This window comes from Sinohyriopsis cumingii, unplaced genomic scaffold (genome assembly GCF_028554795.1).
Source record: "Sinohyriopsis cumingii isolate HCF-2022 unplaced genomic scaffold, ASM2855479v2 utg000160l, whole genome shotgun sequence".
Classification (NCBI taxonomy): Eukaryota; Metazoa; Mollusca; class Bivalvia; order Unionida; family Unionidae; genus Sinohyriopsis; species Sinohyriopsis cumingii.
The window spans coordinates 2,714,351-2,842,092 of record NW_028315873.1 but is presented as its reverse complement, the minus strand read 5'-3'; the positions used below and the strand labels follow the sequence as shown (position 1 = coordinate 2,842,092).

The 127,742-nt window shown below is 37.6% G+C and overlaps 1 protein-coding gene across 1 annotated transcript; it reads left to right on the top strand.

The window, feature by feature from the left end:
* The first annotated feature begins 14,648 nt into the window (after positions 1 to 14,648).
* LOC149774640 (uncharacterized) lies at positions 14,649 to 104,073 on the top strand. The gene is made up of 5 exons (XM_089944964.1): positions 14,649 to 16,712; positions 17,117 to 17,214; positions 50,559 to 51,055; positions 56,404 to 56,461; positions 101,805 to 104,073. Exons 1-5 carry the CDS (start codon positions 14,669 to 14,671, stop codon positions 103,824 to 103,826), a joined length of 4,719 nt encoding a protein of 1,572 aa, XP_089801090.1. The 5' UTR covers positions 14,649 to 14,668; the 3' UTR covers positions 103,827 to 104,073.
* The last annotated feature ends 23,669 nt before the right edge of the window (positions 104,074 to 127,742 follow it).

The window sequence follows — 127,742 nt, the reverse complement described above, 5'->3', positions numbered from 1 at the left end:
TGTGTTTGATGGACGAAAAATAAGCAAGAGCCCCTAGAAGAATCACCGACCCAAGTGGCCAAGTGGTCTAAAGCGCTCACCGTTACGGATCATTGCCATTTCGCCTCCGTCTGCGCGGGTTCGAGTCTCGGGTTCGGCCAATATGGGTATGTGAGAAAGCTTGCTAGTAGCCTGGCCTCCATGTATAGCCTATCTTGTGTTGAAAAATGGCGTTAAAACCCTACAAATTCAACAACAAATGTTGGGAAACTGGAGTTACAATAAAACAGACTGAAGCTTCTTTGTACACGAGCCACATAGACAATCCGAAGTACCGTTAAGAACTTTGCACGATAATCACCTAGACAATCCGAAGTACCGTTAAGAACTTTGCACGATAATCACCTGTAGAATCCGAAGTACTGTTGTGAATGTTGCTCACTAATCACGTAGAGAATTTAATTTATGACCTGAACTTATATGCAGAGATTTGCACACTTTTAACCTAGATAATCTTAATTTGAACTTATATGGAGATGTATTTGCCATAAGAACCTGTACTTTGAGTAATTATGAACAGTGGACAGAGAAAGATAGATCCCTTGTTTACATATTGAAATTCCGTGATTGTGTAAATCTTGCACGGCGGAAGACTGACGATTTAAAAGAAAACAAATCTTTCCTGACCTATGTAACGGGCAATTGGAAAAAATATATACCATCAAACGTCAGTAATATTACACAAGTAAATGTCTGTATAAGAATTTCATCCAGATATTTAATCTGACAAACTCATCATGATGCATCGTAGGCAGGATGTAAGAACATGGTTATATAAGAATGTTAGAAATGTCTCATGAAATAATAACATGTCAGACAAGACATGAGAACATGGTTATATAAGAATGTTAGAAATGTCTCATGAAATCATAACTTGTCAGACATGACATGAGAACTAAGATATACAGTTTTAACACAAGATTTAATGTCATGAAATCATAAAGATACATGTCAGACAAGACATGATAACTTGGTTATGTAAGAATATTAGTCAAAGATTTAATCCCATGAAATCATAGAAAAGCATTAGTCAAAGATTTAATCCCAAGAAATTATAGAACAGCATTAGTCAAAGATTTAATCCCATGCGATCATAGAAAAGCATTAGTCAAAGATTTAATCCCATGCAATCATAAAGACACATAAGACAAGATAAAAAAATGCAAGCCGGATATTTAATCTTATAAATTCATCACGATGCCTAAGAGACAAGAAACCAAAGTTAAGCAGATTAGTACTGAAATGAATATGAAGTTGAATCTAGATTAATGGATCGAATATAATTATGTTCGATCCAACATTTAATAGACGAAGACATAGTACTTTCAGCGTGTTCGGTAAAATAATGAGGGAAATCAATATACTACAGGTAGATTTTTGATCCAACAATGTATTAACTGAGAACACTAATGGGATTTTCGATCCAACAATTTAGTAACTGAGAACACTAATGGGATTTTCGATCCAACAATGTAGCAACTGAGTGCACTAATGGGATTTTCGATCCAACAATGTAGTAACTGAGAACACTAATCTGATTTTTGACCCAACAATGTACTAACTGAGAACACTAATGTGATTTTCGACCCAGCAATGTAGTCACTAAGACCAATAACGGGAATTTCAATCCAACAATGTAGAAAATGAGAACACTAATGTGATTTTCGATCCAACAATGTAGTAACTGAGAAACCTAATGGGAATTTCTATCCAATAATGTAGTAACTGAGAACACTAATGAGATTTTCGATCAAACTATGTAGTAACTGAGAACACTAACGTGATTGTCAACCCAACAATGTAGTAACTGAGAACACTAATGGGATTTTCGACCCAACAATGTAGTAACTGAAAACACTAATGGGATTTTCGATCCAACAATGTAGAAACTGAGAGCACTAATCTGATCTTTGACCCAACAATGTACTAACTGAGAACACTAATGGGATTTTCGACCCAACAATGTAGTAACTGAAAACACTAATGGGATTTTCGATCCAACAATGTAGAAACTGAGAGCACTAATCTGATCTTTGACCCAACAATGTACTAACTGAGAACACTAATGGGATTTTCGATCCAACAATGTAGTGAACACTAATGAGATTTTAGATCCAACAATGTAGTAACTACAAACATAAATGAGTTTTTCGATCCAACAATGTAGTAACTGAGAACACTATTGGGAATTGCAAACCATCAATGTAGTAACTGAAAACAGTAACGTGATTTTCGATCCAATAATGCAGTAACTGAGAAAACTAATTGGATGTTCGACCCAACAATGTAGTAACTGAGAACAATAATGGGATTTTCGATCCAACAATGTATTAACTGAACACACTACTGGCAGGATGTCCGGTACAACAATATAGTAACTGAATAGACTACTGGCAGGATGTTCGGTACAACAATGTAGAAACTGAACATACTACTGGCAGGATGTCAGGTACAACAATATAGTAACTGAACAGACTACTGGCAGGATATTCGATACAACAATGTAGTAACTGAACAGACTACTGGCAGGATATTCGATACAACAATATAGTAACTGAACAGACTACTGGCAGGATATTCGATACAACAATGTATTAACTGAACACACTACTGGCAGAATGTTCGATACAATAATGTAGTAACTGAACACACTACTGGCAGGATGTCCGGTACAACAATATAGTAACTGAACAGACTACTGGCAGGATGTCCGGTACAACAATGTAAAAACTGAACAGACTACTGGCAGGATGTCAGGTACAACAATGTAGTAACTGAATAGACTACTGGCAGGATGTCCGGTACAACAGTATAGTAACTGAACAGACTACTGGCAGGATATTCGATACAACAATGTAGTAACTGAACACACTACTGGCAGGATGTCCGGTACAACAATGTAGTAACTGGTCAGACTACTGGCAGGATGTTCGATACAACAATGTAGTAACTGAACAGACTACTGGCAGGATATTCGATGCAATAATGTAGTAACTGAACACACTGTACCGGACTGGCTTTATGTCCGGTACAACAATGTAGAAACTGAACACACTACTCGCATGATGTTCGATACAACAATGTAGTAACTGAAAACCTAATACTGGCAAGATGTCCGATCCACGAATGTGCAGTACCTGTACAAATCTCATCTTCATAAATTCATGTATGAGACAGCATAAATATGTGAGTTATTTACAAAATTAATCTTCTGGAAAGAAATTAAACTTCCTTGATTAACTTTCATCAAATGTGCCTTCATAAGAGAATAAAAGTGAAACTGGAATAAGTGCACGCATACTTTGTGAACATCCAGTACAAAAAGAAGAAAAACAAGAAAAGAAAAAGAAAGGCAAAGAATAAACATACTCATTAAAGCAATCTGTTAAAAAATTCCCAAACATCAATTTATGTTAAATACTAGATATTTAGGAATTGAGTTAGCCTTACAGCATAACATACAGCAAATGCAGGATTATAGGATTTGCTATAAGTCAGTTAGATCCATCAATGCTATAACATGTTGCTCAATATTGGAAACATTTCTCTATCCAACAAATACCGCATTCCCCAGTAACTGCCCATGCCCCTGTTAACAGAGGACAGTTGAGTACACTGTTCTAAATAACACGACCTTAATATGATTGTAGTAAGACCGTGGCATTGATTATCTTGCTAAATAGATAATACAAAATCTTTTAAGTTATTGTATACCGGAAGAAATTAATTTTTTATGTGTTATAAAATAGAGTTCCTAAATTGTGATTTAACATAAGCTGTAATACCGATTTATTTGCATAATGTTATTTAGGGCAACCTACACAATGTATATATGATTGCAGGTCAAACTGTTCGATTTTCAGGTTTAAGTAACATATTGATCTGCTTCTTATATGACCAGTGATTCGTTTTAGTTACAAAAACGCGTTCTCTCATTCAAATGCAGACTCTTTTAAAGTGGTTTTCCTTGCTTGCTTTTTTATGTTCTACACATCAAGGTGATGTATTCTATAATGTAAATTGTATGCTATCTTGGGAAGCAACATTTGTCCATTTGTCAGAGCATGTTCAATGCTCTCCAACGCCAGCACGGGACGGTTGTCTCTGAATGCCCTTGGGCAAGACACTTCGTGTTTCCTCGGCACAATAAAGACAATATGTTGTTAAAAGTCGTTAAAATCCACCCCCGCCAACAAACTCTTATTGTATTTTGATGCATGAAACAGTGTTTATATGTCTTGTCAATCAAGTTTCTGTAATACTTGTATAAAATAATGCATGCATGCATTTATGTATTGTCGATATGTATTAGTACCGTCTTTATGCATTACGTGCCGTCTTTTAGCATTACGTACTGTACGTACCGTCTTTATGCATTACGTACCGTCTTTATGCATTATGTGTTGTACGTACCATCTTTATGTATTACATAACGTCTTTATGCATTACGTACCGTCTTTATGTCCTCTGACTTTAATTTTGTTTGCCACTATTTGTCATCAGTTTTGTCTTCTCAGCGCTTATCTTCATGTCAAATCTGGAAGATGTTTCTTCAGGTTCTTCACTAAGGTGGCTAGCTCGTCTTCACTGCCTGCCAGCCCATCAATGGCGTCTGCAAAGCGGAGGTTGGTGATGTTACGCCCTCCAATGCTGACTGTGCCACAGTGGTTTTCCAGGGCTTCGCTGATGATGCGCTCTAAGTAGATGTTGAAAAGCGTGGGTGACAGGAGACAGCCTTGACGCACTCCCACTGTTGTCTGGAACGAGTCCCCACAGCACCTTGGGTAATTACTGCACTGGTAGCCTTGGTGTAGAGCAGCTTGATGGTATTGGTTAACTTTTGACCCATGTTATACGTCTTCACTGAGGCCCTCAATGCCTCATGCCACACTCGGTCAAAGGCCTTTTTGAAATCTATGAACACATGATTGATGTCTTGTTGGTGTTGCGAATACTTTCGGCACAGAACCCTGAGATTGGATATTTGTTCTGTTGTGCTTCTTCCACTCCGGAACCCGGCCTGTTCTTCAGCGATTATTTCTTCTGCTTGTGGTTTCAGTCTGTTCAAGATGATCTTCAGCATTACCTTACTAGCATGGCTGATCAAACTGATAGTTCGGTAATTTTGGCACAGCTGGAGATTGTCTCTTTTGGGAAGTGTTATAATCAGTGGGTCCATTGTGTTGGCCATTCACCTGTCTGCCAGATCTTGTTGCAGAGTTTTGTTAGTAGCCCTTTCACTGATTCTCCTCTATTCTTGATAAGTTCAGCCGGGATGTTGTCTACTCCAGCTGCCTTCCCTTTCGTCAGCGCACTTATTGCTGACTCCACCTCTTCTTTGAGAATGGGGAAGTCATCATCATTTGAGGAGTTTAGATCTTCAAGCACCTCTGGGTCTCCTGTGGACTGATGGTTGTCGAGTTCTTTGCAATACTCAGTCCATCTTTCTGCAATGTCACTCACTTCTGTGAGGCATTTTCCATTTTTGTCTTGAATGGTACTGACTCTTGGTTGTTTCTGTCTGGTGAGGTCTTTCACAATTTGGAATGCCTGTTTGCTGTTATTCTTTATCAGCCTATTCTCCGTATCTGTGCACTTTTGTCTAATCCAATCCATGAGCTGGAAACAGTGAGCCAGTTCAAATATCTTGGTTCCATAATCACTGAAGAAGGATCCAGATCAGAAATTTTGTCAAGAGCAGCACAAACAATGGCAGCTATGTCAAAGCTAAGACCCATCTGGAGAGACAAGAATATATGTCTGAAAACTAAAATCAGACTATTGCGAGCTCTAGTCATCTCAGTCTTTTTGTACTCATGTGAGTCATGGAGCCTGACAGCAGAATTACAACGAAGAATCCAGTCACTTGAAACGAGATGCTACAGAACCATCCTTGGCATCTCTTACATGGACAACATCACAAACAAAGAAGTGCGTAACACCATCAGGCGCGAAGTAGGCCAATATGAGGACCTCCTCACCACCGTCAAAAAGAGAAAACTGCAATGGTTTGGCCATGTCACTAGAGCCAACAGTCTATCCACAACAGTCCTGCAGGGCAGCGTCCAGGGTGGCAGAAGGAGAGGTAGACAGAGAAAAAAGTGGACTGACAACATCACAGAATGGACCAATATAATATAAGTATATCCCTTTTGTCCACCCCAAAAAGGTGTTGTTGTCTATAAAGTACTAAATACTACTACAACTGCTAATATTACTACGACTACTACTCTTTTAAGTAGTAATTTAGTCAGGGTTAAAATGTGGTCGTTTACTATTTTTTTGTGAATTGTCCCGTGCATGCTTGGTTCTTATACAAAGTCTTTATTCATCGTCTACTACCAGTCCTTTTGTAATGTCTTTGTATATTATAGTTTGCACTATCTGATGTCGGTATGCATTACCTAATGTCTCTATGTATTATGTAATATCCTGAAGCATTGTCATGTGACTATATATTATGTAATGTCTCAATGCATTGTCAGATCTCTATATATTATGTAATGTTTTGATGCATTGTCAAGTCTCTATATATAATATAATGTCTTGAAGCATTGTCATGTCTCTATATGCATCATGTAATGTCTTGACGCATTGTCGTGTCTCTAAATATTATATAAAGTCTTAATGCATTTTCATGTATCTATGTACCATGTAATGTCTTGAAGCATTTTCATGTATCTATATGTAATGTAATGTCTTGATGCATTATCATGTGTTTATGTATCGTATGATGTCTTGATGCATTGCCATGGGCCTTTTTGTATTATAAGATCTTGATGCATTGCGACGTCTCTGTATGCATTGTAATGTCTTGATGCGTTGCCATGTCTCTAAGTATTATATAATGTATTTATGCTTTGCCATGTCTCTATGTATTATGTAATATCTTGATTCATTTGCCATGTCTGTATAAGTAGTATACTGTTTTGGTGCATTTTCATTACTCTGTATGTAATGTCTTGATGCATTGCCAGTTCTGTATTGAATATAATGTCTTAATGCATTGCCAGTTCTGTATTGAATATAATGTCTTAATGCATTGCCAGTTCTGTATTGAATATAATGTCTTAATGCATTGCCATTTCTGTATTTAATCATAATGTCTTGATGCATTGTCATGTCGGGGCCCCGAGTGACCGATTAGTCTAAAGCGCTCTCAGTTACAGATCACTGCCACCTCACCTCTGTCTGAGTGGTTTCGAGGCTCCGATTCGGCCAATGTGGGTATGTGAGAAAGTGTGCCAGTAGCCTGTCGTGGGTCGGTGGTTATTTCCGGGATATCCCCGGGCTATTCCTCCACCATTAATACTTGCTGACATGTATGGCCTATCGTGCGCTTAATAATGGCGTTAAACCCTACAGCAACAATAACATTGTCATGTCTATATATAATGTAATGTGTTGATACATTGCTGTGTCTCTATATGCAGTGTAATGTCTTCACGAATTGCCATGTCTCTATGGATTATGTAATACCTTGATGCATTGTCGTGTCTATGTATTATGTAATGTCTTGATGCATTGCCATGTCTCTAGATGAATGTAATGTGTAATGTCTTGATGCATTGTCATGTATCTGTATGTAATATAATGTCTTGACGCATTGTCAGGTCTCTATATGTAATGTAATGTCTTGAATCATGTCTTGATGTATTGTCATGTGTCTATGTATTATGTAATGTCTTGATGCATTGTCATGTCTCCACATGTAATGTAATGTCGTGATGCATAGACATGTGTCTATGTATTATGTAATCTCTTGATGCATTGTCATGTCTCTTTATGTAATGTAATGTCTTGATTCATTGCCATGTGTCTATGTATTATGTAATGTCTTGATTCATTTTCATGTCACTATATGTAGTGTAAGGTCTTGATGCATTGTCATGTCACAATGTGTAGTTTAATACCTTGATGCATTGTCATGTCTTTATAAGTAATGTAATGTCTTGATGTATTGCCATGTCTATATGTATTATGTAATGTCTTCCTAGTTCTTCCTCTGCCATTAATACAGGCCGCCATGCATAGCCTATCTTGTGCTGAAAAATGGCGTTAAACCTCACAACAAGAACAACAACAATTGCAGGGTTCGAATAGAAATTTCGCTCCGTTGATCGCGCACTATGCGTGCAGTCGATGCCGTAACTTGTGGGACCAAGACAAAATTAAAGCGAGTGCCTAGTAAACTTAAGCTGATCGCTGCTGTAACGTGGGAGATCCAAAAACCATTTGGAAGCTTGGTTTTAATACTGTCCGAGGAAATTCATAATGTCCTCCAGACCGCTAGAATCACCGCTAAGGCGGCATCGTATTCGCTTGGTGCAACAGAACACGCTGATGGAATCGTACGAATTATGCATGTTATTATGAAATAGTAATCACAAGAGTTCTTCACACAAGGCACAACATAAAGCGATGTGGCAATCGTATTAGTTATACATTTTATTATGAAATAATAATCACAGTACTTTGCTTCACATGTCACAGCAGAGAGCTTTGTGGCAATCGTATTATACATGTTATTATGAAATAGTAATCACAGGAGTTCATCAAAACATAACTAAGTATACACTGAATTATTAAATAGTAATTACAAGTCAAAACAAAACTAGTCATGCATTGTATTTTTAAATAATAACTACAGTTCACAACATAACTAGTTATACATTGTATTATTAAATAATAACTACAGGTCACAACATAACTAGTTATACATCTTATTATAAAATAGTAATTACAAGAGTTCACCAAATATGCTACAATAAAGAATATCAAATAGGTAATGTAATAAACATAAACTATAATTATACACGTTGGAGTAATAGCACTAATTACACACGTGGGAGTAATAGCACTAATTACACACCTTCCTCTGTGACTAATCAGTTCTGCAACCCGATGCAAACTTTAACTGTAACAAGGCCAGGACTGTAGAAGAATATATACGGTCATTTTGATGTCATTTAGATGGACAAGGGGAGCTAACCCAAACTATGATTGCTGAGTGAGTGGCTGTTGAATACTCAGGAGATAACTAAATTATCGAATAGTTCCGTGCGATGGCTGCAGAGAAGAAATACATCTTTTTTCTTCGAAACTATTGACCATCACATCTGATTTGGCATTGACTATTAAACTTCGTCGTGTTAAATGTAGTTCATATTGTTGTTGTTTCAACAAATTCTATCAAAGAAAATGAGTAAATATGGGCTTGTCACGAATAGATGAAAGACATGTAATTTGACAAAAGCAGCGAAGGAAGAAAGAAAGTTATAGGCATCAACATATAAGGACTTTAAAATATTTATTTTAAGATCGAAAATCCTTGCCATTGTCAATGTGTAGTTTAAAAACCTGTCTTTTACTCGAAAATCTTACAATTGTCCATGTGCAGCTTTCGAACACTATCACTACATCAAGAATCTGTATTATTGTCAATGTATAGTCGGAGAACGCTGAAACTAACTCAAGAGTACATACAACTGTCAATGTAAAGATGGAGAGCGCTGAAATTAAGGCAAGAATACAAACAACTGTCAATGTAAGGCTGGAGAATGCTGTAATTAACGAAAGAATACAAACAACTGTGAATGTAAAGATGGAGAATGCTGAAATTAACGCAGTAATACAAACAACAGTCAATGTAAAGATGGAGAACACTGAAATTAACTCAAGAAGAAAAACAACTGTCAATGTAAAGATGGAGAATGCTGAAATTAACGCAGGAATACAATTAACAGTCAATGTAAAGATGGAGAACGCTGAAATTAATGCAATAATACGAAAAACTGTCAATGTAAAAAGGGAAAATGCTGAAATTAATGCAGGAATACAAACAGCAGTCAATGTAAAGATGGAGAACTCTGAAATTAACGCAATAATACAAACAACTGTCAATGTAAAGATGGAAAACGCTGAAATTAACGCAGGAATACAAACAACAGTCATTGCATAGTTGGAGAACGCTGAAATTAACTCAAAAATACAAACAACAGTCATTGCACAGTTGAAGAACGCTGTAATTAACTCAAGAATCCGAACAACTGTCAATGTAAGGCTGGTGAATGCTGAAATTAACGCAGGAATACAAACAACTGTCTATGTAAAGATGGAGAACGCTGAAACTAACTCAAGAATCCAAACAACTGTCAATGTAAAGCCGGGAATGCTGAAATTAACGCAGAAATACAAACAACAGTCAATGTAAAGTGGAGAATGCTGAAATTCACTCAGGATTACAAACCACAGTCATTGCATTGTTGGAGAACGGTGAAATTAACTCAAGAACACAAACAACAGACATTGCATAGTTGGAGAACGCTGAAATTAACTCAAAAATACAAACAACAGTCATTGCACAGTTGGCGAATGCTGACATTAACTCAAGAATCAATGTAAAGCTGGAGAATGCTGAAATTAACGCAGGAATACAAACAGCGATCAATGTAAAGATGGAGAACGCTGAAATTAACTCAGGATTACAAACCACATTCATTGCATTGTTGGAGAACGGTGAAATTAACTCAAGAACACAAACAACAGACATTGCATAGTTGGAGAACGCTGAAATTAACTCAAAAATACAAACAACAGTCATTGCACAGTTGGCGAATGCTGAAATTAACTCAAGAATCAATGTAAAGCTGGAGAATGCTGAAATTAACGCAGGAATACAAACAGCGATCAATGTAAAGATGGAGAACGCTGAAATTAATTCATGTATACAAACAACAGTCATTGCATAGTTGGAGAACGCTGAAATTAACTCAAGAATACAAACAACTGTCTATGTAATGATGGAGAACGCTGAAATTAACTCAAGAATCCAAGCAACAGTCATTGCATAGTTGCACACTGAAATTAACTCAAGGTCATGTAGCACAATGGACACGATATGATCCATGCTAATCGTATCTCTATTCGAGTAATGAGCATGATATTATAATTTCTACTACTACTATTACTAACTACTACTAACTACTACCACTACTACTAACTACTATTACTACTACTACTAACTACTACTACTACTGCTACTACTACTACTAACTACGATTACTACTACTACTACTACGACTACTACTACTGCTAATAATTACTATTACTAATAACTACTACTACTACTAACTACTACTACTACGACTACTACTACTACTAACTACTACTACTACTGCTAACTACTACAAGTACTACTAACTATAAATACTACGAACTACTACTAATACTACTACTACTAACTACTACTAACTACTACTACTACTACTACGACTACTACTACTAACTACTACTACTACTAACTACTACTACTACGACTACTACTACTACTAACTACTACTTACTAACACTAATAACTACTACTACTACTAACTACTACTACTATACGACTACTACTACTGCTAACTACTACTACTACTACTAACTACTACAAGTACTACTAAATTCTAATACCACGAACTACTACTAATACTACTACTACTAACTATTACTAACTACTACTAACTACTACTACTAACTACTACTACTACTAACTATTACTACTACTACGACTACTACTACTACTAACTACTACTACTACTACTAACTACTACAAGTACTACTAAATTCTAATACCACGAACTACTACTAATACTACTACTACTAACTATTACTAACTACTACTAACTACTACTACTAACTACTACTACTACTAACTATTACTACTACTACGACTACTACTACTACTAACTACTACTACTAACTACTACTACTACTACGACTACTACTACTACTAACTTCTACTTACTAATCCTAATAACTACTACTACTACTAACTGCTACTACTACTACGACTACTACTACTACTAACTACTACTACTAACTACTACTACTACTACTACTACTACTACGACTACTACTACTACTACTAACTTCTACTTACTAATACTAATAACTACTACTACTACTAACTACTACTACTACTACGACTACTACTACTACTACTAACTACTACTTACTAATACTAATAACTACTAGTACTACTAACTGCTACTACTACTACGACTGCTACTACTACTACTACTAACTACTACTTACTAATACTAATAACTACTACTACTACTAACTACTACTTACTAATACTAATAACTACTACTACTACTAACTGCTACTACTACTACGACTACTACTACTACTAACTACTACTTACTAATACTAATAACTACTACTACTAACTGCTACTATTACTACTACTGCTACTACTACTACTAACTACTACTACTAACTACTACTACTACTACGACTACTACTACTACTAACTACTACTACTTCTAACTACTACTACTACTACTAACTACTACTACTACTACTAACTACTACTACTTCTACCACTATTTCTACAGCAGTAATCTGTACCGTAAATTTAGATACCAGGAACCATTGTATTATTCTTATTTGGAAAAGATTGCGTAAGTTTTATCAAATTCAGGATACGGATGATTAATGATCTTGAAATAAAGAATCAAATTGCAAAATAAAAGAGAAAAGTTGCATTTACCAACCTATTTAGAAAATGGAAAATCTAATCAAGAACAACCATATAAATATGTATACGGAAATACTATACTGAAATTGCTGACCTTTATATTACAACGGTATTCCTCAAATATTTGTCTTATGCTCAGTTATGATACCAAGAGAAAGCATATACAAACCGTATAAGGACAGTCTGTATCCCTTACCTATGAAATGGTAACGACAAGGAAGTGTCTGTATGGACTTGGATTGTATAGGCTTGTCTGTATGGATTGTTTGTTTGGTCTTGGACTTTATGGACTTGGATTGTATTGATTCGTCTGTATCGATATTGATTGCAATAATATGTCTGTATGGATTTGTCTGTAAGGATTTGAAATGCATGGATTTGGAATGTATGGACTAGTCTGTATGGATTTGTCAATATGGTATCGTCTGTATGGATTATTGTATGGATTTGGCATGTATGGATTTGGAAGGTATGGATTTCGAATGTATAGATTTGACTTACGAACTTAGAATGAATGGATTTTGAATGTATTGACTTGGAAGCATGGACTTAGAATGTAAGAATTTGTCTGCATGTATTTTGAATGCATATATTAGTCTGTAATCATTTGGAATATATATGGATTTGGAATGCATGAACTTGGAATGCATGAATTATCTGTATGGATCTGGAATGCATGTATTTGGAATGTATGGATTGTCTGTATGGATTTGGACAGTATGGATTTGTCTGTCTGTATGGATTTGGAATGTATGGATCGCCTCCATGGACTTGGAAAGTATGGATTTGTCTTAATGGATCTGGAATGTATGGATTTGGAATGCATGGATTTGGAATGTATGGACTTGTCATTATTGATTTGTCTATATGGACTTGTCTGTATGGGTTATTTGTATGGACTTGGAATGCATGGATTTGTATGTATGTACTTGTAACGCTTGAATTTGGAATGTAAGCATTTGAAACACATGATTGGAAATATTTGGATCTGGAACGTATGGATTTGGAGTGTATACATTTGGAATGTATGGATTTGTATGTCTGGATTTGGAACGCATGCATTTGGAATGTATGGATTTAGAACGCATGGATTTGAAAGGCATGGATTTGGAATGCATGGGGATTTGAACGCATGGATTCGGAATGTGTGGATCTGGAACGCGTGAATTTGGAACGCATGGGAATTTGGAACGCATAGATTCGAAATGTACGGATTTGCAACGCATACGGATTTGGAATTCATGGGGATTTGGAACGCATGAGGATTTGGAATGTGCGGATTTGGAACGTATGCATTTTGATTGTATCTGATATAAACTGCAATAACTAAAAGTGCAATAATTAGGCATACAGCGAGCAGTATATATATATATATATATATATATATATATATATATATATATATATATATATATATATATATATATCTTTTTGAAAGACTGAGTTTATCCGTATGTTATTGTCACTAGATAATGGGAATTGGCACTACATCTAAGAACTTAGTTAACCATCTCCCCACACGATATAGGTATTCAACATATTTCAACATGACCAATGTCTATCAAACGCTAATATAGAACAATAATAGGGTTGGGGTACAATGCCAGCGTCTAAGAAACGAATACGTTATGGAAGTAGTCCGGTATGAATAATTAATTTGCATACAAATATAATTATGATGCTCATGTATATTAATATTTTTACCTTGTAGTAAATCTAAGTTAACAGCGAGATATAGCGCTGAGCTTTATTTTCTCATCCACTCAGATTGTTGCTGACTAGCGGTATACTTCAGACAGAACTTGAAGAAATGCATATTGATTTCTATCCCAGAATAAACACGATAAAGATGGATCAGCTTTCAATGTATGTATGTATATCTATTTATTAATAAAAATATAACGGATTTATGAGAGATGCAAACTTTCTGACTATACTACTACAGCTTTGCAACATGTAGTAAATGAATAGATGGGTTAATGTCATCACTGTTAGTTAAATAGCTATACACGTGGTGAATAGTATGAGCTATTTATAACATCAAGGTCAGATCATGTAGATAAAGCCCAAACGTGTTGGCATTTTAGCAATAACTAGAACAAAATGGCGTTTGCTTCACTGACAGAGGGACGATTTGCTCAAGTCTTACAGTGTCCCATATGCCTAGAGACGCTTAGAAGACCGAAAGTTTTGCCATGCGGTCATACCTATTGTGCTTCGTGTCTTCAGTCACATATAAACAGTAAGGTGATCAACAGGGGGACTCCTCAGTCATGCTTTCCTTGCCCGGTGTGTAGGGCCGACACAACATTACCTGATAGCAAGGTGAGTGTAGACCATTGGGCGGAATCGTTTGCTGGCAACGTTATTGTATCTTCCTTTTTAGATGATGCGGGAGAGACTCATGGCGAAAAATTATGTGACATTTGTCTGAAGTGTAATAAGGAAACTTCAGCAACGTATGCCTGTAGAGACTGTAAGAATTTCTTATGTACAGTATGCAGAGCACATCACGATCAAATAACTTCACAAAATATCCACTGTGTTGTCGACTTATGTGCCGAGAATAAGTCTAAGTTCGTGATACCCATATTATCTCCGTTAGAAATGTGCCTTAAACATCCGAAGGAACATCTCAAGTTCTTTTGTGGAGATCACGATGCCCTCTGTTGTAATACCTGTGGATTTCTTGAACATCGAAAATGCGAAATAATTAAGCCGATCGATGATATGGTGAAGTCTTTAAATGTGGAAATCAAATCTAAGGACGTGGAGCTCAACATACGTAACATCGAAAGCTATATGAAGCAAATGGCAAGAAATATAAAAGAAAATGTTGAAAATATTAAAAAGGACAAAGCCACCGTTTTAAAGCAAATCCAAAGTGTCAGAGCAGAGCTAAATACCAAATTACAGAAACTAGAGGATGGTTTAATTGCCTCTCTTGAAGGAAATCATAAAACTGAAGATTTGACCCTACAGAATCAAGAGGCCAGGGGACAGAGTTTGATTACTGCAGTTGAGAGTGACCTGACTCAACTTGACCTTGTGATGACCTACGGGTCAGAGGTCCAAAAGATCATAATGCTGCACAACATGGAGAAGAATCAAAATAGATATCTTAAAGCCATATCGGAGTACCAAGAAGATATCAAAGATATCAAATTTATGTTTGAAGTTAATGCAGACCTAAAAAAATTGATGAATGAGTTTAACGCATTTGGACAAATAAAGGTGACCAGGACTAAACCCTGTCTTCTTCCGTATCCTGTGGTGGGAACATCGCTCCCGAAAGCGAAGATTGTAAGTGGATTGCTTGGAACCCCACTGGAAAACAGGAAGGCAGTAAAGACATCTGAATTCAGCGTGAAAATATCTGGAGAACATGCATCATGTTACATATCGGATGTTCTAACACTGCACGGAGGGAGGCATGTCTTTATCGATTATTACAATAAGACTATTAAAGTGTATGGAGAATATGGAGAAAATTATCAGTTTCAAGAGAGTATGACGCTTAACAGAAATCCATGGAATGCTTGTATCCTTTCTGTCAACAACCTGGCGGTGACTTTACCCATTAATAAGACCATTCTTGTCATTGGCATAGAGGACAAGATGCACATTGTCAGAGAGATCAAAACAAGACTCCAGTGTTGGGGTATAGCAGTGATGAAGGATCAATTGGTGATCACCACAGGACGTGATGAACACAGTGTCCTTATATTAGAAATAAATGGTTCAGAGATCAGAACTGTCCGACCTGACAATTATCAAAGTGAGAAACTACTAAACCCATATTATGTCAAAATAAACAAACCTGAAACAATCATATACATATCATATAATGGTGGGAATAAAATGGTTGCCTACAACACATCCTGTGATGTCATGTTTACATACACTGACCAAGACATGAATACACCACGCGGCATTGATACTGATAGAGAGGGTAACATTTGTCTGTGTGGTTACAGTTCGTTCAATGTCCAACAGATATCAGCGGACGGCAAGCTGATCAAGGCACTGATAACAAAGAAGGACGATAAGAAGCAACCACTTACAATAAGATTCTACAAAGACATGGACAGATTCTTTGTAACATACTCTGATTGTGATGCTGTTGAAGTGCATGACATGTGTGACTAAAAGTGTAAGAAGTAGAAGAACCATTCCATAGTAAGCATATTTGTGGAATCCTCTGATGACTGCCCATACACAGACAAGGGCCTTATATATTTGTTACTGCCTCATGTGAAAACTACATCTAGAGTTTATAACTTTCTGTAACGTAAAGAGAGACCAGAACAAGAGTCCAGTGTTGGGGTATAACAGTGTTGAAGGACCAGTTGGTGATCGCTACATTTAATGACGTCCTGATACTAGACATGGCAGGAATAGAGATCAGAGCAGTCCGACCAAGTGAGAAACTATTAGGTCTACGGTATGTCAAAATGAATCAGGCTGATACAGTAATATACGTATCATATTATAGTGGGAACAGAATGGTTGCCTCCGACACATTATGGAGTACTTTATTTATATACACAGATCAGGAGTTTTTGTCATTATATGGACTTGATCCTGACAGGGATGGGAATATTTACCTGTGTTCGTACAATGTCCAGCAGATAGCAGACGGGAAGCTCGTAAAGACTCTGATAACAAAGAAACACGAAGAAAAAAAACCCACCCAGTCTCAATTACATTTTTGGGGGACATGGACGATTCCTTGTAACATATGGATCATGTGATGCTGTTGAATTGTATTATTTGTGCGACTAGTTTTATATTGAAAAGAGTAAAAAGAAACGAACACCCAGATTATGTGTTCTGATATATACGTCACGGTAGCATACAAGTGAAGAAATTTTATTCTTAGCAAAATCACAAATTAGGTCATATTTAAAAAAAGTTTATATCGTTATTTTCATTAAATCTTTTCTGCATAATACTGAGTTAAATTAATATAGCATTTTATTAATCAATTCAGCTATCTATCTATCTATCTATCTATCTATCTATCTATGTTTATCTCTGTCTATCTCTCGTTATCTCTCTCCATCTAGCCATCTCTATCTCTCTCTCTCTATCTTTATCTCTCTCGATCTCTCTCCATATAGCTATCTCTATCTCTCTCTATCTCTCTATCATCTCTCTCTGTCTGTCTGTCTGTCTGTGTCTCTCTCTCTCTCTCTCTCTCTCTCTCTCTCTCTCTATATATATATATATATATATATATATATATATATAAATCTATATCGGTTCATGATTGACAAAAAAAGTTAAAAATAAATACAAATTAAGAGATCGTTATATTTGTATAAAATCCAGTACAATTGTTACCGTAAATTGTTTTACATATATTCTGAGTTAACTCCCTATACGTACATGTTAAATATAATTGATATTGACCCATTTGTGGATTGCATGTTCCTTAGTACATTATCAAATAACGAATGATGATGTAATAAATATAGGTGGTTGTTGTTATAGAGGAAGCTAGAGATCACGTGGAAACGAGTGAAATCGGTTGTGACCAGGAACTGGGGATCGAACTTCAAACTATACATGCATGGCTAATGGCTATAGAAGCTGTCTGTTTCAGTAAAATAAAAAGAGTTTAAGTTTTACAGTATTTCAATTTGTGATGCACATTTAACTTTATTATGGTTATGTAATTTACTTTTGTTTTATAAAGAAATCACTATAAAGCATTGAATGATTTTCACAAAATGATCTTTTACACAAATAACAACGTATATACTTATCTCTTTGTATAAAATATATACACACATGCTTACGCAAACACCTGTCTACCAACCTACATACATAGAGCACCGGTTGGACGTATGGTCTAAGGCGCTTGCCTTTAAAAATCACTGACATCTCAACTCCGTCCGCGTCGGTTCGAGTCTGGGCTCTGTTAAAACAGATAGGCTGAGTCGTAGTAGTTGACGAAATGTTACTGTCTAGACGGATTATTAAAAGCAATGATTTGATGCGAACTGTAGCAGTTTAGGACCAGCTGACTACGGTATATTTCGAGCTCTGGTAAATATTCATCAATGAAGGGGAAAGAAGACTTTGACCTTTGAACAGTTGCAACGTCACGTATGTTTTGGTCATACTCATATTATATAGCATGTTGTTGTTGTTGTTGTTGTTGTTGTTGTAACGATGTAAGTATATTGTTTTGCCATTCTTATTACCAGCTACATACGACATGTTTATGGTTGGTCACTTGCGTGTTCTTTGTAGTGACCCTTGCTCTGTTATGACCCGTATGGCGTCTATCGCTAGCCTGAATCCGAAACATTGCATCAACAAAGTTAACGCGGAATATTGCAAAGCAGCTGATGTGCGACAGTCCATTCAGACAGCGGATATACGAATTCTTCGTCTTCTTTGCTTATTGGCTCCGAGGCCCTTACTTTTCTATCAAAACTTTCAGTAGCATTTTTTCCATTAATTTAGTACTTTCACTTATAAATGCTCTGACATATATGCGATAGCCCTTGCCCTCAGTATAATTTTCCTTTGCTAGTTGTTATATACCCCAGAGAGCACTGGTCATAGTCTGAACCATTCCATTAGCGAAAGGTTACGCACATTTCTCATAAAAAAACTTTAAATAATTAGAGTTGTGTTTTCAATACTGTGTCTCTCACGCTTGTTGTGGAAATTGCGAGTATCACGTTTATTCATTTGCTTGTTTCAAGGTTTCATTAGTGATTCATTAAACTCGTCCAGATCTTTCACTTTATCATCTCTACTTTCAAATATAAGAAACATCTGCTTTAGTTCATCTAGAAACAAAGCCAGTGAACCCAAAAACTAACGGGTCTACTACCTGAGAGTACAGGATTTGTTTACTAAGTAGTTCCTAGTACACTATATTATTTTAGGTACACCTGACGTGCATGTTCGTGCGTGATCAAGGTGTTTAGTATCGTAAATTACTGCACGATTCTTACTACGTAAGGTTACTGGAGAAACAAAGGAATAAAATAAAAATAAATTATATAAAGTCTTTCACTTGAATGCATATCCTACCTGCGAATTTCCCTTTTAACTGTAGCATGAATAAAGGTTACAGATGCTAGATATACAAGATTATGAGACTTATTTAATTGATTAGGTAAAAGGCCTAATTATTTAGGCTTAATTCAAGCATAATCAGGTTTCTATATTATGTTCGTGTGTGTGTGTAAGAGAGAGAGAGAGAGAGAGAGAGAGAGAGTGAGTTGCACGCTTTAACGTGTTTGAGCAGGGTAGTTTAAAAAAGGCTGGAATTAGTTAAGTTAACTATTTAACCACAGTCACGAAAATTGGTAGGCATGTATATAAGCCTTGTAGACAACCTGGAATGATCACAGTAGACGATTAGGAAAATGTCTGGTAGACGACTAGGTATAAGCTAAGTAGACGACAAGGTATAAGGCTAGTAGACGACTTAGTGTGAGTGTAGCAGATGACGAGATAAAAGCCTAGTAGACAAGTAAGTGCATAGCGAGTCGAGAGAAATACGTGGCCATTAATTCTTGGTCAGGAAAGCAGGAAGGATGTCACCTGAAAAGTAATTCAAATATGAAAGAACGGAAATAATATTTGTATGAGTATTATTATTGTTGATTTAGGCTTAGCGCCATTATTCGGGAAACAATATACCATACATGGCGGCCATTATAAATGGTTGAGGAAGAATTTTGAAAACCCCGGTAAGAACCACTGACCCATGGAAAGTTATTGGCAAGCTTTCTCATATACCCATATTGGCCGAACCCTACAATCGAACCCACGCGGACAGGTGAGATGTCAGTGATCGGACAAGGTGAGTACTATAGACCACTCTGCCACCTGAGTCCCTGTATGAGTATTAGTTGGCGAATATAAAAACAAACAAAAATACAAACAATAAAAACTTAAATTCAACACAGTTTCAAAACAAGATCTCCATGGCATCCCAACATATGATTGAGTTATGGACAGTTTTCTTGTTAAAACGCAGTTCACACATCCCATTCCTGATTAAAGAAGATGTCTATCAACAGTGGTGCAATAGTGGTTGTAATTGCAGGAGTAAAGAGAGGTCCAAGAAAGTCCATATTTAACGGCCATATATCTGGAACAAATCTTCAATGCTTTCTTATAAGATATTGTCTTAAAAAAAGATTTAATAAGACTTGGTAATATTGGTGTGGATATTTTAAGAACATGAAATACAGTGATGTGATGTGATTTTGATTTTTAACGTAGCTTTAACAATTTTTCAGTCATATCGCTACGATATCTGCAATGTGGCAGTTTATAATGATGTCTAGCACTGGGGCATCATGCCACAGACATGTAGCATGATGTCCCACCCAGTCACATTATTCTGACACCGGGCCGACCAGTCCTAACACTAACCTCTTAATGCTGAGCGCCAAGCGAGGCAGCTGTTAGTACCATGTTTGTAAGTCTTTGGTATGACTCGGCCGGGGATCGAACCCACGACCTCCCGCATCCGAGGCGGACGCTCTAACCACTAGGCCACCGGAGCGGTATGAAATACAGAGTATCCGGTGCATTTACTTAGCAACGAGAAATACATGTGTGAAGACCTATTCATTAATACATCTTTTATGAAAGGATTTCTTCACCACCTTTTATGTGAAGATTTGTTTCGTAAACTCTAAGTCAATCCGTTTCTCAAATCCGGCAGAGAGAGAGAAGAAAGGAAGTTCAAGTCATTTGATGTAGTGTCACCCGATGATGAAGACGTGACTACATTCTTGGGGAATTGAAGGTACTCGGGATCGAGCTGCAAAGACAAAGCCTGTTTGAGCTTCTGGCCAGCAAAACTTTATTGAAATACTCAGCATATAAACTTACATTTCAATATCAAACTACAACAAGCTCAATTTTCGGATATAAGAAATACATATAAAACTACAATATTCTTTCACTTACCAACATCATACTTGTATAATAACTGCCGTTTAGAATGTAATACAGATAATTAAATATCGAATAAATTCACGATAGTAAAGGAATCTAAAATTCAATATTTCAGATTAATACCGTAATTAAACTATATTTTACTGAATTTATTCTAAAATGTCAACATATTAAACTCTATTATTGAAAGAGTATTTTATTTCTAAATTAACTATTACTAGTATGAAGTTGGTAGCGAACGTTGCTTTTACTATAATCAATAATATAGTTATAAGTAAATATAAGTTATTCAAACAATTAAACTTTCCATTACATTATATTAAAGAGTAGCAAAGAAATATTAAAATAATCTAATGTTTAAACATACTGATGTTAGGTTAACATCTTAACACTAAAAATTCTTATAACACTAAAAGTCTTATGCTATGAAAAATTGTACATAGACGGTTATCTTACCTGCAAAGACAAAGCCTGTCTGAGCTTCTGGCCAGCAAAACTGATGTCAGCTCGAGGCTGGGGCTTATATACCCGTTTTCTTAAGACAACGCCAAATATGGCGCGCTCCTAGCTCCTTGCGTTGGCCAGAATCTCAAAGTGAGGCTTCGTAGTCTCTTACAGATTATTGTCTAGGTCTATGTACATTATTACGTAAGTTCTTCTGCAAGATCAGCACATTTGCCCTCCATAGGAATCTTTGGAATCTGTCTAGTTCGTTATTTTCGTAACCTAATGAATGTACTCTTTTTGTGCTGAGTCTGAGATACAAGTAATGTTTTGTATAAGACGGTTCGTACTTGATCATAATAGCGTAATCATCGTTGAATAGTAGTATATAATTGTAACACGAATAAATGGATTAAATCTCAACATATTTTAGTAGAAGATTACTTCCAATATGATTTATCAATTTACTTCTAATACAATATAATCAAAACTTACTCTGTATACATTTAGAGGAATTTTCAATCTTGTTACTTGTACTAAAAAATTCTGTCCTAATAATACGCTCCGGTTCATTTGAGCCGAGTCCTCAAGGCTCGAGAGAAAAGTATTTTATTCATAAATAGAAGGGAAAAGGTGACATAAAAAAATACAATAATAAACATTGTGAGACATATTGTAAGTTCAAAAATACATGAGAAAAACACTGCAAATACTGAGTAAAATACAAAATATACAGTAAGAGAAACAATGCAAGTATTCATTGAGAAAAAAACCCACTGTAAAATACTGGGTAAAATGCAAAAATTACAATGAAAAAAAGCACTGAAAAATACTCTGCAGAATTATTCGCAATCTACTTCTTCGACTAGGCTTATTAAATAATTATAACACTAATATTAAGATGCAGTTCTTGTTATCTTTAATTTTCTTTTTTGTATATTATTTTACTCTTTTTTTTGTTATTTTTTTTAATAAAATTTTTATTTTATATAACATCAGCATAACATACTTTTGGGGGACTACGGTTATTATTTTGTTTCAGCCAAGTGTGGCAAATAGAATTCCCGTTCTTATGGATATTACTAGTGAGCCGATATTGAGTTTGTCTTCCTATTGCACAGATAATATCAACAAAGAATTACCAGCAACAATGAAGTAAAAATGGTTGCGAAGAGAATGTCATAAGAATTTGGTATTAGCCAAGAATAAGGAAAGTAACAATTTTAGTGTTGTGTTATGTCCTACCTTATAACCATAACGTCTATTCGCTTGCAATCAAACCTTGACCTGCGTATGTATCAAATAGAAATCGTATCTAACATAAGAGCAAAAGTGAAAATATCATTATACTCGTAACACTGGTTGATGTGGTCTGGTACAACTTTGAAATAGGCGTGTATTACCGAAGTTACACGTGACGTAGCAAAGAGAATGTATCGCCGTTATCGTTTCACACAAATTTGACTTAGAAGTTGGCCGTATGTAGGCCAACAGCTGCTCAGCAGCAGAGGGGCTGTACAGACCGAAACTTTTTGCACAATAAACCCCTCCAGGAAACTATTCCTCGATAGAGGGCTTATTTCGACGAAATAAACCCTTCTATTCAGAATACAGGACAAAAAAAAATGTCCCCCGAAAACTCGAAGAGTTTCCAGGGACAAACTCGTTGAGTTTGCACTGACAACTTGGGTTACTTCAATAAATCTGAAACAGTTTCCGTGGCGGGGTCGTTATTGAAAAATCCATGGGTCGGGTCCATCCCCTCTGCTGCTCTGGGAAATGAGTTTCCAAGGAAAAACATTTTTATGTTGCAAATAGTGTATCAAGTCCAATACGGTATCTTGTTCTGGGATCGTGTAAATTTATTGTCACAAATCCGTGAGGTTTTCTTTGAGCATGACTGAAGAAATTTTTAAATTTATTTAAATCCATATCGCCACCACACCAGGTTTGATGAATATTTCTCAGTGTATGTGTATCAACTCCATTGAATATCGCAAGAAGATTACAATTATCCCTGATTACTTTAGGAATTTGTGTATAACGCTGAGTAACATAAATCACATCAGTGTTTTTGTGACGTCCCCGGGAAAATATTCTTGCGGGATTTTTTTGCTTGTCCAACATAACATCATCATACACTACTAGGTTGTTAATTGATTCATCAAGATCCTCGACGCTGGGGGCTTCTTCGATATCAGTGATAAATTCAACAACATCCTCACCGTCTTTACTCAGCGCGCTTGCACTCTCATTAAAATCTTTTATAACGTTATAGCATCGTTGATCATCTACAGATGGAGCTATCAAATACAGTTTATCCCATTTCATCCACTTCATTATCAAGTTCAGCAACAGCTGTGTTTTACCTGAACCGGATGGCCCAATTATAATCGCGCGGATAGAGTTTGGTAGCACTGAATTATGCTTAACTGGCTCTTTCTTTTTTGTCGCAGAAAAATCTGTAATTTCCATTTGTATATAAAGAATAATAATTATGGATCTATATTGTGTGAAGTGTAAGGCACGAACCCCTACGAATGATCTAACAACCATTACAACAAAAAATAACAGACAAGCACTTTCTGGTAAGTGTACGCGATGTGGCACAAAAAAATTTAGATTTCAAAAAAAAAGCGAGAATTTAGCGGAGGTGACATTGCAGCCAAACTTGGAAAGCTCCCCGGAACTCCCTGGGCAAAGTATCCCGGAGAAAAACATCTCCCAGGATACAATTACTGCGGTCCAGGGACCCGACTAGATATCAGACTTGATGAACAGTCTAAACCAAAACCGGGAGAGTATCCGATAAACGCTATCGACGCAGCGTGTCACATACATGATGTTGCTTATCGAAGTAAAGATCTACAAGACAGGCATATCGCGGATGTGAAATTAATTCATGCACTAAGCGCCATAAAAAATAAATCATTTAAGGAGTCACTCGCTAATTGGTTAGTAAGATCAGCGATGAAATCTAAATTAGTATTAGGCGCTGGATAATTAAATAAAAATGCAAGCGATTTATTATTCCCCAATCGGATACTGGAGAGGTAACTCAGCAATTAATAAACTCGCCAACGCGGCATCAGTAACACGCGAGGTTGCCAAAAATTGGCTATCAAAACAAGCAATATGGCAAATCTACTTACCACCACCTCGACAAATCAACTTTGCACATTTTGATGTTAGTGTGCCCAATGAAGTTCATCAGGCTGACATACTATTCCTGCCTCATGATACTGTCCGTAGAAAAATATACAAATACGCGCTAACAGTAGTTGATGTTGCCAGTAGATACAAAGAAGCAGAACCGTTAGCGACTAAAACAGCGTCCGAAGTCGCCTCTGCGTTTAAACGAATTTATCAACGAGGACCTCTAAACTGGCCACGATTATTACAAGTTGATCCTGGCAAGGAATTTCAGGGCGCGGTGTCATCACTGACAAAGCAGCATAACGTTACCATACGACGAGGACATACTGAAATTCATCGGGATCAGGCAATTGTTGAGCGATTTAATAGAACACTCGCTGAGAGATTATTCGGATACCAGTACGCGAGGGAATTCATTTACGATACGAGATCTCGTGAATGGGTTGCAAGACTGCCAAACGTGATAGCCGCACTGAATAATGAAATTACCAGAACAACAAACATGAGACCTGTAAATGCAATCACAAAAAAATATATACCCCGCGTCAGTGAACGCGGACAACAGCAACAAAATGTTTCAATGCAGCCAGGGACGCTAGCGTCCCCACTGCTGGGTAATGTCACCGTTAGGTATTTATACGAACCAGGCGAACTAGAAGGAGGAAAAAAAAGAGCAACCGATCCCACATGGAGTGTTACTACACATAAGATATCCAGCATAACCAGATCAACTGGGAGAAACGCAATCTACAGATTAGATTCGACTGCTCCTCAACGCGGATTTAAACGCGAGCAACTTCAGGTGATTCCCGAGGATACACAATTACCACCCCGATCACTAAAGTGATCCGCACTGAAGTGATTCAATCATTTAAATAACTGCAGCAACACCTCTGCGTCGGTTACACTCAAGACAGGTCAACATCACATTTTCACGTGTATGACCGCGACTGCTATCTATTCTATCTACGGTGAATTGCCTTGGGTCGTTTTTCGAATACTGCCACAGCAATAAACAATTACAACTCGCACAGTGATTATTCTGCTGTTGTTGTAATTGTATTACAAATTCAACATCCAAACTTTGTTTGGGATCAAACTCTCTACCATTTTTTTTGTCGCTCTGTTTGTAACCGGCTAATTTCTTTCTTATTGTGTCATCAGCGATTGAGCTGTCGTTGACAACATCATCTAATACAATTCTTCGTAACTGACCTATCCTTCTTACTCTTGACACGGCTAAATAAACTAAATTTGACCACTCGATGCGATCATCAACAATCCAAACTGTTGTATCTGAAATAGTTAGTCCCTGCGAACTGTGGATGGTCATAGCGTATCCTAGCGTCCACGGGGATTTGCTCATTTTCAGTGCCTGTTCAACAGCATCAACATCAACTGTGACAATATCATTTAATACTAAATTCTGTTTCTCCGGACCCGACGCAGTCAGGCGCCCTGGAATATCAACATCAATATTCTGCAATCGCGTATCAGCTGGTCTATAACACAACGGCACTGGCAACATGGGAAATTTCTTCTGATGTAACTGAAATAACCGCTGCTGAAGTGTGTCCCTGACTATCTTTCTACTTGCCACAATTAAATCACCTGGTTTCCACGTTTCCCAAAAGTCGCTCAGCGAAGTCTCTGGAATTATTTCACGCATTATCTCACACTGGACTTTATTGGTTTGTAGCCTGATCAGTGCCTTAAACTCTTTCAGCGTTTCATCGAGTGCTCTAACATCGTTAGTTATTTCCTCATAATAATCTACAAAAGTTTTCAGCCACTCGTGTGGAGATTCACCTGTAAATGGGGGTGGTTGACCATGATCGCCGCACATCACCACTGCGGTATTTTTCTTTAGCAGCCAATCCAGAAACTGTTTTAATGTATCCAACGGCACAGTGTCTATCTCATCCCAGATGATTTTCTCGGGAATATATTTCGTTCCCATTCGTTCAGGTGTCCACGTGCCGCCGCTGTATTTGAAAAAACTGTGATACGTGCACGCGTTAACATCCCGTTGTCTCATCTCCCTGGCAAGTCTGTGTGTGGGTGTTAGCACAATCATGTCAGAGTTTCTAAATAATTCAATCGCTCGAGTTGTTTTACCAGAACCACCAGGACCGTTCAGATAAACTGTTTTGTGTCTTGTAACAGGATCGTGCACCGGCGGCAACAACGAAGTTGCCCCCGACGAAACCATCGAAGATATTTCTGCGCTGCGATACTCATCCTCGATTTCAACATCAGCCGATTTACAATATCCGTGTAACATTTCATTCTTTATTCTCCACGAGCCCCACGATGGATCATCCGATATAACATTATCCAACAGCGCTGAGTGTTTTTTATCAATATAAAATGAATCCGTTGCAACTCTCACTGCGGCAACAGGGAATCTATTGATCATCGACAACAAATTTATGGATACATAAGCCAGCATCGAAGATCTCAAATGTATGTACTGAGATGATTCTCCGTCAATATAACTAAAAACAGTCCCTAGTTTTTCCCCGTTTGACAGAAACACATCTTTGCGGTTACAGAACATGTTGTTCGTGGCTGCATCAGCGACAATAAGATCCAATTCAGTCTTGTCCATGATTAATCGACTGTGATGTTGTTTATGATCATACGCTCCACCTTGAGTGAATTTCCCTATTATTCTTCGTCCTAGATCTTTTGCTGTGCTTTCATCATTTCTGAGTTTGCTTTTAAGTACTTCAGGAGCTTTCTTGATGATAGCGTCGATAGAAGTTTCTGGATATTCTCGTGACCAATCTTCGATGACTTCTTCTAACGTAACCGGCGTTGGAGTTGGCAACCAAACTTCGGTTTGACGACAATAACATATAATCGCTTCGCTGACCGTCAGCGACAACAGTATTCGACTGTCAAGCATGTATCGCAATAACACTATCGGTGCCCATCGCTTCTCAACGAAATGTCTGCCAAACCAAACATAACACACAGGATGTAAATCCTTAGCGAATTTAAACGACGACACACAAGCAAATCCGGTCAAGTCAAAATCGGGTAAAACACCGTTGACAGCTACTCTTGTCATGGTATTGCCAGCGTGGCCAAACCGTTTAAAATATTCGCTGCATTCTCCACGCCCAAGGAAACTTCCTGGATAACACGCCGTCATGTCCACGGATATCATACCGCGGTGATCATACTGAGTATTCCACAAACCGCCGTGTCCGTATTCGACACAGCTCTGCTGGATATCAGCAAGAAAACTTTTCGGAGTTGGTCTCCATGAATTTCGTTCCCGGGCTACATGCGCGACAACACCCGGGACAGTAAAACAGTGTGTCAGTAACGTATCAGTGTTGCCAGCATGATATTTTTCTGCGAGTTTTTTCATTTCCTGCTGTAACGCCATTGTTCTGTATATTTCCCCGTTGGGTCTCACAAACTGATCATATTCTCCATCTTCGCTACTTCTGAATAACCACACAGACACTGGATCGGTTTTACTTATCTGATAAATAAAATCAAACATGCTCCCAGAATTGCTTTGCAATTCCGGATAATACTTCACAACACGGTCTTGCGGAAATATCCTAACCGAGTCAGTCCAGGCGTGACTGTTATGATCGATAATAGTTATTGGTGTTCCACGGGAATTGTATTTACACTCATACAATACCTCACCGGTTAACGATGAAACCGTTATAGGAAATTTTAGTAATCGCTCTAGCTCAGCAACATCATTTATTGACGCTCCTTTATCCGCTACTCGTGTCGCCCACGCTGTTATTTTAGTTTGTCTTAGCGGTGTTAGGCCGTTTCCTCGCATTGCATTTTTAAAATGTTCCATTACTCGCTCAGCTACACAATTCAACACCGACACCTTCATCGGTTTGAGTTTATCAACGCGTGGTTTCTTCATCGGATAAATTCCATAAACAACTGCGGTCACAGGATACGCTCTGGCATAATATGGTATATCAATCCCAACAAGTACTCCCGGTTTTGAGTCTTTACTTAACAGAACGGTTTTTCCACGAACGCCTCTGGCATCAAGAACAGGGTCTAGTTTGTCTCTGATAATCCACGTTCCCTCGCCGACTCCAACAATAAATTTTATCTGTACGAAATATCTTCTATCGTCGAGATACCCAATTATGTTACGCGCGATTGTATCGTTCATGGTAGCATCAATGATACGGTCACGAGAAATGCTTTGCATTTCCCGAGAAACGCTCGCGTTTCCGAGGATAATTTTATACGAAGACCACGTGTGTGCGGCACCATCACGACGAAACTCTTCTTTGGCATTCTTGATAACACCAATTACCTCTGCTAACTCTCTTCGTCGTGGATCAGCGGTTAACCGGTCAAGATCGAATCTAGAACCTGATATGGGTTTTATTCTGGATAGTCTTTCAAACCCCATTATTATAATTAAGACAAATATTTAAATAGACAAATATATTATATGATGAACCAATGCAAGTGGATCAAACTAAATTCATCAGCGCCGTGTAGCAAACCCTGCAGAGGCGAATACTGTGGACAACATGCTCAACAGGTCCGCGGTGGGAGTCTAGGACCGATACCGTGTATCAGATGCGGCATTGGAGTACGAGGAAAAACGCAATTATGTTCAGCGTGTGGTGGAAAACGCTATCGAGAACTAAAACGGTATTATGATAAAAAAAATCCAGACTGTGATAACGCTCTCAAATGCGAGCGTGATTACATAAATAAGTTTTCAGACAAATTATGAATTAGACAATGATTTGCTTATAGTATAATGAATCAAGAATTCGTCCGACATCCAACTATTCCAAATTATGAGGCAAACCGAGATGGCATAGTGAGAAACTACAGGCTGAGGAAACAAGTTGGTACAGTTGATAATGCTGGTTATTTAAGATTTACTGTTAGGAAAGGGAGGTATTTATGTCATCGTTTCGTCTATGAGGTTTTTAACGGAGAGATCCCTAAAGGCCTTGTCATTGATCATATTAACGGGAACAGACTTGATAACAGTATTGAAAACCTTCAAGCGATCACTCAGAGCAAGAATACCATACGAGGAAGAGTTAAATGTAAAACAGCTATAAGAAGAGCAGTGAAATCTGTGAATGTTGAGACTCGTGAAGAAATAATATTTCAATCAATGAGCGCAGCCGGTAGGTATTTCGGTATTTGTCCACCTTCTGTACAGCATGTCGCAGATGGGATCTACAAAACAGCATTTTCAAAGAAGCTCAAACAGAAGATTTCATTCTGTTATATAACTCTTATCGTTGACACAAACGACGATAACTCCTCCGAGAGTGTGTAACGCTTTGCAGAGTTGTCGTTGCTGGTCAGAGGATTTGCTCCCCCTAAGAAAGCCACCTTGATAAAATATTTTATCGAGTTCATAACATGTAATCATTTATTTACCGTAGAATATATATTTTTTTACAAACAATATCCTCGTTTTACTGAATATATCCGACTGTTTTGCTCTTCTGTGCTTGTTATATGACCGCGCTTAAGAAAACATACAATTAAAATATTTTAAACAAGTCCCGCCCACTGCTAGAGCGAATTTCCAACTCGCAAGTAACAGTTGGGTTATATACGAAATCGCTCCCTAAGACCTTTGGGTCGATCGAAAGTCAGCACGCGCAAGCAAAACCATAAATTTAATCCGCCAATGGCGGGTGTCTTTTGTGCACCATCCAATGGTCGATTCAATGGATGGTTTTGCTCTGCTGCTGACCGTAGAAAATGACCCACCTGTGTATGTTTGTGTCGTCATAGGATAAGGTCTTAGGATAAGTTAGGATAAGATTACATGTTCATTGTGCCTTTACTTGCTGTCATACTCGAATCAGAGGTTAAAGGTTGTCTGTTCTGTACCGTCTCTTAGGATAAGATTACATGTTCATTGTACCTTTGCTTGCTGTGATACTCGAATCAGAGGTAAAGGTTGTCTGTTCTGTACCGTCTCTTAGGATAAGATTACATGTTCATTGTACCTTTGCTTGCTGTGATACTCGAATCAGAGGTAAAGGTTGTTTGTGTTGTCAAATAAATGTTTGCCGGGCCTGCTAGAGAACTCGATCCTAGAAGCCAGGGCTGTCTCGTCTTGTAAATAAATGTGCCTCTGAGTCACTTGGCAGTCAGAGGGGTCCGTCCTTAGGATAAGTTACGTGTTATATGTTTGTCCTTGTCAATTCACTAAACACGTCCTCTTGAGCCTATAGAACGTTATTTGACGATCTAGAGGCTCTTGCAGGGGATAAAGTGTTTCGTGTTACATGTTGTATTGTCATGTCGGAAGCAGTCCTCGTGGGGTTTTAGAACGTTATTTGACGATCTAGGCCCTTGCAGGGGATAAATGTTTCCGACTGTCTCGTTTTGTTTTGGAAAGCTAGCGTTTCTCATGCAAAGTGTTTCTATTAAAAATATAAAAATATATAATAATATGAATCACGAAAATATAAATACCATACTTGTTGAAATTAAAGAATTACAACAGCGAGGTTTTAATATTTTACTAGACACTGAAACAATTATGTCAGATTTTGAATCCTTGAATGAGCTATCACGCTTGGGGAAGAACAATCTCCCTGCTCGTTATAGGTTCATTAAGGGTTTGCAAGATCGTGTTTACAGATCACTTGCCGGGATAACTGAAAATCAGGTATCTGAATTTATTCCACTGTGCCGTGCAGTTGAGAAGATTCGTCTTGGATTGTCACAAGAGTATGAGACTCGAAAATTAATTAGCACCAGGGTGAGACGGTTAAAAGGTTATATAAAGAATCTAGACACGGAAATGCCTTGCATTTCTGACAAAAATACTAGTGTTTCTGACTACGAGGCCGACAAGGAAGTATAAACCGCATAGCGTGTGACTCACAGCACAAAGTGAAAGTAGAACCTGAGAACGCTAGCGCCCCCCCCCCCCCCCGCTTGGAGTGTAAAGCACATTTCCACGGGTAAAAAAAAAAGTGTATTATTTTTTTGGCCCTTGGAAACTCAAAGAGTTTCTCAAGTGAAGGGCGCTTTCAGATTTTCAGGATTTGCTTAAGCGTTTCAACATCAATACAGGAATGAGAATAGTTCATAATCTGTTCTCGTTGACACCAAACTATGATCATATGATTTTGCTGTAGCTCTGTTAATTGTGACGGAGTTAACAAGAAGTCTTCGTCACCATACACGTCAATAACTATTTTAACGGGGAAATACTGTTCTGGGAATGTCTGTATTTGAAATGCGGTTTTTATTGCCTCGTAAAGAATTTGCTTATCATGAATATGAACTCGTGCATGAATGTACTCGGGTTGATACATTATACACAACCGTTTTTTTTTAAATGCGTGCTAGCACTTTCAACGATAACTTATGCTGGTTTTGATAGGGTATTTGCACGATAAAATGACGAAAATGGATCAGTGCAGAAAAAAAAACTATTATAAATATTATGGATCCCTTGACTTAGGACTTCACCAGTAAGTTTATACTAACAGTCTCGTCACGCAGGTCCAACAAATTCCCCCTCTGGTCGGTGAGTTTGAAATTTATCGTTGACAACCACGGGTTATGACACCGTAGATAGACCGGATTGATTGGTTCTTGCACAATCAGAAAACCAGGGGGGGTCTCTTGGTGTGAACGTATACAGGATAAACCCCTGTTGTGCCGTCGTAGTATCTGATGCGCTGTAACTGCCATCGATGACGTCACATACAAGATTGACCGCAATAACATCTGTGATATTTACGATCCCGGGTGAGATGTGTCTGCCATCGGATGCTGTACTGTTGTCGTGCTTGAGAATAACAGGTTGTGGTTTTATTCGTTCGTACGCGGCAAGAATATCTTCGAAAGATTGATCGATGAGATCAGAGACTGATTTTCTCAGCTCGGGCACGTTATATCCAGGAAATTTAAAATCTGAAATATCATTCACTTGAATACCATATTTAATTGCAAAATCTGCTCTGGCTATCTGTCTATAATTATCATCGATATAGTCTTTAAGATCCAGTAAAGCCTGAATTATTCTTAGATTTATAGTTTCCATGGCCGATGCGAGTTTGTTTAGTTTTTCTATGGTTGTGATAATATTATCACGCGGACTTGTTAAATCAGAAATATAATCTTGGAAATATACTCGCAGGAGTTGTAGCTGTTGTTTATGTACTAGATTGATCGGAATAAATAATTCAGATTCTATATCATCTAGACGGTAAACACGGAGCTCCTGCCCCCCCTTAACACGTGGAGCTTCTATACTCCAAGTATCGGGCATTAAAGTACTTTTTCTTGCTAGTAATTGATCTGCAAGGAGTAAATAATAATTGTACTCGAGGTCGTGTAGTGCTTCTTTATAGGTCATAAAATCCGATTTTTCAGGTTTTGGTGGACGAGGTTTAACCTCGGGGGCCTTTGGCCATCCTAATAATGTTCGGATTGAGCTGTTATAAATATCCACGGCGTATCCTGGCGTTGAGATTTCAATGACCGCAGACAGCGTTGGTTCATGAGCTGTTATAGATATTTTGGCTTCCTTGCCGGTGATTCGTTTTATTTGGCGTTGTATCTCATTATTGATTTCTTCGATCTGATAACTCCCAGTGGGAAGTGTAATTGTATTCCAGTCAAGTTCACCCTGTTCGCCGGAGTCGGCTTTGCTTTTCCCGAACACGAATGAATTATTTGGCTGCAGACCACCAAATGATGCCGACCTAACATTGGGCCAGCTGTGATACACACTGAGCTTTGCTAACGCGATTTCACTCACTGGAATTGGAGTTCGAAAATTAATACCGAATTCTGGTGTCGTCGAGGACACTGAGATCATTGTGGTCCTTACCGGTGTTGTGTTTGTGACTATTTGTTGAAGCAGTTCTATTGACATTATTTATTTGTTTTGTTTTCAAATAGTCATTGTACGCATCTGACATTAGTTTGAATTCAGAATCTGATATCGTAGCGTCGCTACTTTGCACGTCTAACGATGATGATATCAGCGATGATAATTTCTGATATGCGGTCGTGGCTGTATTTAATTTTGTCGTGTAATCGTGTAATTTTGTGTTAGCACATGATGATATTTTTTTTGCTATGATGCCGAAAACTCCAGCTGTTGTTGTGGCCGCGGAAACACAGATCGTGGCGGCGACTGCTGCAGTTACCGGAGTGACCGCTGATAGTATTGCTCCGGCAGATGCAACAACGGCAGATACTGAATAAACCATAATATCCAGCACTGTTATGCGGCGCTTGTATTTTTTTACTTTTTGACTAGTTACTTCGATGACAGTTTTTAACTCAGATTGCCACTCACGGACTTGATTGTATCGATATTGTTGAGCATCTGGCGTCGTTGACATTATTCAATTACGCGGTAACCAATTGAGGCGTTGCAGCGACGAATTCCAAACAAAACCAGTAAGATGTTGCTGTTAAACTATCGTCCTCGGCTTCAAGCATAAATGTTTCCTCGGTTCCGCTGTTTAGTATTACAGTGCAAACCCCGGAATACTTATCGGTGGAATGTCTCCAAGGATATGTTGTGAAGATTTCAAATTTAGCGGCTGAAAACACAGACAACCTGTAAACACCGGTGGCTGTTGCTGTATATTTGATAGTGTTATTTTGTCGTGACCATGTTGCGAATCCCGATGATACCGTGAATACGATGTTGGTGATATGCCCCGGAGTAACTCCAGTGGGAACTTTAATCAAACTGGTTTTGTTAACGATATCAGGAATACCCGATACGATATCCTGCTGTGTTTGTTTGATCGTGTTAATGTCGGTCTTTACATCAGCGAGTTTTACATCGACGACTGGAGGAGTCCCAAAGAACTTATCCACGACCTCATCAGTTTTTACGAAGTTTCTTCGAAATCTTGTAAACGCGCCCACGTGAACATCATGCTCTGCACGCAGCGTATTTAGTTTACCGTTGACGATGTCCACGTATTGTTTGTTTGACGCATCCTGGTCGGATTCGGGATTCGCTAACGCGGTTATTTTGTTGCCGCTCATGCTGAGTTCGCCTGTCATCGTGTCACCGGCTTTTTTCACACATTTATCAACACCTTTATCAATACTGTCTTTGATGCTTGCGATTGATATATTCGAGTCCTTGATCCGGCCGCCATCACTAAATGCAACGAAGTTATCCTTGGTAGCTCCAAGAACTCTGCGAATTATATCATTCCACTTAATGTTGCTCGTTCTTAGTTTTCCTTGCCTGTCTTGGAAAATAGCAACTTCATCTGGGTCAACTCCAGCTATATTCAAAAGATTATCGACTTCATCTTTGGTCGCATATTTTGAGAGATCAGCATCTGTGCTTGGTTTACCTCCTCGTGTGAAAGGTCTTCCGTAAATATCCACCATTATTCTTATTGCTGTTTTTCAAATGCTAGCATTTCTCGATGCGGTATATTCATACACTACTTTATGAGGAGGAGTTGCTGGATTTCTTGAGATTGCATCAAGAACATTTAAAACCTCCCTCCCACAAATGGGCGGATCAATTAATGTTTGTGTTGGTAACGTCGACTGCCACACTGGAACATTAGAAAATCTGCTGACATACTTGAGAAACTCAACTGGCGGTGCTAAACCGTACGAATCAAAATAGATAATTCCACGTGGATCGATCGCGTAAGCAACCCAGTGAGTTCCCGGACCATCTTTGTTGTCGAGATTGATAATGCCAGTTTCTGGATTATTCGGTCGTTGCGGTAATTGATCTCGCATAAATACGCCTCTGAAATGTTTTACACGCAATTTTTTAACAGCATCGAGTAAATCAAAATTGCTCAACGGCGTTAGAATTTTTTTGGATACCATGATGGTGGAGTTCCTGGTAGTCTTAGACCGCGTCCCTTTTTTTTCTTGTATCCTTTTCCCGTTGCCTTTTTTAGTGCCATTCCAGCTGCAGTTCCAACTGCACCGAGTGCTGCGGCTTTTGCTACGGCTGGTGCTGCCGCGGCAATCAACGCCGGTATTGCTGCGAGAAGAGGAAATATTCCACCGGTTTTAGTCATGTCCTTGATAGCTGCAGCAGAGAAATCAAGTCGGACACCGGTTTTTGCTGTTAGTGCCTTATTAAAATGTTTAAGCTGAGTATTAGTCAACGACAATTTGTTTGGACCACCAGTAATCTGATCTCGTTTTAGTGTTATTGATGTCCCGCACGTGCTTGCGTTCTTTGATTGCAATTTCTTCGTTTGACCGGAAGTCAAGGTGACATTAACATGACTGTATGACATTATATCCTAAGTTTGATTTTAATTGCGTTACATATTCTCGATTGGAGCGTCGATGACCCTCATTCGTCCGCCAACACCTTCAAGCAGCATTGCTTTATCGGAGAGTATGACAGCAATCGCTCTGTAACCACCAGCAGGAACACCTACACGAGCTCGGAAATGTAGGTCGACAACAGATTGTTTAACCAGATCAAGATGTTCCAGCGAAAAGTAATAAATCGGATATAAACTCATAAAGTCTCGCTGTGATATTTGCAGGCCAGTGTCTACATTAAGGTCGCGCCCCATAAATGACATCAGACGATGATACGCGCGTGCGACACGATGATGTTCGAAATCTATTAATATATCCTCAGATGGCTCCTGATGCCCATTTATTCTCAACGAAACTTCAGAAACTCCAAGTGTATCAAATACCATTGGATTTCTTTCCTGGCTATCTGTTCTAGCACGGTATTGAAATGCAATGAAAATATGTCGTGGTGCTGATACTCCTTGTTGCGATGATATATGCCATGTAAACAACCCACCATTATCACCCTGAATAACGTCTGTGGTTGTTGTTTTCCAGGATAGCAGTGATTTACCGCCCGTGTCCATGAAAGACAACAGTCGTTGTTCTTCGGTGATTGACGGAGACAACACTGGCATCCACAACCACAGTTTAGTTAGTATTACCTGACCAGGGGCAACAGCAGCATCTCGCCAGATAGCGTCATTATCATCAGGTTTTCGCACAAGTACAACTGTGTGTTTGGCACCGAATATGACCTTGTGGACATCTCTGCAGAATCCAAAGATGTGAGACAATGGAATCACACCTGAGAACTCTTCATCTCCACTTAACATCGATCTACGTGTTGCAAAACCCAAATTAAAATTTTCGTTCATCGATGCAACTGCGTCACCGGCATTATTCATTGTTACATTCCTGTTCTCGGGGCTGTCGGTTATATCCTTTGCAAACATCATTGATGGTCCGGCTGATCTGGTGTAATCATCCGAGTATCTCGCCAACCCGAGAATTGTTGTGGCAACGTCGACGTTATCATGAATTGTTTCAATTTCTTTTCCATCTATCATGTAAATAGCGGATTTAAATAACGCCATGATGCCGTTGTTAACAAATCCAACTCGGTCGCCGATTCCGTGGTTAGTGTTATCATTCTTTAAAAGCCTACCTTCAACTTCGATGAAGGCCTCAGCGGGCAAGAAGTATCTACTTGTATCCTGGACCTGTAGTTCAATTCTTCCGCGTTGGTTAGGATCACGTGCTTCATAAGAATAATATTGAAAATCACGTACAGAATCATCTTTAAGTACTGGTTTGGACATATCAAACGCGTCATTGGATTTTCGTGCAAACATTATTATTATTTGTGATGATCTAATTAAAATGTTATCGTCACCGGAAACCACTACCAGCTATCAAATTAGCAGTTACACTATCTTGCAACGCTTTGGAGGTAATTCCTGCTGTTGCGATCTCAGCTAATTTCTGATTTACGGCCTTATTTACTACGCTACTAACATTTGCCGGCATAGCTTCAGTGGATGGTAGTTTTACTGGCACCAACCTCTCGACTGGGTTTTTTTTTCGTATCAGCTGTGCTAGTCGATCCTTGATTGATTGAAATGCTTTCCCGGCAAGACTACCAACAGTGCCAATGGCTTTATCCTTGACAACATCAGCGGCTTTCATCGCGAATTGTTTTGCTAACGGTCCAGCTTTCCGAGCGATTCTTGTGACTAAATCCCTAACAACATCACCGACTCCATCTCCGTAAACAACCTCGTATACTGGTAATCGTGAGTTTACTACTCTGACACTTCTTGGTCTGCGAAAAGAATCGTGTAGTATCATTTTATTTAATTATTGTTTATCTAACTGAATTTGCTAGCAAATTTAATTATTAGTCGCTGTGGTAACCGTCTGCGAGTTCATCAATGAGCCCCCGGTAGATGCTGATATCCATGATGCCACGCTGAAATAGTCTCTGACAGATATCTGCGGCTTCATTTATAATTTCCGGAGAATTGTTTCCGGCACGTCTTCCTCCGATGAGAACTTCCAACCGTGATACATCATCGATGATATCATTAGGGCAGGCAATAAAACCGGATCCTAAACCCTCCCCTGTTGATGGTACAATTCTTGGGGATAAAATGTCTTGAGGCAAACTTTCAGAAGATGTTGTTAAGCTAATTATCGGCGACCTAGTTTGTTTGAATTTTTGGCCCCGCGGACTTCCTTCAGATGCAGCCTCGTATTCACTTAACGGAGTTAGGTCAGGATCTATTGCTCTTCGCCGTGAAGGATATTGTTGTCGTTCTGTGTGTTGCAACGGTGATTTTTCTTCTTGAGGTTGCGATGGTGGAATTTCAAGTTTACGTATAGCATCTACAAGTCTATCGTATTTTGTATCGTCCCTGCTGATTTGTTTTTTATTTTCACGTATACGATACGAATATTTGATAAAATTATCATCTGTCATAGAACCGTGTTCTGGGTTTAAAGACACATCTCTTCTAATCAATCCTAACAGTATTGTCTCAGGTAATTTCTCTTCTGGTACATTTTTAAGAAGTTCAATATAATCCGGCGTAAATCTTTTGGCGGGGTCAGTAATTCTCCCTGTTACTCGCTTACCAGCAGGTACTGACACAACAACTTCATCGGGTGGAGGCGGGGGTTTAAGTCCAGCTGAAATATCCTGTAAAATTTTCCTTTGCTCTATTAAAGCCTCTTTGGTAACAGCTGCGGATTTTTCAGTAGCTTTGGTCACGGGTTTAAATAATTCCTCCGTAGTCTCTGCAAAGCCTTCCCGTGCTTGCTGTCTTAGTTGTAATTTTTGTCTGACACTATCACGGACAGGAAGAAATTTCTGAATTGCTTCGAGACGTTCTCGAGCTAATCTAGTCGTATGTGCTTCTCCAATATTTGCCATTATTTATTTGTCAATGATTTAATTCCGCTAACATAAAAATGTTTTTCCTTGGAAACTCATTTCCCAGAGCAGCAGAGGGGATGGACCCGACCCATGGATTTTTCAATAACGACCCCGCCACGGAAACTGTTTCAGATTTATTGAAGTAACCCAAGTTGTCAGTGCAAACTCAACGAGTTTGTCCCTGGAAACTCTTCGAGTTTTCGGGGGACATTTTTTTTTGTCCTGTATTCTGAATAGAAGGGTTTATTTCGTCGAAATAAGCCCTCTATCGAGGAATAGTTTCCTGGAGGGGTTTATTGTGCAAAAAGTTTCGGTCTGTACAGCCCCTCTGCTGCTTGCTCATATCTTATGAGAGCTATGCAACGCGGAAAACTCGGTTGCGAGTAATCGCACCGACACTTTGACTAATTTATCATTTTAGCATACATATATACATATGTAATGAACAACACGACAACATCAATCGATGTTGCCTAACCAGGGAAGGTAGCACCTCTTCTGACTGGTTTGAAGGCATTAGAGCCGTTTCTATGGCGTTATCGCCGTGACTCAATACCATAAGGTATATATTCATACGATTCGTATAAAAACATAAGAGAAAACCCTCAAGTAACATTATCGAACCCCATTGGGCTGACACAATAAACATCTGCATCAATATGTTTGAGACGGCTAAGCGGAAATTACAATTCTCCCTTAGATATGCGAATATGGTAAGACATTGTTATATGTGTAGGCTACGAAACGTGTATACGGTGGTTTCAGATTTCAGTACTAACAGGTTTGATGTAAAAGCTTAGTCTGGGATGCAAGTTAAAGTCGGTAGATTCATTCAATCTCTGTAGTGGAAACCTTAGCTAGCGCGATGAATGTTACTGAAGTAGGTAAATAGAAAGTGTTATTGTTACTAAATAAGACATTAAATACAGCATAAATTAGATCATTTTGTTTGGAAACATTTTGAAATTAACGCACTAACCTTGTATTGTTTTGTAATTCAAGATACAAAATATGGTATAGCAAAAACATACCTGTGTGAGAATTACCACAGTCCAGAAATATTCTCCTTATGAAATGAACTGTATATTAAATGAATAGTAAACAATACACTTATTATCTTTAATATAGAAAGAGTTCAAATTGTAAAAGTTCAAGTCACTATCACTGGAAAGGAAACTGTCGTTGCTACTGTCGTTGACTTGGGGCCTGGCGGAGATGTCGCTGCTGGACCCATGGAAATATCTGTTTTTGGCATGGAAAGATGTATTTCATCCTGGGCTGCAGGTAGCTCGAATTCGGGGCTGGACTATGTATAGTATGCATTCGACATGTCTGGAATTTCAGGTGCTGCTACAAGAAGAATTCTCACCGGCAATGTATACATTGTATACTTGTAATATGTTCGTTGCCTTTGTAATGTATCTGGCGCTGATGTTTCAGAACAAACCCTTCTTGTGTGCGAAAAGTACGAAAATCACAGAAGAGTTGTCAAGTCGTTCCGGAGTTCATGTAGCCTAGCTGGGCGGCGTGACATCTGATGGTCGCAAAGGTTTTGGCGCGAGTCTCTCTCGTGAATCATCATTATGCGGAGTGACACCGTTATCCATTTTATATTCCCTTCGTTCTATTCTCCTCCAACTTTTACGAAAGGATTTCTTCACCACCTTTTATGTGAAGATTTGTTTCGTAAACTCTAAGTCAATCCGTTTCTCAAATCCGAGAGAGAGAGAGAGAGAGAGAGAGAGAGAAGAAAGGAAGTTCAAGTCATTTGATGTAGTGTCACTCGATGATGAAGACGTGACTACATTCTTGGGAAATTGAAGGTACTCGGGATCGAGCTGCAAAGACAAAGCCTGTTTGAGCTTCTGGCCAGCAGAACTTTATTGAAATACTCAGCATATAAACTTACATTTCAATATCAAACTACAACAAGCTCAATTTTCGAATATAAGAAATACATATAAAACTACGATATTCTTTCACTTACCAACATCATACTTGTATAATAACTGCCGTTTTAGAATGTAATACAGATAATTAAATATCGAATAAATTCTCGATAGTAAAGGAATCTAAAATTCAATATTTCAGACTAATACCGTAATTAAAATATATTTTACTGAATTTATTCTAAAATGTCAACATATTAAACTCTATTATTGAAAGAGTATTTTATTTCTAAATTAACTTTTCTAGTATGAAGTTGGTAGTGAACGTTGCTTTTACTATAATCAATAATATAGTTATAAGTAAATATAAGTTATTCAAACAATTAAACTTTCCATTACATTATATTAAAGAGTAGCAAAGAAATATTAAAATAATCTAATGTTTAAACATACTGATGTTAGGTTAACATCTTAACACTAAAAATTCTTATAACACTAAAAGTCTTATGCTATGAAAATTTGTACATAGACGGTTATCTTACCTGCAAAGACAAAGCCTGTTTGAGCTTCTGGCCAGCAAAACTGATGTCAGCCCGAGGCTGGGGCTTATATACCCGTTTTCTTAAGACAACGCCAAATATGGCGCGCTCCTAGCTCCTTGCGTTGGCCAGAATCTCAAAGTGAGGCTTCGTAGTCTCTTACATATTATTGTCTAGGTCTATGTACATTGTTACGTAAGTACTTCTGCAAGATCAGCACATTTGCCCTCCATAGGAATCTTTGGAATCTGTCTAGTTCGCTATTTTCGTAACCTAATGAATGTACTCTTTTTGTGCTGATTCTGAGATACAAGTAATGTTTTGTATAAGACGGTTCGTACTTGATCATAATAGCGTAATCATTGTTGAATAGTAGTATATCATTGTAACACGAATAAATGGATTAAATCTCAACATATTTTAGTAGAAGATTACTTCCAATATGATTTATCAATTTACTTCTAATACAATTTAATCAAAACTTACTCTGTGTACAATTCAGAGGAATTTTCAATCTTGTTACTTGTACTAAAAAATTCTGTCCTAATACATCGATATGAATACTCGACCTGAAATTGAAGAAAATGAATGTAAACTTAAGAATCGGACGCAACCGAAAGAAATTTATTACATTCCAAACTTAAATAAGAATATGTCACTTGGAAAATAATACCAAATCGGAAAGGTACAACGTGTATGTAATTAACTGTCCATTAACGATCACTGGTGATTTGATTACTGATGAAAGATAGCCACACGTGTAGCTATAAATGTTATCATTCTAGTTTCCCTTAATAAACGCCTTTGAAACTTGTGTTACAAGACTAAATATACAATGACATTTCATAACACCTATGTTATCATTTTATCATGTATAATATGTCTTTGATAGACATGAAGCGCAAACAAAAAATTTCATCATGAATTTTAGTACCTGTTAAAATGCTTAAACAGCAGTTCTATTGTTTTTGTATTTTCTGTTCATAAACATACGCAGTGTTTACAAAATGTTAATGTATTAGTTAATGAAACATATCCAGTCCAATATATGATCACTAGGCCCATTTGCTTTAGACACTTCTGTTAGCGTTACTTTTCAATAAAATTGATCATACAGAAGACCGATTATCTGGACTAAATCAATTCCCCGTGATGGTCGGGATAATTGATGTTTTACTTAAGATATATATATACTACTAATTTAACTTTCCATTAAAGACTATATGTATAGGTAATAATTGTATTGAGAACTCGTAGTGTAATTACTTTTATTAGAATGCATATAAAGATACATTGAATATATTCTTCATAAATGCTAAATCGATAGGTTTTATATTGAAACCAAGAGCGATTTCATTCAATAGACACGATTTCGTATACAGCATATGACAATATTGTGTACTTAACAAAGTGCATCCACCCTAAAAGCACCCAAAGAAGTTCAATTGCCAAACCGTACTTTGATGTTATCAATATCAGTCTGATATATTTTATGTTTGATGATTTTCACCTTTTCCTCAACATTCATTGTAATCGTGAGGGCAATATTAGTTCTGTCTTCTGTATGTATAGTTGGAGTTTAATAAACAGCCTGCCTAAATTAATGTCTTCGCTAATAAAGTAGTGCATTATTTCATTCTTACATTCATAAATCAACCAATAAAAAAGGCGAGCAAGTTGCTAAAAAATGAAATAGAAATAGAAACAAATTGGATTAAAAATATTGTAATGTGGTATAGACATGGAGGACACTGTAGCCTATGGTTGAACAAATTGATAAAAGACAAAAGGATTTTTTAAATAAATGTATTGAAGCATTTTTTAAAACGTTTTGTAAAGTGGAGCCATGCATTAAAATTTTAGACAATAACAGCTTATATTTTTATTTTGATATTTTAGTTATCGTTTGTTTAGAATATTGTGTCAGATCATGGTCATTTATTTGTTAATTGCAACATTATATCACACTGTGGGTTTCAGTTTCATGCTTCATGTATCATACAAAACTCATTTAAAGCATATTGTATCCTGATGATATTTAGTAAATTTGTTGAAGGACTGGTAGTGTTTGGCTTAAGTGTTTTTACATTCGTGTATATAGGTTTTGGTGTTTTTACACTCTGATATTTAGTTTTGGCAGATTCACACTCGGGTAATAAGTTTTTAAGCCTTTTGCACTCTGGTGTTGAGTTTTTATGTTTAAACTCTTGTACTGAGTTTTAGTCTTGATACATACAGGTATTTAATTTCAGTGTTTTTTTCTTCTTCACTTCATAATTTGGTTATCGTATCTTTACACTCGTGTATTTACTTTTGGTACATTTACACTCGTGTATTCACTTTTGGTACGTTTGCACTCGTGTAGTCACTTTTGGTACGTTTACACTCATCTATTCACTTTTGGTACGTTTAAACTCGTGTATTTACTTTTGGTACGTTTACACTCGTGTATTTACTCTTGGTATTTTACACTCGTGTATTTACTACTGATATGTTTACACTGGTGTATCTACTTTTGACACGTATTATTAAAGGTAAGTAAGTCTTGCAACAAGCACATGGTACTGACACAGTTATTTCCCTTGTATATGCAATTTAATATTGTTGTACTTTAAATTTCATCATCGTGTAGGATTTCATTCGTTCGAAAAACTCACCACAAAGAAATGATTAACAGTTAATATCCCAGTTTAAATACCATTGTACTGTTTCATTTTCAGCAATACTCATCTCAATGATATTTAATCCACAGTTTCTACAATACATACTTCAATATTAATTCATGAACCAGTTTCTACAGTACATCTTTCATTTCTAATTCATGACCCAGTTTCAAAGAATGCACATTTCAATATCATTTTAATGACCCAGTTTCAACAAAACAAACTGTAATAATGTTTAATGCTCCAGCTTCAACAATACACATTTGACGATGGAAAACCAGGTAATGTTTCAACTTTTCAAGATCCATTAGCAACAGTGCACGTAGTTGTATTCAACATTAGAGTGACATATAACATAACTAATGATCCAGCTACTGACATGGCTTTTTCCAGTTTATACTGTGAATTACCATTATTGTGTCAATACTTAGAAAATGTTGTTAATGCATAATGAATACAAATCAATCGTATTCTTCTATATAAAACATAAATATAATAAAAACCAAATCCGTCTCACTAAATGTACATCACATCAGACTTTGTTTTATGCCTCTATGTCCTGCCTTTTTGTATCCATATTTATCTGACTGATGGTGTGAAAACTTCTAATGAATCCAATAACGATATCTACTGTCTGCTGTGACAACCTTATATAAAGCAGACAACGATGTCAATTATATATATATATATATATATATATATATATATATATATATATATATATATATATATATATATATATATATATATATGTATGCTGTGATAAACCTCTTAGAAATTAAACATGAAAATATGAAATATATAATGTGGGAACTACTAGCAAATAGGACACCGTTATTAGATACATGGTGTGAAAACTAACAAATTGGACAATAATATAACATATACAGTGCGAATATTTCTAACAAATCAGACAACGATATCAAATGTAACAAAAACTTGAATCACGTGCATCCTTCAGTTATTTTTTTAAACACCTACACGAATTAAAACCCACACATACACACAGACATACACACACACCTGAGAGCATGAGTGAAGACCTGCCAGACTTAAATAAACACAATTTTCTAGTTTAAAGAATTACATTTGACTGATAATAGATAATACTAAAGGAAGTTTGTGCTCTCTCTCTCTCTCTCTCTCTCTCTCTCTCTCTCTCACACACACACACACACACACACACACGAATCCAGTCAGTAATAAATGGTACATTATGTTTCTAAGTTTTGGATACTTTATAATTAGGTGTCTAATGTTTGGGTACATTAATGTTATGTATCAAAGGCTTGAGTATATGATGATAATAATAATAATAATAATAATAATAACAATAATAATATTAACAATAATAACAATAATAATATTAATAATAATAATTCAAGAATTTAAACATTTTATTAGTTTATTGAATGCTATGAAGCATTCAAGAACTTCAGTGACACTCAACTTGAAACATTGAAGTATATACTTTTGTATAAAAGAACCGATCCTTCAGTGATGCTAGTATATTGGCAATAATCACATAAGAACATTCATTTGAAATACCTTTGTATAGTTGATTGATGTGACATTGATGCAAGTTAGGGTAATAGAATTCATACACTGTAAGTTATTTTTTATTCTTCATTTTCTTTTTTTTATATTGGGGAAAGCAAATGTTTAAGTAACTTAAGTTTCTCTCAGAATACTTATCTAATAACATAAAGTTAGGAATTTTAGCCAGCTACCTTGCGAATCCAGCCGTACTAAAGATACCAATTGTCTTTTCCTATTTCAATAGGCCAGTTGCAGTAATTCTTGCACATGACCTCCCTTGGCACCGCCAGGTGTCGCTAAGTTTTAGCTGAGAGTGATACTAACAAGGATGCTCGCATGGCTGAGTGGTTGAGAAAGTTTTTAAATAATGTGATTGGATAAATATTCTTAGGCAAAACTAATTTACCTAAAAATTTGCTTTCTTCTTCGAATACTGTAGTAAATTTAGAGTATGTGCACTTGGTTGTAGTGCCCCGTTTTAAGCATTTCTTAGATTTGTGTGATTACTTGTTTGATTATTGGAATTCGGCGCCATGGAAATATTCCTGGCCCGAACTAATGAGCTAATTAATAGGAGCAAACGTCACGGAGTGAAGTGTTAGTGTGTTTCCATGATGTCCTGGTTCACTAGTAGTGAATTCCGACCAAAACCGAATGAATGTCCCTGGAGTAAAATAGTACATATTAAAATCTAGTGGTATACATTGGTAGCGTGACTGCAAGGACAGCACTTACGGTATTAAACCGGTAAATTACACAAGGGCATAAATAAAAAGGGACTTGACAGACACCGTTTATGTCGCCATGTGGGCGAATATGGTGCAGTTATATCGGCGAAATGTGCCTGGAAAGCATACATTGACTGGCCTAAGGTGGCTGAGTTAAAATAGTTCCCATTGTTAGGGAGTACTCATATATGTTCTAAGGCGTGAACGGTTGGTGGTACGGAAACATAATGAAGCCAAAACACGCAGATGTACGGTTGATAGATAGCTGGCAGTTTGGTTTATCTGTGGTCTTGCATTAATTAGAGGAAAATTTAGGTATAGAATGGACACGTCGGGCTTTCTGATTTACAACTGAGGTTGTATGGAAGTCTTTGGAAAGTCGGGGAAACTTATGACTTCTAGCGAGAATCGCGCCAGGGTTTGACAACCACTCGGTCAAGTAAATACCCGTGTGAGTGTAACAATACGTTCCCCATCATAGTACGTTAAGAGAATAAGTAATAGGAAGAGGAGATGCTGAGCATCTGACCTTTACCTCAGGTATTCTTCTAGGGAAGAATAGCTGGAATCCCCGTGTGAATGAAAACCTGTTCTCCTAATTATATAAGCAATACAGCCTGGGGTCACTTGACCTGTGACCCTAATATACAATTAGGAAGATGAATATTGAAATCTTCTTAAGTATAAATTTTCACCCGCGAATCCAGCGAAGCTAACAGGCTGTGTTGACTGATATAGTTAGGCTTACTGGCCATCTGTGCAGTCACCACTGGACCTATCAGATTCAAGGCTTGCCTCTGAGATGCTAAATCTCTGAGATGAAGGCTCAATCAGGTTGATTTTGCATACCAGCCATCAGCTTATATTATATCTTAGATCGAAACGCGGCATTCTCAGTTGGGACGTCAGAGTACACTGAGATTACGACCTACATCAACCACGAAGCAAGCGTTTGAGGGATGATATTCCGGCTCGCACCAGAAGGAAGAAGCGTTTGCGCATGCCATGACCTTCCTCCGTGCGTTTCAAGTAGTGCTTGAGCGTGTGATCAGGATCTTGCATGCTTGCTGTTCTTGACCTGTCTATGGAAGAAAGAGAGCGAGTGGCAACTCTTTGGTTACAAACGGTGACCTATTTTGGGCTACAATGCCTTGTCGTATCAAGAAAACCAGCGAACCCTCTGATCTGAACAGAAAAGAGTTCGGGTTGACATAAAGAACATGCAGCTCGCCTACCCTGTATGCGGAAGCTAAAGCTACCATGAAAGAAGAATTGTATGAAAGGGACTTTAGCAAAGTGTGGGCTTGACTTCTGAATGGAGTCGAATTAAGCCATGCAGGAACGTACGCCCACTGGACTGCTTAAAATTGGGAAAGACTCCCCCAATGAACCGGAAATACAAGCAACGAACTAATTTAACAAGTTGGCTAAGCTGTCTTCTCACAAGGTCTCCCGTTCTGGACGGTCGGTGACGGCTGGCAGAGAGTAACATGGCATGGTGTAAGGAAATGGATCCATTTGATATGATACGATCCCCATGCACCCTGACTTACAGGCCAGAATACCATGCTCGGATATGCCGGGGTGGGGGGACTTACACCTACTGGATTGGCTAAAATTGGGGAATATTCCCCAATGAATCGGTATTGCCAACAAGAAACTGTAGGTTGTCTACCTTGACTTATTCCATCTTTAGTTCCCTTCAATGACGAATGGACTATTGCTTTGAACGTAAATTTCATGCATTTAGTAAACATTTCTCCTGAACTGACTCAAGAAGAGAAAATAAAGCATAGATTAGAAAATCAGGATGTGAGAAACTAGCTAATACGGTAACCCATGACAACGTATTATAGACGCTGAATACCAAAGACAGTGTATACTTACTATAACCAACACAAAAGTCCTTGTAGACTTCCGTGCTGGGGCCTCGAGTGGCCGATTGGTCGTAAGCGCTCTCCGTTACGGATCACTGCCATCTCACCTCTGTCTGCGCGGGTTCGAGCCTCAGATTTGGACAATGTGGGTGTTTATTTCTGTGGTTTTCCCGGGTTCTTCCTCCACCAATAATACTGGCCGCCATGTTTATCCTACCGTGCACTAAAAAATGACGTTAAACCCTACAAGAACAACAAGACTTCCGTGCTCTTTAGTAGCACATATAACATTTTAAATGATATTCTGCTGAACGACTAAGAAGAAAATGAAAAGCATAAATTAGTAGTTCATAAGGTTACTAACTTGCTATAATATATTCCCTGCCTCTAACGTAGGAAGACAAATTGGCAGTGTCGCGTTCGAAAAACAATATGTTTTGAATTTATGGATTTCAAGGACTTAGTTGACCGGTCTGCTGAAACTTCACACGAAGGAAAATAAAGCATACATTAGCAATGCAGCAAGTTAAGAACTCGCTTACGCCAACTCCGTTACATACGGAAGAAGCGAAAACCATCAAATTAGCGCTAACTCGTATTGACCTTGCAGAGGTTAACGATAGCGTGGTGTGATGTGGTCTAAAAAGAAGAAAGACCCTAAAGGTGAAAAATCACTCAAATCTGGCAAAAGTGTTCAAAGATTATAAACAACCTGCAGGATAATGAATAATCCACCTACTAAATCCAACAGGAACGGTTGACGAATCATTCAAAACACAACAAGAGCTTGGATTGTCAGAGGATAAGTTGTACAATGTTGTCCAGTAAAGCAGTGAAGCTAAAACTAGTGACACCTGTTAATGCCAGTGGGAGGTATTGGGCAAGAGGTATTGACCTTTGTCTATTGAAATTGCAACAGATGATTTTCGTCTTTACTAGGGCTGGATTTGCGAGGTGGCAGGCTAATATTCCTAACGTAATGTGACTGGATAACGTATTCGAAGGAGAAATAAATTTATCATTTGGAAAACCATACTTGTTGGGTGTTACCTTATGTTGTTATGTAGTTTATGCCTCTGGATGTTACACTTTCTATTGTTTTAAGAAATATGTGACTCGTTGATAATCAGTACGGAATCATTATCATCATGCTCAAAGTTCATATGTGTTTACATTAGCACATAATATGGTATACATTCAAATTTGTTCCAACTCTGTGCAACGAAACGGGTATATTTACAAGTCAATAAATTTTCTGGATTGCACATGACAGGCACTGCTTTCCTTAAGGAAATATGCATTTCCCTATGCTATGAGATTATGACTTATTTGTTTCTTCTTTTTTTGTGTTTAGTGTTATGTACATATATGTTTCATATTGTCATTTCAATCGAAGCACATTCATATTTATGTTTCACTGGTTGGAGATGTTACACTTGATTCAAGTCTTTACTCAGCTTTGTCTATCCTGATAAACCATGTTTTGAGTATACAGAGATAAGATGTATCTGGAACTCGCGTCTGTTGAATCTCCTTCAATATTCCATTTTCAAAATTGGGGTCTCTACATTGCTGAGTGAGTGTTATCAGTGTTGAGCTGATTTCACTCGAATAGGTTTGGAAGCCAAAATAAGAAAGAAAAAAAAGGGAGATCCCACATTCCTCATGACGATATGTTTTGAATTATAAAGTTTTCAAGATGTCTGCATGGTGGCCTTATTGGAATTAGGATATGCACAAATTCCATGTTGGATTAACTAAGTCTCATAATAATTCTTCTGGTGAAAACACAATATCAATAAGAGCAGCCAGCTTGAAATAGTAATGTAGATTTTCAAGATGGCCATTATAACAACCATATTGTAATTCAGATCTTCACAATTGGAATTCAGATCTTCACTATTGGAATTCAAATCTTCACTACTGCAATTCAGATCTTCACTATTGGAATTCAAATCTTCACTATTTGAATTCAAATCGTCACTTTTGGAATTCAGATCTTCAGTATTGGAATTCAAATCTTCACTATTGGAATTCAGATCTTCAGTATTGGAATTCAAATCTTCATTATTGGAATTCAAATCTTCACTATTGGAATTCAGATCTTCACTATTGGAATTCAAATCTTCACTATTGGAATTCAGATCTTCACTATTGGAATTCAAATCTTCACTATTGGAATTCAGATCTTCACTATTGGAATTCAGATCTTCAGTATTGGAATTTGGAATTCAAATCTTCACTATTGGAATTCAAATTTTAACTATCGGAATTCATATCTTCAGTATTTGAATTCAAATCGTCACTATTGGAATTCAAATCTTCACTATTGGAATTCAGATCTTCACTATTGGAATTCAAATCTTCATTATTGGAATTCAAATCTTCACTATTGGAATTCAGATCTTCACTATTGGAATTCAAATCTTCACTATTGGAATTCAGATCTTCACTATTGGAATTCAAATCTTCACTATTGGAATTCAGATCTTCAGTATTGGAATTCAGATCTTCACTATTGGAATTTGGAATTCAAATCTTCACTATTGGAATTCAAATTTTAACTATCGGAATTCATATCTTCAGTATTTGAATTCAAATCGTCACTATTGGAATTCAAATCTCTTCACTATTGGAATTTAGATCTTCAGTATTGAAATTCAGATCTTCACTATTGGAATTCAAATCTGCACTATTGAAATTCATATCTTCACTATTGTAATTCAGATCTTCACTATTTTAGTTTATAAGGAATAAAATATGATAATAATTATTTCAGTGGATATCCCACATTCATTCTGGAGAAATAGTGATATCACGATTTTCAAGCTGACAACAATACTAGATGTCGTATGGGCATAGTTTGTATTTCGAATCAACTAGACATTATATGTTATGTACGAAAATCCATGCCGATATGTCCGTCCTTCTTGACGAGCCGCATGAGTAAAATTTTCGAGTTCAGTAAACCATAGGATTTAGGACCAACTAGATAGTACAAAATGTCAGTATTACTTGCTGTTCTGTAGGAATGACATATTCATATTTTCAATATAGCCGTAGGGATGGCCGTTTTTAAACACCATTATCACTTAAGACCAACAACACCTAATACAAGGACAACAGTGAAAACCCCATTCTGACAAACCATCCAATATGAAGGAGTAATCATGTAGCAACCATATGGAATATAAAGTCAGTGTCATGTTCATCACAATAAATCTTCTGGTGTAAATTCCATGTCACTATGACTTTCCCTTCAGTAAGAGTAGTGATAATACAATTTCCAAAATGACCGGTCTTAGGCTTCATTCTGCATCCTGTATTATCTCTTCATTATTTATTGGCGTTATTTTGGGAAGTTGTACATTTTAAAGAGTTTTTCTTTAGCATAGCAAATATGTAATAACCATCTATATTCATTTTCTTCAAAGTAATTAAAAACGAAATTCACAATTAGTATGTATTCGAATGGGGAGAAATTTAGTTTGTTCATTGTGCTACTTCCTGAACAATTATATTGCTTTGACTGGGCAACTAAGTAAAACAGTAAGGAATAGGCAAGCAGGTAAAGCCATGATTGGCATTTATTATTGTTATATTTGTTTACATTGTTTGTTAGTTATTATATTTGTTGTTATTTTTCATTACATGCTACTGTAATGTATCATAGTCTGTTGGACTTGACATTGACCAAAACTGAATTAATTTCTGTTTGACTTGAATTGACTTTCTTTTTTTATTTCTGTGTAAACAAATAATACATGCATAAATTATTCTCTGTGTGTTTGGGATTAAAATCAGTATTACAACTAATAGAAGTAAACATGTTTATTATTTACAAGGATAGGCAATGCTAGTTTTTAATCAAAATGCTAATTGTGAAATGAGGTCACGTAGAAAACTATATAATCTTGTAAATGAAAGGATCTTTTCACTTGTGCTTTAAGACCTAACACTTTGAAATTGCATTATATGTTGTGTCCAGTATTTCATTTTTAGCTGGAAACTTTTATTTCTTCAAAATATTGAATCGAAATTATTATTTTCTCTGGAAATACAAAAGTGCTCTGATAAAGATTTTGAATAGAGACATTCACTGGAATTGATATAGAATTCAAACCTGGATTAATATTACTGCGATTAAACAAAAGACTATTGACACTTCAACACTATAAGCTACCACATACATATAGCCGCCTTCAGATGTTTGTTTACTTCTGGACTTCTAATGAATTTTATTCAGGACTTATTATTACTAGGACTTGTGTCTGTAATTCTTGGTTCATTTTGGGATATGCAATACCGTAATTTCCTTTGTTCTCATTTTCACTTTGTATTCTAGGGAAATCGTATTTGTTCGGTTGGTTGGTTTAAATCGAATTGGGAATGTAATGTTAAAGCTGATATTTAGCGGTCAGACTATGATGAAGAAGTTCTTCAGGTCATCTGCGGACACGTACTGTCGTCACACTTGGTCCTTAGGTTCTCCTTGGTCTATTAAGTATGTGACTCTGTAGTTGGCTGCCAGGGCGTTGTAGCTGATGCCATCTTGCTCCACCAACAAATAATGATTTTTATTCATGTCCATGAGAATCAGTGCTACCCTCTAAATAGATCAAGCTAGCGGAAGAGATAGATATATCATATTTGCTTCTACTGTTTGGAGTGTTTCTGATATACTTATATGTGATTATTATGTTAAACAAAACCTTAAAATTCCTCAATAATGAGTTGTATAGAATCGTATTTGTTAAGATGATTACTAAATGTCTGAGTACACCGTCACTTTGAACATCTGCATAAAAATATAACTGTGTAATAAATGTACTTTAGGTGTAGAGTCCTGGCAAAGATTATCAAATTTTAAGTATAAAATATGTTTGCTTTAAAGTTATAAACTATTGTTAATTAGAACCACTGAATCAGCTATCTGATCTCTACTATCATCAACATTTTCAACATCTAACGTTAATGCTAAGTACTGTAATTGTTTATGTTGTATAGGCCACAGCTAGACTCAGTTCCGCATGAGTGTTCTTTAATACTGAATATTCTTTGGACTACATAATAATGTAAAAGATTAAAAAATTGGAAAGAATTAATTCACAATAGTTTCCCTAAAACACCGTCCTCCTACCGATAACAGGATTTTTCCACATACATTAGCCCTACACCACCTATCTCCAACCGCTAATGGGATTCCTTCAAATGATTTATCCCTACACCACCCTTTTCTTACCTACCGCCAATAGGATTCATCCGCATCATCATAATCCTAGTATTAATACTGCTACAGGGGCACCGAGTGGCCGAGTGGTCTACAGCGCTTTCAGTTATGGATAACTGCCATCTCACCTCTGTCAGCGTACGTTCGAGTCTAGGATTTGGCCAATGTGGGTATATGAGAAAGCTTGCCAGTAGCTTCTCGAAGGTCTGTGATTCTTTCCGGGGATTTCCCGTATTCTTTCTCCACCATCAATACTGTTCGCCATGTATAGTCTATCGTGTGCTGAAAAATGGCGTCAAACATTACAACACCAACAACCACAGCTACAATCATTGGTAATGATAGGTATGTTACTACCACAGATAATAAATAATGAGACATAAAGGATTATCATTGCTACTACTAATATGGCATATATTAAGGGGCTTCAAGTATAGCAACTATTACTTTGTAAAGCTACACCATGTTTCTTGTACTACTACTGTATGTGCTACTGCTACTTTTAATACTACAGTACTGCTACTCCTATTTCCGTACTATCAACGGGACTACAATTCCTACCATTTTATTGATTGTGCTACTAGTTTTACTACTTACACTCATTTCATTTATTACTCGATTATTTCTGTTTTAATAATAACACAAGGAAAAGTCTGACAATCACGATATGTACGTGTATAAATCAAGTAAACCAAGTACGTGTATAAATCAAGTAAACCAAGTACGTGTATAAATTAAGTCAACCAAGTACGTGTATAAATCAAGTACGTGTATAAACCAAGTACCTGTTGCTGGTTATTACATATTTGACACGCATAAAAAGGAATACACATTGTTTAAAAACAAATTGGGTAAGATTTTGTGTGGCTTTCCGTCTTTCGTGTTACTCAATGGAGAATAGTTCACATCATTCAATTACCGGTGCAGACTGTTCATTATGGAGAGGGCAATTCCTACCATTTTATTGATTGTGCTACTAGTTTTACTACTTACACTCATTTCATTTATTACTCGATTATTTCTGTTTTAATAATAACACAAGGAAAAGTCTGACAATCACGATATGTACGTGTATAAATCAAGTACGTGTATAAATCAAGTAAATCATGTACGTGTATAAATCAAGTAAATCATGTACGTGTATAAATCAAGTAAACCAAGTACGTGTATAAATTAAGTCAACCAAGTACGTGTATAAATCAAGTACGTGTATAAACCAAGTACCTGTTGCTGGTTATTACATATTTGACACGCATACAAAGGAATACACATTGTTTAAAAACAAATTGGGTAAGATTTTGTGTGGCTTTCCGTCTTTCGTGTTACTGAATGGAGAATAGTTCACATCATTCAATTACCGGTGCAGACTGTTCATTATGGAGAGGGCAATATGTCGTGCTAAGTATATTTCAATAACTTGAATAACGGCCATAGTTTAAAGGGCATTAAGCTCAAGTTTTACAACCACGATTTTATATTCTATGTGTCAACCGCTGATCACCCTAATCTCTACGGTGTTATCTCTTGATAAAGTCTTAATTTGGACTCGTATGCCAATTTTCTCTAGTTTGAAAACTATGTCAACCAGGTTTGTTGACTCTGTGTGTTTTAGAAGAGACTTTCGCTCCATTGTCTTGATAAAACAACATAGCTGAATTTTGGCGGCATTCATAGCTAGAAATATAGTATACTAGGTATCTCCATATTATGTATTTGTTTTATTGATTGCATGATGTAAGGGTCATTGTAAACAACAGATAAGATTGCAAAGTTTTGTTCACGTCGTTAGATTATACTTTATGGTAATACTCATTTGTATGCAAGTTGTTTATTGGATCTCAGTTAAGGACAATAGTTTTTCCCTTCTCTACCTATATTGTGTCATATTGTTTAATAACATTTAAGAAAAAGACTCGGCCTTGTTTATAACTTCGGATGTTATAAAAATGATTGTTTGAACCTCATCCCAGTCATCCTATTGTGCTATATAATTTTACATAAGGTTGTTTTTAGCAAAATTATTTATTCGTATCTTTAAGTTGTGTTCTGATTTAATTTGAGATGAATCTTTAATTTAAATGTTTCATTGCATTGCAAGATTTCGTTAACTTTTAGATAAAATCACTGTTTTGAAATTATTGTGCATTTATTGAAAAACCTTCAGAATTAAATAATTGTGATACATCAATACTGTTGTCACTTCAGTTCATCTGAGACTTTGGCACATTCAGTAGTATAATTCATTCAGAAGGCGCAATACGTTTGGACCTGTGATAGAAAGTTTAGGAATATTTGGGATTTACCTCGTTATAATATTTACTAAAATTGTTCTCTTTGTATTGTACATTATTTGTTCAGTTTTAGTATGCTTGTTAGCCACGCTTATTCTGTTACTTAGTTTAAGACCATACAATCATGACAATATTTTTATATAGTACCAACCAACATGAAAAGTCACAGTTAGTAGTTTAAATGTGCCAAAAATGGGCAATACATTTTCTGCTTCAAATCTATGTCTTCGAAACCTTTAAAAATCAATATAATATTGAAAATCATAAGACGCGGATTACTTTGTAAATGATCTGAATGATAAAATTTACTAATACTCTCAGTAAGAAATGCAAGGAAATACAAAAAAAAAAAAAAACAACAAAAAAACACAACAACAATGTAGTGTGCTAGAATTTCGCAGGTAGATAATATCAAGAGGTTTCAATTCCTGGTAAGAACACCTCGAGAATATTTTAATTTATTAGTGGCATGAATTACAGAATAATTGCTTGGAGCCGTAACGAAGTACCTTTTCAATAACTATGTTAGTGTGGAGACTATACAGATTACTTATTATTGTAAAAAAAATTACTACAGACAATCCTCTGGTCTATTATCAAGACGAGGCATTACTTTAGACTCCAATAACATTTCAGACAATATAACTTGCCAACACATGTTAATAGTGTAAAGGTATGTGGTGGGACAGATGAGAGAGATGTTCCCCTCTTTATAATTGTTTGGTAATCATTACCTAGGAGATGACAGACTAAGGCGTTTTTACCCGGATCGAGTAATACATAACATTAAATATAAAATTAAGGGATGAAACAACAGAGAGCTGTTTAGAGATATAGAATAGAACAAGTCCCCACATGTACAGTGCCAAAATTGAATCAATTACATTAACGAGAATGACATGTGAATGATTCTCTTCCTCCCAGAAATACAATTACACAACTGAGCGAAATGCATTTGCTACTAATATAACAATTTTCACCTTATGATCGAGTGAAGGATCAAGCTCAGATTGTCAACATGGCAGCATCATCGTCTTTTCTACATCACTGCCAGTGACTGGTCAACGTCTCGTTATTTTGTCTCTCTCTTTGCCTCTGTCTCTCGGTATGTCTGTCTCTCATCGTCGGGTCATCATTTCTTGGTTCGGACTGCGCTGTCTTACCCATTCTGCAGCGAGCTGTTGAACTATTTGACTTTTTGTCATCCAATATTATTTTGAACCTAAACAGAGAACAGGATTTTCATATTTCTAGTATCAACAAATATTCCCACTTCTTTCTGTTAGATATCATTTACCGGAATTCAACAGAACTAGCAATAATAGTTCGTATTTAAGACACAATCAACCTATTATCATAAAGCGTTATCGTATTAGCGGCTAGTAAATTCCTAATTGAGTAACACGATATAATTAACCCTCTATGATTCTTGCGGCCAAATATTTACCTGCTTACCTTTAACTCGACATACGATATCAATGCTGCACCATCGTTACATTTTTGAAGAATTCACAAACCTATTTGCACGAATTAGCGCATCTCACGCCCTGCCCAAACTACGTTTCTTTGCTGATTAGCGATTTTTTCACATACAAACAATTTAAGAACGATAATTTAGCTCAGAAGAAATACATGAAATCATAATACATGATTTCTATTACATACCATGCCCTTAATTCTGAACTCATTAATATCATCGAAATATGGCAAGACATTAAAACAAAAATCATAAACGACTTGTTATTTCTGAATTTAAAGAAAATTTTAAGTATGAGTTTAAAATGAATAGATTAAAAAATAATTACAAAGCTACGCCAATGAACCGTCGGATGTTAGAGAAACTAACCTCGTGCTTTGTCCGAAATTCGCACTTCCCTTTGAGGTAAGATCTCTTCTCCTTTCGAGTACGTCACGTTCCGACATGCAATTTTATATTTCTCGGAGTCAAGACTTCTGGTTTATGAAACAAATTTGGACTGGCTAGTTCTAGGAGGTGATTATTATATAACCCTCAAGTCCGTCAGGGAAGAAGCGCCACATCGTTTAGCGTTGCCATCCATGATAATTACTTTACCCCACAAACGTCTTTATTACTCAGAGAAATTAGAATATCTTTTACAAAAACTATAATTTTATGATATCTGTTGCAAATGGAGCACAACCTCATATAATTCTCTCTCCCAGATCATGTCACTTTCGGCACTGTACATCATGACCTCGTGTTAACTTTGCGCCACTCTCCGTTCTATCTGTTAAACAAACGATTCCTATTTAAAACTCAGTTAATGGCCCATGCGAAACGTATTAATTATTACAAGTTGCAAATCGATGGTGATCCTAGCCAATACATCACACTTGATGTCTACGTGTCACGCTGACCAAATAAAATGTACTACTAGAATTCTACTACAGACAGATTACACTCTGTACAGTCTACATAAATTTACAATATTATAATGTTTCTATCTACTATTTCAACCTATACTTCTTGGATTGAAAAAGGACTTGTTTGTTAAATCTAACTAAGGTACATGCTACACTTGAGGATATAAAATGTAAATCTGATTATTTGAGAGAATGTGTACAAGAGAGTGCAAATGTGATATTTACATGTTCTTGTCCCCTTAGTTAAGCGTTTACAGTGTTTATAACGTAGGTCCATGTTTGTATTCTGTTAGCATTTGTGTTATAGTGTTAATAACTGAGGTCCATGGTCGTAGTCTGCTAGAATTATATTTTGTTGCTAATAATGAAAGTCCACGGTGCAAAAGGATATGTTTGGATCTCAATATGAGATATATGCTCTTCGATGTTTGCGTAGGATAATTTTACCTACACAAATTAAGACCCATCTAGTTGTCCTGTTGGCTTCCACTATATAAAAATCCTCTAAACGTGATCCATGTTCAAAAACACAAACCCGATACTAAACCCAAAACTTGTAAGCCATATTATAGTCCCAAAACCTGGTAGTGCCCCTAACGTACTCTTACATTCCATTAGACCCATATTTTCTTCCATAACAAGTGAATAAAATGACTATAGAATCGTAAGGTCTACAACTTTGCTATCGAGCGCCATGAGTTAGTATCTTCAGAAACGTAAAAAGTTCTGTTTTAAGACTTGTTGGACATATAATGGAGGAAATTCACTAGCGTTTGGGGGCTGATACAAGATAAATTAGCTGGTGTCTTTAAGTCTGTTTTAGTAAAGTTATTGGCACAAACAAGAAAGGTAATTGAAGTTAGAATTACTGCACTATAAATTCATAAAGATTAGAACGTGCTTTTATGTCCATCTGAATTGACTATAAAGATGTAGCGTTAAACTTTTTCAGTTACACGTGGTACATGTTAGGAGCGACCACATTGCCGAAGAAATATGTTGGAGTAAATGATTGATTGTAAACTGGCATAATAAAGTTTACAGACATAACACACACACACACACACACACACACACACACACACACACACACACACACATATATATATATATATATATATATATATATATATATATATATATATATATATATATATATATATTGTTATGACCACTAGAAGAAGATTTATAACTCGTGGTTAAAGTGCTTTCACTGGATGCTTGTAGCTCCAAATAAAGACTGTTCGGCGTTTATGCGATGTCTGATGACGCATGCCACTTCTCTTTCCCAGACTGGGGTATTTGGGTGTTAGGACGGCAGTAGCTACAATGTCCTAGCCTCGACGTGGTAAACGAAATAGAGGTAGTAATACTAATAATAGGAAGGCACCAGAGGTTAGCATACAAACTCAGTCAAGTAAATAAGAGAAATTGGAAAAGTATACGGCAAACCAAACAAACACAATAGTTGGGACTCTTGATGTGGAAACTGGACACCATGAAAATACCGTTTTAGTTCATTCAGTTCAGCATCGCGAATGACATCCGAGACGGATCCTAAGTGAATTGCCACGTATCCATATCATAATGTATAAACAATTACCGAATTCGTTACGCGCATAAAAAAATTCAACACTATTTGCATCAGTATAGAAATTAACACCCTGATGCCCCTAGAGTTACGGACGTGTTAAGTTGTCATGCAGTAAAAATCAGCTGTGGGAGCTGTAGCATGACACAGGTAAACAGAGACTGTTTATTTATTATACAAATTGGCAATGAAATCTGATCGACTGTTACATTTTCAAAAACTATTGGTGTTTAAAGTTATAAGAGTCTGTCGATTTTTGAACAAAACACAACAATAATTTATTACAATAGGAACTAACCTTTCAACCATTTGTTGTATCAACTACGAATCTATAGTATTAAAATAAGTAATATAAAAGAGTGAGAAGAATCAAGCTTTGTGAAATTCGACAAATATTTATTTCTTTGACTGCAAATTGAAAATTTAAAATAAAACGTACGGTATTGCGAATTAAATCCTAAATAATCATAATATTATAGACACAAGTCCTAATAATTAAACTTCTTCATAAACTTGAGAGGAAATCCAAATAAAATCCAACGCTGAAGTGTTGAAGTGTCTGTGATGAGCTTTATCGTGGTTGGTAGCTCGTACGGTTTTGATGTCCCAACAATCGGTTGTTGAAATAAGGACATTGTTGAAATTACTATACATCTCGCCAAATGTCTCTGTCCGAGAATATTATCTGGCAATGAGCACTCTGTATTCTGGAGGAAAATCACATGAATTAAAATTTTTGAAGAAATAAAGAAATGAATCCCAGCCAAAAATGCAACAAAAAACAATAATACGCATTGATTCTGCTAGATCTTGAAGCGGGGGCCCCTAGTGGCCGAGTGGTCTAAAGCGCTCACCGTTCCGGATAACTGCCATCCCAACTCTGTCTGCGTGGGTTCGAGTCCAAGGTTTGGCTACCGTTGGTACGTGGGAAAGCCTGTCAGTAGCTTCTCGTGGGTCGGTGGTTCTTCCCTGGGTTTTCCAGTGTTCTTCCTGCACCAGTTATACTGGCCGGCATGTATAGCCTATCTTGTGCTGAAAAATGGCGTTAAACCCTAGAACAACAACACCTATATCTTAAAGCAAAAAATCAATAATATTTCTAGTAACGAGCTAACCTTATCTTCCACCTGTCCGCAGGGCGCAATTAACATTTTCTATATAAAACATTACCTAATGGAAAATAACCTTTGCGAACGTTCATAATATCTACAAGAAAAAATCTTAGTTATAATTAGAAATATATTACTAAACTTAGAATACAGAACCTTGAAAATTCCAGGTACGCCAGGTAATTTGTAGTTGAGTTTCCAGACTCAGATGAACATGGTTACTACTATTAATAATGATTGAAAGGTTAAGCGCATGCACGGAGAAAATATGTTAGCTATGTTTTACTCAGTAATTTCGGATCAAGTACAAACCGATCTTTACTTTGGACAAGGTTAAGTCCTGTATACAACGATAATTAACAAAAGCATTAAACAAACAAAAAAATCTAACAAAGAAATCAAATTAAATATGCACAACACAAAACGAAATAACATAACATATTTAACCTTATCAGCACCAAAAGTGTACAAATGAGATAGGGCTATTTTATGTTTTTTCACAACGTTTTGTTTTATTTTATTGTCCCTCTACTAGACGTATGCAAATTAAGAAATGCACTGCAGTTCCTCAGCATTTCCTCTGCTGACGTTTATTTACACACACACACACACACACACACACACACACATGCATCCGAAAAGACAGCTTTTTTATGCGTAAAGTCAAAGCCAAAATACATTTAAGAAATTTTAATTTATTTGATCTTTCTTCAAGTTTTAACACCATTAAGGTTTAAAATGAATGGGCCTGCACTGTCCGCTACTTCTATGGAGTAAATTTTGTTTCTTCAAATGTAATATAAAGCATAATTTGTGTCTGCCTCATAGAAAATGTATATACACTAATTCATCTTCTACCAAGCTATGAAAACAAACTTCAAAATTTAAGGATAAATATTCAGTCAGTCTAAAAAGTAATGTTGAAGAGAACGTCAAGTCATCTTCAAGATATACAGTGTAATCCAATATTTCCGTTGAACCTAAACTTTGGTAAAACGCTTGGCAGCCACACGATAAGGCCAGGTTCGAATTTCGGATGGCATTGTTTGAATGTTTATTGTGCTAATCTTTGAATGTGACAACTATTACAGAATAGTTATAAAGATGATGTTTTATTCGGGGGAGGGTGGTTATAGATACTTATATGATATTATTGGCTGTATCAATCCGCTATACCCGTTCAAATCAGCAGATATCTGCCCTTGGGAAAGATATTTAGCACAAGGTTTCCCGTCCTTATATAGCAAATGAGGTGTTAAACCTGCCGTCAAAAGCAGGAACATAAAAACCCCACCTCATCTTTAGTACAACGCTACTTCTTAACTTGGCATAAGGTACCTGATCTAGTTGGGAATGCACATCTTCGACTAACGATGAATTAAATCCGCAATTAGCTTTTGGATGCAGGTGCATGAACAAATTATATGGAACTCTGTTTTGGACAAAATATGTATATGTTATAATGTTATTTCATCGTTCCAACAGCCATAGAAAAGATATGATACTTGTTACAGTATGTACTCTTAAGGAATAGTGTGTGCCCATCTGAACATTGAATCGCAGTTTTTGTCTGTCATTGAATGATTCTGTCTCTCTTTCTCAGTAGTAATACAACTAAGGTGACACGTACTATGTTATTTAACACCTCATTTTGTAGGGTTTTAAGAAGTTCAAAGGCGTTATCATGATGTGGAAAATAATGACTGGTAATTATTTCCTCACCAAGTTGTAAAGCTTCGACCACACAAAATTGTTATAATAGCGTTGCCAAGACGATATCGGTAACATTATACATTCTGCACATTATAACGTAGGTTTAGACCTGTTTAGTTATGATCAAATACACCTTCGTTCTGTAAACCAACACTACATGCACGTAAATGATTACAAGTGGGTCCTGAATGTGCAGTAATTATCTCTCAAGTGATATAGATTTATGTATTTCGATTCTCCGCTGCAAGATTTATAGATGTTGATCTGTCAAATTACTTTGCAGCATAACACATGTCAACCTGAGCTAGATACAGATACGTCAGACTAAGAGCCATTATAATGTTAAAAAATAAACCTAATTAACTGTGGTTCAACTATTCTGTTAAGATGTAGACTACAGCGAAGCCAAGCAGGTTAGTCCTTCTGACTTGTTAACACGGAACTTGATAATACATTGAAAACGACACAATCACATGGCTAAAATCATCATTATCGAAATGTAGCAGGCTAAGAGAGGGTTCGAAGCAAAGAAGATCCTGAGCGTTAAACTAATATAACAATTTATTTCTGCTCAAAATACCACACAACTGAACTACAGTATATTAATCAATCTCTTATTTATTATTCAGATAAATATCATTAATTACGATTTATACTTTTTTCCAAACGTAGCAGCTTGACAGTCCCATGTAAAAGTACAAACCATGGAATTCATTTCAATTCTATATACGAAACTAAATTACATTTGAATCATTATAACGTGTACTATTTTCCCTTCTAGTTGAATAGATTAATATATGGGATGTTAGATGTTCCACTAAATAAAATTTTTGGAGATCGTTTAGTTCTATAGACTAATAAGTGAAACGTTAGACTGTTCTACTAAATAAAGTTTATGAAGATATTGGAGATACAATTTATAGCATTATAACTTATTCTGACGCATTGTATTCAAAGTTAAATATATAATCGGCATCTAATGTAAAGCCACTGTTTCTTTTTCTTCTTGTCTTTCTTTGCGAGGACATTTATAAGAGTACAAACGATTTGCAGTGGGCAAAGATATCATTGTTTCATTTACAATAAAGGAAAACTTTTTAAATCGATAAATAGGTGCTTTCACGAAACCCGCTATGAAACTAGAGAGGGATATATAAATTCTGGCAAAGAAAGACAGAATAATTTACAAGCTTCAGCCCATTTTGAATCGTTCAAATGCTTAGGGTTTGTCAATCGGAATATACTCGTACCTTTTTGATCAAATCGAGACATAAACATCATCGACATGCGTCAATCAGAGGGTATCTTTATCAACTCTCACTCTTAACTCTCGTAACTCTCCCTACCACGGACCGCTCAGGTGGCCTAGTGTTTAGAGCTTCCGCGTCGGATGCATAAGGTCGTGGGTTCATCCCCCAACTGAGTCATACCAAAACCTTACAAAAACAGAACTAACAATTGCCTCGCTTGGCGCTCAGCATTAATAGGCTCGTGTTAGGACTGGTCGGCCTGGTGTCAGGATAATGTGACTGGGTGGAACATCATGCAACATGTCTGCGGCATGAGGCCCCTGTGCTAGACATCACAATAAAACTGTCACACTGCATACATCGTAGCGATATGACTGAAAAAGTGTTAAACAACGTTAACAATCCAAATCACACACACACTCACTACCACAAATTTGTCTCGCATGACCTGATTGGCTGCTATAAATTAGATGACTGGGAATTTCAAAAGTCACCAAAATGTAAACGTGTATCGGTGTATTCAGATCTCAATATGTCACGGTGGAGATCTGATCATAATTTGACTTAACTTCGGTACAAAGTCAATTATCGGAACCTATCGAGGGAGACAGATTTCATCCTAATAATTGATCTTTTCCAATATAAAATTTTGATAAAAACAAAAAGCGTAGATCCAAATAATTTTCTTCGGAGACTTTTCCTGTGTCAATCCGAGCAACGGGCTTGCCAAAACAGTTAGCAATATATCTACCCTGTCAATCCCAATATAGCTCTTAGTGGTCTGTAGTACCGCGTGTCTAAGTTGGTCAGCTTTGGAACTCTCTGGGATTAACGTGTCTTCATTGCGGGTGCAGACCTGGTATGTTAGTTTCTCAAAACCTGTATAACCCACTTAGATGGCAGAGAGTCCCGTCTGTCTACGTTGCTCTAAGACATTTCTCAGCAAAATTATATGTTCGTCCAAAGTATCTGTCACTAATAGTAAGTCTTACATGAAGTTCATAACTCCAGTCCCCCATAACGGTTCGAGTAATGTTCTCATCTGTCGAGTGAAGTGGCGGATTCAGACCCCAGATGGCATGACTATCCTTTGGTTCGTCCCATCTGGAGCTGCGAAGTCAAGTCTTTCTCGGCCTTCACTGCGGACTGGAATTTGCCAATACCCAATTGACATATCTATTTTCGAAATATATTTCGCTTTGTTCACTCTGGCAAATATGGACTCAGGATCAGGTAACATTTCTACCTGAAATTAATTTATCTTGTGTAATTTCCTGCAATCGACACAAAATCAGTGAATACCCTCTCTTTTCAGTAAACAAACAACAGAGGCGCTATATACCGACGCAGCTGGTTCTACGATTAGCAAGTCAGTCATAGGATGGATGCCATTATGGACATTGTTTAGTTTTGCGTGCGGTAGCTGTTATGGTTTTAAATTCATGTGCTTTTCGCCCACTAGGCTCAAAATGAACTCTTTCAAAACCGTCATGCCACGCATTTCTCTCAAGACGCTTGAGTAATCTCAGAGTAATAACTAATCGTTCTTATTATGCTCTGACCTTAACGTCCCGTCAAGAACAACGTCAACGTAGGTGCCCTTCCCAGTCAACAAGCAAATAGGCAGTAGTTCATTCACAATTGTATTAGCCACAAATTTTGTGGGGGTCTCTCTTTCATGATAACGTTTCAGGTGATTTAAGTGGTTCAGTTTCTTTGTCTGCTACCCAGATACAATACTTATGTCCACCCTTTTTATCCGTTACAGTGAGCAGTACCCGTCAAGAGAATTAACGTTTGCTGTACTCTAACGGCAACAACAGCAACACCTTGTCACCCATCTTGAGCGGTCGTTCTTTCGTCTTTCTATCGTAATACTTAGCTTGACGTACCAGTACGTCTTGGAGACTCTTCTGAGCAAATGTTGCAAACTTAGCCTTGTACCGGAGATCAACAGCATGCTGGCATGTTGTTCACACTTCTTCGGATGCCTATTTACTCGTCTATAATTGTTTTCATTACAGCCATTAGTCCCCTTTTTGTCCCCCAGTAGACTAAATTCAAAGGTTACAAACCTTAATTAACCTGAGTTATTTGCTGCAAGTGAAAACGTTTCGCGTATATATATATATATATATATATATATATATATATATATATACCAATCCTTTGGTTGACCTTCGAAAAGCTTCCACAAAGCCCATTTAAAGGTCTCATTAAATCCTTCTATCAGACATTGCACTGCGGGTGATACTCAGTGGTTATAAGGTTGCTAATGGACAGTAATCGATTTACTTCATCCACCACCGGTCTCAATAAATTCATTGCCTGGTTAGTTTGTACTTTCCGAGAAACATTAACTCTTAACCATAGTCCAAACAAGGCATCAGCAACCGTAACTACTGTAAGTGAGTCAATGTCCTTTAAATCAACGGCATCTGGTAATCAAATATCAACAATATATAACGATTATCATTCTCTAGCCGGATTCATCACATATGCTAGGTCCATCGCCAACCTAAAGAATGGCTCATCAATCAGTGATGTAGTTATTACTGCCATTTTGAGATGGGAGGACATATGTGCCACCCACAGACGAATAAAACATGCGAACGTCTCCATTTATAACAGGTCAATACAACTGCCTCACTGGCTTATATATGGTATTTGCCATGCCCATGCGGCGCCCAAGTAGGCCATCATATGCCAGCCTAAGCATTTCTTCTCGCTTCTCGATGAGCAGAATAAATTGTTTAAACGAATCGATCCCTTGCCTGGCGTATTGGTGCTAATTAAATCGCCGTCTGGAATTTCCGTACGGACTCATCCTTTGCATACCGGTGTACTTTGTTCAGAGTCAATTCTTCGTCTGTAATCTTCCCCCACTCGCCAGGTAACAAACTATCCACATAGTCAAGTCGTGGGTCTATGCGGTTTGGGCCCTGACTTTCGTTTCATGGCCCTTGTGTCAGCGGACCCTACATACACTGGTGAACAAGTCATAGGGCTAGACTGCGACAACACATACCATCACCTTAATATTAGACCGTGAGATAGTCCCAAAGAACACCTCTTTGAATTCACCATTTCAGATACGGTTAGTCCAGTTCAGTTAGCAAACTGAATTTCAATCTTTTCGTCTGTATACTCTCGAAGTTTGACATATTTGCTGTCTACCAAGGCCGGTTGTATTCAGCCGGTACAATAAATACGATTGTGATATCGCCGTTAGCCTTACCTACCGCAGTTTTAGTCAACTCTACTATATTCCGTTTCCGAACATTGTTTGGAGTCACCGTGTTAATCATAATCCGTCGCTCTCTCGCTTTCTCTCTCTAGATGACATAGAAATAAAACAGAAAAACGGTTATGTTTATAAAACTTTACATGGTTTTTGTTTTCTGCAGGAATTCAACCTTTTATCCTTATTATGCGTCAACTAGGTTTTTTCAGTTTGTTGCTGATGCTGGTAAATATTTGTATAGACCTAGAAGCTAACGCCAATCACTAAGCAAGATTTTACTAGTCAGTATGGCCACTGCGGCGATAAAAGGTGCAAAACCTGTCAAGATTTTATACCATCTGAATCATTGGTCGTTTTATTCTGTAAAGAACTATTCATAACTTAATGTGTTGATCATTGCGATTATTATCTTTGCCTGAGTCAAGTAAATTGTGTTAACTGTGTTCTTTATTACAATTTTAGTAATAAACTTTCTTACTATAACTAAGAGTTTATCTTGTAAAAAACTGAGACTCTTCTTGAATTAAATTTTCCATTACGTAATAGCTTTTTTCATTATATAGACATATTGATTATGAACTGATGTGACGTAGAAGACTATATAATCTTGCTTTTTTAGAAATGAATAATTTGTGCTTTTAAATATGAGCAGAATCAGTCGTAGAATAGTTGTGTCCATTATTTCATTTGGGATAGAATTTATCTATTCAAATTCAAGTGATTCGTCTATGGAAATGCAAAGTGCTCAACAATAACATTCTTGAAATAGACTTTGATTCACAGAGTGAAATTCAAAGAAGGGTATATTCTTGGATTGTATTGCTGTGGTTCAACAATATAACATTGACACATGAACACGACACAGGCCATCGCAGGCACATTCACACCTCCAGCTTTGGAATTTTTTAAAAAGTATTATTAAGACTCAAATTTATTTAAAACATTAAATATTGGGACTTGCATTAGCATTTCTATAATTATTTGGGATTTAGTTTGCAATGCCGTAAGTTCATTTGTTTTACATTTAAGCTTTGTATTCTAAGGAAATAAATCGTTGAATTGCATCAAGTTTGCTGCATATCACTCTTTTCTATTACTTAGTTTGAAACAACAAAGTCGTAAATAATTTCAGGAAAGTTCGATTTCAAATTTAAATTCACCTTGTCTTGAAATTTTCTGTCCCAGATATTATTTTACATTTTCTAATTTGTTTGAATGGAAACTAACATGCTTTTACAATACCATATAAAGTGAAAAACTGATTTTAAATCATGCCCAGGAAAAATGTATTTTAAATCATGCCAAGGAAAGGTTAGACTCCTTGAATAAAGATAGATTACTGCAGCTGCGAGGAAATTGGATTCTTCTGTGGCAAATACTTCATTAACAACGCAGTAATTTAAATTATTTGGGTCCAGCAATTGGTAGGAAACATTATTTTGGATCACATTGCTTCGAGTTTGATTAGTAAATCTCTATATCTCGCTGAAATGAAAGCAACATAATTCATTTTAAAATACAAGATGAAAATAAAATGAAGAAGGCTTCGATATCTGAGGGTAAATCAAATACAGGTGCAGAGAGAAAGACGAAAACATAATACTGAAAGAGAAATAAAAATGGAGAAAGGATGGAAATTTAGCTCATCTTTATTGAAAACTGTAATCATTGCATGCATATTGACGTGAAGATTTGCCTTTATGATTACCATGTCAAAACGTTAGAATAGGCTGCTCATACAAATCACGAGTAATCCTAATCTAGTGTTGTCCGTTAGTATTCTACCCAGCAGTCTTCTAGTTAAAAACGCAAAAATAAAACAACTGTTTCAGCCTAATACGAGCACATCCAAATCTGTCTGGTAGATTTTTTAGAAAGTCTGATTAAATGTATCAGGAAACCTTATCATTTCCTACGTGCACCTATTGCAAGACGAAATGACACACAATGTATGATTGCTACTCATTACAAAATAATCAGCAAAAACAAGACAGACTTATTCCAATTTCTATTATTTCTAAGATATCAAGGTTACGTTCATGTATTGAAAGCGAAACATTTGTTGAGAGAAACAAACGTCATTCTGGTTTTGTTATGTAGAATGATGAACTATTCATGTCGACCGGGTTCTATAACATTCAGAGGTGATTCTGCCAATTTAATCTATATTAGTATTTTAAGGGACATAAAAGCTTCTCAGGGTCTTTTTTCATCAGGTACTTTGCATTGTTCTGATAAGTCTTCTTCTAATGAGATTGTTCTTGTTCAGGGGGTGGAGTGCGGCGTTGGTAATGTTCCTCTCCATCTATCGAGTGTATTCATTTATTACTTGGAAATGACCAAGACACAGTTGGTGTTAGTTTATTTGTAAATGATGCATATTGTTTTGATCAGAAAGCCCGTTTTTCTAAAAAAAACAATCACTTGATGTGTACCCAGTTTGTGCAGGTACTAGAGCTATGGCAAAGAATGCTCTTGAAAATGATGTTGATGAGGAAATTATTTATGTAGCTCACTCATGTATTGGCCAGGCTTATGATGAGGTCACTTTTGCTAGTCGTTTGGATGAATCGAGAAGCATTGATCATAGTTATTCTGTTTTAACTGGCAATTCTCTGTATTCTAATCAGGCTGACAAACGGCAATCACTTGTTTCTCGTAGATAAACAATATCCTGAAATCTTCTGTGTCTTTAAGTGAGATATTAACGCCAATAAAGGAACATAAGTACATTTTTGTTATGTTTCAAAAATGGGGACTGATGCAAAAAAAAAAGTTAGATCACATGAAGTACTTGCTGTTGAGAATTGGTCAGTGATTTATCAGATTGGAGATCCAAACATGTATATACATGATTTAGCCCATGAAATTCCTTTGGATAATCATTTAGGGATCGTGAGACCGAACACAAGATCTTGAATCGTTTGTACTGGCTAAAAATGAAAAGTTAATAAATTAGATTTTGTCAACTTGTCAAAGGGTAGACAAAACCCAATTAGAAGATGCTCAATGCCCACCTACAGCCGATTCCTTCATTTGACGAGCCACATAGCAGACTATTGGTAGATTGTGTCCGTCCTTGACCTATACTTGCTGACCATAATGTGTTTGTCTGCAGGATTCCCATGGTCTTGTTTTATTTGTAATTTGTGTCATTCATAACATTTCATGTTAAGGAAACGTTTTGGTCAGTTAGTCAGACTTATTCATTTTCTATTTCAATATATGATATGGATAGTTGTATTTTGGACTAGACCTTGTCCACAATAACGTTCATTTTCTGCCTGACCTGAATTATTGCTCTTTGTCTCCTGTAAATGACTACTACATACACATTTGTTCTCTATTTATATGGGTTAACTATTATGATTATTATCTTCACCTGAATTAATGCTGTTGTGTTTGCTATGTTTTCTATTATACATGTAGTAATGTAGTTTCTAATTATAAATACATCTTCTAATCACTGGGAAGCAACTAGAATTTAATTTTCCATTAGATAACAGTTGGTTGTGTTTAGAAAATATTATTTTGACCTGAGGTCAATTAGAGAAATATATATTTTTTTCTAGAAAATATTGATGTGTCCAGTATTCCTTCTGGGCTGGAATTTTATTTATTCAAATTATTTAATTCAAACGATTCTTCTCTGGAAATACAAAGTGCTCAACGGTAAGATTTTCGGAAATACAATTCTGGATAACTGGTGAAATTCAAAAAATAGTATGCACATGGATTGTATTTTTATATCCAAGAAAAGACTACTGGCACATCACTACGACACAGGCCAACACATGCATTTCAACACATCCAGCATTGAATTTATTTTGGACTACCACTAATGTTATTTTTTCAGAACTTTAAACATCAAGACTGGTATTAGCAATTCCAGCAATTTGGGGTACTTTGCAATATTGTAAGTACCTTTCTACATTTGCACTTTGTATTCCAGTGAAATAAAGTGTTTGTTAAATTTTACAAAGCTTGTTGATCTTTAATATTGCAAATGTTAAAACCAAAGACTCGTAAAAACATGTTTATTTCCTTGAATAATGATATGCATGTATGATCTACTATCTACACATAAATATCAACTATGCGTTATGTAGTTTACAAAATAAATGCCTCTGGTTAGGTGCACCATCAACTGATTTCGGGCAAAGTTCATTCTCTTAATGTAATCTAAGGTGGGGTTAAATTATTGTTACGTATGTAAGAGCTGGATGTATTTCTTTCTGTGTGCATGTTTTAGATATAGTATTATTTATATGTGCCTATGGTTTGGATACATTATTCTTATCATGTGTTCAATATGAATATCTATGTATAACGAACTTTCTCGCATATTCAGGAAACGTGTCAGATCATTGTCAACAATATTAAAATGCTGAGAGAAAGTTGTTCAAAATCACATATAGTCAGCATCATTTGTATTACCTGGAATGTTTGCATTATTTCTCAAGACCGTATTGGAGTGAAATCCTTCACTCGGGATTTGCGTTTGCCACTTATGGAAGTTGTCTGTATATCTCTGTTCGTATAGAGGAAGCATATAATATGACGGAGAGAGAGAGAGAGAGAGAGACAGAGAGACAGAGAGAGAGAGAGAGAGACAGAGAGAGAGACAGAGAGTCTTGGACATCATGAAACTATAAAGGATGATCGAACCCGATAAGTACCTAGTTACAATGGAGTTGGAATTTTTGATCAATATCACAAGTGGGCTGTTTATTGAAAGAAGGTAAACACGATCGGTATATACTAGTTCATGTAGCACGGAGAACTCGATTTTGTATAAACTGATTCATGCAACAAAAAGGAGAACACTATTGGTATTAATTAGTTCTAGTAGTAAGAATTGTATATTGAAATCTCTTTGGAACTTCGAAATTCATTTCAATGTCCAAATTATTAGCAGATGGAATAAATTACTCTTTAAATGTGCCACTTAATTTAATTCTTAACAATGCAATACATAATTAATTGTTGTAGATGTGTCTGTATACTTGAATGTATGATATATATGTTCTTTTATGTTTACAATGTTTTTACTTTATATATATATATATATATATATATATATATATATATATATATATATATATATATATATATATATTAATTTAGAGGTATGGACTATGTAATCTGAAATAAAGACGTCTTATCTTATCTTAACAGGTTCGTTTAACAGAAGGCGATCACTGTGGGGTAAGAACTGGTTCATATAAAGGGAAGGTGAATACTGTCATTATGTCCAGGGGCGGGTAACAAAAACATGTGCAAGAATAAATAATGATATGGACATTATAACAGTTGGAAAATGGAAATGATGCAAATGGAAGATGTGACATTGTTTTAAATTAAAATGTCATTAATATAAAGCATATATTTTAGTTATGGTGATGGTCGTTATGGTTAGAGTAACTGTTACGAAGAACAATGACAATGACGTAATAGATGACGCAAAGTATACTCAGAACACGATCTGTCAAGCAGATGGTATTAAGGAATAAACAAACAAATAAGCACACAATCCAAACCAACCAAAAGAAATAAACGAAAAAGACAACAAAACAATTTTTGCGAACATTGTTGATTCCGCCGCAGACGCTTGAAATAAATAACTGCTAAGCACTCAAGAACTCTTTTCGGTCTGGAGACAGATTGCACCAATAAAGACCTGGCTTGTGATAGGGCTGCTAGTTACGCCCATCTATGTGTTTTATTTAAAACCAAGCCAGTATAATCTAACACTGAAAGGGTATATTTTTAAGTTAACAGACAGCAGCATTCAAAGTATTAGAAGGCGGTACCGGTATTATGGCCAAGGCAATACATATTCCCATCCATAAATAAATACATTGGAATTCCATAGCAACAATTAACCTGTGTTTGAAGGTTTAAGGCACATTTGTGAATATTCAATGTTGGATTTAATACGTAGTTTTCCTGCATTGTTTACATTGTAAGTAAAAAAATATAAATTAAAACAGATCATAATGACAAAGATTTTATCTTAAAAATGATCATATATTGTACTTATATCTAGTTATACTATAAAAGGAGTTGTTTTATTGCATGGTTCCGTTATATATTTCATTAGCAGTGCTTACAAAAATGTGGTTCCCCAGGTGTCCGAATGCTTTAAGGCGCCCACCAATATGTTTCTTTTCCGGGATCTTCCTCCACAAATTATATGGTGTGCTAAAATATGGCGTTAAACCCAAAAACAACAAGAAGTTACAATAAATGCCCTTGGTGATGTCTGCATCAACCAAAGCAAAACATAATACATTATTAAGTAAGTAAAGGTGATATATATAGAATGCTAAATTGGCCTACGATGTCATGTTTTATATCAATGTTCCATAATCTGTTTCGAGTTGTATCCTCATATAGTACTTCTGTACTCTTTAAATATGTATTTCAGGGTACACCACTGTAACTTGTGTTTTAATTTGCTAACTTTAGTCAGTTGGAAAATGTTGGACACTTATAAATGCAGTACCAGTTGGATAATATTGGACACTTGTATCTGTGCTACTTTTAGATAATTCAACATTTTTTGGACACGTTGATACTACAAATCTATGGTCTTAAGATATATATAGTTCTATATCTAACTTCAGATCACAATTAGCAATTTCTTTAAAGAAAACATTTACATAATGGCAAATTTCATTCAGGGAGCCTCCGGATGTTAACAAGATAAAATGTTAATTACAATTAGAAGCATATTACAAACATTATATACAAAATGGTAAATACAATGTCCATGACTAAAGCAAAGACAATAATCCTAATAGTTAACCCATACTCGTTGGGAATATATTGTTTATGTAATAGTTGCTTACAGAATAAAAAAGTAAATCATTCATGTCAATTAGAAAATAAAGTTAATTTTCGGACAAGGTCAAATTCAGAGTTTAGATATCCATAGCATATAATCAAATAAAAAATTAAAATACCCTATGAAATGGTTCAAATTAAATAAATAATAACATCTATATATTCTATTTTAGTTAATTCGTTACTATTAGACTGTATCGTGTCTACCTTTTGTCATTGTGGATACTACTGGACACTTGGATCCTTGCTGTCTTAAGTCAATCAGATAATATTGAAAATAGTATATTTGCTACATTCAGTCAATTGGATACTGTTAGAAACTTATATTTGTATTACGTTTAGTCAATTGGATATTGTTAGACGCTTTTATCTTTACTACGTTTAGTCAGTTAGATACTTGTTGGTACCTTTAAGGCTGCCGTTATTAAATATAGAAAAATTGTTATAATTAAAAGGTTGCTCTCTTTACTGCCTTATGAATAAACAGTGAGAATTTCATCGAACATTTTGTCATAGTTCGAGTCCGGCATTGATATCTGCAGTAGTTCGAACTTATGATAACAAACACAACCAAGCAAACAACACAATTATGTACCAACGTGTAATTTGATATATCCAGATTCTCGTCCTTTGCATCATTGCAAGTATTCACTTTATCTTCCTGTATATCATTGTGTATATTCTCCTCCTCTCTATCATTTCATGTATTTAGATTCTCTTCCTGTCTATCATTTCATGTATTCAGATTCTCTTCCTGTCTATCATTTCATGTTTTCAGATTCTCTTCCTGACAGTCATTTCATGTATTCAGATTATCTTCCTATCATTTCATGTATTCAGATTATCTTCCTGTCTATCATTTCATGGATTCATATTCTCTCTCTGGCTATCATTGCAGGTATTCATATTCTCTTCCTGTATATCATTGAATGTATTTATATAACTGGTACATATTTAAAGTGTCATGTATAATTAATTTATATTGTGAGCTTACGTTTTTCCCGTGATTATAGGTTGTAAACAAACTTTTTTCAAGGTTGAATTTCATTCTGTACTCTTGCGAAATAAATCGTTTTTAATTTTATTTACCTAGGTGGTTTCATTTCTTTATGTTACATATTTTAAGACTCAGAGTCGTAACAATATTAAAAGGTTATAATCACTTCAGACGAAATATAGTATATTCTTTAATATAATAGACATCAATAAATGAATGTTTGAGTAAGAAGTTTTTGATCAGATGAAATTTATGTATAATGTTGTGTTTCCTACATAATGAACTGTATACATTTTTCCATCGCCGATACAAAGTATTGCTTCATATAGATCGGCCAGTAGATCTTGGAATCAACAGTAAGAAAAAAAGGAAAGATCTCGTTGGAGTGGACACTTTATGCAGAAAGGAATAATCAAGTGTATTTTCTGCATAGATACACATGGATATACACAAATGTCCAAGTTATGGCCTTGTTGTTGATAGCGACAGTGCAATGATACAGATATACGCAAATATCCTAGTTATGGCCTTGTTGTTAATAGTGACACTGCATGGATACAAACGGATATGCACACATGTCAAAGTTATGGCCTTGTTGTTAATAGTGACAGTACATGGATACAAACGGATATGCACACATGTCAAAGTTATGGCCTTGTTGTTAATAGTGACACTGCATGGATACAAACGGATACGCACACATGTCCAAGTTATGGCCTTTGTTGTTAATAGTGACACTACATGGATACAAACGGATACGCACACATGTCCAAGTTAAGGCCTTGTTGTTAATAGTGACACTACATGGATACAAACGGATACGCACACATGTCCAAGTTATGGCCTTGTTGTTAATAGTGACAGTGCATGGATACAAACGGATATGCACACATGTCCAAGTTATGGCCTTGTTGTTAATAGTGAAAGTGCATGGATACAAACGGATACGCACAAATATCCAAGTTATGGCCCTGTTGTTGTTGATATGACAGTGCATGGATACAAACGGATACGCACAAATGTCCAAATTATGGCCTTGTTGTTGTTTATAGTGACAGTGCAAAAGTCCTGCTTCAAATTCTTGATCACGAATATGCTGCTAATGAAACCGTGAAAAGGTTTTTTAATAGTTCCAGGTACACATAACATATACATTAGCATTGTCGACTAAAATTATACGGAATGTTCAGCAACTGATGTGTTGATATATATATGGGAAATGCCATATTGTTACTGGCTAATGGGTGATGAATTGACTGTCTTATAATATAAGTGGTCAACTGCTGAACAAATGCCTTCAGATCATGCGCACTGAAATGTATGATGAACACAAAGCAAACTTTCCTCAGGAGATGTCATCAAGTAGATCATTATGGTGATAAGAGTGTTGTATGTGGAGAAAGCAGGGAAACACTCATGGAGAAATTGTGTTGAGTATCATCAGTAAGCAGTGCTCACATAAAAGGCAATTCATTCTGAGAAATCCAAAACAGTTCAGTACCCTTGGGGTGATTATCCTGACAAACACTTATTTTAACTTAAGAGTAGTTTGATTACTGAAACCTTACAGTATCCATACCTTAATTAAGAAAAAGGGTATTTTAAAAGACTATATTCCGGACACTTTCCCTTTTGCCAATTTTCCAAAGTCAGCTGTAATTAGTTATCAAATTATTATATGTCTCAAAGTCATCTGCGTCTTTCATCCGTGTCGTCCGTAGCTTCGACACATTGCAAGGAAGCCTTCTTCTGCAAGCCTGTAAATCTAAAACATTTTCTACTTTTATGAAGTTTACATGTTATTGGAGAGTGCTGATTCATTTCTTCATCTATGTGGACTATTTCTTTTATGCAATGGAATACTTTAAAAACAATCACAAGTATATGCAAATTGTTCTAACAATAAAAGTAAATTTGTATGAACTATGCATATATATTAGGGTTATTGAATCGGTAAGAAGTTCACATATTGTATATATGAGTTTTGCCCCCACATTCTGTGTCATGCAAAAGGGTGTGTCCTTACTCACAAGGACATAGCAAGAAAATCACCATGATAACGAGTATAGAACCAAGCGTGCACTTTCCGAGGACGAGAATATATATTTATGTGTGCATCCTGTAAGCACGCACCACCGGATCTATTTTACGCCCTTGAGATGGGCTCCTTGATTACGCCGTCGAAACCAGTAACTGCAGACTGTCAGCACACACTACCCGGTATACTCCTGCGACGGGTTTCTGGGTCATGACACAAGCTAAATTATACAGAATATTTAAGGAAACAACGGCAAGGTATCCGGCAGAGACAGAAACAGGCGACAGATAGCGCTCATGTGAATGATTGCATTTCTTTAATTTTCATTTTAAAAAGCTCTGTGAAAGAGAGGAAAAAATGAACTTTTTGAAGACAAAAATTATCTAAATAATTCTTTAACTTTATAATATATGAATTAAATTATACACGATTCTATGCATTTATCAGTACTAAATGCCCTTTCGTAGGCAACATTTACCTGTTAAGTAATTATATTCGTTTAGTTTTAATGTTTCTTATTAATTTTGATACAGCATGTTTGTACTACACTCAAAATTAAAAAGGCCATTTCGGTGGAAATGATTTTGCTAGATGTATATTTGTTTAACAAAATGAACTTTACAGCTTAAACGTGTGCAATATATATTTCATCTGATGTTTTGGAGTATAGGACTACACTGCGAAATAGTTGATGTTCGCATGGACCCGCATATTTAGGACTTTTAGGGATTGAATTCACAACAATGTAGTGTCTCTTGAATTTTCACTTTCTAGTGTATGAAATGAATTGTATGTTGATTTTACTTAAGTTTTCGGTTTCACTCAGAAAAGAGAAAAAGATTATAATGGCAGCCATCGAAACTTAAGATATTTTTAATATAATATATATCAACAAAAGAAAATGTATTTCTTGATTAGATTAAAGTGAGCCATACTATTGTGATTGCGACAGTATAATTTGTATAAAGGTTTCCCTCCCTCTAATATAAATCTACCTCTTCTTCCAGGCAGGCTGTATTAGGTAATAATAATCCGACTTAACTGGTATTAATCCTTGTCATAAGGCATTCTATTTTTGGTTTGGACGTCTTTCCTCACAAGCTCCGATATTTAAACTGTCTGAATGTTGTACTGAAATCTTGAATAGATACTTGGGGTACGATGTGAACAATCCTTTTTACATTTAGTTCTTGAATTCATACATGCGGAAAAATTTGATTACTGTCTGAACAGTCCTGTTATAGTAAATTCTTGTTTATATACAGGCGGGACAATGTGACAGCTATTTTAAAAATTATTCCCAGAATTCATACGGACGGGACAGTATGAACATCAGTTATTTCAAAAGATAGTCCCTTAGTCGAATAATTGCGGAAAAAATATATGTTGCATACATGGGCTAACAAATGCAGGTTTTAATGTGAGGTGATTTAGATTTTTAACATAGCTTTTTAAAAAAAATTCAGTCATATCGCTACTATGTCTGTAGGACTCACGGTACTAATTCAGCTCCAATGGTAAACATATGGAAACACTATCATATTCAAAATTCAATAACTTAAAATTTCTGGGTGCTGATAATGACACCTATAATTCTTCATGCACATCTAACCTTGGTGCAAGCTTATGTGTGGAGAACACCATATGACCCGCGGCACTTTGTTTACATACATGTGCATGAAACACGTGTTATTGATTCTGCACCAAATGAATCAGGTGCTACTTTCAGTATTGAGTACTCCTGAGTCAAGCCTCTAAAAATGCTAAAATTGCATCAGTAGAAATTTGTCAATATTTATTTTTACATTGCATATAGGATAAGCTCTCAAAAGATATTTTTCCTAAATTTTAATTTTCATTATTAACCAATTATGGACCACCAAACCTGTAAATACTCTATTATTTCTTCACCCATTTCTAGACTGGTTCACAGTTCTTCCGCATAATTAGTACCGTGTGTCCTGTAGTGTGGCAGTTTAAAGTGATGTCTAGCACTGGGGCATCATTCCGCAGACATGTATCATCATGTCCCACACAGTCACATTATCCTGACACCAGGCCGACCAGTCCTAACACTAACCTCTTAATTCTGAGCTTTTAGCGAAGCAGATGTTAGTACTATTCATCAGTCTTTGACAATACTTGTCCCGGATGCAGGAGGTCGCAGTTCGAATCTATCCCGAGTCATAACGAATACTTAAGTAGTAAAGTGGGATACTATAGCGACAATGGAAATTAGCATTACAGACCCCCCCCCCCCCCCCCGGAACATATAGCGACAATGGAAAATTAACATGGAGAAAAATCGTGGGAACATATAGCGACAAGGGAAATTAACATGGAGAAAAATCGTGGGACTGTTGAGCGACAAGGGAAATGAACATGGAGAAAAATCGTGGGAACATATAGCGACAAGGGAAATGAACATGGAGAAAAATCGTGGGACTGTTGAGCGACAAAGGAAATTGAACATGGGATTGTTTGTTTTTTTTTAATTTTTTTTTAAAAAAAGGGGTAGGCAATGGAAAGTCATTCTCTTTTCGAGAAATGTGGGTGGCCCTGAAAAGGGCCTTTGGGTTTCTTCAGCTTTCTTCTGCTTCTAATTTTTTCTTTTTCTCCACCAACTTCTTGTTTTCTCTCCTACACTCTTTCTCTTCTTTTTTTCTCCTCCTCTTCTTTCTTCCCCTCCTCTTCTTTCTTCCTCTTCTCATTTTCTTCTTCTTTTTCAATTTTTTCATTCCATTCTCTTATCCTTATCCTTTCCTCTTCATCCTCCTTCTCCTCCTTTATTTCTTTCATGACACCACTTATTATGTCCTTTACTTTTCTTAAGTTATTAATTTCCATCTTTACTCTATGGGGACTATAAGAATAATGGTCTTCATTGAGTCTTACTAACATCTGCTCCATTATTCCTAAATTGTCCAAAACGTCTTGCAATTTTTTCATTTTGTCAAGGTGGTTCGAAGCCATCTTCTTTTTTATTCTTTGTAGAATGGTGCGAACGACGAACCTTGTGGGTTCTTATATAAAAAGCGCGGACGTGAAGGAAAACATCCCCTAAGACATAAAATTGATATTACCTAGATAATGACCAAACAACGCGCGGACGTGAAGGAAAACATCTCCTACTTTTCTCATTTCAAATCATCTTCTATCCATATACGTGAAGCAGCAATAAACTAACCAAAATCTACCATTTATACAAACCAAGCATCAAAATCAAATCCTATTCAAATCCTAATCTACTATCCACACAAACGTACTTGAACCGTTACAAATCCCAAACTATACTCTCCACATACGCTAAAAAAACAGTTACAAACCCATGATCTACTATTCACACAAACCTACGTCAGCGCTGAGAAACACAAACACACAAACACATACCCTCACACTAATAAATAAATAAAGAGTCAGTGTTTATATTCACACTACTCTACATACACACATTGGCAAATCGATTGTTATTTATTTTCTAAAGGTTTGGGTAGCCCTGAAAAGGGCTGTTTGTTTTTGAACTCCAGTGACACCTGGTTAATGATGGCACCTTCCAGGCCTGGCACCACACACACATCTTCTTCCCCAGTCTCCTTTTACCTTTCTTCTTGGGAGTGCAGAGGCGGGGTAAGTGGCTTCAGAATCCCAATTTTCTGTCTCTGGGATTCTGAAATTTCCTCTCTCCTTTTCCTCCTCTTCTTTTTTTCTTCTTTCCTCCTCCTCTATCATCCTTGCCTCTTCGACAATGGCCTCCGAGGCCAGTTCATTTTGTATGCGCCTGGCATATTCCAGGTGCATCTGGAGTTCTAGCAGTTTCACAATTCTGGTATTCATTGTCTTGTCAACGAATGAACAAATAGCTAGACTGCCCAGCGAGTTTCAATTTATACTAAAAGCGCAGACGTGAAGGAAAACATCCCCCTAAAACAAAATTGATCTTACCTAGATCATAACCTAACAACGCGCGGACCTTAAAGAAACACTCACTCACTTTTATTTATATACTACCCATCACTATTCTAAAGAATTTTCATTAATCACTTCAATATACTATTCACATACGCAAAGCAATCCAGTCCATCCCCAAATCTACTCTCCCCACACATCAAACAGCAAAAAGTAAAAAAACAATGATCTTAATCTACTATCCACACAAACGTACGTGAGCACTTACAAACACACAATCCTATACACAAACACATACACTCACACTCTAAAAAAAGAGTCAGTGTTTATATTCACACTACTCTACATACACACATTGGCAAATCGATTGTTATTTCTTTTCTAGAGTATTGGGTAGCCCTGAAAAGGGCTGTTTTTTTTTTGTTTGCTATGGCAATCTTTTAGTTTCTAAGAATGCGATGTCCTCTGAGGATAGACTTTCTGGCGATAGGTCTGCTTCTTCGGAAAGAGAAGAAGAACTCTTTGGTGTCGATACGACAATAGACAAGCCTCTGTCAGGTTCAGGTTGCTGCTGCTGCTGCTGTTGTTGTTGTTGCTGTTGCTGCTGTCTCTGAAGTCTGTACTTCTCTGTCCATTCTTCTTTCTCCCTGTTCACTTCTTCTCTGAAGAGCTCTTCTATCAGGTCTTCAGTGACTTTTAGCATTCTCACATTCTCTATCTCTTCTGGCTTCGGTATCAGACTGTGTCTGACCCTATGCAAATTCACGTAGGTTTCGTTTAGCTTAGCTAGTTTGGAGCACATCTTCGTAGGAGGATGAGTCGACAATGGATGGTTAGACTGGAAACTGCCCCGGTTCTTAAAGTCAAGGCGCGGACGTGAAGGAAAACATCCCTCCACGGTTTTCGAGTCGCAACGTTCAATGAGTGTCATGAGAGGGATAGTAAGAAGTTAAAGAGCATGAATCAACATTCTTATAGCCAAACAAAAGACAAAGGCATTTGTTTTCAAAACACAACATTTTTTATTCAATAATCACTTAACACTAACCAACAACTCTAACAATTTTAACAATAATCAAACAACATAACATCAAACATTTTTTTCAAATCACAAAATTTTTTTTCAAATCACAAACATTTTTTTCAATTCACACTCTACTTTAAACAGGGCTGACAACGTTGTGAATGAAATTGTGATTTCCATTGTTGGAAGTCATTAGGCCATTGATGGACACTACGTTTCCTAGCTTGAGACAAAAGATAAGCATAATGGTCACAAAACCATCGATCTACTTTCACATCGTTTCTTGAAGAAGAACGAGGATCAAAATGAGTCACTAAATGTTCTAAGGAATAGCCCAGGCTGCGATGATGCAGAAAATACACACAATATTGTCCACACACCAAGGAATCTGTGCCTTGTAATTTCACATTATTGAATCGGGTTGTCTGAGCATTTCTTCTCATAAAGTCGGTGATATCGTCTTCCAAAGGAGGGAATCCATACGAATCAAAATATTCCATACATCCTTTTTGAAGAAAGTAGACGGCTACCCAGTGGGTTCCTGGGAGATGACTGTCGTCCGTGTTGATGACATAAGCTTGATGGTCTTGAGGTTTGCGATGAGGGAGTTCATCTTTAGCACAGACGACAGGATTCCAAGAAGCCGTATACGAACTGTGGTTCAAAAGGTAATAAAATTCCCAGGTATCCATGTTTTGTGTGGTTTTTTTCTTCTTCACAGGTAATAATATGTCATCAATTCGATCCTGACTTTTTGCTTAAAAATGTCTGACAAATAACCGTTTCTTCGTTTCGTCTCCTCACTTTGATTCAGAAGAGCTTCGATACGATGGATCTCTTGAGTGGTTAATGGTGGACAAGAATGTTCACGCAAGTCCTTATACCACTGGTGCAACACGTCTTCGTCCGAGATGAGACTCCAAGCTTCGTCCAGATACTCGTCCAATTTTTCTTCTTGACTCAGCATCAGGCATTTATCGTGTTGAATTTGACTGGGATGATCGTTTTGACATCCATAGCAATTTTTCTTGATCAACTCCGTCATTTTTTGCACCAAGTGTTTGGCAAAACAGGAGACTAAATGGGCTTCTTGTTCTGGCCATCTCGATTTCATTATGACAACTTCTTCGTCTTTGTCTTGAGATTCTCCTTCCATGGTCTCCTCACATTTCATCTCCAAAGTTTCTCCACTAGGTAAAGAGGGATAACAGTCTTCCATAGCTTCTAATAATCTAGAATGACTTCTCTCAAACTGTTGATTTCTATCGTATTATCAAATTCTGCATACAGGATGACGTTCACTGTATCGTCCAGTGGCTTTTTATACTGAAGTTCCACACGAATCTGGCCGGATTTTATAGGGTGGAAATGTCCATCGTCGCTGCCTTGGTCTGGAGTGAAATCGAAAGCCCACAAAGCATAACCTCCTGCATAATCATCGTACGTAATGCCGTGAATAGTGTTGGTTCCTAACTGTCCCGTGGCTTCGTACAGGGACAAGTACGATCTCAAGTAATTCTTCTTCTCAAAGTCAGGTTCGAAAGATCGGGTACACAAGGTTTTGCCATCGCGACTGACTTCGATCTTGGACACGTCAAAGTGTTGAAAGTGGAAAGGATTTTCAGCGAAGGCTCCGTTGAAGGCTGTATTCAAGACCATACCAAGGATTAAACGTTTGGGTAACTGTCCTTGAAACAGATGATCTTCGATCATGGATCGCTGTCCCTTGGGAATGGTGAAGGTTTTCACTTCCACGCGACGTATCGGATACTTGGCGGTCGTTCTGCTCAACGTCTGACTGATGTCGTTTCCCACTTTGGGTAACACTTCCACGCGTCGTACGTAGAGTTTGGCCTCCTCGATTTTGCTTTTAGGAGTGCCAGTCTTAGTAGCATCAGTATCAGCCGACAAATGGAAACCGGTACTGCTGCGATTCAGTCTCAAGCGGATATTTACCCCGTTCAGCAAATACTTTTCTTGCAACCACATGTCCAAATGCAAACGATCCATCAGTTCTAAACTGTTCTTATTTAAGATTTTCTTTCGTCTTTCCTCAAAGCCGTCATTGTCTGTATCTAGTAGGCCAAACTTGGTCTCTTCGTCAGGTTCCCATAGCACACAAGCATTGAGATGAGTGTTCTTGGGATCTATTCCGTACGTCAAGAGATTTTCCAGGTAGGCACGGTAAGGGTAAGTATCCATGCTGCTGCTGACCAGTTTGGTATTCAAGTACAAGTCCACTGAGCTGAACAAGGAATGCATGAAATTGTTGACGGGAGCTATATTCTCAGTGTCTTCTACTCCACCATTATCCTTATCTAGAACTTTGACTTTCAAGTACAAGTAACTGCTATTCAGATCGATGTAATCTTCGGGCTGTCCCTTGATTTCAAACTCGATGGGAGCGGAATCTGTCAGTGAGGAGACGGGGTGAAATTCCACCCATTGGGATTCTTGCATCGTCATCATAGTGGGGGGGGGGGGCATGGCAAACAGGTCTAGTTCCGTCTTGGAACAAGCGGAAGATTCTCGGTGCATCATCTTTCTTTGTGTCTCAATAATCGAAAACGTCTAAGTCTCGAACGGTTCTTCTTTTCTTGGCCTTTCTAGCTTGAAGTCTGGTGAAAGGGTGTTTTCTTCGTCGTCTCTTTCTGCCTTGTCCTTGCTGAATGCCTGACTCGGTAGCGTGCAGGGCATTTATAGGTGTGTCTCGTCGGCCTAAAATGTCTTTGCCCGTTTGCAGCAAGACATTTTTGCCAGCCCTCATGAAGGTTTCTTTAGACTCGTTGTCGTAAACGATGGGTAATTCGTTTTTCTTGAGCATGGCCTTTCTCATGTCCGTGTCTCCGCCCAACATGTCAAACAATTCAGGACAAAATGAAATGGACAGGGTTTTACTCTCGTCAAATTTCATCGCGAAGCGACGAGCTGCTTTGTGGTATTCCATGTGACACTTTTTCTGACACTCTCCAAAGCTTTCAGAAACACGACATTAAACCTGGAGGCTATGGTGCTGACCAAATGTTGACCACTAAAATAATAGCCTGGAGGAACGAACAAGTGATAGGTGGTGTACTTTTGATTTTGTGTGCCAGGGGTTTTTATGTTATATTTGCAATGGGTATCCAAGTACTGTTCCACTTGCTCGTCATGAACTTCCACATCAAACGAATTTTGATTGGGAAGGACATTGAGGACTTGGGTCGGGTGAATGATTTCTACTAAAGCCACTTCCCAATGGGCTTCGTGATCTAATGGGATGGCCTGAGGTAATTTGGCCGTGTAACAGCACAACGTGTTGTGGGGAAACACCTCCATGGAACTGTCACTGGGTAAGGTTAAGTAAAATTGGTTTTGGTGACTCATAATTTCAGAGTTCTGTGGCTCTCCGAGGGGTTACTAGACGTCAGAGGTGTGTCTCCGCCCAAAATGGGGTTCTGGTTGTGGTTGTTGTTGGAGTGGTGACTGGCACTGGGACTGGACACAAGGTTCCCGTGGTTCCCGTTCGAGAAGAATTTCAGGGAGGGATTGGGAAGCAGGTAACCGATGCAACTGCTCAATAAAATGGTCCACAATTGTTTGTCTCCTTGTTGCAAACTCAAATTGGCAATGGCTGCCCCGATGACACAATACACCATGAAGATTTGGCAGAAAAAGACTATTTGCGTTTTAGGCACACGTTCTCCACACCACACCCACAAGGGTTGTTTTTGTAAATCTTGCACAGAAGAACTAGGTGAAGGAGTGGTCGACGTAGCTGCGTCTGTGTGAAAGGGCATGATGGTCCCTTCTTTTTATAGTCGATGACTTGCGAAGCGTCGATCCAAGAATCAAAACTGGGTGGATATCCTTTCCAACGTACTTTGACTTCTTTGACACGTCGTTTGCCCACTTTACGGGTTCTGCGTTCGAGAATGCTTTCGATGTCGTACACGTCGTCTTCTTTTTTGGTCACACGTTGTAACTCGGGCAAATAAAACGTTCCTTTGAGTACTTCTCCGTTCATGTCTTCCAATTTATAGACGGCAGGATGACGGCCATGCACTCGTCCAGTGACGCGAAACAATTCGGTCGTCAGTTAGGTAAGTAACCTTTGTCGAAAGTGCGTTTGGTTTTACCAATGCGCACCTAATCTCCTACGGTCAACTCTCCACTTTTCTTGGGGACAGCCCTCGTCGGGGACGTACCAAACAGGCGCTCAAACACCAGCACTTCGTTGTCGGGAGTCATTTCTTGCGGGGCACGTCCAATGCTTCGATGGTAAGATTGGTTGTACGCTTGCACCAGGTGCGGTAAGATGTCGATGTACCTCAGAGTGTGGTGATGCGTAAAATATTTCCACATGCGTTCTTTCAAAGTGCGTTGAAAACGTTCCACGATGCTGGCTTTGGTTTCGGGATTCTCCGTGGTAAAAAAATGAATGTCACTTTTTTTTAATTCTTTTTGGAAAGCTTGGTTCAAAAATTCGGTGCCTTTGTCCGTTTGCCATCGAAGAGGGTGACGACCGCTTTGTTTCAACACTCGTTGCAGGGCTCGCACTAACTCGCTGCTCGATTTGGAAGTCAAGGGTACGATCCAGGCAAATTTGGAAAAGACGTCGACGACACAAAACAAATATTTGTAGCCACGATTGTAGCTGGCCAAATGAGAGACATCGGCTAAATCGGCTTGCCATTGATGATCGATGCCTTCCACTCGGGTGCGACTTCTGGAAAACTTGCGTCGAATGGGTTTGTGTAAAGTGTAGGTAGCTTGTTCTTGTAACCACCGTTGCACTTGAGGTAAATGGAGACTTTTCAGTCGAGTTTTGGCAGCACGATACAATTTTTGAACTCCTGCGTAACCTGCAGGATGGGAGGGATCGTAGTAAATGCTGGCTAACACTTTTTCTATTGTTTTGGTTTGTGTATTTATAAGGCACCCACTCTTGGAAGATGCTACTCTTTTTCTCTAGGGGTATTTTCTTGGATTGTAATGCTTTGCGTGTGCGACCGGCAATAGGTGTCGAGGAGGAGGAGGAGGAGGAGGAGGAGGAGGAGGAGGAGGAGGAGGAGGAGGAGGAGGAGAAGGAGGAGGAGGAGAATGCCTGAACAGGGGATATTTTTTCTTGTTTCACTTCTGTCTTCACCTTCTTTTTCTCTTCTGATGAAGAAGGAGTGGTCATCATCTTTTTAATCCATCCAATTCTGGAGGTAGGTGGTGTTGTTAACTTGCGTACTTTTTCTGGTGGAGTTTGAAACCCTTCCTCTTCTTCTTCTCTTTTTTCTGTCTTGGTCACTGGTAGTGGTGGTGGTGGTGGTGGTGATACTGGTGATGGTGCTGGACTTTTCATCAAGGTCTTAAAATCTTTCAGAGTGGGTAGAGCTGTTTCGTCTAAAGCTTTCTGGTGAAAGAGTTGCAGTCGTTGCAAGAGTTGACCGTACTTTTGCGATTTTTCTGTTTCGGACAAATCTTGGCGATCCATCAAGGACTGCAATTCGTGTTGTAACTGGGACATATCGCTCAAATTGGGATTGGGAGGTAAATGCGAGGTGCTTTGTTCTTGCCAACGATGGTATTCCATCCATGGTTTGTAAGACACTAAAGCTAGTTTTCGTCCTTCCATGGGGTTGTCAGGGGTCGATTCTGAGATCTTGGGACTTCCGAGGGTCTTTTTATCTTGCTCCCACCAGTCCTCCCAACATGGTTCCCAAGACTCCTTTCAGTAAGGGGCCTAACAAGAGAGGTAAAATGCCTCCACGTTGGACCAACATCTTCTTCTTTTGACGAATGGGAATTTTCTTTTGAACCATTTGGCGAAGAACGTGACGATGTTTGCCTAAGCAATGTTTCTGGTGTTTGGATAAAGGGATCGTGCCTTTCAAGACGTTCAAACAACATTCGCACACGGTATCGATGACCTCTTTGGAGGCCGATTGAATGAGTTTTTTTCGTAGGGGTGGAGAAGCTTGGGATAGGACAGATAACATGTCCCATGTTTGACTAAACGAGGAGGCAGTCCTTTCCTTTTCTTTCCTTGGGGTTTTCTGGAGGGTGACATCTTCAGGAGCACCAAAAGACTGATACCCCGACTTGGTCACAGGCCTTTTTTATACTGGAACGCGTCGCCACTGATTGTCTTTGCTTCGTATCAACTTCATGCCAGGCATGACACGTCGTGCAGGGGTACATAAGGGACTAAATCGAGCCAGTTCTTGCTTGGACAAATCCAGTAAACTTTGTAACATGCCCGATCTTTCTTGGACTTTGATTTTGGGAGAAGGTACTTTGTGAGCAGCAGCCACTGCCACTAAATTGGAGGGTCCTGCCACTGGGGAAGTTCTTTTTGGGGTCATCAACGGAGAAGTTCTTGGTGTAATCAACGTCTCCAAGTACTCTTCAGTTCTTGGTGTCATCAACGGAGAAGTGGATGAACGTGAGGATGCCGGAGACGCAGTCACTGCCGTGGCAGATCGTGGTTTGCGAGTGTAAGGTTGCGTCCTGGCCGAAGTGCCTCTCTTGCGACCAATTTTCTTCTGTGGGCTTTTCTTTTTCTGGGGACTTTTTCTCTGTTTCTTTTTCTGGGGGCTTCTTTTCTTTTTCCGGGGTGGTGTCTGGTAAGAGGAGGGTCCCGCCACTGGAGAAGTTCTCCTTGGGGACCTGGTCTTTTTCTTCTTGGGGCTTCGTTGGACTTTTTTCTTGGGGAGAAGTTTGGGGGTATTAGGATCCCATCTTAAGAGAGAGCGAATGATGACCCCTCCAAGAGTACCGCTCCCTCCAGGTTTCAAAATGATTTATTTTTTGGTTTGAGTGTCGATGCGGGGATCGGCCAGTTGGATCAAAGCGACTTTGTTTCGATCGAAAAAGCGTTTGGTTTGATGAGGAATCTGAATGATTCCTTGGAGTAATTGACGTGCCGTCACCGTGAACCTTCTTCGTAAGACTTCTTTGAGACTAGGTTCTAAAACACGAGCTCGTATTTGTGGATTTTTTTCTCGACTGATGCCATACAAGGCACGAATCAGTTTGACGGGAAGATGCGACTGAAGGGACGTCATGTTGACGTTGTGTGAGACAGACGAAAAGGGTATGAGGTTTTTATAGATTTTTTTGTGGAGTGAAATTAAGTCGAGGACGGAGACGGGTACAGGACAGGCCCTCCGTCTTGGCACCAGTGGTGAAACAAGTGGGTACGAAATCGCAAATCCTCGGGGGTCGTAGGTTTCAAATCGACGAGTAAATAGGCGTGTGGAGTTTGAGTGGCATCGTCGTACGCCTGAGTCAGCCAAGGCGTTCCTAACTGTTTGGCTAAGACTTGCACTTGCGATTTATCTCGAGGGCTTTTAAACAAGACCACGTAATGCGCACTGAGACTGATGGTGCGATGGGCTTTACTTTGTTGAAACAAATTTTGGGTGATGTAAACGACACTGGCATTACGGTGATGCCCTTTGCGCGTGAACCACAGTTTAATTTCTTCTTCGTCTTCTCCTAACATGTCGTCGAAAATGACCAAATGGGTTAGACGGGAGTCAGAGACGATGCCGTCGTCTTCTTTAGGAATGCCTTCCAGAAACACGATGGAATCGCCTTGACTTTCTCGCAAGAGGCTGTACGCCGATTGCCACTCTTTGTAACACCACACGATCCGCTGAGGTGGTCGATCGATCAAATGATGTTTATGTTCGATCAAACGTTTGACGAATTCGGTTTTGCCTGAACCGCTAGGTCCAGCAATGAGCATGTTAAAGGGATGGCGAAGATACAAAGCCTCTCAACTGGCACGATCTAAGTGTTCGTCGATGACTTTGACAGTAGAGGAAGAGGGAGCAGAGACAGCAGAGGTAGCCATAGTGTGAGAAATGTCACTTGTGACACGAAAACAAACAAGACAAGAGTTTATATACTTTTTTCAGAACACGTTTATTGGAATGTTTCAAACATGAATACGAAAGACAAAAATACATAAAAGCCAAAGGTTTAAGTACAAGGATAAAAGGCACATGATAACCATTAACGTGGAATAAACACAAGTGTCTGTACAACATGTTTTGGGTAAAGTTCTGACCAGTTCTATAGTAGTGGGTAAGGTCACTCAAGTGTCCTCCCGAAAGGGTCTTTCAGGCCTGTCCACGACAGTCCTGTCCTGGGTGACGGGTTCTTCTGGCACTGTCACTAACACGGGTTGAAAAGTAACTTTTTTCCTTGAACAACTCTAGTGCATACTGGGCCACTTCTTGGGTCCAAGCCTCAAAATCCCATTCTTTCCAGGCACGGACATCTGTCCAATGGGGATGTAAGTCACAAGCTACACACACATCGTCATACACGTCTTGGGTAGCTAAAAGTTGACGAATTGTTTTTTCCTGTTGAGGTCGAGAAGTATCCAGATGAAAACGCAAGGCTTTGAGGAAAAGGAGTTTTTCGTGACCATTTAAGGCCATGGGGGATGTGGTAAGTACTGATCGTAAAGAGTCCACAAAGAATCGGCTGGTAAACGAAATCCCAGAAAACAAGTCACTAAGACACACACCACTTGTCGACCCAAATTGAATGGATACAGTTCTTGTAATAATCGATGGTAATGATCCACGGTTTGAATATGGTCATTGAGTTCCTTCCACGGAGTCTGTTCAATGACATGTGACATATGCCGTGGCATGGCAGCCTGTTTTTATATTCTCTTTTCTTTCGGATGCAATACACGTACTTTCTAGCCAGAGATCTTCGTTCTCCAGTAGGGAATCTAAATCTTGCATACTGTAACCGAAACGTCAGAGTTCGTTTAGAAGTTTCCTCTTCCGCTTAGTAGATTCCACGTAACAAATGTTGGTAATCGTTTGACTTGTCTTCCTGAATGCTTTGCACTAGGTGAATCTCGAAGTAACCATAATTATGAACATGTCGATCATTAGCGACCTCAAAGTTTTGAACAATGTCTGACCATTGAAACAATTTCTGACGAATCAGTTCTCTTATACCATTCAGGTACCAGTGGTTAAAGATCTGGTGACGTAACGGATGCAATTGTTCTTTACGTTTGACTTGTATTTTCACCAGCTCTCGGTAAATCCTTTCTCTCAACTCCTCAGGCAAGCCCAAAATGTTCTCTTGTAAAGTATCCATAAGTATATACACTGTTTTTGGAATCCTTGGGTGGTGGCCAATAGCCTCGTTTACCTTTGTGCCTGATGTAATATCCACTCATAATCAGTCTTCTTGTACTTTGGAACATAGCATAATTTAAAAACGGTTCAATAACTTTGCGTTTGCGTTTCACTTGTATTTTGATCAGTTCTCGGTAAATGCTTTCTCTCAACTCCACATGCAAGGCACGAATGTTCTCTAGCAAAGTGTCCATGAATAGGTCATACTAAATCCTCTTTTGTCTGACACAAGAAATGTATCGTTTGCACAAACATGGTTTTACTTCAGTGTCGAATTTAAATCGTTTAGTTTCTAATTTACACATTACAATTCGTTCAGAAGTTTCCTCTTTCACTAAGTTGACATTGTGAACAAGATGTTGATAATTCGTTAACTCTTCCTCTGGAATTCGATGCAGTACGTTTACATTTGTAGTAGATAGAATCGTCCAGAGCAAACCAATCCTTTTTAAAACCAGGGGATCGTTGATCAATGTCTGTCCAATGGAACACTTTCAACTGAATCAGTCCTTTTATAGCATTCAAGTACCAGTGGTTCAAGCACCGGTGACGTAACGGATGCAATTGTTCTTTACGTTTGACTTGTATTTTGACCAGCTCTCGGTAAATGAGTTCTCTCAACTCCACAGGCAAAGCACCAATGTTCTCGTGTAAAGTATCCATGAACAGATTATGGTAAGTTACTTCAGTGTCTCGGTCCCACTAAGGGTAAGTAATGACAATTCGGTGACCATCGAGCATGTTCTACGTAGGCCGAATCTTGCGGTTCCCAGTGGTGAAGTGACACACCGCAACTGAAGCACTTGACTTTGTCTCCTTCGCCCAAGTTGAAAAATCCGGCTCTGGCTAATTCTTCCGGGGTCGGTCCTCCCAGATACTTAGGCCATTTTCCTTTGAACGATTGAAGACGATTTTCAAAGTCGCAGTATTCCGACAAGCGCACAGGAAACGAATATTCGTCTTTCACAGGTTCGTTTCGATGAGGTTTGGGTGACATGGACAGGAGTTTGCTCAGGGCTGGATGACATCCGTAGGGGCGTAGACGTGAAGGTGAACATTCCCCTTTAAAACGAAACCCAGTAAAATGTCCAAGAGGACGAGCGGCATCGCTTTCGCATCCCTCAGGTTTGACACGCACAGCATCACTTTCCATGATAGGGGTAGTGAGAACAAAGTTCCCATGATGCTTTACGACATCGCTAAGGTCACAACGTACAGCATCGTACTCATCGCAAGGCTCACAATCGCATTCCACTTCAGAAGCCCCACACTTGAATTGTGCCTTTCAAAACAACTTGTTTTGTGTTTCTCTGAAAGTATTCATCTTGTTCGTTCGGTCTTGGTAGTCACAATGAACTATCGATCTTGCCTAGGGTTCCTTTTTATATACAGACCAGTACCGACGTGTCCATACGGTAAGGTGAAATGATTGGGAAGTCGAACTCGCTTCTGGTACACGATTTGATAGACTTTTTCCAAGGGTCGACTGACGATGTGGTGAGTGGGTAAACGTACAATCTTGTTGGGTTGGTGAGTGGTCACTTTAAAGTTTCCATCCTCTCCCGATTGCAAGACTTCTTTCAATACCACAAAGTTGACCACACGACTGGTACGATAATTCAGAGTCAGTCCTTTCACTTTGCACGTCGTGTGCACTTCTCCTTGTTTGTCCCGGTATTCGTAGCCGTAATTTTTTGGACCGCCACTGACGAAACTTAGAATCTTGTCGTCGGGATGCTCGTCTGTCCAGGCTCCTAAACGGTCTCCTTCGATGTCAGGGTGCTGTTGACTCGGGTGATGGATGTAAAAGCAACTGTCCGTGTCAAAGTACAGGACGCGTTCCCCTAACAGTTCTAAAGCTTCGTACAATTTTAAGCGAGCATGAGCTGTCACGTAAGCCGCAATGATGACATTTCCAAAAGGGTCGTCTTGTACAAAGTCCAGATCTTCTTCGTAATTGACCAAGATCAAATCCTCACGAACGACGTCCACGTGTTTCATGTATTTGGTTTTGTCGTGAATCATCTGGAAGTAGCGGGAAGGTTCGGTCAAATATTCCGTCTTGGGTAAACACGGTCGTTGTGACATTTTACCCCACAAGCAATTTAACATCACTTTGGCAAACGATCGCCTGCCTTCGTTTTTCTCGATGTGGTCTAAAGTGATGCCTTCTTGTTCATAGTATTTCTCTTTGAATTGTATTTGGTCTTCGGGAGTGTGACACCAGGACGGATAGCCGCTGGCTTCTTGCTTCAGTTTCAAAAAGGCATCCACGTAGTCGGCGAAAATGCCTTTCTGACTGGGGTCACCCTTGTGGTATTGTTGTGTCTTGGGAAAGTGGCAAATTTCGTACACTTCTAACAGTTGGTATCCCATGTCCAGAGCTTTGAACAATTCTACGCTGACCCAGGTTCCCGTCAAGGCCCTTTCTTCCTGGGTGTGCTGACAAGGTTGGTCTTGGTTGCACGTTTCGGCACAAGTACGGCACAATGGAAACATCAGTTTGCCTTGACAATGGTGAGGTAAGACGGGATGGTATAGGTTCGTGGGAGGCAAAACTTTGCACTTGATCAAGCCTTCGTATTGTCGAATGTTTTTCAGGTCGATGTGTTCCGTGAACAATTGCGGGTGCCCTACAGGAAAGCGACAATATTTGCACACGTAGGGATACAGCGAACACACGTCCAAGTATTTGATTTCTTCTCCTTTCTCTTCGTCGGTTTGGTACAGCAAACAGGTGGCATTGGTCCTTCCTCCGTACAAACTATCCCTCGGGTTCAAGGGGTCCATGAACTGGCAACTTTCCACGCGGCGTTTAAACTCGGGATCGGTTTTCATACGGTGATCGTACTCGTGTTCCCACATTTCCGCCACTTGGTATCCTTCCTGTTCCAACTTTAGGCGCCGCTGACAAGTGTCCTGGTACAAGTCTTCCATGGTTCGTTGTAAAAACTGAGTTTTAGTGCTACGATCAGGGTAACAGGCGGGACATCCGTGAAATAAGCAACCGTTAAACTCGTACACGATCTTGGGGTTTTCTAAGTCCCAGCCATCGACCGAATACGTTCCGATGGTCTTTTCACCCCCTCCGTTGCGGGCATGCTGAATCCACTTGTCTTCCTTGTCGCACAAGTAATGTAACCAGCGTAGGGCTTTGACCGAGTATTGACGTTTGACATAGTGGGTCGTTTGAGGACTGATGACAGCCACGGTGTTTTCAGGCATGAATCGTTGCCTGTACACTAAGGAACACGCTTTGGCAATGGTGCAAGCTTCTTTCAAAGGATCGACCCCTCCGTGTTCCATGAACAGTTCTCGAAATTTTCCACAGCAACGCCGTAAAATGTCCACGTCGGAACGACAATACTTTAACATTTCTTCCTGAAAGTCGAAAGGGTCCGAGGCGTGAGCCTGGTACCAAGCGTAGAAAGCTTCTCGTTGTTCGGTACGCATGTTGTCGGGGTCGTAATAGTGAGCCTCAGGCAAATGGGGTAGAACGGCGTGTTGATTGGCTTCCGTATTGAAAAAGTGTGGAAAGTACCCTTTAGCCATTTCTGTCATTCCAAACGTTTTAGGCATTCGACTCAAAGGCATGGCCAAATAGCTCATCGAATCTTTAAACTGTACTTGTCCCACTTGCATGAAAATGATTTTGGCTCCGTTCAAAGTGACTTTAGGACGCTCGGTGCCTTGTTCCGTATAGTATCTGAGAAGAAACTGTCCATCGTATCCGGAGAAATTGTGAGCCATCACCGGGGCATGACGATGACAATCTCCGTAACGTTCGATGTCCTCTTGGCTCCACGTCTTGTCGATGGGGTCTAAAACCCATTGGGCAAAATCGGCTAACGTGTTCGGTCCTCGAAAAATTTTTTCACGCCCTCCGGGAATCTTGCTGCAGTAAGGGCAATGACTGAAGATAGGTTCCTGAATGCACTTCTCGCACGCTCGATGAGCCACGCAGAAATTAGGAATGTGAATGCCAGTCTCTTGCATGCATTCGAAATCGAAAAAGATGAAATTGCCTTTCTTCTTGTAACCGTCCTCTTTCTCTGGTGGGGGTTGGTATTTTTGCACGTAGCATTCGTGTTCCAAGTCCACGATGTGGTGACAAATGTAACATTTTTTCTTTCCTCGACATACGTGTGCCTTGGCATTATTGGTAAGTATTTCTTGTCCACAGGTAGGGCACAATCCCAGCAGTTGACAAGCTCATTTCTGCTATGAACCTTGCGTCTTCAAATGTTGTTGGTAACAGGCAGGGCTGACAAACGTGCGCAGACAAGTTGAACAAGGCACTGGTCCTTCGCTCAGACAGGGTGGAGAGGCCAAACATCCTGAGCATTTCAATCCGCAATGCTTGTGTTGCTCTCGATTATTAAAACCATGGTCACATTTCTCACAGTAATAACCATATCCCAGGAATCCGGTGATACTGGTAATGGTATCAAAATGGCCATCGTGATAATAGACATGAATATATTTTTTTCTTCCTTAAAGTCTTGGCCTCGAAACAACAGAGGTCCGCACACTTCTTGAGGGTGCACTTTCAAGGTGTATCGTGGGGCATCTTGCAATTTTTGCATCTCAGGAATGCCACAGGGTGTGTCTTTGGATAGGTCAGCTTGTTGCATCAGGAGTTCTGCTTCGTTTCGTTGTTTGGCTCGGTCCGATCGTTGAATAGTTTTCCAGGCTCTTTTCCATTCTGCGTGTCGTTCTTGTTGGCATAGGTTCGTCCCACCACGATGCTGCGAAGCTCGTTCACCAATAACATCTTTTTGCGTCCGGTCCCTTGAGGAGGAGAGACGTGAGTCATGTCTAGTGTGGCTTTTCCATCGGTGATGTCAAACTGGTCATTGGATTGTTGCACGTGTTGAATCTTGTCCATGACTTTGGAAGCGGTCAATTCTGCAGGGGTGCTAAGCTCGATCCAAACAGGAGATTTCAAACCGTCGTGTTGTATGGAAAGTCTCAAGCGATCGTGTTCTTTGGGTTGACATTGTCGCTTGAGTGCGGTGAGCAAAGAATCCCACACCCCAGTGATGAACCCTTCTGCTTTCTCTAACGGTACTTCAGCCTTGAAATCTTTAAACTTCACCGTGTATTTGTAAGCCGTGGTTCTAAATTTTCTAGAGGAGCGCTTTTCCGTCTCTCGAATGGAATAGTATTTTTCAGGGTTGACTAAGGGTGGTGAACTTGGTTTAGAGGGTTCGGATTCTGGTTCACTCATGTCCTCTTCAAAATCACTGACATGAATTTGTGCCAAGACTTTAGCTCTGGTACAGGTGATAGATCACGTTTCTGCCTCTTACTTTCTTCTTCTTTCTTCTCGAATGAATAGGATCGTTTCATCTTGAGTGAAAAATGTCAAATGACTCAAGTTTAAACACCATGGACTAATTTATAGTCATGGCAGACCAGCGTATATAAAAGTGTGTGTCTTGTCCTTTCACTATTCATTTCACTCTCTAACCGAGCACAACGATGGAAGAGACTAGCCAAATCGAACGTTTCATCAGAGCTTTGCGAGGGGTCATTAGAAAATTCTCTTCAGACCAGCCCACGGACTACTCTCCTTCCTTTCGAGATAAAAGTCAAGATACTTGCTATATCTGTCAGAAGAAAGGGCATTGGTCTTCAGAGTGTCCAGACCGTCAAAAAAGAAAAAAAAAACAGGGGCTAAAAAAGACAAAAGTCAAGATACCTGTTATTATTGTCAAGAAAAAGGACATTGGTCTCCAGATTGCCCAAAAAAGAAACAAGAGGAGTCAGAAGAAAAGAGGGATTCTTCGGAAGAAGAGAGGGATTCTTCAGAGGAAGAAAGCAGACAGGTGAAGAAAAAGAAACAGGAGAAGAAAAGAAGGGAAGAAAGTGAGGAGGAAGAAAGTGAGGAGGAAGAAGAGGAAAAGCCTGTGACGGTGAAGAAATTCAAAAAACAGAGAGACTAAACAAGGAGACAGAAGAAGTCTATGGACTTTTTAAAGTGCTCTGTTGTGAATTGTGAATTGGATTGTAACTATGGATAAAAGAATAAATTAATTATATAAGGTAAGTGTCTTTGAGTTTTGATTTTAAGATAAGAACGTACACTCACGCACTCATATACACGTACTATAGGGGTAAAATGTTTTTTTTTTGAGTTATTGGCAATTGAAATTGTATTTCTTTTCGAGAGACGTGGGTGGCCCTGAAAAGGGCCTTTTTTGGTGTAGGGGTGAGTTTAAGCAATCAACTTTAACTGCCTTAAGCCTTTGCCACGGCCAAGGCCTACTTCTGGATGCGTACTGTTGATGATGATGATGATTTGGTTGAAATCACTAAGGGTGGTACGGTAGGCTTAGTCACAGGGTTAACGTGTTTAGCTCGGGAAGGTCGTATTCTCTTCGGTCGTAATAAAGAAGTCTGATACATTTGTTTCAGACTTCTTAACTCCGCTAAAATGTCCAACAGTACCGTGACCGTTTGATTTTCACCCTCTTGTTTCTTTGCCGCTACTTCTTCTTGTTGTTGTTTTTTTCTTACCTCTTCTTCTTCTTGCTGCTGTTGCTGTAGGAGAAAAGCTTGTTCCGCTTCCTTTTGTCGTTGTATAAATTTCTCCAATTCTTCTTTCTGTCTCTGTCTAAAATTCTCCACTTGCGGTAATGAAGGTAACGAAGGTTCCGGAACAAATTCTTGCGAGGTAAGAAAATCCACAAAATCCCAATGTACCTCTTCTGAAAGTAAGTCCGGGTTCCCTTGGGCGGTCTCCACTGCTGGTGCACCCCAATGAAACGTTTTCTGAGTTTCCGTCATGTTGAATCACTGTCGCATAGATTGACTGCACACAGGCGCTAGCGAATCTATATAGACCACGTGACGTCACAAACTGCTCTCTTCGGATTGGATGCGGGCTGACTGAATTTTGTAAGGCGTGTTCGGACTGGTGAATGAACTCAATCCGTTTCAATCCTTCCTCTACCTATAAATAAGCGCAGTTCACTGCATTGATTCACATGTTCTCGTCGCTTCAAGATGTGGACCACAGTCGAATCATCCACCCTTGTGTCTTCAATGATGTTTAGGACAGACATGCTCATGTATGTCCGGTCCAAGTGGACCGTTGTCGACAAGTCAGACACCAGTCTGTGGATAAGAAGAGTGTACGTAGAAAGACAAGGTTGCCTCAAGAGGACACTGATTTATGGCCCTCGAGTAAGGCGCAACTTGAGGACAAGAAGATGCCGCAGATGCCCTTTATGTTAAGGGCATATTAACATAAACCCAAAGGCTCTTTTCAGGGACACCCACATTTCTCGAAAAGAGAATGACTTTCCATTGCCTACCCCTTTTTTAAAAAAAAATAAAAAAAAAATAAAAATAGTCCCATGTTCAATTTCCCTTGTCGCTCAACAGTCCCACGATTTTTCTCCATGTTCATTTCCCTTGTCGCTATATGTTCCCACGAATTTTCTCCATGTTCATTTCCCTTGTCGCTCAACAGTCCCACGATTTTTCTCCATGTTAATTTCTCTTGTCGCTATATGTTCCCACGATTTTTCTCCATGTTAATTTTCCATTGTCGCTACATGTTCCGGGGGGGGGGGTCTGTAATGCTAATTCCCATTGTCGCTATAGTATCCCACTTTACTACTTACTTATACAAATAGTATCAGCAGCTGCCTCATTTAGTGCACATGATTAAGAGGTTGCTGTTAGGACTAATAGTCCTGGGGTCAAGACAATATGACTGGCTGGGACCTGATGGTACATGTCTAGGGCATGATGCCCCCGTGCTAGACATCACTATAAACTGACACAATGCAGACATCGTAGTGATATGACACTGTTAAAGCTACGATAAGAATCTAAATCATGGGCACACACACACACACACACACACACACACAACGAAATATACATTTGAAATCCATAATCAGTTTCTATGACATGGCAAATTTTCTAGCGATTCTTAATAAAAAGAAAGATGAATTACTAGGATTCGTCGAAGCGTTGTTTCTCATTTTCACCTGTCAGCCTACCGTCTTGCCGTTGAGTCCTGTCTGTAAAATGTAGCGCGTGTATGTCAGTCATTGGTTTAAAAATAACTATCTAGGAGCTCTTTCAGGGGTTTAAAAAACGAAACCACATGTAGTGATAGTATTAAGGTTATGACCTTTGTCCAAAAGGTGAAAAAGAGACCTGTCGGTATTTACTGACTGGATGCAGTCATTGACATCAAAGTCATGAATCAGAATCCCGTCTAAACGGTGTTCAAAGAGACGGCGGTATGTACTGACTTGATGTAGACAAAAATGTGTCTTCTCGTCTTAGGAAAGCATGTATATGTTCTGCATTAGCTATTAGAAGACACCCTGGTGCGTAACACAGAAGCAAGGGTCTTGGACAAATGAGATTTTAAAAAGTGCGAACTCCATGCACATATGAATAAATTAATTCGTACTCTCCCAATAAAAAGTATAAATAATTTCACAGAGGTCAAATCATTAGTTTCCAAATTAAAGGCTTGTGCACGAATCTTTAACATTGAATTGAAAATATGGAAGACGCAGACGACGCTGGTAGAAACAAAGAACAATTTGATAAAAAAATTAGAGCTGTCCGTAGCAAATCGTCAGTAAGCTAAGTGCTTAATTATATTCATTCAAACACCCGATTCTTAATACAATCACAGATACTGACAGCCTTCTGCATTCAAAACACACAGATGTTAACAAATATGTTAATCAAGATTGTGACCTCTAATATAAAGAACTTTTTCGATTTGTCGGAACGGATTACCCAGAATTGTAGAAGCTAATTCCAAATGATACTTAACAAGAATTTCGCCACTCTCGTTTCCTGCTGCCTCCACCTACAACAGTCTTATCAGCAGATATGAACTGCTAGCATTAGATTTATTATCCTTCTTAGCAGGCAACTTTTTAGCTGCTTCTATTACATGACAGAAGACAGTCAGTGATCTTCCTACCTCACTGGCCAGTAAGTAACAACAATACCCGTAAAGCTATTAACGCATCCATTAATGAAATTGCGGATCGTTTTATTTGAAACTTTTGAATATATGTCACTTGTAGATGGTCCCGTTAATAATTTCAAAGGGTCAGGTACAGCAGCTGTACCGCAAATCGACCACTTCAGGATCAAGAATTGTAAACCTAAATTGTACACGTTCACGAGAAAAACAGCCACTTAACTTAGGTATTTTGTGTACATTCATTTGTATCCATGCGGAAAATAAACATGTCTATGTGTTTTGAATACATATGTCCACCCAAAAGGAATCGGTCGTATATTTCTTCCTTTTGAATCTTTGATGCTTCAATTTTCTATGCAATAGAATAGTATCAACGTGTTTTTATCTGACGTACATTCCTATATCAGTGAATTAATCCAAACGCCCCCTTCCCGGTGTCAGAAATAATCGCATATTTATTATCATATTACTGTCATAGTATCACATAATAACACAATGTTTATCTCATATTAATTTAGTATTGTCTCTTACAAACACAATATCTTGTCGTAATAACTAATTTTGCATTAACGCAATGCTTTTTGGCAATAACACAACGTCCATCGTAAAAGCCGATGCTATTTCTTAATAGCGCAATACTATTTTATAATAATGTCATTTGATGTAATGATAATATAATAGTCTCTCATAACACAATTTGTTAATATTATATAATGTCAAATGATGATTCATGTTTGGTTGTTAGCTTTTATCTACTCTTTTGTGGAACATGGTGTATATATAAATACATGCATGCATACACACAAAAAAATCCTTTGGGGTACCATCTTTTCCTGATGGTAGTGAGATTTTCTTTTCGCGAATGTCATAATTATTATCATTTTAAAACGATAATTATTACACATAATTGCGTGTAACAGAGACATGTGTTTAATTACTTAACTTTTCGTACAAGCAATTCCTGAACTTATCAGACGGTTCTTTCTTTGTTGCTTAATAATCCGTAACGAGGCATTTACTAATTGCTTTGATTTAACAGTATGACGACTCTTAAGGACATATACATTCAACATATTGTTATCGCAAGTCTGTATACAGGACATACAAACGACGTCTTCTATTCAGGCGGAATTTAAGGATCGAGGTGGGGGCGTGTAAAGCCATGTTTTTACCAATATAGAAAGAAACTAATTTTGGGATATTATTGTCTGTATATAAAAAGAAATTGGAAACATATTTCTGCCTGTGATATTGCAACAAAGGTGCTATGTGCATGTACGTATTTATGTAGAAAGATAGATAGCTATGTAATTTTATTATATATTTATATTGAACGGAATCAATACGTAAGAAGTGGCTATCAAAACATGTACATAAGTGAATATCATTGTATGAGCTATTTATATCATGTATGATGTCAGGCTGACAGGGTGATACCTGCGAGGAATGCACACGTGCTCTCGTGGAAGAAAGTTAGTGGCGAATAAAATTGTAAGAAAATGGCGACCGCTTCACCGACAGAGGAACGGCTACCTCAAGTGTTACAGTGTCCCATCTGCCTAGAGACGCTTAGAAGACCAAAGATTCTTCCATGCGGACACACATATTGTGCTTCGTGTCTTCAATCACATATGAACAGTAAGGTGATCAATAGGGGAACACAGGCATGTTTTTGTTGCCCAGTGTGTAGGGCAGACACAACACTGTCTGATCTTACAGTAAGTGTCGAACAGTGGGCGGAATCATTCCCAGTGAACAGCAGTGTATCTGGGGTATTAAATCAAGCAGGAGAAATGCATGCCAATACATTTTGTGATATATGTCAAAAATGGAACATTCAAACTGCAGCGGTATCATTTTGTAAAGATTGTGAAAGATTCATGTGCAAAATATGCAGAGGACACCACAATGAAAATCATTCACAAATTCGACACGATGTTATCGATTTAAGCTCTCAAACTACATCTTGTTTATCCGACATAGAAATATGTCCCAGGCATCTCAAGAAAAGCATCGAATACTTTTGCAGGGATCACAGTTCACTATGCTGTAGTACATGTGCATTTCTGGAACATCGGAAATGCGAAAGAGTCATCACAACTGAGGAAATGTTTAAAACTTTTGATATCAGAACAAAGTCAAAATATTTGGAAGCGAACCTACGTAACATTGGAAGTCACATGAAGCAAATGACAAGCAAGGTAAAGAAAATTGCTGATGGGATTAAAACTGACAAATCCGCCATTTTACAGCAAATACAGAATCTAAAATCTGAGCTAAATGTCCAACTACAAATACTTGAGGACGATTTAATTGCCTCTGTTGAAGGACATCATAAATCTGAAGACTTGAACCTGCAAAATCAAGAGGCCAGGTGTCACAGTTTAATTGCTGCGATTGAGAGTGACTTGACCCAATACGACCGTGTGATGACCCACGGGACTGGGACTCAGAAAGTCATTATGCTCCACAACATGGAGCAAAATCAAAACAGATATCACAAGGTCATGTCGGAGTATAAGGAAGAAATCAGAAATATCAAATTTCACCTGCATATTAATAAAAGGGTGAAGGACCTGATAAAGGAGTTAAATGGATTTGGATTAATAAAGGTAACCCGAACTAAACACTATTTTCCTTCGTGTCGTATAATAACTCCATCGGAATCTAAGGCGGAGGTCGTAAGTGGATCAAGTGGAATTCCGCTAAAGAACAGAAAAGCAGTGAAGATATCTGAGTTCAGTGTTAAAGTACTGGGGGATAATGCTATTTGTCACATATCGGATGTTCTAACACTGCCAGGTGCAAAGCATATCCTTGTAGACAGAGCAAATTCCAAGATTAAAGTCTATGGAGAAAATTATCAGTTTCTAGAGAGTATGACTCTCCAGGGAAATCCATGGAATGCTTGTATCCTACCTGATAATAACATAGCCGTGACAGTACCGATTAATAAGACTATTTCGATAATTGGGATTGCGGACAAAATGCAAAAGATCAGTGATCTCAAAACAAGGCTCAGTTGTTGGGGTGTATCAGTATTTAGAAAGCGGTTAATAATCACCACGTGCAGTGATGAGGACAGCATCTTGATATTGGACATGACTGGTGCAGAGGTCAGAATTATCCAACCTGATAATTATCTTAGTGACAAACTAATATGTCCATGGTACATCAAAGTAAACAAAAGTGAAACGGTCATATACGTATCATATAGTTTTGGGCACAAAATGGTTGCCTACAACAGATTGTGGAATACATTGTTTACCTATACTGATCAGAATATGAGGCTCCCAGACGGCATAGATACTGACAGGGAGGGGAACATTTACCTGTGCGGTTACGATTCATACAATGTACAGCAGATATCAACGGACGGCGAGTTTATTAAGACACTGCTAAATAAGAAGGAAGATAACCTAAAGCCTAGAACACTTAGATTTTACAGAGACCTAGACCGATTCATTGTAACATACTGTAATTGCGACATTGTTGAAGTGTATGATATGTGTGACTAAGAGTTTTATAGTAGGAAAGAAACAATTTTGAACAGTTTCTACAGTGATATATTCGATACAGGTGGAGTGTATGGACAACAACATTTATTATTGTTATTCTTCAAAAACACTGAATCCGTTACTTGAAATGTTTGCGTTTCAGCTACTTTGAAAAATGTCAATTTTATTTTTATCCACTTTCCATTTCGACAAACATTTTAATATATTCATTAAATTACGTCTTAATCTTGTTCTACAAGATTGGAAATGTTTATTTTACTTTCATTCTTACGAGGTTCTCTTGTTGAAACTGAACATCACGTTTAATATAAATACGTTTTGACAGTTGGTGTTCGTGGAGGGTGGTCCAAAGGGTATGAGAAGGAGTTCCCGAGTAAAACACACTACATTATTTGTACGACCATCGAACATTATACATTCAAGCTGGAGATTGAACCTGAAATTACACATGCTATTAAATTTTGAAATGAAATTTAAGTTAATCTGCATTTTCGTTTATGAAATGAAAGTGTCTGAAAACATACAAAATATTTTTACCATTTTAGGCTGATCGCGCATTGGTATAATCATTGTTATATACTGCCAAGTAAGTTCAGTTATCTGCAAAAAGACAAAAAAGAAGAGATTATGACATACATACATTCATACATATATATACATACATACATACATACATACATACATATGTCCTGAAAGATAATTACTGACACAACAATTTAGATATCAACCTGTTTGCCATGTACCCAACAGATCATTTACCTTGTTAATTTTTACCTGTCTGCGTACATAACAAAGCAATTATGTTTTACAAAGGGTTCCAAACATGCCAGGACGAAACTGCAGTACGTGATTTTCTTTAAATTCAATCGATTTGTTAGCTCGATAAATCGCTCAATTAAAACCGACCTAGCGTGACACTTCATCAGTTAAATCACAAGGGAAATAACTGACAAGCATTTTCCTCATACTGAGCACATTTGTCCTCCTTGTTTAGAGTTTAGAAGGCGTTATATGGCTGAAGTGCTGCAACACTTATTAAGAGCTTTTCAATACACAAAATACTAGTAAATATAATTTTTATAACAAATACAAGATGACAAGAAGAAAATAGACCTACGCAAATAATAATAATAAAAAACAACAAAATAGCAAGATAAATGGCTAACTTAAGATATTAACTAGTTTTTTTATGATTTCCAGGTCGTCGAACCTTAAACCTGTAACAACACGTTTTGCATTTCAGAAACAGCTGCGCGTGTAGGTGATGTTACATTCATACATTTCTGTCACGAAGTACTTTATTTACCAATGCCCATCCTGTTCTAGTTGAAACCCGACAAAAATGAAATACCGTTAAACATTAAAACTGTATACAAATTGTTTCCTTGCTTTTATGAGACGGAATCAGAGTATGTAACTTTGCATACATAACCAATACGCGTAAAGTATTACTGAACCGATGTAGATTTATTGATTAGGCAGTTTGATTTCTGCAATAATGAAATTGTAATTAAGAGAATTTAGCATTCCCAAATACAAAATTTCATACTAATTACATAAATCTGGAGCTTACGAAATACAAATATGTTTCTGATGGAAATGATATGAGCAAGGTGAATTGCAGGTTTTATGTGTTATACTTCTTATATAACGGTAATTTACGAAATCGATTATGTAGCCAACACAATGTTATATGCTTCATTCCATTCACACCTACTATATGTTTATTCAGGTCAGGTTAATTTACCATTATGGAAGGGGTTTCGGTGGCCTAGTGGTCTGAGGCGCTTTATAGATTGATGGCAACTCGCCTCTGTCTGCAAGCGTACGCGAAAAGCATGCCTCGAGATTTCTGGGGTTTTCATGGGTCTTCCTCTGCCAAATATATTGACTCCATCTATAGCCTATCATATGCTGAGAAATGGAGTTAAACCCATACGAACAACAACAATTATCGGATTGAAAATATTAAAAGTGTTTGAATTGCATTCGATTCTTTACGAATGCATCAATTCTATTGTTTGTTTGCCGAAATAAAAGGATCATTGCACCAGTCCATATATTGGAATATGATCTGTAAAGTACCTACCATAGAGAATACCGCGAAAAGAGCGGTGTTTTTGTTTTATAAGGTATCTCAGCCATTCTGAGAAAAAAACATATTAGAATGAAAACGTTATTGATGGAATAAACACACTGACACAACGGAACAGGACTATTTGTCACGTGTCGTAGGCCGTGCATTTTGGTTCTATTGTGTTAGTCTTCCGCTTAAAATGAGAGTTGTGGTATGTAGACGTATATGTTAGATAGCTATACCGTGCGTAAATATAAATACGTTCGCTGCGCACGTAAATACTGCGATCACACGCATTAACAATTAAACGTATTTTAATAAATCCAGGGTCTGAGACATTTGTATTGACGTGCCCATTGTATAGAATTATTAGATTTTAATGATCAGTTGATTAATTATGGAATGTTAGTTTTGGGAAAAAATGTATCATCCCGAGCCATTAGCCAGTCTCCAGGGGCAAACGTCACAGAGTGCAGTGTTGGTGAGATTTCATTATGGTATGGTTTATTGTCGTAGACGGGTTCAGGTTAGAGCAGGATAAGTGGACATAGAGCCAAGTAGTTCCTATTTAAATGAGGTGTTAATTGAGTATGTATCTCCATGTGAAATATTTATATAGACTGCTATTTTGTACAATGGAATCATTGAGAAGGGGTTGTTCAATTATCTGGAGACGCATTGTATTGTTGCTACGATGAAAGTAAATATGGTGACGTGATGCCGGTCAGGTCAGGTTCAAAACGTGGTTCGACTGACCTAGGGATATAGTACGATATTATTTCTCCTTCTTGGTGTTTGAGTTTTATGTATGTTTGCATTGAGTGAAGTACTGACGCAACGGTACATATTCTAACAACGAGAAATCGTGCAGTAGTGAGGATTCTAACAACGAGAAATCGTGCAGTAGTGAGGATTCTAATAACGAGAAATCGTGCAGTAGTGAGGTTGCCACACAATTAGGAATCTGTGATGCATATATGAAGATGAGATAGTCTGTGGTCATTGAATGATGAACGAAAAATTATTTATAATCATGGCGCATTTATTAGAACGTCCAGTTGACAAAAACTGATGTCTAGAAGTCTTTGCAAAATAGAGGAAAACAAGGGCTTTCGAGCAGAACCCACGCGAGTGTTTGATTCGCTCGGTAAAGAAAACCCCTTTACATACAACAATATTTCAGATGAAATCATGATTCTGAAATGACCGCTCATGCTAGATTCTAACAACAGCTACAGCAACTGATATTTCGATATGAAAAAGCTCGATACTGAAATTAGATAACATTTGAATTATCAATCATTAGTTATGCACAGCAGTGAAAGACCTACCATGACATCTGATTGGTCAATCATCGGCTTGCGCAGGAGTTAAAGACCAACCATGTCATTTAGTTGGTCAATCATTAGCGGTGTAAAGCAGCAGCAGAGAGGGTGAACAGACCATAGAATTCCGACAAAATAAATAAAACAAACAAATAAATCATCTCGTAGAAAGGTCCAGATTTTACAAATGAACTTTCCTTGAGATGTTTATTTTTGCAATTACCGATTGTGCTAATAAAACCTCAGTTTGAAATAGTATCTGAAAAAAAATAAAGTACTCTACGTGTTTATTTATTTCTTGTTTATTTGTTTGACGACCAACGTTGGTAGGTACCCTCTCTGCTGCTCCTCTTCTGCTGATATTAATTAAATTATTATGTTATAATAAAAATGGTACATCCAGAATCTCATACTGCAAGAACAGCACGAGAACGATTAGAAGCAATTAAAAAATTTCTTCCTGTCAAAGACTCATTTAGAAAAAATCTACAAGCGCAGCAAGAAGCAAAAGTTGAGTATGAAGAGGACACTAAAAAACTGTTTAAGCCCGTCACTGCAGCTACTAAGAAAGTTAGAACTGTCATCAAAGAAGATCTTCTTCCGGTATCAAAACAAACTGCAGCGCTGACTGAACAGACAATGGAGATTTTACGAAATCTTCCAACTAATATAGCTGCAGCTCAGCCTCCACGTGTTGATGAGGAAATACGTGAAGGTATTGGAGAACTTCGTACTGAAGTCGCCGATGTGAGAAAAAAACTTGCATCTGAACCCAAAACAGCAAGAGAAAACGTAGAATTAATTGCAAAATTTAAAGAAGGAGTTGTTGAGGAAATTAGAAAAACTGAAAGAGAGAGATTACCTGAAGCAATATTAAATAGTTTATCTAATAAATCTCGTATTTTAAAACCCCGTTATGAAAAAACAAATGATGATAATTTCATTAAATGGATATATCGCGTATATTACGACAAAAAACAAGCTAGAGGTTCAGAATTTGAAAGACTTAATGAAGAAGTAAAAAGACTTTATAGAGAGAGATGGGAACAACCAAAACAAGGAGAGTCCTCCCAGTATCAGCTTCCTCCACCTCTGCAACAAATAGAACAACAACAACAATCTTCTTCGCCACAGCAAAGGTTGATGTCGGAAATTAAAAAGGCTAAAGAGTCACTTAAATCACCCTCCTCGAAGAAAATTCCTTCACCTTTACATAAAATTTCTGCACCGAAAATGACATTTACACCGATAGGTTCACCACATGGATTTCGAGAAGGTTCGCCCCCGGCCACCACTGAAGTACTTACTCCGGTAATGCAACCACCAGTATTTAAACCACCTCAAGATGAACCTAAAACAGGATCTGGTTTATGTCCTGATAATATCATCAATGACGTGTCACGGTTAGAAGTTCTCATAGGAGGAAAACGTGCTGGAAATAATTCACCAGAAATAACCAATGAAGCAGCTGATATTTGTCGGCGACTATTTCAAGGTGGTATCATGGATATTGGCGTTTACCGAGAACTTATTGATGAGCTCGTTGATGACTAGTTGTTAGATAAATGGTAAATAAAATAAGATGATTGTGCATGATAATCATCGTAAACCCACACAGGTTAGAGCGGTAAACTCACGATTACCAATCTATGAAGCAATTTACGGAAATGGACTTGGTGATGTCATTCGGGGATTATTCACGAGGATAGCTCCAAAAGTAGCACCTGTTGCAAAACAATTATCGATGAAGGCTATTGATATTGTTCGTGATAAAGCTCCTGGTGCAATTGTCAATGTTGCTGGTAAGGCGTTCTCGGCGATCAAAGAAAGATTATCACGATTATTGCGACGAAAACAACAACCACCGGTGAAACTGGCAAGTACTGAGGTGATGCCTGCAGACGTAAGTAAAATAATAAATCAGGCTGCAAATCAAAAACTAGCGGCGATATCTGAAGAAGCAGAAAAAAATATAACAGCAAATTTAATAGCAGGAAGTGGTCTTCGTCGACGATGATCATCATTTGGAAAAATGGTAACTATAATAAAATGTTCAGGCGCGAATCAGACCCAGCATTTGATATGGAGGCACCTGTCCTTAAGTACGAGTCAGTACGTGATTATCAATTTTATTCTTATGACGCAAGACTACCAAATCAGCGGGGGAGAATCGAATTACAGGTTCATGATACAAGTAGATATTTCTTGCCCGCTGAGGCGTTTATTGAAGTAGAAGGTAGACTTGTAACGAATGTTGTAGCTAATACGCCATATGCTGCTAATTTGCGTGTTGGTTTTGTCAACAACGGGATCATGGCGTTGTTTGATAGCGCCACATACATGATTGATGGAAAAAATATTGAATCAGTTCAGAAGGATGTTGATGTTGCTACAACAATAATTGGTCTGGCGAGATATTCTGACGACTTTACAAGATCAGCTGGTCCAACAATGATGTTTGCTAAGGATATCACCGACAACGCTGATCATATCAGGTATGCTAAAATACGGACACCTCGAGATACTGCATCTGATCCACAACCGGTTGCTGATGGTCCTGAATACGCAGCCAGACCAGCTGCTGCTTTTGATATTGTAAAAGGTGATAGCACGACTTTCAACTTAGGATTTGCAACACGCCAAGCATCGCTGTCGGGAGGTGATATAAATTTTTCGTGTGCAATTCCATTATCTCACATCTTTGGATTTTGCAGAAATGTTAGAAAAGTCATCTTTGGAGCTAAACACACAATTGTGCTCGTAAGAAAAGGTGATGATAATGATGCAATCTGGCGAGGTGCTGGTGTTGATGATGCTGGTAAAGTAAATATATCAAAACTTTCATTGTGGATGCCAGTAATGACACCATCTATTACTGAGGAACAAAAATTACTATCTTTTATGGATCAAGGCGGTAAATCATTGCTATCATGGTTAACAGTAACCACAGATGCTGCTCAAAGCAATATTAATGGTTTATTTACATGGAATATAGCATCACAACAGGGTGTTTCTGCACCACGACATATTTTTATTGCACTACAAAATAATGACCGGATAAATAATCAAGAACGTTCACATATGATATTTGACAACCTTGGAGTTAGTGAAGTTTCTTTACGGATAAATGGACATCAAGAACCATCCGAGGATATATTATTAAATTATGCACAAAATCATGTAGCGCGCGCATATCATCGTTTGATGTCATTTATGGGACGTGATCAAAATATAGATACTGGTTTGCAAATATCACAACTAGATTTTACAGGTCTATATCCGATTTATTATTTTTCACTAGAACATCTTGATTTATCCAAACAATCTGTTGTTGATATACACTTTCGAGCTCATGTTACTGCCCCGCCAGGTGCTGGTGCCTTTTGCAGAGCGATCGCGGTCATACTTAGCGACAAGGCCATGTTACTTGAAGGTGGCAGTGGTCGAATGAGGGTCGTTGATGCACCGGTGGAAAATCTTTAATCGTGTTATTTAGAAAAATATATTTTATATAAAAATGTCGTATCGTCATGTTAATGTTACTCTGACCCCGGGTCAGGTAAAAAAGCTTCAATCAAAAACCGCCAACAAATGCGGAACTAAAATATTACTAAAACGAGATCATATTAGTGGTGGTCCAAACAAATTATCGCTGACAAATAATCAGATTAAACATTTCAATAAAGCCCTAGAATCAAAAACTGGAGTTCAATTCCATCTCTCCCCGAGCGCCATCAAAGACATGGTTAAAACGGGTGGTATATTTCCACTTCTTGCGGCCATTCCGGCATTAATAGCTGCAGCTGCTCCAGCCGCAGCAAAAGCGGCCGCGTTAGGTGCTGTTGGAACAGCCGCTGGAATGGCACTAAAGAAAGCAACAGGGCAGGGATACAAAAAAAAGGGACGAGGTCTAAGATTACCGGGATCTCGTTGGGGGAGAGGCCTAAGGCTTCCAGGATCATTTCGTTAGACGTTCCAGCATCAAATTTTGATTTACTTGATGCTGCTAAAAAATTAAAAATATCTGCCTTTAGAGGTGTTTTTATGCGAGATCAATTACCGAAACAACCAAACAAACTAGAAACAGGTATTATTAATCTTGACAAACGTTCCGGACCCGGTACTCATTGGGTATCATACGCGGTTGATCCGCGTGGAATTGTTTATTTTGATTCGTACGGGTTAGCTCCACCTGTTGAATTTATCAAGTATGTCGCACCACTCCACGCAACAACCAGAGGTTCCAAAGTTTGGTATTCAACGCTACCAACACAAACAATGACAGATCCGCCAATATGCGGCCGTGAAGTAATTAATGTACTCGACGCTATATCAAAATCATCCAGGCCACCACATAAAGTCGTGCACGATTATACAAGCAACCGATATGTTGCGCGTAAAGCATTTTAAACAACGGATCTTATTATAATGGTTGACATTTACGGAAGATCTTCTACTAGTAAGAAAATAAAATCCGACGTTGATCTGTCAAAGTATGCGACCAAGGATGACCTCGCTGATATTATGAACCTTGCTGGAGTTGACCCAGATGAAGTTATTATTTTTCAAGATCGATATGGTAAACTAAAAACCAGCAATATCAAATGGAATGATATAGTCCGGCGAGTACTTGGTGCAGTTACAGATAATATTCCTGTGTTTACTGACAGCGGCAAAATCAGAGATTCAAGTGTATCATTAGCAACCATCAGAGATGAAATTGCAAAAAATGTTGCTAATCGCGTGAGAAACACCGGTGACACAATGACAGGTGAACTCAGCATGAACGGAAATAAAATAGTAGTTTTAAGAGATCCAACATCTGACGAAGACGCAGCAACAAAAAAATACGTCGACACCGTAGACGGTAAATTATCCACGTTACGGGCTGAGTATGACGTTCAGGCAGGAACTTTTGGAAGATTTCGAAGAAATTTTCAAAAAACCGATGATACCATAGATAAATTCTTCGGTACTCCACGCGCCATTGACATGAAACTCGTTGATATCAAAAATAACCTAGACACGATCAAACAAACACAGCAAGACGTCGTAGCGGGAATTCCTGAGATTGTCAGTAAAACCAATTTGATTAAAATTCCAGCTGCAATAACTCCCGGGCATATCACAAACATCGTATGCACGGTATCATCGGGATTTGCAACATGGTCGCAGCAAAATAATACTATCAAATATACCGCAACAGTCACTGGCGTGTACAGGCTGTCTGTGTTTTCCGCCGCTAAGTTTGAAATATTTACAACGTTTCCATGGCGTCATTCCACAGACAGGTTTTCCGGGGTTGTATCTGTTGTATTAAATAGCGGAACCGAAGAAATATTTATTCTGGAAGCAGCTGATAAGAAATTAACCGCAACATCCTTCTGGTGGTGTTTGGAATTTGTAGCTGAAACACCTCAATTGGTTACGGCATAAAAATATATATGGACGGTGCACAATACAGATACAATCAAGCGCGTGAATGGCAGGCTGCGCTAAAAGATCAAGTTGATCAATATACAGTAAAAGTAAAAAAATATCGACGACGATTGGTTATCGTTGATGTGATTGTTTATTCAGTATCCGCTGTTGTTGCTGGAACCGGTGTAATATTATCAGCGTTGACAACGATGGCACCAGTAGCTGTAACTATCTGTATATCAGCAGCAACAACTATTGCAGGTGTGCTTAGTATCATCACAAAAAAAATATGTACTTGTACGAACGAAAAATTATCCGATTACAAAATAAAATTACATACAGCGACGGTAGCATACTCGAAATTATCCTCGTTGTTATCAGCGAGTCTCAGTGATGGAATTATATCTGATTTCGAATTTTCAATGATGACCAAAATATACGATGAAGGTATTAAAGATACAAGTATCAATAATGACAGAATTACTCCAGCAGATCGTGACCAACACAACTCCGCCAAAGATAACGATGATCTCGGTAAGTTCAACTAATCCTGAATTTAGTGTTAATTTTCCTACTGCAATTCCAGTAAAAGAAATAGCACTAGCACAATTACGGGTATATTACAGCTGGCCAAATATCAGATCAAAATCATTTAATGGTACACCAGCAAATAATTCGCTCGTATTTACTAACAACAACAAACCCGATGGAACACCTGACTGGGTTGTTGTTGGAATACCAACCGGCAGTTACCAGATTGAAGAGATCGGTGAGGAATTTGCGCGTAGAATAAAATCAATAACGGGAAAGGAATCAAAAATATCAATAAACGTTCACGAGCCGACGTTGTCCTCGACGGTTGAAATAAACTCGCCTGATTATGCCGTTGATATTTATCAGTCCACGATAAGATCCGTGCTAGGATGGCCTGAAATATCACCACCGATAACACCGATACCACCAGAACCGAAAAAGTCTGATTATGTCACGGATAGACAATCATATCATGAAATTAATCCATCATACGGGGAACATCTACGTATTATAAAAAATAAATCAATGCTTCACAATTTTGTCTTCTTCGGTGAAATTGAGGCATGGTTTTTTAAAAATCCGGGAGAAACAGGACATTATAGGGGTTTTCATCGAGAAACGATTATTAAATATTTTCAGGAAATCAATCAAGAATGTAAAAAACAACTAGATCAACTAAATCAATATTTTAACGAACATATTTTTGACATATCAGCGTCATCGCGTGAAAAAATCATCACGCGTGTGGAAATATTAAATCAGCTTATATCAGATATGGAATATATTAATAACCGAATAGTTCAGGAGATGCTTATTATTTTAGAATCACCTGAAAATTCTGATGCATATAAATGGTTAGAAAAATATAAAATAACAGAAGCCGATGTACCAAATTATAAATTTCCCGGGTATAGTGTAACCGAGTTGAGAAAATCTATCAATGATGTCATTGATGAGTTTTTTCCTAAAATACTCGATGCATGGAGAAAATTAATTCCACCAGCAACCGTTCTCAGACATGATAATGATCCACATGGCGGCGGAAGACACGTATCCCCGCGGATCGTTAATATAACACCGACGGTCGCGGTCAATCTGGTTTGTGACGTAATCGATGGCAGCTATCAAATAGATCTCGGAAGATCAAATCAGGCTCAACAAGGATACATCCTATACACGTTCACACCACAAGTTCCCCCTGGAAATTTAATCGTGCAAGAACCAACTAATCCTGTGTATTTGCGGTGTCACAATAATATGTTAACGCGAATCAATTTTAAACTCACAGACCACCTTAATCGCTTGATTGACATACGTGAAGAAGAGCTTGTAATAAATCTGTATGTAAAGTCCTAGGACTTTTGTCTTAAGGACTTTTGTCGTAAAGACTTCCGTCTTAAGGATTTCTGTCCTAGGACTTTTGTCGTAAAGACTTCCGTCGTAAGGATTTCTGTCTAAGGACTTTCGTCGTAGATCTTCAGAATCAAATTCGATCAACTTAAAAAAATATTTTATTATTACTGGCACAAATTTGTGTTTGGTACAAATTAATCGGCCCAGGCAACTAAAAAAGCTAGTCGGTGAAAGTAAAATTAAAATTTCTATCACAAAAAAAAATAATATTTATTAATTTTCCTGATTTTTACTGAAATTGTACAAATTACTTGATTTTGACTACCAACTACCCCCTCAGAAACATAAAAATGCACGAATTACTTGATTTTGACTACCAACTACCCCTTCAGAAACATAAAAATGCACGAACTACTTGATTTTGACTACCAACTACCCCGTCAAAATCAAGAAAGTTCTAACCTTGTCAAATTGTTCCTAATAAATTTTATTTATTATAAATTAATTTTATTTATTAATAATATTATTTTTACTGAGATTTTTTTTTTTTTTTACTAAAATACAACGAAATTGCTCAATTTTCCTGATTTTGACTACCAACTACCCCGTCAGAAATCAAGTAGTTCGTGCATTTTTCTTTGATTTTGACTACCAACTACCCCGTCAGAATCAAGTAATTTGTGCATTTTTCTTGATTTTAGTAAAAAAAAAATCCTCAGTAAAAATAAAATTTATAATATTATTAATAAATAAAATTTATTAGGAACAAATTTGACAAGGTTAGAACTTTCTTGATTTTGACTATCAATACACGTGGTCAGCGTTGACTTGGACCCCAGTTACCAAAACTTTCATTTTCATTATCACCAGTAACGAAGTTACCTTGGATCGTTTCACCAACGAAGTTACCTTGGATCGTTTCACCAGTAACGGGGTTACTCTCTGACATAATTTTTCTTAATAGTCTTATGCGAGTACTAATCGTTTTCTTTGCCTCATACTCGTGGGATAATAACGACTTAATTCTTTCTACGGCGGTAGAAAGAGGAACGAACTCCTTCACATGATCATCTTCTACGGTAGCTAGCGACTGAAACATTGCCGATTGAATCCGTTTCATGAGCCTGTATTCAGATGATAGTGTGTGTGTCCCCATGGTTTTACGCTCTTGTAAAATCTCAAAGTCAGAAACTATTTTTTCAGGATTAAGTTCATCAGATATATTAATTCCATCTTTTTTTAATTTTTTAATAGCGACAATTACATCATTGATATTTTCATGGTTCATTATATAATATATAAATCTTTAAAATAAAAAAAATATCCCTAGAACACCTATCGAGTGTATTAGCGAGTTCGTCGGGATGTTTCAGGGACAGCACAGCCAAGAACTCATAGCTTGCCACCGCAATCTACCAAGTTCATTAGGCAAATATTCCCTCTACGAGAGCCCCTAACCCGCCAAACAACGGTCTAGAGGCCCAAGAGGGAGGACGGCACAACCCTCATAAACTCGTAGCTTGCCACCGCAATCTACCAAGTTTAGAGGATATACATATAACATATAACTAACTAAGGACAGTACAAGGACAGCACAGTCCTCATTAAACTCGTAGCTTGCCACCGCAATCTACCAAGCTTAGAGGATATACATATAACATATATACAATGAATGAAGAGCCCCTATCGAGTGTATTAGCGAGCTCAGATTATGAATGAAACGGCACTAACTAAGGACAGCACAAGGACAGCACAGTCCTCATTAAACTCGTAGCTTGCCACCGCAATCTACCAAGTTTAGAGGATATACATATAACATATATACAATGAAATGGTTATATACAATGAAATGGTTATATACAATGAATGAAGAGCCCCTATCGAGTGTATTAGCGAGCTCAGATTATGAATGAAACGGCACTAACTAAGGACAGTACAAACATGTACGCTCAGCAAAATCACACCCACAATAATTAATCCAGTGGGTGATACGAAAATATGTATCAACAACCAGTCAATATTGTGGTTGTGAATTTGCTGAGCGGAGGGGTTCTTGCGGTTCCCCCCACTATTATAAAAATCGCAATTATGCGCACCACCGACAAATTGTCAGCCATGGGGGTTTGATCCTGGACCGCGAGCGCCACAGTCCAATACCATACTGATCGAGCTATCAAACATTGTTACGAACATATGTTTCGGAAGTTAATATATAGCTAGCTATATAGCTAAGGAACCAATATTTACACTAAACAGCGGTTTCTGAATCATAACAGTTTCTGTATTTGCAGCGGTTTCTGTATTTGTAGCGGTTTCTGTATTTATAACAGTTTCTGAATAATAGTTTCTGTATTTATAACAGTTTCTGAATAATAGTTTCTGTATTTGTAGCAGACCGAAAATCAATAATAACAGTGGCATTAATGCACCAGTCAAAGAACTTTCCAGAATTGTAAGTTCAGTGAACACGCAACTGCAGGTCAATTACAATGAGTAACGGTTTCTGTTTACACACAGCTTCCTACGGATCAATAATATTATCATGTGTTGTATGATGGGAAAATATTTAAAAACCATAAATAATACTTATGAGTCTAATGAGTTAGGTTCGTCGGCACTATACGATGTAATTAGTTAAACTGACTAATTACGATCATAAAAAACCAACCATCTACGAAGAAAACTATATATTACAAAGTAATCTCCCTTATGTAATCAAAAATTCAGTAGTGTATGGAGGACCTCTGTGACATAAATTAAAAAAATTAATTCAATGTGGTGATGATAGTTAATAATGTGGTGATGATAGTTAATAATGTGGTGATGATAGTTATTGATACTGAAATGTAATTTTCTGCTTATATTTTTTCGATAAAGCTGTTTTATATATATTTTCTGCGACTTTTTGTACTGATTGCGGGTGAATATCAAAATATTTCGCAGCAGAAGATATTGAACGAAACATAATTTCTTTGCCAGTTTCTATGTTTGAGGAAATTACCGCCCTCTTTCCGATTGTCTTACATCTTCCTGTATTACCGCGTGTATTATTCTCGCTGTGAGAGATAGCTTGTAAATTGGATAAATTATTGTTTTGAGTGTCCCCGTCAATATGATCAATAACAAGACCATCATTGATCAAACCCTTGTGACACTCGTATGTAAATCTATGACACAGATAATGTTTCTTTTCCCCCCCGCATGTGAACATTAGATAACCAGCATTAGTAATATAACCAACTTGTTTCTTCAACTTGCGGTGTCTGATGATACCATTAATATTTGATTCATAGTTTGTTATGACAGGATGTGGGACAAATATATTTTGCTCCATTATAATAATATTATATGTTTAAATCATTGTTTGTCTGAAATCTTGATATATAATCCTCCACGGATTTTATAGCGTTTTCACCGCTATTATTTTTTTTGTCATAATATCTTCTGAGCTCTCTGAACCGTTTCCCGCCGCACTTCCCACATAATTTTGTCTTTCCTCGCACTCCAATACCACACCGTAGACATGATATTGGTCCTAGACTTCCTCGTCGTATGTTTTGTGAGTGCATCCAACAAAATTCCTTTCTACAGGATTTGTTGCATCGATTTACTGAGCCGATCATCAACCATCTACATTGGGACATTGTATATATAATTTTCTTTATTTAAATATTTGTTTTAATTATATGAACGAGTTTGAGAGATTATCCCAAACTAGGCCTGTTAAGTATAAATTCAACCTTGACAGATTATCTTCTGACTTGCCAGTACGAGATCTGGTTGATCCGAAAAATAAAAGTTTGATCTCGAAAATTCATGACGCTAAGAAAGAATTTTACACGGATGGTGCATCTCATACATGGTCAACGTTCAAGATTATACGCCCTGACTCCGTCAAGGACGCTGTCACGGACGCCACAATGAACGACAAGCAAGCGGCAACTATCATTAACTACATCGCTGAATACGAGGGCAATCAAAAATATTTCTTCAGAGTAAAATTTATTGTATTAACAGAAACAGATAGTTGGATTATCCGTGACAAATATGATCCTGTCCTTGGTAATAATAAAACTATCATATTAAGTAAAAATTCCAGACCGGGTCTACTGACAGGTATTGATAAACCGTATTATGAACGAGCGTATCCTGTAACGGCGGTTATTTATGGAATTTATGAGATAAATAAAAAACCTAACGTTGATAAACTAGCGCCGATGAAATTTTCAAGGTTAAATTGTGTAGCTGAACGAGTAATAGAACACTTTACAAACGCGATGCGTGGAAATGGATTAACTGATTTAAGGCGTGAAAAAATAAACTCGTGGGCTGATTCAGTTAAGGATACTGGTGCTACAATAAAAGATGTTGCTGAGTTAGGAAAAATATTAAAATTTCCAATAACTGTGGCGACAATAACGGGAGAAGTACTGTACCAGTCGAAATATAAATCGAAGGGAGCTCCAATAAATATTATCGATCATAACGCGCACGCATGGACTAACGCAGTAACAATATTTCCACGTGATCGAACTGTTAGATTTTACCCCACAGAATTATCTGCCACAGATAATTCTGATGGAGGCATGTTTGATTTTATCAACGAAATAAGTAAAACCGATCCTGTATCGGTATGGTTATTCAAAAGTAATGAGGAGGGTGAATTTGATCAGTTTGTCAAACCGAACGGTGAAATATATCGCACAGAATTCCTCCATGACGAGATGAAAAATCTTGCGACGTTTTTACAGTGCAAGCACGTGGAAAATACTGACAAATTACTAACTAATTGTTTTACCGTTCCATCTGTTGCGGCTCATTTCGCCAGAGAACGAAATTCATGGAAACCAACACGATTTGATTTACTCGAGGACGTACGCGCAAGTTGCGTCGAATATGGACATGGCGGATTATGGAATACCAAATACAATTACAATGATGTTATTTCGGTTGATATGGTTGCATGTTATCCAGGAAGTTTTCTGGGATACGGAGATTGTTCTACGTACTTTGAAAGATTTGGTCACCCTACAAACGAGATGACGCGAGTGGCAATTAATGGACCATTACCTGATTTTGATCTGACTGGATTCGCCTGTATTGAGTCGTTCGAGTTTAACGAAAATCTTCACAAGATTTGTTATGTTTGGTTTGGTAGACATTTTTGTGAAAAACGTTGGGCACCTATAGTTTTGTTGCGATATATGCTAGATTGTGCGATACTGACATCGTTGGTGGTCAGTGAGGCAATTATATCATATCATGCACAGACCAAAGTTTGGTTGCCCATGTCAGATTCTGAAGTTATCAGCGAGTTTAAGGACGATATTCCTAATAAACTCAAAACCGCAAAAGATCTCGGTAGAAAAATTATAGGTAAATTTACTCAAGGTGGTGCATATGATTATAAAAGACATCACGCACGATTAATTCTAGATGATGCCGAGTACGATTTTATAATCGCTGATACAACGGCGAAAAATACATTTGTAAATCGAGAGAGTGTTTATTTATCCGACGGAACAAAATTAGGTACGATCGTTAGTTACATAAATGACGTATCCCCGCAATATACTCATCTAAGATCTTCCATGTTGGCTTATGTTTCTATAAATTTATTATCGATGATTAATAGATTTCCTGAGACCGCAGTCAGAGTCGCAACGGACTCGTTTTATATTTCAAGTAAATATTTAGAACCTGTTATGAAATTTACAAGTAATGATGAACGATGGGGTTCGTGGAGAATAAAAAAGGAACTATTACACAATTACACAGAATCAGCAGATGTTCCAGTGAGAGATGTTTATCGTGAGGGTAATAAAATATCAGAAATGTCGAAGGCACCATCGTTGAGTGATCCAATAACCAGATATAAGACAGTATATCTCAATGGACCTGGTGGATGCGGCAAAACAACTCAAACGATTAATGTTTTTAGAAATTCAGATATAATCGTGCTGACACCCACACATAGACTTGCACGTGAGATGAAACAGCGGCAAGTACAATCGTGTACGTATCATAGTTTCTTCCGATGGCGCGGAGATACATGGACTCCTGAACGGATGGGAGAAAAATATATACCTAAAATAATTATTTGGGACGAGATATGCACGGTGTCATTGGATACATTAAAAATGTTTCTTGATTGGTTGCTGACGAAAAATACCGCTGTAATAATGTGTGGCGATCATGGTCAACCTCCGCCCTTTGTTGGACCATCTCCACATCATTGGTTAAAAAATTTCGTTGATTATTACGAAGAAATAGATGATGATCATAGAGCTCTTGATGCAAATTTGAAGGAGTTTAAAAAATTAATCAGATTACAATCAAACAAAATTCAGTGTGAAATATTACGTGGAGTGATCTCAGAGACATCAATGAGTGATTTTTTGAACTCATGGAGACCCACCGATTTGATCGTAGCAAGTAGAAAAATAATCAGAGACGCTTTACAGCAGCAGTTATTTCAGCTACATAAAGAACAATATTCAGAACTACCCGTACCGTTGTGTTATAGACCATCAGATACACGAAAACAGAATATTAATGTTGATATTCCAGGACCCTTGACAGAGTCAAGGAAACAGAATCTCGTATTAAATGATATTGTCGCCGTTGATATCAGTGTAGTCGAAGATGCATTACGCGCTGACAAATCTCCATGGGTGTTGGGATACGCCATGACAATCCACTCGTCTCAGGGATTAACTATTTCTGACACACGAGTCTGGATTGTAGACGATCGCATCGAGTGGTCAAATTTAGTTTATTTGGCGGTATCGAGGGTCAGAAATATATCTCAATTACGTAGAATTATAATTCCTGAAATCGTTGATAAATTTAACATCATCGATGATGATATAATAAGAAAAAAATTAATCGGATACAAACAATCTGACAAAAAAAATAAACGTGACTTTGATCTTGATGTTGAATTTATTATTGAGTTAAAACAGCAGCAGAACAATCATTGCGCATGTTGTAATTGTATAATGTTATGGCGGTATTCGAGTAATGATTCAAGACAATTTACCGTAGATAGAAAAGATAATAGTCGCGGTCATACACGAGAAAATACCATGTTAACCTGTCTTGAGTGTAATCGACGTAGAGGCGCTAGCGCCTTGAGTGCTGGCACTAGTGCTAGTCAAGTGATCGAAATCACCGGAGTGATCGCGGTGGTAGTTGTGTATCCGCGGGAATTATTTGTAGTTGTTCACGTGTAAATCCACGTTGAGGAGCAGCAGAATCTAATCTGTAGATTGCAGGTCTGGAAACGCCTACATTTCTTCCAGTGGATCTTGTCACGGTAGATATTTTGTGTGTGGTAACACTCCAAATAGGATCAGTTGCTCTCGCGCTACCACCTTCAAGTTCACCAGGCTCATATAAATATCTGACTGTGACATCACCTAATATTTTTTGTTTTCCAGCATCTTTCCGTTGTGTTGGTATATTTTTTTTTGTGACCGCGCTAATGGGTTTCATGTTGGTTGTTCGTGTGATTTCATTATTTAATGCAGCTATCACGTTTGGTAATCTTGCAACCCATTCACGAGATCTTTTATCCTGAATAAATTCCCTCGCGTATTGATATCCAAATAACCGCTCAGCAAGTGTTCGATTAAATCGCTCAACAATTGCCTGATCACGGTGAATTGCAGTATGACCTCGTCGTATTTTGGTATTATGTTGTTTCATCAACGATGATACTGGACCAAGAAATTCCTTACCAGGATCAACCTGTAGTAGCTGTGGCCATCGTAGACCACCTTGTGGTCCGAGTCCTCGTTGATAAATTCGTTCAAACGCATCGGCTACTTCAGATGATGTTTTCGCCGATAGCGGCTCTGCTTCTTTATATCTACTTGCAACATCAACTACGGTTAGCGCGTACTTGTACGTTTTTCCACGCACAGTATCATGCGGTAAAAACAGAATATCAGCTTGATGAACTTCATTAGGAACACTGACATCGAAATACGAGTACTGAATTTGTTTAGGACGTGGTAGATAAATTTGCCATATTGCTTGTTTAGATAACCACGTTTTAGCAGTAGAATGTTTAACCGATGCTGCATCAGCGAGTTTACCAATTGCTGCTTTGCCTCTCCAGTATCCTCTCGGTGAATAATAAATTGATTCCATTATTAATTACCAGCCCCAATCGCTAATTTACCTTTCATCGAGGATCTTACTAACCAATTAGCTAATGATTCTCTAATATTTTTATTTTTTATAGAATTTAATGAATGAATTAATTTTACATCTGCAATATGCCTATCTTGTAGATTTTTACTTTTATAAGCTACATCATGAACATGACAAGCTCGATCAATAGCATTTATTGGTTCCTCGCCTGGTTTTGGTTGATCTTGATCATCGAGCCTGATATCAAGTCTGGTACCAGGACCGCAATAATTATATCCTGGTAGATGTTTTTCTCCACTATATTTAGCCCATGGAGCACCTGGAAACTTTGACATCAAATTAGCAATATCACCACCGCGCTTATTAGGTAAAAACGAAAATTTCTTTCTACCGCATATAGAACATTTTCCACCGTACGCTATTTTTTTATTTTTTGTTATAACCGCAGCTAAATCAGTAGTTGGAGTTTTAACTCTACAGCGTAAACAATATAAATTCATGTTATAATATATATGGATATAATTGATTTCTCAGCAACTCGGCAGCGAGAGCCAGTTAAGCATCATCCTGCGCTACCGAACTCCATCAGAATGATTATCATAGGACCATCTGGATCGGGTAAGACGCAATTATTACTTAATCTGATAATGAGATGGTTGAAATGGGATAAGTTGTATTTAGTAGCACCATCCGTTGATGATCAACGATGTTATGATGTACTTAAAGATTTCAATGAAAACGCGCGATTACTGGATGAAGATACTGATGTTATAGAGTTTATAACCGATATTGATGAAGCACCATCCGTAGATTCCATAGACGGATTTATTAATAATTTAGTTGTATACGACGATGTGATGCTAGATAAACAATCAAATCCAGCCAGAATATTTTCCCGAGGTAGACATAAAAATACAGACGTGATCTATGTTACTCAACGATATACACAAATTCCGAAGGTGATCAGAGACAACTGCAACATTTTAGTTGTGTTTAATGGCGTAGACACACACACGTTGCGAAATATTCATCAAACTTGGTGTGGTGGTGACATGGATATAATTAAATTCAAAAATTTCTTCTCACGAGCGCAAGCTACTCCGCATGGATTTATAACAATAAATTTACATGATCCAAGAACAAGATATCGTGTGGGTATTGATAAAATATTTGGGTAACAGGGGTGATGATAAAATTAAATTTAATTAAACAGATATCATTAATATAATGAACAACTGTGCGTGGTTACGTCAAGGAACAACAGATAAATGCAACAAAAGGTGCCGTGGAGAATATTGCAAGAAACATAATTATCTTATAAAGAAAAATCCTCATGCTGGTCCACGAAGATGTGTTGGATGTAACAACGGCGTTAGAGGATTATATCAGATTTGCAAAAATTGCGGTGGAGATCGATATCGAAGTTTGATGAACTATTACAGAAAAAGAAAGAACATAAATCCAAAAATAGAAAAACCACCATCAGAACTTGAATATTACTTGAAACATAGAACAAATTCCCATGATTCAGATGAAGATGAAACAGATGAGGAAAAACGACAGCGAGAACGCGTTGAAAAATATTCATCAAACTTGGTATGGTGGTAAATTAATAGCAGCAGAGAGGGTACCTACCAACGTTGGTCGTCAAACAAATAAACAAGAAATAAATAAACACGTAGAGTACTTTATTTTTTTTCAGATACTATTTCAAACTGAGGTTTTATTAGCACAATCGGTAATTGCAAAAATAAACATCTCAAGGAAAGTTCATTTGTAAAATCTGGACCTTTCTACGAGATGATTTATTTGTTTGTTTTATTTATTTTGTCGGAATTCTATGGTCTGTTCACCCTCTCTGCTGCTAAAGCTGATAAAGATCAGTTTTCAAAGATAGCTACATTGCAATGATATTGGTGACATTTGAACACTTCAATATATTATAAAAGCCCGGCTCTAAATAAATAATGTTTAAATTAGTTTGAATAACATTTGTTAAATAAGATTTAAATTTAATTTGAATCATGTTGATTGCGTTAAGTTTAAAGGTTTTTGTATATATATATATATATATATATATATATATATATATATATATATATATATATATATATATATATATATATATATATATATATATACTTGGTGATGAATATATTCAGCCTGCTTCTGCTGTGACCTGATCTAGTATGTCTTGTGTGATATCTATTCAAATTTGCTATTCATTACTGTGCATCATTTCTTGCTCCGCCTGTAATGTTTTATTGACTTTGCCATTTTGCCTTACAGTCTCCTTGTTGCGTTGAAGTCGTGAATCCATATATACGCAAGACAACGTAAACAGCCCTGCCATATTAATTTTTGAATCCATACAGGGTATACAATGTGACATTCCTTTTATATTAAATTGTTGAGTCCATACAGGGGTACAATGTGTACAGTCTTTTTATATCAAATTGTTGAATCGATAGTGTCGGGACAACATGAACAGCCTAGTTATATTATATCCTTGAATCCGTATAGATAGAGCAATATGAACAATCCAGCTACATTAAGTTCTTGATCCCTACAGGCGGGACATTGTGACATCATTGTTGTACTAAATTCTTCAATCCGTACAGGTGGGAAATTTTTTAAAAACATTCAGCTATATTAAGGCATTGAATCTATACAAGTGGAACAGTCTGAACATACTTGTTATATTAGATATTCGAATTCCTACAGGCGGGACTTTGTGAACGGACTTATTATATTAAATCCTTGAATTCGTACAGGCGGGACTTTTGAACGGACTTGTTATAGTAAATCCTCGAATTCATACAGGCGGGACGTTATGAACGTCATTTATTTTCCATGGTAGACATATTCTATACATACCTGCGCTATCAAGTTCAGCTTGATTAACAAACAATACAGTTAGAAAATCTTCCCCACACCGCCTTTATTATTTGGAGTTTAGTAAGGAAATGCTTGATTTAAGAAATAAAAAAGTATTAATACTTAGCTAATATAATTATTCTGATGATACACATTGGTTTAAAGTGTACGCAGGTGTCTTATTTGCAGTCGACGATAAATCATTTGGCTGATGTCTACTTTAATTCATGAAATTATGATGGTTCAGGATTACTGAGTCCCATGTTTATCTTTTGAAACAGTTTCTCATTCCCCCCTTAATTCTGTTATAAGGATATTTCATACATACCAATATTGGACTTTGCCTTGAAGTAACAACTATTCCATCAAATACAAGAAAGAATCCATATTCGTAAAGGAATGAATTGCACTCTCAGAAAGAAGCAGTGATGCTTCCATAACCGTTCAAAAAGTAGTTTCAGAAATAAAAATTTACGGACAAAACATTAACATCATATTCACACTATGCAAGTGGCAGTCGACTCCGAGACAAACATATATTAATTTGATAATGAATATGGGAAATCGACAGGAACAAAGTGTCTAGATTCTAGTAATTTAAAACACCCAATTCTTAATGAAATCATGGACATCTGTATTCAAAATACTCATATGTAAAGAAATGTGTTTATCAAGTTTGTCACCGCTAAAGTAACGAACTATTTGGATCCTTCAGGGATAAATGAACCTAAACTTGTAGACACTTCTTCATGATGATACTTAATAATAATTTCTCCGCGCTTGTTTCCCCGCTGTCTTCACAAACAACATTCTTATCAGCAGCACGGTCAATTCGATGACGTGTCCTGAGGAAAGTGTGCATTGTGTGTATAATTCATGTCAGTAAGCCCTGTATAAGGGCATTTTTTTCAACACAAAGCCGCTTGAATTACATGCCAAGAAAATGTAAACACCACTCCTACATCACTACATCCAGTAACCAAACGATATTTCCCAAAAAGGTATTACTGCATCCGTTAACGAAGATTCCGTATCGATGTAGTTGACAATTCGTATATATATGTCACACTTAGTTAGACCCATAAAGAAATATTGCATGCAGTACGTATCTGCTTAGTACAAATTGATTAGTATAGGCTACACATTTTATAATATGTTTTTGTTTAACACTTAGATTTAAATATAATCCTATTAAAGTGGTTATGTTCGATGTACCTACGTGTATCAATGATAAAATCCAAACGTAAATGCCGAATATCAGAAATAAACCTCAATATAATCAAACAAAAACATCATTGTACCTCGTAATAGCACAATATTATGTTGTAATGACTAATGCTGTTTTGCATTAACGCAATGCTATCTGGCAAGGACACGACACTATTTCGTAGCAACGCAATGCTTTCTGACAAGGACACGACAATATTTCGTAGCAACGCAATATTGGTTCTTATGACCACAACGGCTCTAATAATAACCCGATATTATTTCTGAATATCGCAATACTATCTTATAATAACGTAATCAGATATTATATTAATACAATAGTATCTAATAACCCAGTGTAGTCATATTCGATAATGTTAAATGTGGTTTCATTGTTACGTGTTTGCTTTGATTTACACTTTTGTAGAACATGGACTATATACATTCAAATGAATGCATAGAACAGGCCATATCATGTATTTGGCTGCCGGTATTGCCACTTTCATTTCTAGAAAAACCTCACTATAATTTGTACTATTATTTTTGTTGTTGTAAATTATAATAATAAAATATTATTGCGTATAACAGATACATAATTTCATTCTATACCTTTCGTATGTGCAGCTCCAGGTATTTTTCTATTCCAGTGTTTTCATTAATTAATACTGTGTGTGTGATTTGGACGTTTAACGTAGCTTTAAAAAATATTCAATGATATCGCTACGATGTTTGCAGTGTGGTTGTTTATTGTGGTGTCTAGCACTGGGGCACCATGCGACAGATATGTAGCATCATGTCCCGCCCAGTCACGTTATTCTTACACAAGGCCGACCAGTCTTAATGCTAGCTTCATATTCCTGGGTGCCAAGCGAAGCAGCGGCTAATACCATTTGTATAATCGTTTGGTATGATTTGGCCGGGGTTCGAACCCGTGACAGCCCCATAAAATGCGGACGCTCTATC

Coding starts and splice junctions, on each gene's coding strand:
- LOC149774640 (XM_089944964.1), top strand. CDS start 14,669: ATGGCGTTTGCTTCACTGACAGAGGGACGATTTGCTCAAGTCTTACAG. Junction 16,713..17,116: donor AGTGCATGACATGTGTGACT/AAAAGTGTAAGA, acceptor TTATATACACAG/ATCAGGAGTTTTTGTCATTA. Junction 56,462..101,804: donor CAAAAAAACACAACAACAAT/GTAGTGTGCTAG, acceptor TAAAATTGTAAG/AAAATGGCGACCGCTTCACC.